Consider the following 133,526-nt stretch of genomic DNA (forward strand, 5'->3'; position numbering starts at 1 on the left):
CCTGGGCACAGTGTCCCACGGCTCTGGACCATCCTCAACTGCTTTCCCAGGCCACAAGCTGGATGGGAAGTAGGACCACTAGGATACGAACTGGCGCTCATATGGGATCCCAGCCTCTGCAAGGTGAGGACTTTAGCCACTAGGCTACCATGCCGTGTCCTCAATTAAATTATTTAAGAGAGAGAGAGAGCTCATTTACCAATTCACTCCCCAAATGCCCAAAATGGCCGGGGAAGGACTAGATCAAAGTCTGAAGCTTGGAACCCAATCTAGGAACCCAATCTAGGAACCCCACTGCTTGGACCATCACCTCTGTGTACCAGGGTCTGCAGTAACAGGATGCTTGGGTCAGGGCTAGAGCTAGGTATCCAACCCAAGCACTCTCATGGGTATCTGTCTAAACCGGTAGCCCAAATCCTAACCCCCTCAGAGATTTTGAACCTGGATGATGAGAAGGAACAGAGGCAATTCCAGCAGAAATTATACATGGAAGGAGGAAGCAGGTCACAGTTACTGCCACCAGTTCTGTGCTTAGCTCATTGGTAGGCTCCGGGCAGACAGAGAACAAACTACCTCGTTCATGAGCTGGCTCCCTGAGGGAGAAAGCACAGGCTTCTGGGGCTTTGTGACAAGGGTAGTGAGATTTGCAGAAGAAGTGTGGGGTAAAAAGGTAGAAACAGGGACTGACATTGTGGTGTAATAAGTTAAGCTACCACCTGTGACACTGGCATCCCGTATGGGCTCCAGTTCCAACCCTAAGTGCTCCACTTGCTATCTGGCGCCTTGGTAATATGCCTAGGACAGCAGCAGAGGATGGCTCGATTGCACGGGCTCCTGCAAGTATGTGTGAGACCTGGGTGAAGTTCCTGGCTCCTGCTTTCCGTTTGGCCCAGCCTTGGCAATTGTGGCCTTAGGGGTATGTACCAGCAGGTAAAAGAGCTCTCTCTTCTCTCTCTATAACTCTGCCTTTCAAATAAACAAGACAAATCTTTTTTTTTTTTTTTTTTTTTTTATACTGGAAAGTTAGATTTACAGAGAGAAGGAGAGATACAGATCTTCCATCCGCTGGTTTACTCCCCAAGTGGCCATAACGGCTGGAGCTGAGTCAATCCAAAGCCAGGAGCCATGAATTTCTTTAGGGTCTCCCATGCAGGTGCATGGGGCAAGGCTTTGGGCAGTCCTTCCCTGCCTTCCCAGGTCACAAGTAGGAAGCTGAATGGGAGGGAAGTGGAGCAGCTGGGACACGAACTGGCATCCTTATGGGATCCCAGCATGTGCAAGGCGAGGGCTTTACCCACCAGGCTACTGCACCAGGCCCAACAAATCTTTTAAGAATAAAATACAATTAAAATAAATATAAATGTATTTCAAACTAAACTATGGGTTCTGGTTCCTGGCTCCTGCCTTTGGCCTGGCCAGCCCTAACTTTGTTCTGATTGGTGCTGGGTCACCATCTGGGGAATGAAGCAGCAGACATAAGATTTCTCTGTCTCTCCTCTTCTTTCTCTGTCACTATGCTAGTCAAATAAGTAAATAAATAAACCCTAAAAAAACAGTAGAAACATGGGTTGATATGGTGGTGCAGCATTAGGCTGCAGTGGGTAATGCTGGCTTCCCATGTTGAAGCACCAGTTTAAGCGCCTGCCTCTCCACTTTTTTTTTTTTAGATTTATTTATTTTTCTTAGAAAGTCCCATATACAGAGAGGAGGAAAGACAGAAAGATCTTCCACTGGCTCACTCCCCAAGTAGCCACAGCGTCCGGTGCTGTGCCGATCTGAAGTCAGGAGCTAGGAGCTTCCTCCAGCTCTTCCATGTGGGTGCAGGGTCCCAAGGCTTTGGGTCGTCCTTAACTGCTTTTCCCAGGCCACAAGCAGGGAGCTGGATGGAAAGTGGGGCCACTGGGACACGAACTGGCAGTCATATGGGATCCCAGCGCATATAAGGTGAGGACTTTAGCTTCTAGGCTACCGCGCTGGACCCTTAGCTTTGCATTTCATCTGCTTTACACAAGTCTCAAAATAGCATCTTTTTGGACCCGACACAGTAGCCTCGTGGCTAAAGTCCTAGCCTTGCATGTGTTAGTATTTCATATGGGTGACAGTTTGTGTTCTGGCTGTCCACTTCCCATTCATCTCCCGGCTTGTGGCTTGGGAAGGCAGTTAAGGATGGCCCAAAGCCTTGGGACCCTGCACCCACATGGAAGACCCTGAAGAAGCTCCTGGCTCTTGACTTCGGATCAGTGCAGCACCGGCTGCCGTGGCCACTTGGGGAGTGAACCAGAGGAAGATCTTTCTCTCTGTCTCTCCTCTGTGAATCTGACTTTCCAATAAAAATAAAATAAAAAAACATTTTTAAGTAAGTATCCTTTTTTTTTTCTCTCCAACTACTTGGAAATCTAAAAGCAGGGACCAGTACTGGGGCATAGCGATGGGTATTGGTTCCAGTCTCAGTTCTCCACATCCTTTATATATATATATATATCTCTTATTTATTTTTATTGCAGGCTTTCCCAGGCCACAGGCAGGGAGCTGGATGGGAAGCAGAGCTGCCGGGATTAGAGCCGGCGCCCATATGGAAACCTGATGCATTCAAGGTGAGGACTAGCCACTAGGCCACCGCACCTGCCCAGTTCTCCACTTCCAATCCAGTAAAGCAGTGGAAGATGGCCCAACTCCTTGGGCCCCAGTACTCATGTGGGAGACTCAGATAAAACTCTTGGTTCCTGCCTGGCCTGGTCCTGGCTATTTTGGCCATTTGGGGAGTAAACCAGTGGATGAAAAATCTCTCACTGGGCCCGGCACGATAGCATCGTGGTTAAGGTCCTCGCCTTGCACGCGCTGGGATCCCATATGGGCGCCAGTTCTAATCCCGGCAGACCCACTTCCCATCCAGCTCCCTGTTTGTGGCCTGGGAAAGCAGTCGAGGACGGCCCAAAGCCTTGGTACCCTGCACCTGCGTGGGAGACCCGGAGGAGCTCTTGGCTCCTGGCTTCAGATTAACTCAGCTCCAGCTGTTGTGGCCACTTGGGGAGTGAACCATCAGATGGAGGATCTTCCTCTCTGTCTCTCCTCCTCTCTGTATATCCACCTTTCCAATAAAAATAAATAAGTCTTAAAAAAAAGAATAATCTCTCACTGTCTCTATAATTCTGCCTTTCAAATAAAATTTGCTAAAAAACTGTGAAAGTGGGGAAATCGGGGTATTTTGATTAAGCTGCCAACATCTACTTCCTATTTAGAATGCCAGCTTAGATTTTTGTCTTCTTTCCTTCCCATTGAACTTCTTGCTAATGTGTGCTGGAAGGCAGTTGGACCTAGTCTGTGAGTCCCTGCCACCCACATGTAAGACCTGCATACACTTCTGGGCTTCTGATTTTGGCCTGAATCAGGTCTAGCTGCTGTGGGCATTTGGGTGTGAATTAAATGGATGGAAGGTTAATATCCACTCCTAACTCTCTTTCACGTAGTTGAAATGAAATCAAACAAATGAGGGGCAGGAGTTTGGCCTAGCGTTTTTTTTTTTTTTTTTTTAAGCTTTATTTTTATTTTTCCTGGAAAGTCAGATATACACAGAGGAGGAGAGACAGAGAGGAAGATCTTCCATCTGATGGTTATCTCCCCAAGCGGCCTCAACAGCTGAAGCTGAGCCAATCCGAAACCAGGAGCCAGGAGCCTCCAAGTCTCCCATGTGGGTGCGGGGTCCCAAGGTTTTGGGCTGTCCTCGACTACTTTCCCAGGGCACAAGCAGGGAGCTGGATGGGAAGTGGAGCCACTGGGATAAGAAATGGTGCCCATATGGAATCCTGGCACGTTCAAGGCTAGGACTTTGGCTGCTAGTCTACCGTGCCGGGCCCATTTACATTTTTATTAGCCAATATTCTCTTGATCTGCAATTGGATTCTACACATTCAAATCTCAGCACTTTTTCTTTTCTTTTAAGATGATTATTTTTATTTTTGATGATTTTTACACAGTTGATTATGGTGATAATCAAGGGTTACACAGGAAGGTGGGTGAGACTATTATTTCCACATTCTCTTTTTTTCCTTCCTGTGACTGAGGGAAGGAGGGAATTAAGGGGAGAAGCCACACCCAGCCTCCCAACCACCTCAGTACCCTGGGATGGAGGACAGCCACCTGACGCCATCCCAGGGTCCCTGATATAGAGCATGCTCTGAGTGTCCTGCTCAAGAGCTTTTGTTAGTTCAACAGGTCTGAATTATTGCTGATCTCGCCACTCCAAAGCACAATATAATCTCTCCAGAATCCACTGGCAGACATTGTCCACCCTAGAGTCTTCGTTAGCCCAGATTTTCATTGCCAGCGCTTGAATGGGGTAGTTGATCAATTTGTTCTGTCCTCTTTCCTCTGTTGTGGTACCAGGTGTCCTCTGCAGACTCCAATGTACTCCCATGTCCTCTATGTGCACCTGGATATGCTGTCCACATCTAAGCCACTGGATTGTGTGTGTCAGGCCCAGCTCTGACACAGACACTCCAGGATCAGATTATGGAACCTGCAATTCTCCCCATGTTTAGGGTTCTGAGTCCAGAGATTCAGTTGGGGGGGATCCCCAAAGAAACTTCATCTGAGGTGATCCCAGACCTGATTCTCACATGTGCTGGTTGGAAGCTGTGGCCAAGTCTGGCATGGCCTGCCTCACCTCGGCATTTACCAGTGGGTGCTATAACCTGGCCTGGCCTGGCCCACCCCCAATTCCAGCTCACACTAGTGGGGGCTACAGCTTAGCCCAGCCCAGATGGCCCTCAGTTTCAGCTCTCATGTGAATGGCTTGTGTTGCAGCCCAACCTGGCTTGACCTACACTCCATTCTGGATTCTGGTGCTTAGATTCGCCAGCAGGTGATATGAACTGGCCCATCCTGGTTCTCCCCAATTCTGAGCCAAATGTATGCCAGTGGGTACCATTTCTTGGTCTGGTCTGGGCTGCTCCCTATCATGGTTCTTGTATTCTGTAGGAACTGTGTCCCAACAGAGGAGTTCCCCCAAGCTCCTCCATCGGAACCTCTCCCAATGCCAGATCCTGAGGACATCGGTGGGTCTGTGGGCCAGCCCTATGTAATCTACCTGCTGTCCTAGCAGGAACAGTCAGCACAATCTTCTTTGTAGTTTTAGCCTTTTTTTCTGGAAAATCAGCTTAGTCTGCCCATCACAGCCACACTGCTTCCTATCATAACACCATTTCCCCTGGGCATAGAGGGAGTCTTTGCCCTTCTTATATTATACTGTGTGACTTTGTGGGGCTGCTGTTTGCCACACTTCTTGCAAAAGGACTGGCATGTTTTAGGAACATTCAGCATGCTTGCAGAGGCAAGAAAAGAAAAAAAAATTAGGGGCCCAGCAGCGTGGCCTAGTCCTCGCCTTGAATGCGCCAGGATCCCATATGGGCACCGGTTCTAATCCTGGCAGCTCCACTTCCCATCCAGCTCCCTGCTTGTGGCCTGGGAAAGCAGTCAAGGATGGCCCAGTGATTTGGGACCCTGCACCCACATAGCAGACCCAGAAGAAATTCTGGGCTCCTGGCTTTGGATTGGCACAGCACCAGCCGTTGCGCTCACTTGGGGAGTGAATCATCTGACGGAAGATCTTCCTCTCTGTTTCTCCTCCTCTCTGTATATCTGACTTTGTAATAAAAATAAATAAATCTTTAAAAAAATTCACTTACGGGCTCGGCAGCGTGGCCTAGTGGCTAGGTCCTCGCCTTGATCCCATGTGGCCACTGGTTCTGATCCCGGCAGCTCCACTTCCTCTCTATCTCTCCTCCTCTCAGTATATCTGACTTTGTAATAAAAATAAAATAAATCTTAAAAAAAAAAAATTCACTTACACCTCAAAAAAAAATTCTTACAGATATTTCCTTCAAAGAGCAGAGAGACTGAGGGTGGAACATATCTGGTATCTCATTCATTCCCAAAATGGCTACCACAGCTAGGGCCAGGTCAAGCTGAAGATACCAGCTGTCAACGAAACTAGTCCACAGGGACTCAAGTACTTGAGCCTTTATATCTTCCCAGGTGATTAGCAGGGAGCTGGCTCAGAAGCTGGGACTCTAACCACACTGTGGAATGTAGGTGTCTCCCGCAGTGGTTTAACTTGGTGTGCCACAAGGTCTGCCCTTGACCATGTAGTTTTTGTATCTGGCTGGTTTACAACTGTTCACAACATTTTTTTTTTAACCAGGCATGGTATACATCAGACACCTCCATCCTCCCAACCGTGAATTACAAATTAGGTAGAGGGGTTGGTGTGGTAGTGCAGTGGGTTAAAACCAGCCAATGCCTTCAATGCCAACATCTCTTCCTGGAGTACAGAGTCGAGCCCCAGCTGCTCTGCTTTGGACCCAGCTTCCAGTTAATGTGCCTGGGAAGGTAGCAGATAGTCAGCTATTTGGAGATCCAGATGGAATTCCTGGCTTTCGGCTAAGATGGTGAAGAAATCTTGCATCATCTGGCTTGGGGAGTGAGTCAGCAGATGGGAGATCGCTCTCTTTCCCCATCTCTGTCACTCTTTCACATAAATAATTTAAAACAAAAATACCTCACAACAACCTAAACAGAACTGGGCCAGACATTACAAGAAGCACCCAAAGTATGTCACTGGTCAGAAATGCTCAAAGAACGGAAATGGCACGTGGTATGCAAGGACCACTGCTGAAGCCAGCAGGGTTAGGGCTGGTCTGCCATTGGAGCTAGCTGAGGAAGAGCAGTTAGAATTCTTTAAATATTTATTGATATGCACTTTGCGTCCTTTGTCTCAGGGGGCGGAGGTAGAGAGAAATCCGTAAAAACTGATCTTTGTTTTGGATGATGAGCAGGCAAGCCAAACGCAGGCCCTGAAATTCAAGTGCAGAAGGCCTGTGGAGGAGGAGGGGCAGCACCAAAGAGGGGCCCTACATTGGTGATTTCACGAGGGCAAGAACTGCCCCAGACATCAGCCTGTGCAAAACTTGGCTGAGCCGTAAGCGCCGGCTCAGAGGTCTGTTTGAAACGCAGGTTCCAGGGCTTCAAATTTCTGGTTGGGGCGGCAAGGAGCACCCATTTTCACAAATGTCCCGGGATCCGTAACACCTCTTTGTGTGCTCTCATCAAGGCAGTAGCGCGGAGGAGCCTGGCAAGTGAGGCCGGCGGGAGCGTCCCGGCCCCTGGGCGCTCCGACGCGGGAGCTCATCAGCAACACCACCACCACCAACTCCGAAACCCTCCATTTTGCGTGGCGTTCTCAACGTACCGGAGGCGCCCAAGGGCCTTACTCTGTGAGAACCTCGCAACAACTCTGTGAGGGGCAGGGACGAGTCTCACTTTACGTGGGAGAAAAAAAGTTGAGACTGGGGACAGGACTGCTCAAGGTTACAAAGAGAGGCGCCAAATGCATCCGGGACCCGCAGCCTACCACCGAGGCCAACCAACTAGTGGGTGGGGCCCAGGCCCTCCCTCAAGGCTGGGGCCCAGGCCCTCCCTCAAGGCTGGTCACAAAATGGTGGGGGCAGTGGCGTCAGCAACGCTCCCGCCCCTTCCGTCCACCTTCTCGCTTCCTCCAGGCCACCCAGGCGCGGGGGAGGGGATGGAACCGAGGGCCCCACGTGACGGCCGAAAGCTCGGCGCGTGACGCAAAGCGGCGGGCTCCGCGGTCGCTTTTTCTTATGGGAAACGTAGTCCCTGAGACCGTCGAGTCGGCAGAGAGAAGCGGAAGGAGGACTACATTTCCCAGGAGGCAGCGGGACGACGCTGCTGCTGCCGCCGTCTTTGGAGAGCGGGGACGCTGGGCGCGCTGTCGGGCGGGGGCGAGGTTCGGGCCGGTTGTGCCGTTGCGAGGCTGCAGCTGCGATCGCTGCGGCTGGCCCAGGTGAGTGCGCTCCGCTGATGGGAATCGGGCCAGCTCAGCCAACTCAGTCGGCTCGTTTCGTCTCGTTCCTCTTCTGCGTGGAGACTGAATCGGGGTCCCAGGGAAGGCCCATGGCGGAGACGCTCGCCGGCGCTTCCACCCCGGCCTCTTCTGAGCGGGCCCCGCGCCCTCGGGCTCCTCCCCCTCCCCGCCCTTCAGGGCTTCCCCCCCGCTCCGGCCTAGTTTACGAGGCCCTGTCTCTCGAGCAGCCCTTGGCGGGGGGGGGCTTCTTTCTTCTCTTGGGAGGCTGCCAGGGTGGCCTCCGCTTCCCGCTTGTCCCTCTTGGATCGTGCGAGCCCTATTATTTGGACTATTTTCCCCCCGGGACTCCAGATTCCCACCTCCCACCCCCGGGCTCCCTTGGCCTGGTTCTGCCTTCCCCTGGAGCGCATGTCGCTGGCACTCAATTAACGCTGATTCCCGGGAATAATAGCGGTCCTCTTCCCCCCCCACCCCCCACCCGAGGCTGGAGATGAGGCCGGCTTGCATTCCACTGGTAATTGGCTTGTGCTTGCTTCTGCGGAGCCATTTCCTTTGCTTCTGCACCGCTTGGATCGGCTCTTTGCCCTTCCTGCATTTGGGGGGGGGGCGGCGCGTGGCCGCAGAGGCGGTGGGGTGGCGCGGGTAGAGGACGGTGTTGACTCGGGGAGCTGGGTAATTGGATTGGAGAATTGGTAGGGCCTGGCCGGGAGAGCGCCGCGGAAGCTTCTAGTGGCGGCCCCGCGGCGGGACCTCCGGAGCCCGGCTGTCTGCCCAGGCTCCCATCTTGGCCCTGCCAGCTTTGGATTTTTAGGTCAAGAGTCCGTTCCTAGGTGCCTCCTGTTTTCTTGCCTCTAAAATAGCAGTGAATAATATTGCTCCCCGCTTTTTTTTAAACCGTTATCATGAGGATTAAATGAAATAGTCTGGCGACTGCTTAGCCACTGTTACTATTACCATTATTTGTGGATTTCTAGATGGTGGGCTTGGATGGAAAGCCAGCGTGCCGACATGTTTGTCCTCTTTAGATGGCCCGCACTTTGTTGTTAGGGATGTTGTTTGTGCCTCTCGTGTATAGCCTAATGTATATTACTTTTGTAGAAGACTGTTATCCCCCCCCCCCCCAAAAAAAATCCAGTTGGCTGCCGGGAACAACTTGTAGAACAAATCAAGCCCAGTTGGCTCTTTTCTGGGAGATGTGTTTTGTGAACAAGTGTCTGTAGCTAATTATCAAGAACAAGTTGTCCTGAAACCTTTTAGACTTGAGTACATTTATAAAAGAGCTGCATTAGAGTTTCAACAAGAAAGTCTTAAAAATCTTGCTGGTATAATTCCAGCTCCTCCTTGTTTTTCAAATCTTTTTGCGCCATTTGGGTGTTTGTGGCCTGCAGATGGGAGCGTAGCTCTGGCGTTAGCAGTAGTGCTGGTGGTACTGTGTAACTCCCTTATACCTAGTACAGGTACTTTTCAGTTTGGGTTAACCAGTGACTTGTGGATTGTTGGAAGAGTAACCTGTTTTGTCCTGAGAAGATTACAACTCCAGTTAGCACAGAGATGGGCAAGGATGAGGCTGGGTGAGGAGTGCGCATGGACATTATTTCTGTGATTTAGAATAAATAGTCTTAATCACTGAGACTCTTAGAGTGTTGACCATTTTCTCTTAGGTGTAGTGATATTCTGAAGGAAGTGTGGTGAACACTAATCTCTCAATTACTGATTTGGTGGATTCTCACACTTTTTTTTTTCTAAGATGTATTTGTTGACTTGAAAAATCAATGCTACTGAGATAGAGGGACAGAGATCTAGAGCACTTCTATCCGTTGTCTGGTTCTCTAGATGGCTGCAAAGCCTGAAGCCAAGAGTGTCATCTGGGTTAGCCTCGTGGGTGCTGAGTGAGGCCCAAGCAGTTGAGCCATCTCCACTATCCCCAGGCCGTTAGCAGGGAGCTGGATTGCAAGCGGAGCAGCTGGTGCACTAACTGGTGTCCATATGGGACACCTGCTGTACCACAGCACTCACTGTCCTCACGTTCTAGAAACATCTATGGTCAGCTCAGGACTTGGTTCTGATGCACTGATTGAGCAAGCAGCACATGCAAGTCTTCCACCATACTAGCCCCTGTGCTAGGCTCTGAGGGTAAAGTCAGCTGCGAAACAGACAAGATCTTGTCTTTGGGGAACTTTAAAGGTTGGTGGGAAAGGGCGAAAGGTGAACATGTCACAGATGGAGAATGGTGACTTGGAGGTCTCAAGAGGGGACTCAAAGTGACAGACACTGAGAAGGGGAGAGCTAAAGGGGGTTAGTTATTCAGGGAACAGTGAGGAAGCAGTTTAGTGGGACTGGGAGCAAGCATCCCAGCGGAAGAGCCGAGTGCCAGCGCTGAAGAGGGGAAGAAGCAAGTGTGCTTCGGAACAGGGAAGCTGCAAGTAAGGCTGGCACCTGGGGAGGGGTTAAGCTGAGTTGAAGGGGCGAGGTGGGGGAGAAGGGGTCAAACTACCCACCTTGCAAAAATTGATACAGTCATGGCTCCTCAGGGACCAAAATCTCAGGTAAAGAATGTCCCACTGTAGAGACCACCTAAGGCCATTTAATCTGCAAGCTCTGCCTTGTTCCATTGTGCCTTTTCTCTCTCACCACTCTAAGCCAGGTGACTCCCATCGCCAGCCTGGACTAGCTTAGAGCCTTATCATTGTCATCCCTGAGTTCGTTTTCCACACCTCTTCAAGCGTGATTTTGAAATATAAATTTCTCAGGCCCAGCGCTGTGGCCTAGTGGCTAAAGTCCTCACTTTGAACACGCCAGGATCTCATATGCGCACCAGTTCTAATCCCGGCAGCTCTACTTCCCATCCAGCTCCCTGCTTGTGGCCTGAGAAAGCAGTGGAGGACGGCCAAAAGCCTTGGGACCCTGCACCCGTGTGGGAGACCCAGAAGAGACTCCTGGCTTCTGATTGGCACAGCACCAGCCATCGTGGTCACTTGGGGAATGAATCATTGGATGGAAGATCTTTCTCCCTGTCTCTCCTCCTCTCTGTATATCTGGCTTTGCAATAAAAATAAATCTGTATAAAAATTAAAATAAAATAAATTGCTCCCCAGTTCAGGTCACAGAACCTTTCCTCCCAACCTCCTTTGACAGTAGGGAGGCAACTATATATTTGCTGTGGAGTAAATAATGTACAAGTGTGTGATGACAAGCCCGCCCATCGGGATCTCATGTGAGTAGAAGGACCCCAAGCACTTGACTTACCTTCCACTACTTTCCCAGGTGCATTGGTAAGAAACTGGATCAGAAGTGGAGCATCTGGGATTTGAACTCATGCTCCAGTGGGAGGCTGGTGTGTAGTTTATTTTTTATTTTTTTTTTTTAAGATTTATTTATTTTATTACAGTCAGATATACAGAGAGGAGGAGAGACAGGGAGGAAGATCTTCCGTCCGATGATTCACTCCCCAAGTGAGCTGCAACGGGCGGTGCTGCGCCAATCCGAAGCCAGGAACCTGGAATCTCCTCCAGGTCTCCCACGCGGGTGCAGGGTCCCAAAGCTTTGGGCCGTCCTTGACTGCCTTCCCAGGCCACAAGCAGGGAGCTGGATGGGAAGTGGAGCTGCCGGGATTAGAACCAGCGCCCATATGGGATCCCGAGGCATTCAAGGCGAGGACTTTAGCCGCTAGGCCACGCTGCTGGGCCCTGGTGTGTAGTTTATTTCAGTATTTGCAGAGGATAATATTTGTGTTTCCTGCTGCAGAGGTTTTTTTTTTTTTCCTTTGGCAGAGTGACAGAGATGGGTAGAGGAAAAGATGGAGCCTGGAGCTCCGTCTGGGTCCCCCCTGTGGGTGGGCAAAGTGCTGTCTTTTACTGCCTTCCGGGACACAGGAGCAGGGAGCGGGGTTGGAAGTGGTGATCCAGCTCATTGTGCTGCAGCACTGGCCCAAGGTTAAGAGTTGTACCACTGCAAGACGCATTTCTTTTTCCTTTTCATGAGCTGTTGAGAGCTGAAGGCTCAGGGACTAGGTCCAGTCTTCTGATGTGTTTGGTATAAGTTTGGATTAGTGGTCAATACTTTAAAATAAGGAAATTTCATATAAAAGTTTGCTTTTAAAAAATCAAACCTGGCTGCCATGGGTTTGCATTTCTGTTCTGCAACAGCCGTTCCTGTCCTTGGGGCATGTCCTTTCTGGTTTGCCAGAGATCCGACTGCAGCTTGCTGTGTATCTGTTGCAAGGAGCAGTGTCTTGATGCTTAGTATGGTTTGTTACAGTCATTTTAGTTGAATGTCGGGCCTGGTTAGTACTTGGATGAGAGACAGTCATTTTAGTTTGTCCCTGTCCTGATTTATGATGTAGTTCTCTAATGACCTCGTTCAAAGTCATTTTGTTATCTTATGATATTACCATATTTTCATTTCCTTTGTTTCATGAAAAAAGGATGGTTTAAGGTAACTTTGGAAGAAATAAATGAAGCACCTGTGCCTTTTTGAGCTGGCCTGTGGGGTAGTTGTCCTTGGTTCTGCCAAGTTTGCTGTGTGGCGTCCGAAATGTTGACCTGTGACAAAGGTAGAAGGCCAAGCAGAGAAACTGCTGAATGTCTGATTACCGAGAATTTGGCTCTTTGCTGGAAACTTACCAACCAGTTTTTCTTTTTAAATTGTTGATGTTTACATAGTTGATCAGGGTGTGAAGAAATGAGGGTCAGGGGAAAGTGGGTGAGACCATTGTTTTCAAAATGTTTTCTCTGTATCTGGGGGAAGGGGAGTAGCTGAACCCAGCCCCCAGTGGTCTCACTTCCCTGGGGTTCGGGACAGCCACATTGTATCATCCCAGGCAGGGTCGCTGATGTAGAGCATGCTTGGAGGGTTCTGCTTAAGTGGTTTCAGTAGATCTGAAATGCTGTCCATCTCGCCAATCCGTGGATGTGGAAATCCTTCCAAGGTCCATTGGCTGCTGTAGTCCACCCTTAGTCTTCATTTGCCCAGTTATTTCCTGTTAGTGCTTGGCTGGGGTAGTTCTGCTCTCCTTCTTCAGAGCTAATGTGCTTTTTTTGTTTGTTTTTAAGATTTATTTTTTTATTGGAAAGATTTACAGAGAGAAGGACAGACAGAAAGATCTCCCGTTTGCTGGTTCACTTCCCAAGTGGCCACAATAGCTGGGGCTGAGCTGATCTGAAGCCAGGAGCTTCCTCCAGTTCTCCCACGTGGGTGTAGGGTCCCAAGACTTTGGGCCATCCTCCTGCTTTCCCAGGGCACAAACAGGGAACTGGATGGTAAGTGGGGCCCCTGGCATTAGAGCTGGTGCCCATATAGGATCCCAGTGTGTGCAAGGCAAGGACTGTAGCCACTAGGCTATCGTGCTGGGCCCCAGAACGAGTTGTTTTTAAATTAATGTACATCAACAGGTCCATGGCTTTACTTTCAGTAATCCAGTGTGGTGTTGGTTGAATGATAAATAGATTGGTAGAGGATTTAGTAGAGGTGCAGCAACAGTTACTCAGCACGTTTCCTCCCTGGAATGTTGCTTAGGACTGCTCCCAAGATGGTCCCAGTTCATCTGACGGTTGTGTCTTAGAATATTGATGATGCCTTTGACTTCTAGGCTGTGGGCCATCAGGGTAGGGAAAAACGGGGGGGCGTGGAGGAGGTGGATCAAGTGTCAGTGTAGGGACCAGGCACAGTGGCCTAGCAGCTAAAGTCCTCGCCTTGAACACGCCAGGATCCCATGTGGGCGCTGGTTCTAATTCCGGCAGCTCCACTTCGCCCCATCCAGCTCCCTGTGGCCTGGGAAAGTAGTTGAGGATGGCCCACAGCCTTGGGACCCTGCACCCACGTGGGAGACCTGGAGGAGGTTCCAGGCTCCTGGCTTTGGATGGGCATAGCACCGGTTGTTGTTTTCACTTGGGGAGTGAATCATTGGATGGAAGATCTTCCTCTCTCTATATCTGACTTTGTAATAAAAATAAATGTTAAAAAAAATGTCAGTGTAGAGTTGTCCAGTAGCAAAAAGAACAGTAATTTTTTTTTTTGAAAAGCAGAGTTGAGAGGGAGGGATATTCAATTTGCTGCCCCACTCAGTGAATGCCTGCAATGGCTGGGGCTTGGCCAGAGCCTGGAACTCCTGGAACTTCATCTGAGTCACTATGGGGAGCAGGGGCCCAAACACGCGGACTTGTGCTGTGTTAGTAAGAGGTTGGATTGGAGGTGGAGAAACTGCATCTTCAACAGGCTGGCTTGGGGGATTCTGTCTCTGCGGGCAGCGTTTTTACCTAGCCCTATTCTTTACCTTAAAAACAACTGGGCGGGGACTAGAATTTGGATTATTGCAAGGAGTTCATTTGGTGTCTGATTAGTCTTTTTTTTTTTTCCCTGGGAAATTGAAACATAAGACATTAACAACTTAATGCCAGTAAGTGCCAGGCATTTACTGGAATGAAAATGGCGGGGCAGGGGTGTGGTACACTGGGGTTCAGCTTGGGACTCCTGAGTGTGTCACTGCTGAGCCAGCTGCTTTGGATGATGGGGTGATGGCCGACGCTGCCCACAGGAGAGGCCAGGAGGGAGGGCGCCGAATTCCAGCTCCTGCCTCAGCCCGGCCCAGTTTCTGCTGTTCTGGGCATTTGAGCTGACAGATGAAAGATCTATCTATCTAGCCTTCCGGTCAGTCTGCCTGTCAAATAAATGAATTTATCTTTTAAAATGTGTTATACACTATCGATTGAGGTACTTTTAAAATTTTAATTTCTGGGCCCGGCGGCGTGGCCTAGCGGCTAAAGTCCTCGCCTTGAAAGCCCCGGGATCCCATATGGGCGCCGGTTCTAATCCCGGCAGCTCCACTTCCCATCCAGCTCCCTGCTTGTGGCCTGGGAAAGCAGTTGAGGACGGCCCAATGCATTGGGACACTGCACCCGCGTGGGAGACCCGGAAGAGGTTCCTGGTTCCCGGCTTCGGATCGGCGCGCACCGGCCCGTTGCGGCTCACTTGGGGAGTGAATCATCGGATGGAAGATCTTCCTCTCTGTCTCTCCTCCTCTGTGTATATCTGGCTGTAATAAAATGAATAAAATCTTTAAAAAAAAAAAAAATTTTTTAATTTCTATCTAGAAGAGTTATTTTTTAAAAAAATATTCCATGTATTTGAAAGGCCCAGAGAGAAATACTGGGATTGAGAGAGCCAGCTTGTGTCCTGGTTTACTGCCCAAGTGCGTTGTGCAGCCAGCTGCAGGCCTGTCTGCGACGGGAACATTTGAGTCTTCCACTTGGTTGGCAGGGGGCCCTAAACACTTGTGGTCATCAGTCACCTCCCAGGATGCACAAGCTGAATAGCCAGGACTACAGGGATTTCAGTGTGGGGTTCAGATAAGACAAGTGGTAGCCATACCCACCGTGCTACGCTGAGGCTCCTCTCCCTCCCTGCCCCCCAGTTATTTTTAAGAAGCAGGCTGATTTATTGCTCTTTCAATTTGAAATGCTTCTGAGCTACTGGATATTTATGGTGGGTGAGCTAAAGCTTAGTTGTTCAGTGTCTATTTTGAGGCTGTGGTAGGCAAATTTATTCCTCAAGTTAATATAATTAGAGTTGTTGTGATGATTTCATTATACATGGCTAGAAAGAACTTTCTAAAATGTGGTCAGCAGCAGCACCTTCAGGAGGTTTAGGTTAGTAAGTGAATTTTAAATTTCATCATTCATGAAGGGCCATGTTTCTTTCAGACAGGGTGGTTAATCACTGCATCAAGTATATTCTAGCAGAATAAAAGGTTTTTATTTTTCTAACATTTTCTTAGGAAAACTGGAAGTATTCTGAAAAGGTGAATTGTATAGTGAACTTTCATATGCCTATAGTAGATTCTGTGTTTCTAAACATGTGTTTATCCTATCTTTTCATGTGTTTCCTTTTTTCTCTAAAATTTGTGGTGAAATAAATGTAGCAAAGTCTTAATACTTTAATTATTTTAAAGTATATAGTTCAGGGGCCTGGCATGGTAGCCTAGTGGCCAAAGTCCTTGCCTTACATGTGCCAGGATCCCAGGGCTTCGATATGGGTACCGGTTCTAATCCTGGTGACCCCACTTCCCATCTAGCTTCTGCTTGTGGCCTGGGAAAGCAGTTGAGGACGGACCAAAGCCTTGGGACCCTGCACCCGTGTGGGAGACCTGAAAGAAGCTCCTGGCTTCAGATCAGCTCAGCTCTGGCTGTTGTTACCACTTGGGGAGTAAATCAGCAGATTGAAGATTTTTCTGTCTCTCCTTTTCTCTGTAGACGTGCTTTTCCAATACAAATACATAAATCTTAAAAGAAAAGAATATAGTTAAGTGATAACCGACGACTGGGGGGCAAGGAGTGTTAGCCTTTCTCTTGTCCTGTGTTGGAGTGTTCTGGGTTTGAATCCTGGCTGTAGTCCTGATTCCAGATTCCTGCTCAGTGCGAATGCTGGGAGGCTGTGGTGGTGGCTAAAGTAACTTGGGTTTCTTAGATTTGTTTGAGAGGCATAGTTGGAGAAAGATAGCTTCTGTCTGCTGATTTGCTCCCCAAATGACCAGAACTGGGCCAGCCTAACCCTGGAGCCAGGAGCTCCAGGTCTCCCACATGGACAGCAGGGGCCATGAGGACCTGGGCTGTCTTCCCCTGCTTTCTCAGGCACATTAGCAGGGAGCTGGATGGGAAGTAGAGCAGCTGAGACTCAAACGTGCCTCTGTGGGATGCTGGTGGCAGGCAGTGGCTTTCTGTGGCACTCAGTGATGCTGCCCCCAGATAACTGAGTTCCTTCCACCCTGTGGGAGACCTGGATTGTGCTCCTGCTCTGTGTTCCTGGCTTTCCAGGACAGGGCCTGTGGTATAATAGACATTTGCTGAATGTTTAATAAATCTTTTTAACTTGACCCTTGAAGTGTTTGCCATTTGTATTCATGTTATTCACTTGTTAGGCAATCTGGAAGCTGGAATTTGAATTTTTGGTTATATGTATTGAAAGTATGGTCTCTAATGTGAGTTAGAAGTTGGTTTTGATTTTCTAAGGCTTGTGGACATTTTTATTCATCTTTGTTGTTCTCAGGATTTTAAAGCTTTTACATGTAGTTTATTTCATTTCTTGTTTTTTAAGATTTTAATTATATGTATTTAAAACTAGTTGTTCAGTATTCCTTGCAGTGGTGAGGGGATTACAGATCCCTGGGGGGGAGGGTGAGAGTGATGTGTGCCCCTTCCGGGCTGTGTCCGCACGGGTGGGGGAAGAGGGTGCTGCCTCTCTGCTATCTGACTACCTTATCGCTAGGGGATGGAGATGGTCTCTTGATTGAACTTGAGAAACTTTTCTGGGGGAAGAATGGCCTGGAGATGCTATTTGAATGGTAGTGGGGTTTGATGTATAGCAGAGGAGGTGTGACTTCCTGCTTGTGACCTGATTCTGATCCTCATCTGGTGGATCGTTATCACTGGCCAGAGGCTTTCCCTTCAGCGGCTGTTGGCCTCATTGTGTGAGAGGTGACTTTGCCCAGTAGCTCTTGGTTGTTCTCCTTATGTGAATTGCAGGGCCTGTCTACCTCAGAGCACCCACAGCTTAGGTGCCTTCTGTAGAACTGGACCTGAGGTGTTGTGCCTCTGGTCTGTCTTTCCACCCTTTGTGGAGATGCTTGATCTTCTGTGGGGTTAGAGGAGGCTGGGTGTGTTCTTAATTTTCATGAGAGTCAGCCACAGTGGTGACCTGGTCTAGCAATATGGCTGGACCATGGATCTGTGGGATGTTCTCCATGAGGCACTCATGTGGTTCAAGGAGCCCACTCCCCACTTCCCACCAGGGCTCTCTACCCAGCCCTCCGCCAACCCCTGTTCTCTATGCCCCAGTGGGTGCTCTGTTCCGCCACCAGCCCTATCTCCAATGTATGTCTGTGGGTGTGTCCACCTGGATGGGGGTGGGGGAACATCCAGAACCCTCAGCAGGCTGGCTGTCATGCACACCTGCTAGACTCTTCTCCAGACCTTGCCTTCCTTGTGCGCTGTTGGGTGCTATGTCCTGTCCTTTGTATGTGAATGTGGTAATCCAAATCAGTCCACCAGCAGACCTGACTCACACTGTGCAGCAGGTTTCTTGGTCTGGTGGTGGTGACCCTTCAGAATCCTTGCCACACTGACTCAGAACCTGGGTCTCACCCTCCTGCTGCTTGGCCTGGTCCGGCCTGCCCATCCCCAGCTCTCACAAGTACTGGTAGATGCAGCTGCCTAGAAGGGGGTATTCCCACCAAATCCTGTAGGCTGGTCCCCAGACCCAGCTCAAGTATGGTGGTGAGTGCAGTGGTAACTCCCCAATCCCTATCCCCCAGTCCTCACTCATACTGACAAATGGCATGGCCTGGTCTCTTGGATTGACTAATAATGCTCACAGGTGGGTGCCTGCCTTGGTCTGGTCAAGTTGGCCCTCCAGAATGCCTGCTAGGCTGGCCACCCAACCCAATACCTGCATACACTTGCTGGTGCTGCTGGGCAGAGATGGACCAATCAGGAGCCAGGAGTTTCTCCCGTGGTTTTTTCATGCGGATTCAAGGGCCTTGGGACTTTGAGCTGTCCTTTTATTCTTAGGCACATCAGCAGGGAGCCAGATCGGAATGTGGAGCGCCAGGACTAATCTGTGCCCATATAGGATGCCAGCACTGCAGGCAGCGACCCCACTTGCTACACCACAGTGCATGCCCTCTAAGTTTATAATTTTAGACACAATAAAAAAAATCTTCGATGAATTTTTCAGCAGGAGCAAGCTAATGTATCAAATGAAATGAGAATTTTTCTCCAGATTACACCTTCCTTTTGCTTTACTCTTCTCAATGTTGGTCTTAATCATTCAGCTTTGAAACCTTGGTTCTTTTCTTTTTGATAAGGCCATTCAGTTCGTTAGTGAATGCATCTGCAGTGTGTGCTTGGCTGCTATCAGGTGTCTAGTCAGCAGTACTCCTCTTATTTTTGCTTACATAGATTTTACTTGCTCTTTAGAAGCCTGATAAGTGAGCAAGACTTCCCCCTGAAACCTGCTTTTGTTCTTATAGCTGTATGTGACCTTTGAAACTGTACTTGCCTGGTAGCACTCCATTCTGGCAAGTGTTAATGTGGCTCTCTAACGCCCCTCCTCCCTGTTGCACACACTCGTGGAGGGCCAGGGTAGTGTCATAAATATGATAGGTACGTATCTTGTTAAGTGAGCCTCACACCTGATAGCTTCCTAGCTTATCTCTGTCCGCACTCCTGGCCTGTCTTCTCAGCATCCCAGTGACTTGCCTGCTAGGCACATGGAGTGGCTTACCCGTCTCAGCTGACTGGTGAGTGTTGCCTTTCAGCCTGTTCCAGTTTGGACTCTGAGCATTGCTTGCACAGCCCTTGAACAGTTTGATTTCCAGTGAGGCTTTTTTATATCTTGCTTACCTTCCCAAGACTCAGATCAGTTGTTTCAATCAGTGAGTGTGGTTTTTTAATTTTTTATTTATTTGAAAGGTAGCATGATGGTGGGGGGAATGGACAAGAGGAGGTAGAGGTACTTCATCCACTGGCTCACTCCCCAAAATGACTGATAGTTGAGGTTTTGTCAGACTGAAGCTAGGAGCCAGCAACCCCAAGGAAGGGGTAGCAGGTGCCCAGGTACCTAGGCTATCTTCTGTTGCTTTCCCAAACATATTAGCATGCAGCTGGATTAGAATTGGAGCAGCAGGGGCTTAAACTTTTTCTCTGATATGGGAAGGCAGCATCAATGTAACCTGCTGTGTGGCACCCCACCAACCCCTCAGTAACAGTTTCAGATAAATTCAGGTAGTGCTTCTGATCATAGTAGGTGGCATGCAACTGTGTGCTTTTTGTGTATTGGCCTGTTTGTTCATTTTCTACAGTGTGATTATAATGTGATTATAATGTGTGTCTTAGAGATAGAAATGAGGCAGGTAGCGTGAAGGTAACACCCAGGATGCATACTTGTTAAGGAAGGGGTAGATCAGGATTCAGTCCTAGACATTCTGGCCCTAGCAATATCATGTAAGTGTCTGGGCTGGACAGATTGGTTCATGATATATACTGTGATGTATGTGCAGGCTTGGGCCACAAGGAGTAGGCATCTGTGTAGAGTGAGGCCTTGTTACTGTAGAAGTAAAGTACAGGAGGACAAAGTAGAGAAAGTTGGGTGCAGTGCGACCTGGACCATCCTCCACTGCCTTCCCAAGCTGTTAGCAGGGAGCTGGGTTGGAAGTGAAGCACTTGGGACTGGATTCGGCACCCAGCTGGAATGCTGGTGACACAGGCAGCAGCTTTACTTGTTATACTGCCAGTCCCTCTTGGTGTGTGCTTAGGGATGCGGCACATCATTAGATTCCTGCTTAATATGTTCTCTGTTGCTCAGATGTTATCTTGGGAGTCAAAGTTTGTACATTGAACAATCATGATGAAAGACATTTGGGGTGATAGAATTCAAGACAGACACGATCCTTATCCTTAGGCACATTCCTGGTTTTGCCATGTGATAATGGCAGAGGTGGAAGATGGAGTGATGTGCTGCCCTTACTCCTCCTGAGGATGTGGGAATGATGATACAGGAGTTGGGGTCTGAGCTAGTTTTGGGAAGGATGAGAAAGGATTGGGAGAGGTTCCTGGAGGGAGAGCTTTGTGTTTGTGCGTGAGACAAGAGCATAGGTTTTGACAGCAGTGACTGTTAGAGAGGAAGCTGTTCGAAGCTGTGAAAGAACATGTTTGAAAGTATGTAAAGAAAATTCATTCTAACGGTAGTTTCGTTGTTTAGCAACAGAAGTGTGTGGCAGAAGATGGAGTGGATAGAATGGGATTGTAAGGTGCCTTACTGGATATTATTCAATGAGCAGGAAGAGTGTCGTGATCATATTTGTGACAAGTTTTTCTGGCATCAACTTTGGTCTCTCTCTTGTTGATTGTTTACAGATAAATGAAAGTATATGCCTAGGAGTTGGTTATCCTGGTGTAAATGTCTTGGGATGAGTGGGTAGCTAATCAAATTACTGTACTCATTTGGGAGAACCAGAATTGGAACAGCTGGGATCTAACCAGCACCCGTAGGGGATGCCAGCACTGCAGGCAAAGGACTAGCCTGCCACACCCACTACACTTGCCCTCAACTGTCAAATTTTTTTTGGGGAGTATGCTCAAAAGTGGTTAATTCTGTCATAAATTGGATACTTTGAACTTGAATATACTGTTCCTCTTTGTTCACTTCTTTTTTTCTATTTATCTGAAACCTTAACATAACAGTCTTCGAGTGTTATGTAAATATGTTGTGCCTAGCGGGTTGAGGTTTGATTTTTTTTAAACTGTTTGTTTGATGGAGTGTCAAGGGGAGTTTGCGTTGTCTTCTGTCCTTTTGGGTCAAACTAAAGCCAGGAATGGGGAGCTTTATCTGGGTCGCTGGGTGATGGTACCCAAATACTTGACTATTTGCAGCTTCCCAAGCATATTAGCAGGTAGCTGGATTCGAAGGAAAGTAGGCAAGACTAGAACTAGTGTTCCTAGTTGGGAATACTGGCATTGCAAGTAGTGGCTGGGCCAGCTGGGCCCCAGGCCTGATAGGTGTCGGCAAGGCTGTCTTTAACTTTGTGTATTTCTCAGTAAAAGGTTGCCAGGCTGGGCTGGTGCTGGAGAAGTCTGTGACTCTGGCAGCCATATGAGCAGCAGTTCAAGTCCTGGTTGCTCCATCTCTGACCCAGACCGCTGACCATGATGGTCAGGTTGCTTGAGCCCCTGCCAGGCACATGAGAAAACACGAATGGAGTTCTAGGATTCAGCCTCTCCCAATCTGGCTCTTGTAGCTGTCTAGAGAGGAAAGCAACAAATGGAAGATCTCTGTTTCTCACCTTCTCTGTTAAAGCAAGGTAGGGAGGTAGGAAGGAAGGAAGGAAGGAAGGGAGGGAGGAAGGGAAATCAAGAACGGAATAAGGATTGCCAGGTAAAACAAAGTCTGTCTAGGTTATCCCAGGAAATACAAATGCATGGCACTAGAATATTAATGTTTGTCCTTGGTTTGGATCTGGGAACTATGTTGCTAATTAAGGTCATATAGTGTAGCAAACGGGAACATGCTGAGCTACAGTGTGGTCTGAGGCACTGTTGTCCTCTAGTTGGGTTATTTTAGACAATATTTTACTTTTGTCCTTGGCCTGTTAATGTGCTCCACTCCACAGTCACAGTGTGAAGCTCCGGCTAATTGGGTCTTAATCCTGTGTTCAGAAACTACTGGGTCCTGCCAGGTAGTTGAGCTAGAGCAGGCCAGTGTCTCCTCCCCACTTTAATAAGTGCCCTCTGGAGCCTCCAGAGGGCCAAGGCGAACTGCAGGCTGTCCTGGCGGGAGTGGGGTCAGGTGGGATCCTGGCAGCCAGGCTTGTGCAGAATTCCATGTGGATTTCTAAGCAGCCCACATGGGAGCTGCGCCCCTGGCCTCTGGTGTGCAATTATTTGAGCTATTTTTATTTTCAAAATCTGTAATTCTGTCTTGCCTGAGTGCCATTTTGAGTGTTGTGGGCATTACATCCCATGTGAGCCTTTCAGTCTAAGCTTGGAAAGGGTTGGCTGAGAATTAAGAAATTAGCTAACTCGTTTGGTTTTTCCTGGGCAACTGCTTGTTGTGGGGTATAGGGTCTCCCAGGAGACCTGTTGTCCCAAAGCTTGTAGTGAGGATGAGAAATGAGGAGTGGGTACAAGTCGCTTGGGAGTGCCGGGGCCCGCTGCTTTCTCCATTGTAACTCCATTGCTTAAGGCGTGCTCACCAGCCTGCCTGTAGACTTCCATTGCAGGCACACCAGTGTGGCAGTGCCCAGGAGTGGGTGGGAATGTGACGCGTGGATCCCGGGGAAATGAGCAGCACAGGAAGGTGAGCAGAAACGTGGAAGTTGTTGTCAGTTAATGCTGCTAGTTTATAGTGGTTGAGACTATCAAGTCCCATCCAAAAGTCACGTTTTATTCATGCTTATACCATAGAAAGTTTTTGTTTTTAAAAATACGAGTGGTTCCTTGAGGGGGAGGGGAAGATCTCTCTTGGCTGCCCACGTTACACAGAAGAAAACCAGAGCTGGCCTGGTGTCTTGCAGTGCCTGCCCACTCGGACAGTCCTCCGACCACTCATGTTTTTCTCTTTCCTCTGCTTTTCCTTCTGCGTTCAGATAAGGTGCAGACTCTTCCAGCCTTTGTTCAGCTGTCCCATGCGAAACCTTCCTTCCCCAGTTTGTGTTAAACTGTCGTTCGTGTTTGCTCATGCACCCCCGTCTACTTCCCGGAATGAGTTTTAGAAATGAAGGGGCGTATTCTGAAAATTATTTATTTGAAAGGCAAAGAAACCAAGAGCTCCTGCAGATTCACTCCCTTAATGCTGATAGAGGCTATGACTGGGCCAGGCTAATACTCGGAGGCAGAAATTCAGTACAGTTCTCCCCCGAGTGCTGCAGGGATCCAGCTGCTTGAGCCGTCAGTTGCTACCTCCCCGGCAGTCGATCAGCAAGAAGGTGGTAGATTCAGGAGTGGAGCCAGGCTTCACACCTGGACATGCCAAGAGGCTGGTAACCTAAGCCAGTGCCCACCCCTAAAAGGGGTTTTTCTGTGTTGGCATCCTCAGTGCTCACGATAGTGCCTGGCAAGTCGTTGGAATTTGATACATTTTTGTGGAACAAATGGGTAGTTTAGTATTGTGTAGAAGGACAGGTGGGCAGTTGTCGTTAGTGCAAATTCCTTACTAATAACCCTGGCATCTGCTTAGGGGAGGCTGGAAGGCATGCCTGTGGCTGGCCAGACAAGCTGGGGCTAAAGAGCCTAGAAAGTGAGGGCAGGGGTGATATCCTGGGACTTCAGTTGTGTGCAGTCACAGAGTCACTGAGAGCGTCTCAGAGTTGATGGAGAATTGAACACGAGTTGGAATGAGACTTTTTGCCATTGTCTGAGAAAGGAAGGAGATGGGGTAGGGCAGTAAATTGGAAGATTTTGCACATGGGCTTCTGCCTCTGGTTAGTGTTTGAAGAATGGCTGTATTAATAGTTGATGTTTTTGTTTTTGCAAAGGCAAAGGAACTTTATTACTAGCACTCTAGGATCCAAATCTCATCCAACACAGCGGAGTCTTGACAAGGGCCTGACCATACATTTCACATAGTTTATAGTAGTTGATGTTTATGTCTTAAATTTAGTATGTTGTGGATTTAGTAGTGCTTCTATAACAGTGGTGGGATTTCCTCCATGGGGCAAGGTGGCTGCCGTGAGCCTCGCCCTGCCCCCCATGCCTCTGGGGTTAGGAAACTGGGGAAGATGTTTTGGCTGATGTCACCCATGGTGATTTCTAAGTATTTTTGAAAGAATATTTGGAAGTGCTGTAGTTTTGTTTTTCCAAGTACCGATATCACTATTGTCATGAGTATCAAGGGTCTGATGAAAACCACTTTCATCTGGAAGGCAGTATTAAAAGTAGATTGTAATAGTAATCATCTGGTTACCTTTGGTATAGGTCAAGAACTTACTGCTTGGATATTGAATTTACTCAGCAAACATATCAGTGTTAGGTAATATAAAGAATTTATAGCCTAATGAGGGAATTAACATATTAACATATAATGAGATGGGTGTAAGGAGAGCCAGGTCCAGGTAGAGACAGGGCAATACCCAGCCTAGCCCAGTGCAGGAAAGCCAGGAATGAGGAAAACATTGGTGAAAGGGAAAGAGGCATGTAGTTTGAGCAGGGACAGAGGGTAAGAAATCCATTCCTTCCTTTCCTTCCTGGCTTAATGGGCAAGGATTCAGCCCATTTAGAGACCGCAGGGTTCAAAGTAGCCTGTACCACCTTGAGGGAGGAAAAGCCAAGTGAAGAAAGTGTTACTGTTGATTATAAAAAGGGTTATGTCATTATCTGGATCCTGTGTGCTTTTGTAGTAAATGTGAGTGAATGATATTGCTTTAATTAAAAAAAATTATTTCAAAGAGTTGCACAGAGAGTAGAAACAGATTTTCCATCTGCTGGTTCACTCCCTAAATAATCACAGTGGCTTGGGCCAGAAACCTGGAACTGTATCCAGATCTCCCACATGAATGTCAGGGGAAGCGTCTTCTGCTCACCCAGGCGCATCAGCAGGGGGCTGGATCAGAAGCTGAGTGGCTGAGACTAACTCTGTGCTCCTGGGATGCCGCCATTGCAGATGGCTGAGCCACTGCACCACAGCTGTGGCTAGGAATGAGAGCATTGTCAACTTATATGGACTTTCTAATGTCCAAACTTGATTTTTGCCTTTTTTCTTCTTTATTGGGTAACTCTACATAGCATTTGGGAAACTCATTTATTTGTGAGGGATGGTAAGGGTGAGGAAGGAGGGAAGGAGAAGGAATCCTTCACATTGCTGGTTCACTCCCTCAAAGTCTACATAAGAGGAAGCTGGGAACCTGGAGCTCAGTCCAGGTCTCACGGGTGGGTTGGCAGGGGTTCAACACTTGAACCAACCCCGTGCTGCCTGCCCCAGGGTATTTGGTAGCAGAAAGCTAGACGTGGAGTAGAACTAGACCTTGAACCCAGGTTCTCTGTTGGAGGATGCAGGTGTCTGAACTGCTAGGTCGGACACCTCCCACTACAGTTTTACTGTATGTGTGTGTTCATTGATCTGAGGTATTTAGACAAGCAGAGCAGAAGAGGGATTGCATTTGTTAAATTTAGTTGAGCGCACCTCACTCAAACTTTTTAGTCCAAATATTTGGTTCTTCCCCATTCACCAGGTGGAATTATGGAGACTTGTAAATTTGTCCTGCTTAATAGGAACCCTAGCATCTGTAGTAGTAGTTCCAGCAAAATTTATCAGGTTACAAGAAGGAAGGTTTTAGCATTCCATACTACAGGAGGTTGGATGGATGAAAACACGTCTGAGTTAGACTCGCGCTAGAATAATGGACTAGTACACCTTGAGAGATGATCAACTTTTTTTTAACTTTTTTTTTAAATTATTAATTACGTTGCATTATGTGACACAGTTTCATAGGCTCTGAGATTCCCCCAAACCCTCCCTGTGCCCTCCCCCCATGGTGGATTCCTCCACCTTGTTGCAGCATTACAGATCAAATTCAGTCAAGATTCTTTCTTTGCAAACAAATACCATGCATAGAGTCCAGCATCTTATTGTCCAGATAAATTCAACGGCTTCTTGGGGAGACCATCTCTGGTCTGAAGGGTAGAGCTGGCAGAATATCATCCCAATCAATTGAAAGCCCTAGCACAGCATCAACAACAATTTACAACATTATGGAATTAATTGACATGGTATTGAATAATCAATATGTTAAAACCATGCGAGTTCTTTTTTCTTTTTTTTTTTTTAAGATTTTATTATCATTGGAAAGCCGGATATACAGAGAGGAGGAGAGACAGAGAGGAAGATCTTCCATCCGATGTTTCACTCCCCAAGTGACCGCAACGGGCTGGTGTGCGCCAATCAGAAGCCAGGAACCTCCTCCAGGTCTCCCACGCGGGTGCAGGATCCCAAAGCTTTGGGCCGTCCTCAACTGCTTTCCCAGGCCACAAGCAGGGAGCTGGATGGGAAGTGGAGCTGCCGGGATTAGAACCGGCACCCATATGGGATCCCGGTGCGTTTAAGGCGAGGACTTCAGCTGTTAGGCCACGCCGCCGGGCCCAAAACCATGCGAGTTCTTAACCACATCCTGTGACTGCTTCATTGACATTTCAATTTTTGTTTATACGTAGAACCAGCTGCTATACACCTTAAAGTGTCTTTAGGGTACTATTCAGCTGTCTCGTGTCTATTTTCATTTTAGTATTTAGCAGTTTTAGTGTTGAAGCATAATTTTGCTGAACTTGGCAGATTTTAGGATAGTTTAAACTGACTTGTAAATCTAACAAGGCATTTGTCAACAGTTGAGGTGCAGAACAGTTTTAGGAGGGGTGTATAGAGAAATCTTCAATACCCTAGTGAGGAGTAACTAATTTTTGTGTCCTACCTAGTAAGATATATGTGGATCCATGCTGACCGTTTCCTGTCTGGTTCTAAGCTTTCCTTGTATTGAGAGATGGTCAACTTTGAGCGAAGTGAAGGGTATAGGTGATCATTTGATCATTGCTTCTTTCTTCATTCCAGAATTGTATGCTGACTTTCTAACCTGGGGACTCCGGTGACATCACCTCTGTTGTCTGGAAGGTGGTGCCTGGGATCCTGTCCAAGCGAATCCTTGCTCTGATAAGGTAAATATGTAATAGTAAAGAGATGAATAACTTCACTGCCTTATAGAATTAATATTAGGAAGTGATTATCCACAGATTTCATTAATGGGATTTCTGGGTTGTTATGAAGGATTTTTATTATTTTATACAAAGTAAATTATTTGAAAAGCAGAGCTAGAGAAAAGAGAGCGCTTCCATCTGCTGCTTTGCTCCCCAGATAGCTGCAGTAGCCGGGACTGGACCTGGGTGATGAAGCCAGGAGCTAGGAGCTTCTTGGTCTCCCATGTGGGTGACAAGTGCTGTCTTTGGCCATGTTCTAATGTTTTTCACAGGCCATCAATAGGGGGCTAGATTGGAAGTGGAACAGTTGGGACATGAACCAGTTACCTGTATGGGAACCTGGCATTGCAGGTAGTGGCATTATGTGTTATACCACAATGCTGGTCCTCATGATTTTTTTTATTTTCTAGGTTTATTTTTACTTTTATTTGAAAGGTGTATTTTGGAGCTAGAGAGAGAGAGTGAGAGCTTCCATTTGCTGGTTCACTCAAATGAATCTATTCTTGGTCCCTCGTATAGTGCAGGATCCCTAGAACTTGAGCTAATCTCCATTGCTTTCCCAGGCTATAAGCAACGAGCTAGATGGGAAGTGGAGCAGCTGGGAGGTAAACCGGTACCTGTATGAGATGCCAGTGCTGCAGGCAGAGGATTAGCTTGCCGTGTCACCATGTTGGCTTTGGCCCTCATAATTTCTTTTTTTCTTTTCTTTTTTCTTTTTTTTTGCTTGCTTGCTTGCTTGCTTGCTTGCTTTCTTTCTCTCTCTCTCTCTCTCTCTCCCCCCCTCCCTCCCTCCCTCCCTCTCTCCCTCCCTCCCTCCCTCTCTCTCTCTCTCTCCCTCTCCCTTTCCTTTTCCCTCCCCCTCTCTTCCTTCCTTCCTTCCTTTATTTCTCCCTCCCTCCCTTCCTTTTTTTTTTTTTTGAAGATTTGGTTACTTTTATTGGAAAGTTAGACATACAGAGAGGAGGAGATACAAAAAGATCTTCCGGCCAAGTGGCTGCAATGGCTGGAGCTGAGCTGATCTGAAGTCAGAAGCCAGGAGTTTCTTCCTGGTCTCCCATGTGGGTGCAGTGTCCCATGGCTTTGGGCTGTCCTTGACTGCTTTCCCAGGCCACAAGCAGGGAGCTGGATGGGAAGCCGGACTGCTGGGATACAAACCTGGCAGCCGTATGCAATCCTGGTGCATGCAAGGCGAGGAGTTTAGCTGCTAGGCTGATGCAACAGGGCTGAGTGAGACCTTTTGTGGCTGGGTGACAGGTACACTTGGGTTTCTGTTATTCCCTCTCCTTTTGTGTATGTTAGATTCAGTATACCCATCATATAAATGTTCCTTTAAAGTGATAAAAGTGAAATAACTTGATTGTAGTACATTTTTCAAATTGCATTTGGAGTGATTAGGAATAGATAGATTTATGTAGGGTTACAGGAATTACTATTTTAAAATTTTCCTTATGTTAGGATAAGATTAAAAAGTATCAACACTGTTAGCTTGTAAAATGTTCTTACGGTAGTGCAGGGCAGTGGCTGCTATTGTGGCACCGCAGGTTAAACTGCCACTTGGGATGCCAAGCGCATACAAAGTCCTAACAACTCTGCTGCTTATACTGCTTCCTGCTGATGGTAGCAGTACATGACCTGAGCACTCAGTCCTCTGCCACTCACATGGGCAAGTTGCTGGCTCCTGACTTTGGCCCAGCCTGGTGCTTGTAGCTGTTTGGGAGTGAAGATCTCTGGCTCTCCCTCTGTCCCTCTGCCTTAAAAATATTAACTTGAGAACAGAATAGTGGACGGAGGGCACAAGTGAGCTCATTGACTAGAAAGATTAAGCAAGCAGATGATGCTGTCTGCATTCCTCCTCCTTCCTTCCTGTTTATCTTTTTCATTCTGCATGTTCTTACATTATAGCTGCATTTATACCCATCTCTACTATATATTTTCTAGCAAGTTTTGTAGAGTTTAGTTTTATGGATATCTTTATTTGAAAGGCAGAATTACTGTGAGAGGGAGAGAGAGGAGTTCTATGGGATGGTTCGCTCCCTACATGGCCTAAACAAACAGAACTGAGTCAAATTGAAGCAGAAGCTGGGACCTCCCTTCAGGTCTTCCATGTAGGTGGCAAAGCCCAAGCTTTTGGGCCATTCTCCATTGCTTTCCCAGGCCACTAACAGGCAGTTGGGTCAGAAGTGGGATAGCTAACATACAGACCAGTGCCAAGGGCCCGGCACAGTAGCCTATAGGGTAAATCTTCGCCTTGTATTCACCAGGATGCCATGTGGCTGCCTGTTTGTGTCCTACCTCCTCCACTTCCCATCCAATTCCCTGCTGGAGACCTGGGAAAGCAGTTGTGGACAGCCCAAAGCCTTGGGACCTTGTACCCGAAGACGCGGAATAAGCTCCTGACTCCTGGCTTTGGCTCAGCTCGACTCAGCTCCAGCTGTTGTGGCCACTTGGGGAGTGAACCAGCAGATGGGAAATCTGTCTGTGATTCCTTCTCTTTGTATATCTGCCTTTCATTTTAAAAAGTTTTTTAAAGATTTACTTATTTATTTTTATTGCAAAGTCATATATACAGAGAGGAGGATTTTCCGTCTGATGATTCATTCTCCAAGTGACCATGACAGCCGGTGCCGCGCCCATCCGAATCCAGGAACCCAGATCCTCTTCTGGGTCTCCCACGCGGGTGCAGGGTCCCAAGGTTTTGGGCCATCCTCCACTGCTTTCCCAGGCCACAAGCAGGGAGCTGGATGGGAAGCAGGGCTGTCAGGATTAGAACTGGCACCCATATAGAATCCCGGTGCATTCAAGGCAAGGACTTTAACCACTAGGCCACTGCGCCAGGCCCAAAAAGTTAATAAGACGGTGCCAAATGGGATGCTGGTGTCACAGACGGTGAGTTAGCCTGCTCTGCCACAATGTTAGCTGCAGAGTTCAGTTTTTAACATTTAAGCATTTCAGGGCCCGATGGCGTGGCCTAATGACTAAAGTCCTTACCTTGAAAGCGCCGGGATCCCATATGGGCGCTGGTTCTAATCCTGGCAGCTCCACTTCCCATCCAGCTCCCTGCTTGTGGCCTGGGAGAGGAGTTGAGGACAGCCCAATGCATTGGGACCCTGCACCCGTGTGGGAGACCCGGAAGAGGTTCCTGGTTCCCGGCTTCGGATTGGCGCAGCACCGCCCGTTGCAGCTCACTTGGGGAGTGAAACATCGGATGGAAGATCTTCCTCCCTGTCTCTCCTCCTCTCTGTATATCTGACTTTGTAATAAAAAATAAATAAATCTTTAAAAAACAAACAAAAAAAACATTTAAGCATATCAGAATGAAGCTTTTGGAACCCTGTACCCATGTGGCATATCTGGAAGAAGCTCAGGGCTCCTGGCTTTGGCCTGGCACTGGCCTGGGCATTTACAGCTGTTTAAGTGAATTAGCAGATGGGTGGTCCCTTTCTTGACTTTTGTCTTTCAAATGTGTGTATTAATTTAAAAAAATTTCAGAACTCTTCAGAGAAATTTTTTTAAGATTTATTTATTTTATTGGAAAGGCAGATGTACAGAGAGGAGGAGAGACAGAGGAAGATCTTCCATCCGATGATTCACTCCCCAAGTGGCTGCAATGGCCGGTGCTGTGCTGATTCGAATCCAGCAGCCAGGAACTTCTTTCCGGGTCTCCCACACGGGTGCAGGGTCCCAAGGCTTTGGGCCGTCCTCGGCTGCTTTCCCAGGCCACAATCAGGGAGCTGGTTCAGGAAGCGGGGCTGCTGGTTAGAACCAGTGCCCATATGGGATCCTGGTGCGTTCAAGGCGAGGACCTTAACCATTACACTATCACACCGGGCCCCAGAGAAATTTTTATTTTAAAATGTTGGAAGTGAAAAGACCTGTCTCCTCAAAGGACACACCTCCTCTTTAAAAAGGGGAGTGTCTAATCAATGCTGTATGAGTTTGTTTTTTTTAGGAATTTAAGAGATCAGAAGTGAGACTGTTCTTAATTGATTTGTCTTCCTAAATAATTGAGAGCAACTTGGCAGCTGAAGAGTGCTCCAGTTTGGCATCCTGGGGAGGTGTGCTGACGCCTGTGCGAGGTGTTGCCCCAGGAATACCACAGCTACTCTTGATTCTGTTTCTGTTTATTTCTACTTGTACTCGGGGGAGGACAGTCTCCAGAGAAAAGCATAGAATAGTAAATATGTTTTATGTCCCTGGAACTCTGCTTTCCTGCCTGCTGTCCAGAGGCATGTGGAACACAAGTCATGCTTTTCTGTAAAGCATCCGTGAACGTTGGTTTTTTTTTTTAATTATTTCTTTATTTGTTTGTGGGTGTCTTTATCCCAAATATTTCAAATAGTTTAGGGCTTATTCAGTATTGCTTTTATTTTTATTTTTATTATTATTTTTTTTAAGATTTATTTTTATTGAAAACACAGATTTACAGATTGGAGCAGAGACAGAAAGATCTTTTGTTGTTGTTGTTGCAAAGTCAGATATACAGAGAGGAAGAGACAGAAAGGAAGATCTTCTGTCCGATGATGCACTCCCGAAACGACCGCAATGGCCGGTGCTGCGCCGATCTGAAGCCAGGAGCCAGGAACTTCCTCCAGGTCTCACACATGGGTGCAGGGTCCCAAAGCTTTGGGCTGTCCTCAACTGCTCTCCCAGGCCACAAGCAGGGAGCTGGATGGGAAGTGGAGCTGCCGGGATTAGAACTGACGCCCATATGGGATCCCGGGGCGTTCAAGGTGAGGACTTTAGCCGCTAGGCCACGCCGCCGGGTCAAGAAAGATCTTCTGTCTATTAGTTCACTCCCTAAGCACTGGGCCTCCACGGAAACATTTTAAAAATAATTGATAGGGCCTGATGCAAAAGCTTAGTAGTTAAATCCTTGCTTTGCATCTGCCAGGAGCCCATATATATGGGGGCTGGTTCATGTTTGAGACGCTCCACTTCCCATCCAGCTCCGTACTTGTAGCCTAGGAAATCATTAGAGGATGGCCTAAAGCCTTGGGACCCTGCAGCTGTGTAGGAGACCCAGAGGAAGCACCTGATGAACCAGGGCATGGAAGACCTACCTTTCTTTCTATCCTGTGGAACTCTGCCTTACCAATAAAAATAAATGAATTTTTGAAAAAAAATCTTTGTCAGACTCTTTGTTAACTTTTAGATTTTTTAAATTTATTTTTTAAGATTTATTTATTTGTGGGCTCAGCATTGTGGCCTAGCAGCTCAAGTCCTTGCCTTCCCACACGCACCAGGATCCCATATGGGCGCCGGTTCTAGTCCTGGCCGCCCCGCTTCCCATCCATATCTCCGCTTGTGGCCTAAGAAAGCAGTGGAGGACAGCCCAAAGCCTTGGGACCCTGCACCCGCGTGGGAGTCCTGGAAGAGGCTCCTGGCTTCGAATCGGCGCAGCACCGGCCGTTGTGGCCACTTGGGGATGAGTCAGCGGACAGAAGATCTTCCTCTCTGTCTCTCCTCCTCTCTGTATATCTGACTTTGCAATAAAAATAAACAAATCTTAAAAAAAAGAAGGGCAGAGAATCAGAGTTACTGGAAGAGACAGTGAACTTCCCAGTGGTTCATTATCAGATGGTCCCACAGCAGGGCTGTGTCTGGCCGACTCCAGGAGCAGGAACTTCATGTGGGTGCCTTGGAGGTGCTGGGTTCCAAGGACTTGAGCCATTATCCACTGCATAGCCAGGCACATTAGCAGGGAACTGGATTGGAAACAGCAGCTGGGACTCCCCAGTGGTGCTCGTATCAGATGCTGGCATCATAGAAAGTAGTTAATCTGCTGTACCCTGCATTTTAATTATTTAAAAAATCTTAATTTACTTTCTGAAAAAATCAAGGTACAACAGAAAAGCTGAGTAATTACATTTCTAAAACTGCATTTTTGTTGCAGGTTATATGTAATGCATCTGTTCTTATAAGGCCCTTTGATCTGCTTGGTAATCCTACAGTTTGGGAGGACTTGGGCTCTGGGTAGTAGGTCCGTGTGGAGGTGTTTGAAGAAAAACCGTTGCTCAAAAGACTGAAATTTTTGCACTTGGATTTTAAATACGTTGGGAGAAAAAGAAATGGAGCAGCAACTGTATGAATATAGGATGGAGCAACAGATAAAGGAGTTCAGGCCTCCTCCTCTTGAAACATGCAGTGATGTGGCTTGTATGTAGGAGGAGAAGTCTTCGGATGCCTTCAATTTCTAAATAATTTCTTCCCAGTCAAATTACATTTGGAGAACTACATTAAACTAAGCATCCCAGTGATGTGGGACAAACCAACATTGATTTGAGAGCAGGCAAGGTAAAAGTGGAAATGAACCATGTCATGTAAGGAATGCTGGAAAGTGAACGTAGAGACAGGGTTGGCATAACAGTCACTGTTTTGGGTGTCCAAATGCTAGCTAGTAGGTGCCTGATTGGCTGTTACATTTTTGGTCCAGTTTGTTGCTGTTTAGCTGTAGGTAGTGGCTCAAGTATTTGGTCTCCTCTGAGACTTGGGTGAAGTTTCTGACTCCTGGTTCCAGCCTGGCTGCTTGTTGCAGGAAGAGTGAAGATGTGCCTCATTTCTCTCTCTTTCCCCCTCCCTCCCTGTTTCCCTCTCAAATAAAATGAAAATAAGTAAAACTGAAAGAGGCTAAAGGTGCTTGTATTATATACATTCTAGGTCTCTTAACTTGGAGTTTTCAAAGTAGATCCTGTATAATTTTGCATCCTTGATCTGCCAAACAGGTGGATAGGAAATGTTGATTGCTGTTTGTTTGGACAGCCCATCTTTCTATACCGCTGCTGTGGAACATTCCCGCATTGGTTGGAGAAAAGTGTTTGAGGGGGCATATTTTTACACGAGGCACTTTGTATCTCTTTCTCTCTTTTACTTTATTTGTATTACATTTTTTTCCTTTTATTTTTTCATTTATTTTTAATAGTTTAAATTCTTGAGGGGTACAGCATCACTTTATAGTAGAATGATCCTGGAAAAAGGTAATTGTTAATGCTTATGGTCAGATGTGCCGTATATTCAATCACTGGGATGTAATGCCTAGGTTTTCTTCCTCCAGAACTGGGAAACTGGGCTCCTGTCATCTGAGAGTGTTGTTCCAAAACTAGTCAGCTTGAGAAAACACTGGTAACTCCGTTCTTTCTTGTCCATTTTTCACAGCGTGTCACCAGTTAAATGTCAGCCATTTGCTGTTGTGATTTGGTCTGTTCGGAATTTGTAGTTCTTAGAAGCTCCTTTTGGTCAAAGAACAAAGAGTGCTCCGCAAATTACAGTTAGTTGTTTCATCTGTTTTTTAAAAAAATACTTTGATTGTCCTGAGGGATTTGAATGTGTGTCAGGACTCGCTCATGTTTGCATGTATTTCCTAGGTGTAACTGAAAAAAAGCACCTTTTCAAAGATGTCAAAAACAAACAAGTCCAAGTCTGGATCTCGCTCTTCTCGATCAAGATCCGCGTCAAGATCTCGTTCCCGATCATTTTCGAAGTCTCGATCCCGAAGCAGATCGATCTCTCGGTCAAGGAAGCGCAGGCTGAGGTAAGGGGGCCTGGTTTGAAAACTGAAGTAAGTGTTGCTTCAGTCAGTATGGCGGTGGTAGTGTTAAGACTTATTTATTTTTATTGTAAAGGCATATTCACAGAGAGGATAAGGAACAGAGAAAGATGTTCCATCCACTGGTTCACTCCCCAGGTGTGAGGTGTTTTTTTTTTTTTTTTTAAAGATTTATTCACTTTATTACAGCCAGATATATACAGAGGAGGAGAGAAAGAGAGGAAGATCTTCCATCCGATGATTCACTCCCCAAGTGAGCCGCAGTGGGCCGATACACGCCAATCCGATGCCGGGAACCAGTAACCTCTTCCGGGTTTCCCACGCGGGTGCAGTGTCCCAAGGCTTTGGGCCGTCCTCGCCTGCTTTCCCAGGCCACAAGCAGGGAGCTGGATGGGAAGTGGAGCTGCCAGGATTAGAACTGGTGCCCATATGGGATCCCGGGGCGTTCAAGGTGAGGACTTTAGCCGCTAGGCCACGCCGCCGGGCCCCAGGTGTGAGTTTTGAGTGTCGTTGTTCAGACTGTTTCTTGAAGGGTCAGGTGGCCTTGGAGACGTTCCTGGTCTATCGAGACACTCCAGTTCAGGTCAACTTGATTTGCGTGCTGTTTCCCTAATTCCACTTCTCTGTCAGCACATGCTGTTTCTTATCCACTTGAAAGAAAAAGCATCTTAGTTTTATTTGAGCTGTTTGATTCATTTCTCTAAACCTGATATTTTTGGCTCAAGTGTGTGTGTTTTTTTTTTCAAGGCTGGAACCAGGTTATTTGCTTCATCAGCAAAGAAAGGATAGCTAAAAGGCTGAATAATACAAACAACATTTTAGGAAAGAGCAACCTTCATTCACTAAAATAATCGTTGAAAGGCTTACCAGGATTTATTTGTGTACACCCAGTGTGCCAGTTACTAACAGACTGCGTCTTATTTAGTAAAGCACACCTTAAAGCTGTGCGCATATTGGTGGTGAAAGCATCACTTGGGTTTATGAGTCTTACGTGCGATATTCTTTTCTCTTTTTCTTTTTATTAATCCTTTTGTTTGAAAGAAAGAACAACAGAAAGGGAATGTGAGCAGAGCAAGGGTGAGGGGGCAAGAGGCAGCGCGCTGTCCCCAGCTGCTGACCGGCTCCCAAAATGGCTGCAGTAGCCAGGTCAGCAGGCGGGACCTCCATCCTGCTCTGCCACCTGGGTGGCAAGGGGCTAGGTCTTTGGCCAGTCACTTTTGCAGGAAGTGGATAAGAAGCCAAGCAGCTAGCACTGGAATTGGCATTATGGGATGCCAAGTATCTTAAGTGGCAACTTATTCCGCTGTGTCTCAATGCTAGCCCCTAGCCGCACCAGGTTGGTTTTTTGTTGTTGTTTTGTTTTTTGTTGTTTTTGTTTTTCCCATAATTTATACAAAGAAAATAAAATTTCTTTTTGTATGTACAGTTTGAAGAGCATAATGATACTTCCCAGCTTGGCTTCTTCCCACCCTATCAGTGTTTCACGATTCAGTTTTCATACCATTAGGTAATTTCCCTTGTTCAGGAATCTCTTGATTTGTTGCAAATCAGGTTGGGTTTTTTTATTTGTTTGTTTTTAAGGATTTGTTTATTTTACTTGGAAAATCAGAGTTACAGAGAGAAAGCTTTTATCTGTTGCTTCACTCTCCAAATGGCTGCAGTGGCTAGAGCTGGATCAGTCCAGAGCCAGGAGCCTCTTCCAGGTCTCCCACGCAGGTGCGGGGTCCCAAGGCTTTGGGCCTTCCTCCACTCCTTTCCCAGGCCACAAGCAGGGAGCTGGATCAGGAAGGGAGCAGTCATGACACAAACTGGAGTCAGTGTGGGATGCCAGCTTTGGCAGGCAGAGGATTAGGTGTTAGGCTACCGCATTGGCTCCTGTTTTGTTTTTCTTTAAAGTCACTTTAATTTGTGTGTGTGTGTGTGTGTGTAAGAACTTTGGAATACCTGCTGTTTATTCCGGATGAGGCTCGCAAATCCTGTTTTTTGTTTGGTTTGGTTTTTTCCTTTTTTTTTTTTTAAGTTGATTGCTAAATGTGCAATAAACCTGAAGAAAAAGCAGCAGGTTCTGCTCTTAGCTCAGTAGTACTTCTAAAGACTTAAATGATTGGGGGCATTGTTTCTCACCGAAAGCAAATTTATTTTAAAAAGAAATCTATGGAAATTCAACCTGAAAGTTAATATTGGACCAGAGATTAAGCAAAAAGAAGGTATGTATAAATGCTGAAGGGGAAAACTACTTCACTAAATAATTTACCTTCAGAAATAGCCATCTAGACCATGGGAATGATCCAGGGATTTAGCAGCTCCTTCCTTGTACCTATACTCATCTGATTTAAGTGGTTTAAACTTGTTTTAGATGATTTGATTCTGAAAAGTGCCCTTTTTTTCTTTTTTCATATTTTAAGATTTATTTATTTTTATTACAAAGATACACAGAGAGGAGGGGAGAGACAGAGAGGAAGATCGTCCGTCTGATGATTCACTCCCCAAATGGCTGCAACAGCCGGTGCTGTGCTGATCTGAAGCCAGGAGCCAGGAACTTCCTCCAGGTCTCCCACATGGGTGCAGGATGCCAAAACATTGGGCCGTCCTAAGACTGCCCTCCCAGGCCACAAGTAGGGAGCTGGATGGGAAGTGGAGCTGCCGGGATTAGAACTGGCACCCATATGGGATCCTGGTGTGTTCAAGGCGATGGCTTCAGCCGCTAGGCCACGCCGCCAGGCCCCGCAGTGCCCTTTCAAAATAGAATACACTGTGTGGGAATTAATTGGTTCAAAAGCAAGAGGCTGCATAACCACAACTGATGGAGTCCATTGGCATTCCTTGTGTCCCGGGGCAGGTCAGAGCCAGTGAATGCCACCTGCTGTCCAGCAAGTTGTCACTTGGGAGGGGTTTATCCCCTAGAAAACAGGGTTCTGTGCTGAGGCTAATCTGACTTTAGAAACAGCTGTTTCCAAAACAGCCACCAGATGTTCATTTTTGTTTCTAGTCTGTTCAGGATTTTTTCTTTTTCCCCTCTCCTACAAGGGAAATGATCTAGCCAGTTGTTTTGAGAAACCATGCCTTTAAATTAACTAACTACTGAGTTCTACACAATGGGAGAATATTATTTTCCTTGTATTTCACTTTCCTTTTAAGTAACTTAAATATTTCACTTACAAAGAAAGATTAAGAAAGAAGGGGGAGGAGGAAGAATTGCATTTGCAGTATGCGGTTACTCCCGCCTCTGTGTGGGGGCTGTGCGTCTGGCCGTGTGCCGCGCGGGCTGTTCTGATAGTGGCTAGGAGAAGCACCAGGCGCCTCTGGGGTTGGTGGTTATGACTTGAGCCCTCCATAGTGGGTCACTTCCCTCGGGTATAGCCATTTACGTGGGTCATACTTGGTTTCATAGCCTCTTCACCTGCAGTGCTGTTTTTGAATGGGATGGCAAGTAAGGGTTTTTTTATTTTATTGTACTTACATAACAATTTTAAAAAAATATTTATTTTTATTGGAAAGTCAGACATACGGAGAGGAGGAGAGACAGAGAAGAAGATCTTACGTACGATGGTTTACTCCCCAAGTGACCGCAATGACCAGAGCTGAGCCAATCCGAAGCCAGGAGCCAGGAACCTTCCTCCAGGTCTCCCACACGGGTGCAGCGTCCCAAGGCTTTGTTTGGGCCGTCCTCAACTGCTTTCCCAGGCCACAAGCAGGGAGCTGGATGAGAAGTGGAGTAGCTGGGATGGGATTAGAACTGGCGCCCTTATGGGATCTCGGCATGTGCAAAGTGAGGACTTTATTACGCTATCGTGCCGGGCTCTACATAGCAATTTTTAGCGTGTATTTTTGCTAGTTGTTTTAGTTCTGTGGTAGTTAGAAAAAGGCAGTACTTTCTACTAAACTGAATGTAAGTTTTTTTAAAAAAAAAAAAAGGCAGCATAAAAGCATACACAAACAAAAACAAAAGCAAAAAAAAAGCACAAAAAACCAAAACCTGCTCTCTTTGGTTATTAAATCCTGAGGGGGAAAAAAATTGACATGTTTACTGAACAGAGTAGTAATCATGGGGCATATGACCTGAACAGCAAATAAGGCTGAACCCCATTGAATGTATGGTTTTTTGTTTTGCTACTCATATGTACCTGTGGTCATTCATTTTATAAATTGGACTTGCTAAACGAGTATAACAATGAGGACAGTATACTGTAATAAAAGCAACTTAAAAATAAGGGGTTGGGACCGGCATTGTAGTGTGGCTGGTAAAGCCTCTGCCTGCGACAGCAGCATCCCTTATAGGCTGCAGTTCATGTTCTGGTTTCTTCCTTTGTGATCCAGCTGCCTGCTAATGGCCTGGGAAAGCAGCAGCAGATGGCCCCAATGGCCATCCACATGGCAAACCTGGATATGAAGCTCTTGGCCTTTGCTTGGCTCAGCTGTAATCTTTGCAGCCCATTGGGAATTTGAACCAAAAGATGGAAGGTCTTTCTCTTAGTCTTTCCCTTTTTGAAATGCTGAATTTCAAATAATAAATCCTAAAAAATACTGAAAGTTTTGTTTCAGCAGTTTTATCATTTGATATTTTAAATGCCAGTCAGTGTTGTAGCGTAATGGGTAAAATCTGTGAACCTGACAGCCCAAGGGTCAGTTTGGATTCCAGCTACTCCTAATCCAGCTCCCTACTAATGTGTTAGGGAAAGCAGTAGAGGATGTCCCAAGTGCTTGGGGCCCTGCATCCACATGGGAGCCCCAGAAGAGATGGCTAGCTTCAAACTGGTCCACTTCTAGCCGTTGTGGCCATTTGGAGAATGAGCCAATGAATAAAAGATTCTCTTCTAACTCTGCCTTTCAAATAAATTAATCATTAAGTAAGTTTTAATGTATGTATGTTTCAAGAGGAGAGAGGGAGAGAGAACATGTACTTCATCCTCTGATTTACTTCCTTGAATACCTACAACAACTGGAATGAGATAAGGGTGAATTTGGAACAAACTCGGGTGGTGGAGACGCAGTTACTAGAGCTAGGACTGACATGCTGCCTCCCTGGGTCTACATCAGCAGGAGAATGAGTCAGGAGCGTGGCCAGATGTCAAACCCAGGCAGTCCAGTGTGGGCTGTAGCTTAGCAGATGCTAGGCCAAACAGACACCTCTCAGTGTTTTTGACCGTTGTTACCTAGTTAACAGAAACTGCAGAAAGCAAAACACTGGTTAAGGAGGACTGCTGTTTTTACCAGCAGACAAAAAGTACATTTGCTTCTCACAGTTAGGCATAGTAGACCTACTAATTATTTGAAAATAAATAAGTTTTTATTCTGTATGAAAAAATTGTTTTGGGGAAGTTTTCTTGTGAATTTTATGTAAGTTTAGCTTAGTGTTTAGGAGTAATGGTTATAGCCTAGGTGATGGGACGGGCAATATCTAGGCAGGCTAATGAATTTTTATGTAGGGTTTGACTTGTTTACAGAAGTCGAGTAGTGTTGGCATGCAGTTTTTACGGTTAGGTCACTGTAGAATTCCCATTCTGGAAGGTTGCTACATCGTAGTTGTTTGTAACTTGTTCATTGAGGGACAGCACAACACTCACTAGTTTTTAGACTAGGAAGCCTTTGACTTGGAAGCTGTTTGTCTTTGCTAAATTTTATCAACTTGGTACCTTGCAGTGAGATGGTGCCCTCTTGTGGCACCTTGCTAAGATCATAGAACTCAAGCATAAACACTTAACATTGGAGATAGACTGTTTCCAGGTCCCTTTTTTTTTTAATCAACTATGCAGTTTCTTTTTTTTTTTTTAAGATTTATTTATTTTTATTGCAAAGCCAGATATACAGAGAGGAAGATCTTCGGTCCAATAATTCCCCAAGTGACCGCAACGGCAGGTACTGCTCTGAGCTGAAGCTGGGAACCAGGAACCTCTTCTGGGTCTCCCACGCGGGTGCAGGGTCCCAAGGCTTTGAGCCATCCTCCACTGCTTTCCCAGGTCACAAGCAGGGTGCTGGATTGGAAGTGGAGCTGCTGGGATTAGAACCGGTGCCCATATGGGATCCTGGCGCGTTCAAGGCGAGGACTTTAGCCGCTAGGCCACGCCGCCGGGCCCCCAGGTCCCTTGTTTAAAAAGAAAAAAATCAGTATTTGTGTGGATTTGCTGATCTGATTTTTTATGTCTTACTCTTTGAGTGTTCTTTGATGTAAATCTGTTGGAGCTGTACTTTTATAACTACATTTTAATGAGACCTATAAATTCAGCCTGCACAGAGGGAGTGACTAGGAAGTGGGCTGTTCCAAGTCTAAAGACCAGAGAGCCTCCCTGAACTCATAGCAGTTGTTACGTCAACATGATCTGTGCTTCCTTTGCTCCACTAAAACTTTGGTCTTCTTTAAGTCACTGAGTCTTGTGTATGCATCTGTATTTGATGAATATGAGCTCTAAGTAGTAGGATTAAATATTAAGTCTATATCCTTGCTTTGAAAACAAAACTGAAAATGAATGACATACATGAGTAGGATGATTTCGTGCGTGGGACCTGGTGCGATAGCTAGTGGCTAAATCCTTGCCTTGCATACACTGGAATCCCTTATGGGCACTGGTTCATGTCCTGGCTACTCCACTTCCCATCCAGCTCCCTGCTTGTGGTCTGAGAAAGCAGTCGAGGAAGGCCCAATGCGTTGGGACCCTGCACCTATGTGGGAGACCCGGAGAAAGCTTCTGGCTCCTGGCTTCTAATCATCTGAGTTTCGGCCATTGTGGCCTTGGGAAGTGGACCAGTAGACAGAGATCTGTGTTCTCTGTGAATCTGACTTTCTAGTAAAAATAAATAAATCTTAAAAACAATAAAGAAGTGAATGAATAAATTGCTAAAAACAAACAAAAAAAAAGAATTATAACAACACCAAACCAAACAAAACGCAATTTGTGAGTGAATGTTTGACCTAGTTGATCAACACTGCTGCGGATGCCTGCATCTCTCATTGGCTTGCTTGGTTTTGCCTTTGGGTTTTTGTTCTCAGTTTGATTTTTTTCCTGATAAAAGCACACCCTGAGAGAGAATAGATAGTGACTAGTTGACTTCATGCTACCTGGGAGGCACGAAGTTCCTAGCGCTCCTGGTTTTGTCCTGGTCTGGCCCCAACTATTATAGACACTTACAGAGTGAAGCATCATATGAAAGTACATTTTTTCTTGGTCTTTCAAATAAATAAAAATTTTTAAGTCAGTTGTTTTTCCTTTTCAGTTCTAGGTCTCGTTCCAGATCATATTCTCCAGCTCATAACAGAGAGAGAAACCACCCTAGAGTATATCAGAACCGGGATTTCCGAGGTCACAACAGGGGCTATAGGAGGCCCTATTATTTCCGTGGTCGCAACAGAGGCTTTTATCCATGGGGCCAGTATAACCGAGGAGGCTATGGAAACTATCGCTCAAATTGGCAGAATTATCGGCAAGCATACAGTCCTCGTCGGGGCCGTTCCCGATCTCGGTCCCCAAAGAGAAGGTCCCCTTCGCCGAGGTCCAGGAGCCATTCTAGGAACTCCGATAAGTCATCTTCTGACAGGTCAAGACGCTCCTCATCTTCTCGTTCTTCCTCCAACCACAGCCGGGTTGAATCTAAGCGCAAGTCTACAAAGGAGAAAAAGTCCTCTTCCAAGGATAGCCGGCCATCTCAGGCTGCTGGGGATAACCAGGGAGATGAGGCCAAGGAGCAGGTGTTCTCTGGGGGCACCTCTCAAGATACAAAGACTTCTGAGAGCTCAAAGCCATGGCCAGATGCCACCACCTATGGCACTGGTTCTACGTCACGTGCCTCTGCGGTTTCTGAACTGAGTCCTCGGGAGCGAAGCCCAGCTCTGAAAAGCCCCCTCCAGTCTGTGGTGGTGAGGCGGCGGTCACCCCGTCCCAGCCCTGTGCCAAAACCTAGTCCTCCACTTTCCAGCACATCCCAGATGGGCTCAGCTCAGCCAAGTAGTGCTGGGTATCAGTCTGGAACACACCAAGGTCAGTTCGACCATGGCTCTGGATCTTTGAGTCCATCAAAAAAGAGCCCTGTGGGTAAGAGTCCACCGTCCACTGGCTCTGCATATGGCTCATCTCAGAAGGAGGAGAGCACTGCTCCCGGAGGAGCAGCCTATACCAAGAGGCAAGTATCTTGTTTCCCCTGTTTTGTGTTTTATCTCACCGGTTGACAGTTTAATTGTAATGGGATCTAAGTTAGTGCTCTGATTAATGGTAATAAGGTAATCTCCATATCCTAAACTTTTCATTAGCAAACATTAAAAACATCACTCAAGGAAACCTTTAGCTTAACTCTAGCTTTCCTACCTTCCTGAATTTGTATTGCAGCATAAAGTGTCTTTAGACTCCTGCAATGATGTTTTCACATTTAAAATTTGCCTTGGATTCTACCAATGTAAGCCAGAGAACAGTAGAGATTTGTGGGTCAGCTGTCAAAAAATATGATCTTTGCCAAAATGAGTGGCCATTGGAGCTGTTAGAGCCTCTAGGACCCACCACCTACTGTGTATGACCTGCATCCGCCCATCGTGGTGAAGCGCTGCACCCTCACAACCTCCGGTTGAGACTGGGCAGAATGGGAAAGTCCAAGGCTTAGTCCAGGAAGGCCTTGTCTTAAAACCCTGAGGTGGGTGTGTGTCCCGGTAGAAGCCAACCAGGCACCGTGTTAGGAGAGAACATGACAGTGCTTTCATCCTTCTCCCCTGGGGACACGGTGAGTTTTAATGTGAATCTTGTTTGTGTGGTTGGTTGGATGGATTGGGATGGCAGAGAGGGTAAGGGAAGTTGCATTGGGACCAGCTAGATGGCAAGTGGTTTACCTAGTAAGTGATTTCCCTTTTTCTTTTTATTAGCATATTTTATAACCCTTAATTCCTTGATGCTTTGCCCAATCAATATAGCTGTTAAGGTGGTTAAGCTTTCTCCATTAATGGTACAGAAGAGATACTCAGAATCTGTACTCTGCTTCCCTTAGCACGCCTGCTTGGCCGGGATGTGAATCCCTTTTTAGGAGACTAGCTTGTGAGCTCCACTTTTCCCTGAGGAGGAAGAGATTGGTTTTTACTGTCACCACCCCTCTCCTGTTAACAAGTACTTTGTTTTTATTTGTGTTCACAGTCCATTTCATAATTAGATCTTCTAGGTGACCTGACGCAATTTTGAAGCCTTTTTTGAGGCTTGTATTTCCAAATGTGCATTGTATAAAAGCAAAAACAGTCCAAGGTTGAACATTCTATGTTAACTTTGCTGAAAGCAGCTTTTAAGGGACTGAGTGAAGGTTGGTGAGACTCTAATTTTTTTCCCTTAGACCGCATTAAAGGTAAGCAGGTTTCTGTTTTTGTGGTTTTTTTATATGCTTGTTTGTTTGTTTATTTATTTATTTATTTATTTTGCTAAATCTTAAAAATACTTCTGCTGTTCTTGGTTGTTTTCGTAAGACTTAACTGCATGAACCGTGTATTTTTCTCCAAAATGCCACGTTCATAAATCTGTAAAGGAGTAATAATAATTGCAGAAGTTGCTGTTAAGTAACCAAGTAGAAAACATTTTGTAATCTTGATTTGTTCAGACAATGAGACAATAGGCAGGTGCTGTTTCCGAGCAGATGGCTTAAGGAGCCTCTGTGTGTCTCCCTTGTGTTTTTATAACCAGGTATCTGGAAGAGCAGAAGACAGAGAATGGAAAAGATAAGGAACAGAAACAAACCAATACTGATAAAGAGAAAGTTAAAGAAAAAGGGAGCTTTTCTGACACAGGCTTGGGTGATGGAAAAAATAAATCTGAGTCATTTGCTTCCAAAAGTGATACCGAGAAGTCTTTTCGGGGCAGCCAGTCTCCCAAAAGGTATAAGCTCCGAGATGACTTTGAGAAGAAGATGACTGACTTCCACAAGGAGGACATGGATGAGCAAGATAAGGACAAAACTAAAGGGAGGAAGGAATCTGAGTTTGATGATGAACCCAAATTTATGTCAAAAGTCATAGCAGGTGCAAACAAAAGCCAGGAAGAGGAGAAGTCAGGCAAATGGGAGGGTCTGGTGTATACCCCTCCGGGGAAGGACAAGCAGAGGAAAACAGAGGAGCTGGAGGAGGAGTCTTTCTCAGAGAGATCCAAAAAGGAGGATCGGGGAGGGACCAAGAGAACCGACAGTGGGCACAGGGGGTTTGTGCCTGAAAAGAATTTCCGAGTGACCGCTTACAAAGCAGTCCAGGAGAAAAGCTCATCGCCTCCCCCAAGAAAGACCTCTGAGAGCCGAGACAAGCTGGGAGCCAAAGGAGACTTTCCCTCGGGCAAGTCTTCCTTTTCCATTACTCGCGAAGCCCAGGTCAATGTCCGGATGGACTCTTTTGATGAGGACCTTGCACGGTGAGATGTACTCCTTGATCCTCAGGGCTTAAGTGTTGTCTCCTCATTTGTCCCTGAGGACAGTCTCCTGCATTTCCCCTCCCCATCCTTGTTTCCACCTGTCTTTGGAATAGTGTATGTCCCTGAGCCATGTGCTTAGGGGACAGGCTCACTGGGGTGGCAGGCGGTGCTTTGAGCCTCTGGTGGCTGATTTCCTTGATGGTTGGGTTCCCTGTGCTGCTCTCCTGGTCTGTTCAACCCTGCAGCCCCCTCTCCCGCCACTGTCCCTGTCCTGGTTTTTTTTTTTGTGTATTCAGGATGTCATTTGCTTGTGAAGCCACCCAGGAGCAAGTACTGAATTCCTAGCCACCAGTCTGTGTCACTGGCCACCACCATCAAATAACATATCAGTTTTAGAGTTGGAAAAAATTCCTTTCTATCTATCATCACTTCTCCCCAGACTTTAGGGGAAAGTGGCAAGGCCCAGACTGCCTGTCTGCTAGGTGCAGAGGCCCCAGCCCTGCTTCGTCATTATGTCACTTGCTGAATGATTATGGCTGGCTTGGTTCATTCATCTTCTGACGTGACCCCTTCATTTGCTATGTAGTGAAACCTCCAAAGCAGAATCACTCAGATTTAACACTTGACTCCTGTTGGAGATGTTCAATGAGGAAAGGGAGAATAGATTTTGACTTCTCTTTATCATGGTGTGCTGTGTGACGACTACTGTGAACTTTGGGAAAGAAAACAGTTCTGTGGGGAGAGCTAAATGTCTTAAAAAGCAGTATGTTTTTGTGGTTTAAATGTTCTTTCTCCGTCTTCTACATGGCCTCCCTGTGTTTCTTTTTCAGACCCAGTGGCTTATTGGCTCAGGAACGCAAACTCTCTCGGGATCTAGTCCATAGCAACAAAAAGGAACAGGAATTTCGTTCCATTTTCCAGCACATACAGTCAGCTCAGTCACAGCGCAGCCCCTCTGAATTGTTTGCTCAGCATATCGTGACTATTGTTCACCACGTGAAAGGTGAGGCCGTGCTCCGAATCTCCAGTTGAGGCTTTTTGTGTTGTAAGCAGGGAGATGAGTGGGCCGCGGAGGGGACCCCTTTGCAACCCATCAAAGAACCTTTGAAGCTAGGAGTTGTCTGGGGGGAAATTCCTTTTGGAGCTAAACATTTTGAAATGCTGGTAACCTGTGATCATAACAGCAGATAAAATTCTTACATGACGGTTTGCAGTTCTTGCAAACTTGGGAGATAGGAAGATGGCTCCTCCACCTTCCAGTCATCTCTTGCAGACCTGCTGTGGATTTCTCATCAACCTACTCATATCCCCTGGACAAACGGAAGTGGGCAGGTTGGAGAATGGCTAGCAAAAGCAATAATAGGATCACCAGGTTGGACTGGTCACAGGTTCCTTCTGAAATTTTAAATTCTGTCTAGAACTGGTGCTTCCAAGGGAAGTAGGCCCCAGTTTTTTCTTGTTATTTCCAGCCAAAGGGGCTTGTGTCTGAGCCAGCTATTTTTGCTTCCTCTTCTCTGTGTGTTATATGCATTTGATGACTTAGTACTATTTTTGTGGCTGTACAAAAGGTGAATATTATTATGTCTGCCCTTAGTAGCGTAACCTATGTCTTTGAATCCCAACAGAGCATCACTTTGGGTCCTCCGGAATGACATTGCATGAACGCTTTACTAAATACCTAAAGAGGGGGACTGAGCAGGAGGCTGCTAAGAACAAGAAAAGCCCAGAGATACACAGGTGAGGACCTTAGCCTTGCACTGGAGTTTGTGGTGAAAAATGTCTCATCAATTACTAAACTCATTTTGTGAAAATCTGTGACAAGGAGCCAGCGCCGTGATGTGGTAGGCTAAACCTTAGGAGCTGGCATCCCATATGACTGCTGGTTCATGTTCCAGCTTCTCTGCTGCCATCCAGCTCCCTGCCTGTGGCCTGGGAAAGCAGCGGAGGATGGCCTAAAGCCTTGGGACCCTGCACCAGCATAGGAGACCTAGAGGAGGCTCCTGGCCCCAGATTGGCACAGCTCCAGCTTTTGTGGCCATTTGGAGAATGTACCAATGTGTGGAAGATCCTTCTGTCATTCTTTGTATTCCTGCCTTTTAAATAAATGTGAAATCTTTACACCCCGCCCCCATGGTTCTATGGCTAATGCATCTTGAATGCTAAGTTTGGGTGTCCTTTAGACTAGGAGAGCTGCAGCATTTGTGTTTGCAAATGGAAGGGACATAGTCTCATTGGACTCATTGTGTATATGAAGAAAACGGCTCTCTCCAGCCAGGTGAACTCTGGCTGTAGTGGTAACACAGTTACTATGGCCATCTGAAGGTTGGTTAAAGATCTTCTATCCTCTGGTTCACTCCCCAAATGGTTCCAGTAGCTGGAGGTGGGCCAGGCCAAAGCCAGATGTGTAGAACTCCATCCAAGTATCTCATATGGATGGTGTTGGCCAGGCTCTTGGACCATCTGTGCTTTCCCAAGTACATTATTAGGGAGCCTAGTCAGAAATGGGAAAGCTGGGATGTGATCCCACACCCAGATGGGATGTTAGTGTCACAGGCAGTGGCTTAACTCACTGTGCCATGATGCTGGCACTGTCTCCTTTTCTAAAGGGTTTGTTTAGTTTCTCAAAATACCCTTAACAGCTTGGCTGGGCTGAAGCAAAGAGCTAAGAATTCCATTTGGGTCTCCCAACGAGAGTGATGTGAGCCACTTTGTGCTACCTCCCAGGATGTGCATCAGCAGGAAATTGGGTCAGAAGAGAAAAAGAGAATAGCAGGGACACACACCAGACACTAAGATGGGTGTGGATGTCCCAGCAACTTTGCCACTGTACCACATGCCAACCTCGATTCTTCCTCCCCCATTACCATTCAAAGAGGATTGAAACTTTTTTCTTAACATTTACTAATTTTTATTGGAAAATTGGATTTATTGCAAACAAGATCTTCCATCCATTGGTTCATTCCCAAAGTAGCTGCAGCGGCCAGAGCTGAGCCAATCATGAGCTTGTTCCAGGTTTCCCACACGGGTGCAGGGTCCCAAGCACTTGGGCCATCCTCAGCTGCTTTCCCTGGCCACAGGCAGGGAGCTGGATGGGAAGTGGAGCAGCTGGGACATGAACTGACACCCATATGGGATCCTGGCACATGCAAGATGAGGACCGGGCCCCCACTTCAATTGTAATGTCTTAAAATTTGTTGCTTTATTGTTGTGTTTTTGTCTGAAGACAAAGTTTGGCTTTATCCCTGAATCTTTACTGTCATTCCTTGAATATGTTGTGCTAGGTAGGAGGACCAGGTTTGTACAGGTAGCCTTGGATTTAGGATCTGGTGGGGTGTGTTTTCCCTAATTCTAATCTTACATTAGAGTAATACATAGACTCAGATTCTCAAGAAGTTCTGTTTGAACTTGGTGAAGTAAGACTGTCAGTGAGGGAACAAGAAAATTGCTAAGTTTGGGAATGTAGGGGTTTGTTTATTTTGAAGATGGTTTCTATTTGGAAGGCACTGCTAGAGGGGGAGAGAGATCTCCGTCTGCTAAATCAGATGGAAATAGTAAATAACCATAACAGCTGGAGCTGGGTTAGGCCAGAGCCAGAAACTTTACCCAGGTCTCCCCATGGTTACAGGGGCCTGAGCACTTGGGCTATCTCCTGCTGCTTTCCCAGGCACATCAGCAGGGAGTTGGAAGGCAAGTGGCACAGCTGAGATTCAAGACAGTGCCCACAAGGGATGCTGATGTTGCAGATGACGGCTTAACTCATTATACACAGTGCTGGTCCTGGAACATAGGGTTTTATTTGTGTCTTTTTGGAGAAGGAGAAGAAGCACGTGAATGCCCCTGCTAGCTGGGCTGAGGCTAAAGCTCAGAGCATGGTAGCTGTCAATCTGTGCCTCCTACGAGGCCAGCAGGAAATGGGAGGAGGCAGCAACTGATGCTCAGTTGGCCTTAGTTCTTCAGACAGGATGCAAGGGCCTCAGTTGGTGACTCAACTATTAGATTGGGCACCTGCCTTTGGGACTTGGGCTTTTATGAATCTGTGCATGTCTGCCTGTGGGACAGGGTGTTTGAAGACTAATGAGGGGGGGACGAAATACCTGTCTGTCAACTTTAGTACTAAGAATATTACCAGTACTATTTTCATATGTAATCTAACAGGTTTTTTGTGTCTTCCATTTTAGGAGGATAGATATTTCCCCCAGTACATTCAGGAAACATGGTTTGGCTCATGACGAAATGAAAAGTCCTCGGGAACCAGGCTACAAGGTGAACTGTTGCTTTGATCAGTAATTCCAACAAAATGAGTGCGTTGGGCATGAACTTAACAGAAATGTGTTTGTTTAAATTACTCTCTACTTAAGTTTGTGTTTTTCTTTTAAGGATGGGCATAATTCTAAAAATGAACTACAAAGGGTTAATTTTTATTAAATATATCAACAACCTTTGTGAAGTGGTTAGAATATGGTAAATGACCCCAAAGTCTATTGAGGTGAGCTTGAGAAAAAAAAAAGAGAGGAGTTTTGGAACAAGTGCCCATGATGAGAGAAGAAACTTTTTGTGATATTTTTCTGCTTGTAAGTATTATCAAATCAACTGTATACATGCACTATTTGCAACCATGATTTCAAAAAGACATGCATGTCAGAGGAGAGTGAAATATTCATAGCTTAACTTAGACTGTTTATACACAACTGGTCCAGTTGGTTTTTTTTGTTTTTTTTTTCCCTAACATTGTACCATATCTATCATCTGTTGGTTACTATTACTTTAAAGCTAAACATTACCTTAGTTGCCCAGCCGTAGTTGCAGTAATGTGCACATCAGCACTGTTGAGAGATTAAAGCTTGAATGCAGTCTTCTATGAAGTAACTAAATTGAGTTTTTAAGAATCATATTTATTGACCTTCATTCACATACTACAGTTGAAATTAGTGATGGCTGTCTTGTGCTAATAAGACCTTTTCTGAAAATATTATTTCAAGTTTTCTAAACAAATTTGTCCTGCTGGTTGATGCAAGGCACTCTGGTGCAATCTCTGTCTCCCACCCCACTTCTTTCCAAGTAGTAGTCAGATTGGCACTAGCAAGTGCAACACCAGAGATCTCATCTTTCATGCCGACTGCACTAGAGGTTTTGTCCACCTGCTTTTTTTGTCTTGGTCCTTAAAGGGATGCTCAGGCCCCATTCTTTCTCAGAAGCAGATGAAAGGATAAAATGATAAACCTTATTTCTGCAACAAAGTGTAATGGTTCCTGTAAGGGTAATGTAGATATGGAGTGAACTGTTCATTTCTTCCTTGCAAGGGTTCATTTCTGCAAGACAAATCCTAGTGTGGAGGCTCTGACATGCTCTTGGGTCTCCTTGAGATTCCCAGGAATCGTTGCAAGCCACTGCTGGGATGTGGGATGTTCTGGGCTCAGGTGCTGCATTCATGCTGTTTGCAGCATGAACATGAGGTTTCTGTACTTCCTGTAGAGTTAGTGGGAATACAACAAAACAAAACAAAACCACTTTAATTTGATATTGCCACTTTATAAATGTTCTATGTTGCTATAGTGTAAGTAGGAGAAAGTGGACACTTCTAAATTCTGGTGGTTACTCAGCCCCAAACCTTCTCTGTGCTGCTTTCTCTACCTATACACTAGCCAGAGTCGTCACTGGACAGCAGGATAAGCAGGATTAGCAGGTAGCCTTTTCAGAGAGATAACTATCTTCATTATTTTAGAGAACTAGGCTTGGGCTGTGTGAAGAATCCTCACATGGCAACTTTTGTGGGACGTCCTGCAGCATCCCTCCCAAATTTGGCTGGCCTGCTGTACATTGCTGGTGCTTCTCTGTACCCCTCCATTGGAGTAGAAACCACAGTTTATGGGTGGTTGAGTTGGCAGTCCTAAACCCCCAAAACCTTAATTTTGACTTCTCTTTTGACAGGCTGAGGGAAAATACAAGGATGATCCTGTGGATCTCCGCCTTGATATTGAACGTCGTAAAAAACATAAGGAGAGAGATCTTAAACGAGGTAAATCAAGAGAATCAGTGGATTCCCGAGACTCAAGCCATTCAAGAGAGAGGTCAGCTGAGAAAACAGAGAAAACCCACAAAGGATCAAAGAAGCAGAAGTAAGTTACGCCCTGGAGCAGTCTTTCTTGTTCTTTTGGGTGCACATTAGACATTTCACGTCAGAAAACTTTTGAGCTTGGAAGTGCAGCAACATGTGTAGTTTCTTTATACCCTAACTCTGAAGTCTGGTCTCTAATTTAAATTATCAGAGTATGATCCTTGTTCAGAGAAGGCTTTGTGGGAGAAGTTAATCTATTAACCTGAGTATAGGGGTAATACGAATGCTTTAGATGTGTTCGTTCTCGTGGCAGATCTTGATGAGGACGTTATATTTTAGAAATAGCTCATAATCATTGTCAAGTAATAACACTGGTCAGAGAAACAGGGTGGGACTAGATAGGAAAGATGGCTGATCTTAAATGCCTCTTAAATTAGTTTCACTGACACTGCTAAGAGAGATGTTCCAAGTATTCCTTCAACAAAGGTGGCATTGTTGAATTTTGTAGGGCGGCACTCATGCCAAGGTCCTCAGGTTTTCTGTTTACGGTTGGTAGTGCTTGGATTTTCAGTCATGTGTCTATCCTTCAGAGTAGCTGAGTCAAAACCCCAAACTCATAAGCAGCAGTACTTCCCTTCACAGCTTGCAGCCATTAAACATGTTCTTTCCCATTTTCTTGTAATGACCCTTTGAAATAAGTTGATCAGTTGGAGTGTTGCCTATTTTGCCTATTTGAAAGGCGAAGAAACTGAAGTCAGTTGTCTGAGATCACACAGCTATCAGCTGACACCAAACCTCAGCTCTGTTCCTGTTTTTTTTTTTTTTTAAGATTTGTTTATTTTTATTGAAAAGGCAGATGTACAAAGAGGAGGAGAGACAGAGAGGAGGAAGATCTTCTGTCCAATGATTCACTCCCCAAGTGGCCGCAACGGCCGGTGCTGCACCGAGCTGAAGCCAGGAGCCAGGAACTTCTTTCCAGGTCTCCCACGCAGTACAGGGTCCCAATGCTCTGCGCCTTCCGCCACTGCTTTCCCAGGCCACAAGCAGAGAGCTGGATGGGAAGTGGAGCTGCTGGGATTAGAACCGGTGCCCATATGGGGTCCCAGGCGTTCAAGGTGAGGACCCAGCTCTGTTCCTCTTGGGCTCACATTCCCGTTACTTATGCATTGGAAGTGCTGCCGGCTTCCAGGACTGCCTCAAGGTAAAAGGCCAGGTAATCCTCAACGGGGAGTGACAGTGGAAGATGGCAGGCCCTGAGAGCTGCCAGGGTCAGGGCAGTGTCCCACGGGCATTTCGAGTCTGGATCTCTAAATTCCTCAATTCCTCTCCCTGGAATACGTGCATATTTACCTGTAATTGGGTGTTTTAGTGATTTGGGCAAAGGAAATGGCTTATTAATGGTTATCATTAATATGTCACCCTGTGGTTTTAAAAAAAACTTTATTCTGGGCCCGGTGCGATAGTGTAGTGGTTAAAGTTTATTTTGTAAGTGAAGAGTGACTCGGCCAGGTCACATAGCTCACGGGACACAGTGCTGGGATTCAGACATAGGGCTTTCTCAGAGCCTTTGTTTTGAAGACCTTTGGAAGTAGCACTGATTTTTTTTTTTTTTTTTTTTTTTAGTGGAGTCAGTTCTAATATTTCTTTAAATCTTTATTTTTGTCCACTTGAAAGGTGTGTGAGGGGAAAGGTTTTCCCTGCTGGGTCACTTCCCTATTTGCCAGGACCCCAAAACTCCATGGGTGGCAGGGGCCCAAGCATCTTTTGTCTCCCAGGATGTGTTAGCAGAAAGCTGGATCAGAAGTAGAGGAGTTAGGATCCCAGTTGTGCTGTTACTAGGTATGGATGTCCCAAAGTGGCAGCTTAACCCACAGTGCCACAATGTCCGCCTGACAGTTACACATCTGAATTGTAAGAATCCTGTGACAATAACTTAGGGTGTTTTGTTTTGTTTTGTTTTGTTTTTGGTGAGCTAGTGCTAGGAAGAGCCAGTGGGGGAAACAAGCTGTGTTCCATAAAGGATAGCGGGGAAGAAAGGGGTGGTTAGTGACAGGGTACTGACACTCGACTGGCTTCTCCGTGGCAGGGCTGGCACCAACCTGTAGTATATAGACAGTGACTCATCATGTTAAGCTTATTTGCTCTAGTCTGTAATTTCCCCCCAGATGAAGGGAAGGCAAGAGAAACCACTCTGGGAAGAGTTGCACTGGGTCCCAGGCTCAGTGACACAACCTGTTTGAGCTTCCTGGGAGGTGGGATGTGAAGCAGTGGTGTAATTAGAGCTGGATTTGAAATCCAGCTTCTGCTCAGGTCTGTCACCTGAGTCTCCCCCAGCCATGACATGAGAGGAATGGTTGTTCGTAATTATAGTGCTATTTACTGCGTGCCTGCTATGTCAGTGTTGAGCGTTAGTTAACTGCATTATTTAATCTTTTGAGCAGCCCTCTAAGAAAAGGTAATACCCCGTGAGAACCAGAAAGTATGACATAAAGCATTCATCCGCTAGGGCTGCATACAGCTCAGGCCCACTGGATACAGTCCAAAGGTTTATTTTAAAGGGGGAGAGAGAGACCGAGATTTTCCATCTACTGATTCACTCCCCAAATGGCTACTAGAGCCAGGTCTGTCCCACATGAGTGGCAGGGGCTCAAGAACTGGACCAGCTCTTACGACTTTTCCAGGCTAATCAATAGAGAGCTGGATTGAAAGTGGAACAGTTGGATCTGGTACAGTAGCCTAGTGGCTAAAGTCCTCGCCTTGTACACGCCAGGATCCCATATGGGTACCAGTTCATGTCCCACTGGCCCCACTTCCCATCCAGCTCCCTGCTTGTGGCCTGGGAAAGCAGTCGAGGATGGCCCAAAGCCTTGGGACCCTATACCCACATGGGAAACCTAAAAGAGGCTCCTGGCTTCAGATTGACTTAGCTCCAGCTAAGTCACCGCTTGAGGAATGAATTAGCGGATGGAAGATCTCTCTCTGTCTCTCCTCTGTATGTCTGACTTTGCGATAAAAATAAATAAATCTATTAAAAATAATAAAAACAGAGTCTGTGTCCAAACTGGCATTCTACTATGGAATGCTGCCATCTCTGGTAGGGATGTAGCCTATTGTGCTACAGCACTGACACTGAACATGATTAGTAGAATTGGAGAAACTGGTTGATGTAATAGGTAGGCTGCTTGCCTGTGACTCTGGCATCCCCATATGGATCCTGGTTCAAGTTCCAGTTGTTCTGTTTTGATCTAGCTCCCTGCTGATGTGTCTGGGATGATCCAATTACACCCACATAGGAAACCTGGAATAAGTTCCTGGCCTTGATCTGGTCCAATTTCGGCCATTTTTGAATATTTGGGAAGTGAATTCAGTGGATAGAGGATCCCTACTCTGTGTGAAAACCCTGCCTTTTCAATAAATCTCAAAATAACTGCAGAGAGGCCCTGGAGCAACAGCCTAGTAGCTAAATCTTCAACTTGCTTCTGCTGGGATCCTATATGTTCACCAGGTCCTGTCCTGGCTGCTACACTTGCTGTCCAGCTCCCTGCTTGTTGCCTGGGATAGCAGTGGAGGATGGCTCAAAGCCTTGGGACCCTAAGGAAGGCCCTGGCTTTGGATCAGCTCAGCTCCAGCCATTGTGGCCACTTGGGAAGTGAGTCAGTGGACAGAAGATCTCTCCGTTACCTCCTCTCTGTGTATCTGCCTTTCCAGTTAAAAAAAAATTTGGAGTAGGGGGACAGGAACTGGGGAGAGGTCCCTACATCTCCTGAATGGGTAGGTTGGGGTGAGCTGTTTCAGGTATACCTCCATTCTTTTATCACAGACACACGCTGGTCCTGTGCTTTGTGTCTGGGACCCGGCAGGCAGCTTTTGCCTAGAGGTTTACCATTTCCCCTACTTCTTTTTCTCCTAGGAAACACAGGAGAACACGGGATCGCTCCAGATCCTCCTCCTCCTCCTCCCAGTCGTCTCATTCCTACAAAGCAGAGGAGTACACCGAGGAGACAGAGGAGAGAGAGGAAAGCACCACAGGCTTTGACAAGTCCAGGCTTGGGACCAAAGACTTGGTGGGGCCAAGTGAGAGAGGCGGCGGCCGCGCTCGGGGAGCCTTTGTAAGACCCTCCCCCTCTCCCTGTGCCTCTTGATTCTGCCAGGTCCAATTGTTTCATCCGAATGCCAGTTTTGTTACCTCTACTGTAAGTAATCTAGTTGATTGGCCCCCTCCTGCACCCCTCTTTCATTTTTAGTTATTTCTGTGTTCACAATCACTTAGCCAGAAAGCTGCTTAACTGTGGTCCTCTGGCTCATAGTAAGACCCTTGGGCTGTATTTATGTTCCATCTGAGCTGTGGTTTTGAGATGAACAGTGACTACAAACCAGTTGGCAAGCTCATGGCTGGAGAGCAGTTGTTGTCTTACGCTAGAAACGTGCTTGAATGGCACACCGGGGACTGTTTTGCCATTCCTGACATTGTACTGTGTTGCTTTTCCCCATTTATTGCTGCAGCCCTTTCGAGCCCGAGGGAGAGGCTGGGGCCGAGGCAACTACTCTGGTAACAATAACAACAGCAGCAACAACGATTTCCAAAAAAGAACTCGGGAAGAAGAATGGGACCCGGAGTATACACCCAAAAGCAAGAAATATTACTTGGTACGTGCTGGGGGATAACCAGGAAGGTCTAGAGGGCCTTAGGCACTAATGGAGCTGAAGCCCAGGCCTTGATTGATCAAAACTGATAACTTAAAAAATTTGATGTGTATGGGAGAGGTACGGAGAGAGAGATCTTGCTTCCATTGGTTCACTCCCCAAATGGCCACAGTAGCCAGCGCTGGGGCAGCTGACGCCAGGAGCTTCATCCAGGTTGCACATAGGTTCGGGGTCAGTCTCAGCTGCCTTCCCAGGCGCATTAGCAGGGAACTGTGTCGGAGGTGCAGCAGCCAACATGAACTGGACCCCATATGGGATTTAGCCCACTGCACCGCAGCGCTGGCCCGTGATCGTGTGTAGACACTGCACTGGGATGTGTGTTCCTGTTTGGACCGGGCTGGAATCTGCCATGCATCCTGAGTGCTCACAGCTGCCTGACAAGATCCCAGTTCACACATACCTCCTCTCTCAGAGGTGTTCCCTCATTTGCATAGTGGGTGGTGTCAGATTCAGGTGGAGGGGAGGATTCAATGAGATGTTGTTTTAGTACTAGGTGAAAGTTTCTCCTGGGAGTTCTGTATACTGAACCCCTAGGCGGCCTGGGGGTTTGAGGCAGTGGTGTTTCTGGAGTAGACCAGCAGCAGTGAGGACAAAAGAGAAGGCTCCTGCGAGCAGAGAACCCTGGCACTAATGCCAATCTTCTTTCCTCAGCATGATGACCGGGAAGGTGAAGGCAGTGACAAATGGGTGAGCCGGGGCCGGGGCCGAGGAGCCTTTCCCCGGGGTCGGGGCCGGTTCATGTTCCGGAAATCCAGTACCAGCCCCAAATGGGCCCACGACAAATTCAGTGGGGAGGAAGGGGAAATTGAAGACGACGAAAGTGGGACAGAGAACCGAGAGGAAAAGGACAATTTACAGCCCGCGGCTGAGTAGGGGCCACTGCGGAAGAAGCCCTCATCCAGGGGAGAGGCATGCCAGGAAGACGCTGGGGAGGAGCTGCGCAGGAGCCTCTAGAAGATCCTAAACAATCTCGCCGCTGCCCGCTGCTGGCCACGCTTAAGCCTGCTGTGGAGGAGAGCATCCTTGATGCTGTGTGTCCCCCTGGACGGAAGGGCTGGCCACAGCCTGGGCCGAGAACACCACCTCTTGGGCCGCGGCAGGGTTCCTCATTTGCTGTGGGGGTGTGGGGGAGGGGCAGGGGAGGGAGGGAAAGCAATGCTTGGATTTTGGTTTGTTCCCTATTAGAAACCAACAGTTTTGTTCTTCATTTCATTTGAAGCTCAAAGGACTAATTTGATTCTCTGTATCTTTTTTCCCCATCCTAATTTCAAGAGCCCTTTTCTTTTTAGGCGTATGTAGTAATAGCTGAAAGATTTAATTTGGGCAACTTTGATTCTTAAAAAAAAAGCAAAGCATGTGAATAAACATTGAAGTGTTCACCTCAGTTTGGGACCAAACTGCTTGGATCTTTCTAAAAACCGGTTTTGTATGTCAAGGAGGAGTTTAAGGCCTTTCTGACCACCTAGTGTTCCCCTTTCTGCACAGCCATGTTCACATGGAGTCGCTCCTGGCCACACCCGCACCTGCTTCTGAACTCTGATTTCTGGGCTGGGCTTCCTGTTCCCCACCAGCAGCTCCAGTTCCCAAACTTTCTAGTCCTGCTGATCGTCTCGGCAACGGTGGAAACTGGAGGGCAGTTTCTGGTCTGTTTTCTAAGAAACTTCTGAATTATCTTTACAAATATGAGAAAATAATTTTTTCAATATTTTTAGTAATCTTTTTATAAAATGAAACTCCTATGCTCGATTAAGGAAGGTGGTTTGGCTGGGTGGTTCATGGGGTTGTTTTGGTGTTGTTTTGTTTTCTCTTTAACCTTAAGCTTTAAGTTGAAACATTCTCAGATATTTGGGGGGAGAACATCCTCTTAAAATGGGTCCTTGTGCTTGCCTTCTGGGGAGGCGGTCCTGAGCAGGAGAATCATCGGCATTCCTGCATATGTTGTATGCGGACAGCACCCACCCCTTCCCCGCCTTTACCTCCTGGCTTGTTCAGCTACTTTTCCCTTTTCTTTGCTACATTTCTATATAGTTAAGTTGGTTGTACTTGGATGATTCATGTTTGGGGGGGAATGAAAAATACTCTTGAAATTTGTTTCAACTCCTCCTGCAAATAAAAACAATAAAATGAAGTGGCAGACATGACTTGCCCGTGTTCATTGTTTCCCAGAGAGAATGAGTGTGGTGTGTGTGGGTGGGGGTGCCTCCCACAGCAGTTTCAGGACACCAGAAGATAAGGCCAGGAGCTTCCCCCTCTCCCCACCACCTTACACTTACTGCACCCGTCTGTCCCTGGGAGGGGGCTACAGCCATCCCCTCTCCCAGCGGTGACTCCACTCCCACCCCAGTGGTTTGGCTTCATCTTGTACCTTTGGTACCACAGGACAAACAGATTTTTGCGCTGAGGGTCAGCAGCAAGGACTTTGACTTGCTGTGTTGGGGCAGGAGTCAAGGGGGATAGTGAAACGGTTTAGCCTTTTGTGTTCACTGAGCAGGAAGATCACCTAGCCAGGCCACATGGGACTAGTTCTAGGTGAACCCCAACTTTCGACTCACCAGCTCCATAAGGCAAATACAAGCTTGTCAAGTTCTTCCTGCCAACATCCCCTCTCCCCTCCCAAGGACAAGCTGGAGGTGTTTTCTGAAAACAGATTAAGCCTTCTGGATCCCAAAGCAGGGGTTCTTTCCTCTGCGTGATTGGGGGGGGGGGGCGGGGATCAGGCAGGGGAGAGCTACCCTGAGGTTTGGACTGCAGCTGGGGTAGTTTCTGGAGATCCCGAGCAGGCACCACCTCCCTAAGAGGCCCAGGCTCAGAGCAGTTACTGCCTGCTGGGAGCCCCACCCAGGTACGTGCCTTTCCTCCACCTCTTCCCCTCGGGCCAGGAGAGTGAGCCAGGGAAGGCGCCCTCAGTAGTGAGTGGGAGCCTTGGGGCCGAGGTGGGGAGAAGGGGAAGCAGTTAGGTGAGAATTCAGGTGGACTGGGATCCCAGTACCGGCCAGGGGCCCCTGCAGCACTCCTCACCTGCGGGTCAGGGGCCTAACTTAAGCAGCTGTCCATTCCCAGTACCTGGAGCCTGACCTATCGGCTCGCCCTTCGCCTCCTGGTCCTCAGTGTCGCAGCCCAACCCACTTTCTCTTGGGCCCAGTCTTCAGCCACCTGTGGGACCCCCGGAAGCCATGGGTAAGTGTACCCAGTCCTGGAGGCGGGTGTTTTGCGCAACCCTGTGGGAACCGTGTGGAAGCAACGCAGGTCGGTGCCACCACCCCACTCTCCCGCTGTCTTCTACATGGAGCCGGGGACGCGGCTGCCCTGGTCCTGAGCCGCGCCGTGCCCGGTCGTCCACCCGCAGAGGTCCTGGTTCTGGCCGGATACCGCGCGCAGAAGGAGGGCGAGTTGAGTCTGGCACCCGGGGACGTGGTCCGGCAGGTGCGAGAGGGACCCACACGGGGCTGGCTACTCGGAGAGCTGGGTGGCCTTTGTGGCTTCTTCCCTAAGCGCCTGGTACAGGTGAGGCTGGGACTGGAATGGACTGCGGAGGTGGGGGTTTGGGGGGTCCCCGCGCGGGCCGCCTGGGAACTGAGCGCCCCCTTCCGGGGCTTTCAATCCCAGGAGATTCCAGAAACTCTGCGAGACGCAGGGGAAGCACCGAGACCGCGCTGTGCGCGCCGCCGAGGTGAGCGCCTGAGCCGCGGACGGGCACGCCTGTGGGAGGGGCTGTGAGGCGTTTGGCGGTCTGTGATTGGCTCTTACGTACAATGCTCCGCCCTGGGGCGGGGCCAGGTGGCAAGGCGCCCGACGCTCGCGGCCAGCCCTCCCTCAGCCTAGCGGACAGGGGCCTCCCCCCAGCTCAAGCCGCTTCGCTCTCCGTATGACCCAGATCACCCCGCCAAATCTCCGGGCCTCCAAAGATGGTGCAAAGTGAACTTCAGTTACAGCCCGGAGCAGGCGGACGAACTGACGCTGGAAACCGGGGAGATTGTGGAAATGATAAAGGAGGTGACAGACGAAGTGGTTGGGAGGGGTGAGCGGTGGGTTTCGGGGAGACGCTGGGGCGTCTCTCCCGAGGGAGGGCGGAGGGTGGGGGCCGTGGGAAGGGTGAGTGGCACAGAGACTGGGAAGTGAGGGAGTAGGGGAGGAGGGGGCCTGCGGGCTGAACCGAGGGAGTGAGGAGCCCACAGACCACTGGGGCAGAACCAGAAGCCCCTGCGTCCTCCCCCTCCCCAGATTGAGGACGGCTGGTGGCTGGGGAAGAAGAATGGGCAGCTGGGAGCCTTCCCGTCCAACTTTGTGGAGTTGCTGGACAGTGGGTCCCCAAGTGAGACCTCGACTTTGAGACCCTGACTGCCCCCTGGGAGTAGACTTCGCGCTCTCCGAGGACCCCCCCACCCCCCTGCCCCCGGTGGCATGAGCCTGGGATTCACACCTCCTGACCCTGTGACCCCTCCTGGCCCTATCCCATGACCTAAGCCTTGGTGTGAATGGGCACCCCCTAAACTCACTGTCCTCCCTCAGGCCTTGGAAACTCAGACATCGGCACCAGTGCCCAGCGGCCTCCCAAGGTAAAGTGGGTCAGAGTGGTGGGCACAGAAGCAGTGAGTGCTTCCTGAGCTGGGTAGAGGCTCATCGTGTCCCCTGCCCCGTCCCCACTTAGCTGAGCACCCTGGCCTATGACAGCCCTCCAGACTACCTGCGGACGGGTGAGCACCCAGGCGGGAGCCCTTCCCACCCCCGAGGCTGGCCTCATGGAGGCGGGAGGTGCCTGGCTGATGGGGAGGGCTGACTTCCGGAGACTAACGCCCTCTCAGTCTCCCACCCTGAGACCTACAGGGTCCTGTTTGACTACCAGCCTGAGGCCCCCGATGAGCTGGCGCTGCGGAGAGGGGACGAGGTCAAAGTCCTGAGGAAGGTGTGAGGGGCGCAGGGCGGAGGAGGGACGGCCAGGAAAGCGGGTGCCTGGGGGGGGGGTCTCATTTCCAACCTCCCTGCCCCACAGACCACAGAGGATAAGGGTTGGTGGCTCGGGGAGTGCCAAGGCAGAAGAGGCGTGTTCCCAGATAACTTTGTGCTCCCACCGCCCCCTGTGAGTACCGACTGACTTTGGGCCTCCCTGCCCCCCACCTCCATCGCCCTGAGGGAGGGGGAGCTGGACTGGGGTTCTGAATGTCCTTGTCTGCCTAGGTCAAGAAGCTGGGTCCACGCCGAGTGGTGTCTCGGGAATCAGGTGGGTGTCAGGGCTGCCTGAGATTGAGGGGTGCTCTAGTGCATCCGCAGGGAGCTCCCTCCCAGGAATGTGTGTGAGTCTGCTGTGGGTCTGTGTGTGTGTATGTGAAGGTGTGAGTGCTTCAAACCAGCGGTCAGCAAGTACAGATTTGTTTCATTTAGTAAGGCCACGTGTGGATCAGGGCTGTCTCACCCTCTGCCTTCATCGGATCCGAAAGTCATCCTATTGCCTTCCATGTTCCTCATCCCTTTGGTGTTACCATATTTCATTATTTTACCGAAGATTTATCTTTATTTATCTTTATTTATTTATTGGAAAGGCAGGGTCACAGAGAGAGGAGGACAGAGAAAGAGATCTTCCATCTGCTGGTTCACTCAACAAATGACCACAAGAGCCAGGGCTGGGTCAGGCTGAAACCACGAACCTGGAGCTTCTTCCAGGTCTCCCACCTGGATGTAGGGGCTCAAGCACTTGGACCAGGCATATTAGCAGGGAGCTGACCTGGAAGTGGAGTGGCCAGGACTCCAATTGGCACCCAAATGGGATGCCAGAGCCGTAGGCAGAGGCCTAACCTGTTAAGCCAGAACATCAGCGCCTGACTTCACTATTTTTTGTGACTCTCAAAGAGACTAAGTACTTTGAACTTAATTTGTATTTCTCCCATGTCTAATGCTTTGTAGGAGACTTCTGAGAGAGTTCCTTGAGAACACGCATTGTGACAAAACTGTGGAAATGCACTATTTAAATCTCCTTGTTTTCTGAATACCACTCTCTTTGGCCATACATGTCATCAATATTTTGTTTTGGTTTCATTTTTTTAAAACACGCCCCATAAAGACAGGTGTTTTTTTTAAAAAAAGGTTATTTATTTATTTGAAAGAAGAATTAGTGAGAGGCAAAGAAATAGAAAAGATCTTCTACTCACTGGTTTACTCTCCAAATGGCTACCATGGCCAGGGCTGGACCAGCAAGAACCAAGAGGCAGAAACTCCATCTAGGTTTCCCTCATGGGTTACAGGGCTGTTTTTTCAGGAGCATTAGCAGGGAGCTGGAGCAGCAAGGACTTAATGGTGCTCAGATGGTGGCTTAACCCCATTTGCCACAACACTAACTCTAAATGTTACCAGTGTTGGATCTCAGTTTGTGGCTTATTTTATTTATTTATTTATTTATTTATTTATTTATTTATTTATTTATTTATATTTATTTATTTTAAGATTTATTTATTTTTTTTTCATTGAGAAGTCAGATATACAGAGAGGAGGAGAGACAGGGAGGAAGATCTTCTGTCTGATGATTGACTCCCCAAGTGGCTGCAATGGCTGGAGCTGAGCCAATCTGAAGCCAGGAGCCCAGAGCCTCTTCCCGGTCTCCCACACAGGTGCAGCGTTGCAAGGCTTTGGGTAGTCCTCAACTGCTTTCCCAGGCCATAAGCAGGGAGCTGGATGGAAGGCAGAGCTGCTAGGCACCCATATGGGATCCCAACGCATGCAAGGCAAAGATTTTAGCTGCTAAGATACTGTACCAGGCCCTTTATTTTATTTATTTATTTTTTATGAGCAGAAGTCTTAATTTTAGTGTAGTCAATCACTAGCATGTTTTTGGTCTTAAAAAAAAAATCCTGGGCCCGGCGCGGTGGCCTAGTGGCTAAAGTCCTTGCTTTGAATGCACTGGGATCCCACATGGGCGCTGGTTCTAATCCTGGTAGCCCCGCTTCCCATCCAGCTCCCTGCTTGTGGCCTGAGAAAGCAGTCGAGGACAGCCCAAAGCTTTGGGACTCCGCACCTGTGTGGGAGACCTGGAAAGAAGTTCCTGGCTCCTGGTTTCAGATTGGCACAGCACTGGCCATCGTGGTCACTTGGGGAGTGAATCATCGGATGGAAGATCTTCCTCTCTGTCTTTCCTCCTCTCTGTGTATCTGACTTTGCAATAAAAATAAACAGATCTTTAATAAGAAATCCTTTCTGCTCCAAATTCAGTTTGGCTGTGTTTAGCACTTCTATGTAAGTGCTTGTATCATAGTAGCATTGATTTAAATGAATGTTGCAATTATATTTTCCATAAAAAATCAATTCCAGCATTTTATTTTCTGCTTATAAGTCCTATACAACTTTTTAAAAATTATTTATTTGAAAAAAAAATTATTTATTTGTATTTGAAAGGTAGATTTACAGAGAGAGGAGAGACGGAGAGAGGTCTTCCATCTAGTTCACTCCCCAGACAGCTGCAATGGGCTGCTCCACAGCCAGGAGCTTGGCACTTCCTCTGCCTTTGCACCTGCCTTGGCACCATCCTCTGGGCTGTAGGGCAGAGAGGGCCTCCCACGCGGGTACAGAGGTGCAAGGACTTGGGCCATCTGCTGCTGCCTTTCCAGGCACATCAGCAGGGAGCTGGATTGCAAGTGGAGTGACTAGGACTTGAGCTGGCACCCATATGGCATGCTGGCATCACAGGTAAAGGCTTAACCTCTGTGGACCACAGGAGTCCAGGCATTGTACCATCCTCCACGTCCATTACCAGGGAACTGGGTCAGAAATGAAGCATCTGGAACTCAAACTGATGCTCATATGGAATATTAGTGTCGCAAGTGGAGGATTAGCGTGTTAGGCCACCATGCCAACCCCTACTCTGCTGTTTAACCCATATATATCCCGTAAATTTTGTACATATCAGCCTTGGATTTTCCTCGAGCTTTTGAAGCAGTGCCGTTTTTCACCTCTAGTAGTTTTATTTCTGTTTGCTTTTCCAGATCTGTCTGTGTATTCCTGCTGGTTCCTTGGTGGCCTGTGCTTTCTTGATTCCTTCAGTTTTTTGGTGCAGAGCTAGTCTACCTTCTCTGCCAGACATCAGCAGTGTCTGTATGGGGTGCATGTGTCCTGGCCCCCACTGTTGAACACTTGCGTTTTCCTAAGCTTTGTGATCGGTGTGTGAGTTCACACTTGGTCATGGTCCGGGCGAATCTTGTAAGCCTTGGCAGGAAGACTTCTCCCAGATATTGCTGACTTCTGCCAGCAGACGGAGGATACCCATCACTCCAGGGAAGGGATGCACAGGGTGACAGGACAATGGGGGTGACTGAGCTATGTGGGATGTAGGGTAGTAGCAGGCCAAAGGAGCTGAGCCTGGCACCCAAACTGTCTGTCCCAGGACCCAGGCTCAGTAGACACAGTGCAGAGCTGGTCTCAGTTTCCCCTTTTTTGTGGTTGACCTTAGCAGTGAGTCCTCAGCTGGTTACGATTGTCCTCTAGCGAAAAAGCTGACATTAATGGGGCCAGGTCTCCTGAGCAGCTGACATATGAAGTCACTCAGGTCTTCCAGCAACCCTACAAGGCGTATACTGTGGGTAGAGATGTTGGGACACAGAGGTTACTTGTCTCTCTCCCCACACAGTGGTGAGTGGAGCTGGGATTCAAAGTCCAGTGTCTGGCTATAGAGTGCAGGCCCTGAGCCCTAGCCATGGGATTGTGTGTGAGCCTGTGCAGAACTGTGTTTGTGTGTGAAATCAGCCCAGGTGCAGATGCCCAAGCAGCTGGTGATGCCCCTGTGGATGTGTGGGTCCCCGTGACTGCCTCTGATGCTCGCCCCACCATCCCCTAGGTGCGGCTTTCTCTACAGTTGACTATTGCTCTGCTCGTTCTTCCTCAGGAACACTTAACACTCTTCACCACAGTTTCCCAATTGTGTGCCATGTCTGCTTTCCCAGTGCAATGTGAGCACATGGTGGCTGCTGTGGGAAGAACGGCCCATAGGCAGGGTGGCTGCAGCCAAAGCCAGGTTGCAGGTCCTCCCAGCTCCTGGCACACACTAAGTTACTCAAACCTTAGAACAGGTGCAGATAGCAGTGCCTCCTTCCAGAGCACTTTGTGCTGGAGACGGTGATGAGTCACTGGTTTCAGGCAATATTTTGATGACAGATCAGATGGAATCTGCCAAGGGTTTGGATGTTTGGTTTGGGGAAGGAAAGGACATCAGGGGTGCCTCAGCTGTGTGAGCAAGTGGAGATGCTGGGAAAGGAGAAGTCTTGACAGAGAAGAGGTAGATCTGCCACCTAGTTCCCCAAATGGCTGCAACTGGGCTGATGTGAAGCCAGGAACCAGGGGCCTCCTCTGGGTCTCCCATGTGAGTACAGGGGCCCAAGGACATGGATCATCCTTTGCTGCTTTCCCACCCCTTAAGCAGGGAACTGGAATGGAAGAGGAGCAACCAGGACTTGAACTGGTGCCCACGTGGGATGTCAGTGGGACAGGTGGAGATAAACCGACTACATCATGGTTCTGACGATGCAAATTTAAGGGGCAAGAGGTTGGGCTGCAAGATACTAGTTTTGTATATCTCAAGTAGTGTAACACCAGTTCACTCTCCAAGTTCAGGAGGGCAAAGGGGCAGAGATGAAAAAGTAGGAATTGGGACAGTGTGATGGTTCAGTTGGCTAATCCTCCACCTTGTAGCACCAGCATCCCCTATGAGTGCTGGTTCATGTCCCAGCTGCTCTGCTTCCAATCCAACTCCCTGCTCATTACCTGGGAAAGCAGTAGAGGATAACCCAAAGCCTTGGGACCTTTACCATGTGGGAAACACAGAAGAGGCTCCTGGCTTCGGATTGGTTCAGCTCCAACCATTGCGGTTACTTGGAGAGTGAACCAGTGGATGGAAGATCTTTGTCTCTCCTTCTCTCTGTAAATCTGATCTGCCTGTCAAATAAAAATAAATCTCTAAAACAAAAGTGTGGTGGGATATACAGCTGCCTCTTCAGTCTTCTCTGATAGCTGTCCACTGGGTGTGTCTTTGGGGTGCTTCCGCAGTTCCCCTAGTCTGCAGATGGTGGTCCATTCCCAGCTGACTGGCAGGTGGATGGATATGAGAATAAGTGAATGCTTCACCCTTCTCTCCTCCCAGCTCCTATTAAGGAACCAAAGAAGTTGATGCCCAAGACATTCCTCCCTGTAGTCAAGAAGCCAATGACCAGCCCCACTGGGCCCAACAAAACCAAGTAAGGAGTGGAGTGGGTGGGGACCAGGGGAAAGGTCTCAAGAAAGGCTTCCCCTACCCCCAGCCTGATGGGGATGTGTTCCAGGACTCCCTGGTCACCCAACGGGGACAGCCAGAAGCATACGTCCAGAGCGACTGGTAAGGGCCATCCTCTTCCAGCAGGGGAAGAGGCGGAGGAGAGGGATAGGGTGGTTGTGCTGACAGTGAGGGTGGGCCTGGGTCCCTAATGCTCTGTTTCCGTAGGCTCCAATGGCAACTTCCTCAATGGGGCTTCTAGCAACCCTGGCAGGAAGCGATCCAAAACCCAGCCTGCCCTGCAGCGCTCGGCATCCAGTCAGGTGAGGGGCTGGGGCGGGGGGCCAATGGGGTGTGGGCTGGTCCCTGAGGAGTGGGGTACAGAGCGGGATGAGCCCAGGCCAAGGGGAACCAGACAAACTTTCATGATTCCTAAGCCCTCGGCTGAGAACTCGCCTCCTACCCACAGGAGGGGCAGCAGAGCCGGCTGGCAAAAGCTGCTGTTGGGAACAGAAGCCCCACGCTGGACAAGCCCACCAGCCCAAGGAAGAGCCCAGCTCCTGACAAAGCCCCCAACCCAGGGAAGACCCCTGTTCCTGACCAAGGCCCCAGGCCAGGGAAAACCCCTGCTTCTGACCAAGCCCCCAACCCAGACAAGACCTTGACTCAGGAGGACCAGGTCTGCAGCCCAGAGAAGATCCTGGCTCCTGACCAAGGCCCCAGCCCAGGGAAGACCTCTGTTCCTGACCAAGCCCCTGGCCCAGACAAGACAATGTTGGAGGACCAGGCCTGCAGCCCAGAGAAGACCCTAGATCCTGATCAAGCCTCCAGCCCAGATAAGACCTTGATGCAGGAAGACCAGGCCTGCAGCCCAGGGAAGACCCTAGATCCTGATCAAGCCCCCGGCCCAGAGGAGACCCCGGCTCCTGATCAAGCCCCCAGCCCAGGGAAGACCCTAGATCCTGATCAAGCCCCCGGCCCAGAGGAGACCCCGGCTCCTGATCAAGCCCCCGGCCCAGAGGAGAGCCCGGCTCCTGATCAAGCCCCCGGCCCAGAGGAGACCCCGGCTCCTGATCAAGCCCCCGGCCCAGAGGAGACCCCGGCTCCTGATCAAGCCCCCGGCCCAGAGGTGACCCCGGCTCCTGATCAAGCCCCCGGCCCAGAGGAGACCCCGGCTCCTGATCAAGTCCCTATTGCAGGCCCAGAGAGGATCCCTGCTCCCAACCATGCCTCTAGCCCAGAGAAGACCAAAGCCCTGACTCAGGGAGACCAGGCTCTTGCCCTAGAGAGGACCCCTGCTCCTGACCAAGCCCCCAGCCCAGACAAGACCTTGACTCAGGAAGACCAAGCCCCTGGCCAACTGAAGCCCCCGGCTCCTGACCAAACCCCTGGTCTAGACACCCTCAGCCCAGAGGGGATCCCGGCTGCTGACCATGCCTCTATCCCAGAGAAGATCAAGACTCTGACTCAGGGAGACCAGGCCTCCATCCCACAAACGCCTGGGATTCTGGGGAACCCCACCCCAGAAGAGGCCCTAGTTCCTGAGAGAGCCTTTTTGGCAGAGGAGGCACCTGCTTCCGAAGACCTTGCCAAGGAGCTGATGGCCAGTCTGGAGGATGAGGGCCCCCTCCCAGGCAGGGACTTGACCCTAAAGCAGGTGCTTTCCAAAGAGGTCATCTCCCAGGGAGACCACCCTCAGTTACATCACTTCTCTCCAGAGGAAGCCCTGCAGGGCAAGTCTATTGTGGCCAATGAGCTTGCCTCCCAAGATGGGGTCCATGGGCCAGCGGAGCCCCCACTCCAACCCCAGTCCTTAGAGGGCCCCTTGGAGTGCAGGGCCCACCCCCAGGCTCAGCCCCAGCCCCAGGCAAGGCCCACGCCTGCCCTGGTAGAGGCCACGACCTGGCTGGTGGAGGCCTTTGCAGAAGACAAGGCTGTCCTCAAGAAGACACACCCCAAGGAGGAGCTACCTCCAGGAGAAGGGGCGCCTCCCAAAGAGGTGGCTCCCAGGCAGCGGGACTATGAGGCAGCCCCTGCCCACGAGTTCCCACATCCTGCCAAGCTGACCCCAGATTCCCAAGAGACTCCTGCCGTCCCCTCCCCAAAGTCCACGGAGGGTGGTCCTGACGGAACCCACCTGCTGGCCCTCAGGCAGGAGGTGCAATCTCTACAGACGGCTCTGCAACAGATGGGGGAGCAGCTGGAGTGAGTGGGCAGTGCCGGGAGGGGCGGGGTGGAGAGGGAAGGGGCCCGCCCCACACACGCCCTCACTTGGGTGCGCATCCGTTGGCAGGAGCCGGATGACTGCTATCTGGGAGGAGCTGAGGAGCGAGAGGGAGCAGCGGCGCTCGCTGGAGGTGGGTGGGGCGTGGGCGCCGCGGGAGGGCGGGCGCTGGCCGCGGCCCCTCCCCTGACACCCTCTACCCGGACCAGGTTCAGATGCTGCAGAGGAGGGAGAAGTGCCCGGCTCGGGGCTCCAGACACGTGCAGACGCAGACACACTGAGGCCGGGGCTGGGCGGACGCACGGGCTGAACCTGAGCAGCGGCTGGCTCGGGCCACCCACATCCTTGCACACAACTTGGGGAGACGCGGAAAGTAAAGTGCCTTGTATGCGCCGTGCCTTGCCCTCTTGGTTCGTCCGGGGGCGGGGCAGCCCCTTGCATTCCTGACAGCCTCTGGCAGGCACATCTGGCCAACATGTGGCTCCCATTACGGTTCCCAAGGCCCGCGCGCACTGCTATTTTTATCCACCGGATGGTAGCGGGCGGGGCTGGAGGAGAGGGTGGGTATCTCCTTCGGACGCTGGCCCTGCGCTGGAGCCGGGGAGGACCAGGGGGGCCCAGGAAGGGTTTGATTCTGCGGGGCCCAGGTTCTACTTTGTGCCGGGGAAGAGCGGTGGGGGCGGTTCCTGAAACCCGGCTCCCACATGAGCTCCACTGCCCCAGTTCGGTCACCCAAGCCTACATAGGGGGTGGGGGGTGAGAGTGCCTTAGCATCAAGCCCGGAGACAGTGCGGACGAGGCAATGTGTGTCCGCCTAGAAGAAACGTATTAGGATGGCGCTTGCATGTGTGCGTGCATGCACCTGGAGGGGCACTGCGCGGGTACAGGTGTGTGCGCTCCTGTTCCTGCCAGTGAGCAAGTGGACACACACGGGCACAGAAGGGGGTGAGGGATCTGGCAAAGGGGCCCCAGGAGTACGGAGTCCGCCAGGCGCAGGGATAACACAAGGCACACAACCAGTGAGAATGCAGCTTTCATTGGTCACTCTGTTTCTTCCCTCAGAGGGGCTGGGGACGCCCACCTCCTGACCCCCGTTCCCCCTCCGCCCCGGGGCCTCTGGGCAGGGCCGAGGAAGGGCGCACTCGGAGGTAGGTAGTCCAAGCCCCTTAGCACCCAGGAAGGGTGGGAATCATGAGAGTCCAAAGTTCTTGGGGCAGCTTTGGGTGCCCCTGGAGTGTCCAGCACTCTGAGCACCCGTCAGTAATAGTGCACACGGCCCAGCGTGCCCGTGCCAGCAGTGCTGGGCCCCAGCGTGCCGCTGCCCAGCAGGTCCGGCTGCCCCGTGCGCCAGATCTCACGCAGGATCCTCTCGCGCTCCTCTAGCCGCTGCGCACGCTCCAGCTCCTCAGCTGATGTGAAGACATTGATGCTGAGGGTCCCATCGGGCTCCGGCGACAGCTCGGGGCCTTGCAGCGTATCGTCAGCGCCCAGCCTCGTGACCGTGTCTTCGTCGTCCTCGTCGTCCTCGTCGTCCTCGGGCTCCAGGGTGCTGCCGCGGGGGGCGCGGTGTGGCACGAGGCCCCGCGGGCGTGACCGCGGCGCACAGGAGATGCTGATGACCAGGAGGCAGAGCGTCAGCAGTAGGCCGAAGCACACTCCCAGCACGAAGTAGAGGCCAAAGCTCTCTGGGTTAGCTGGTGGAGAGGGGGGACAGAGGGTAAAGGTCACAGAGGGCCTGGTGGCAGTCAGGGGACCAGGCTGTCACCTCTCTGAAAAGGATGACCAACCGGGAACTGCAGCCGGGCGGCGGGGCGGGGAGGCGGAAAGCTGAGGGCAGGCGAGGGGAGCGGGCTCACCGCGGATGTGCGCATAGGCCGCCAGGCTGTTGCTGAGTAGCTCCATGTCCCTTCGGGGTGCGTCCATGCTGCTCCTGGGCCAGCGTCCGCGTCAGCCTGGGAGTTGAGCAGCTCAGCTCCGGGCCGGTCCAGGCATGCCGCCCCCCTCAGGCTGCCCCTTCCCCGGAGAGCCGGCTCCAGGTCCCACACGGAGAGCGTGGCTTCCCAACTTGGGCCCTGTCCGGGGGAATCCTTTCCCAGGCCGGGGAAGCAGGGGGGCAGGCCGCAGGGGGCTGGGCGCGGGGGCGGATTTCCTCCCCCGGCCTCTTGTCTCAGGAGCGTGGAGATGGAGGCCTCCGCTGCCCCGTGGGCGCGCTCGGGGGAGGGGAAGCTGCCCTCCTCGCCCGCCCCGAGGCCCGGCTCACTCACCGTCAGCAACACGGGTGCCTGGCCCGGCGCGTCCGGCGGCCGCATACACCCCTGGGTCCGGCCGCGCCCGCCCCGTCCGGTCTCAGCTGCCCTGCCCGTCCGGCTCGGCTCCCAGGCTGCAGCAACGCGGGCCGGACTCGGGCTGAAGGACCAGTGGCGGAAAGTTTCTTCGGAGGAGAGGAGGGGCGGGGCGGGGAGGCGGAGGCAAGCGCCGCGGTGGAGGAAGGGGAGCGGAGCGGCCACCGCGGAGGGGAGCTGGCCAGCCGGCTGCTCTCCCAACAGGAAGCCACGGGGGAGGCCCTGGCAGGGACCGCCCCCAAGGCCCCCCGAAAGGCAGGGGGCAGTGATGGGACCCAGGCCAGGTGCTAGGCTATGGGCTAAACTACCCTCCAGCGGAGTACCAGGGACACTATTCCCCGACTAGACTCACCAAGTCATGGGAAAACTGGACCACAGGGTCAGGACTTGAGTGTCTCCTCGCTCCCAACCCCTCTCCTGCGCTCTGCTCCTAACCAGTTCCCTATCTCTAGCTTCCCTTCCCAGGGGGTTCCATCCGCCCGTCCCCCAGCACCCTCAGCCAGGGCAGTCTGCCCCTCCTCCCCAGATTCTCAGCCCTTCCTCCTCCCTGGTCCAGGCCTGAGTGTGTCCAGCTGGCGGAGCTGCGGTCTGGTCACCGGGTTAATGATTGCTGAACTCGATGTGGATGTGGAGCTAGGCCTAAGCCAGTCTGGGGACCCCAGCGGGGAGCCTCTGGGTGTGCTCCTCTGCACGGAGCAGGGCTGGGCACACACGTGCACGCCCACCTGGGTTCAGGGCTGGGGTCTGGCGCTTGTAATCCGGCTAGAGTCTTCTTCCGGCCTCACTCCCAGCCCTCCCACCCCCCTTCCCTGGGCTGAGCTGGGGTGAGGGGGAGGCCTTCTTGGCGGGAGCCTTGGAGGAGGAGGAGGGAAGGAAGGGGGAGAGGAAATTGCAGACATAGCTGAAGGCGCTGCCTGAAGCCCGTTGGCCAGCGACCCCCTCCTTGCCCAGGCTGGAGATCACCCTCCCCCCAATTCCTTCAGTCCTGGGCTTAGGTTCAAGTAGAGGGCAAATTTAGATGGGGAAAGACTAGGACCCCCCGCCCTGGGATGTGGATGCTATGTGTGTTGTCAGCATGCATGTCGGCTGTGTCTGTGGTCTGTCTGCTAGATGTTGGGGGTGGGGAGGGGTTGGGGACATCTGAATGTAGATCTGTGTGGCATCACACACTGAGTGCAGGTCCCTGGCCCTTTGTAGGAGTGGGGACATCAGATTGACCAGAGCAGACAAACCTCAGCCTAGGTTGAAGGGGTAGGGTGGGGGGTGCCAGAGAGTGTCCCTGGTGGGCGGGGGGCTGAAGCACCTGGGGAGGAGCCTGCTGGGATGTGGGGATGGCAGGAAGAGTGACAGGTGACCCGGCAGGGGCTTGTGGAACCCTGGGGAGCATAGGTTTAGCTGTAGAGGAGTGGGGTCTGGAGGGTTGCAAGCAAGTGAGCATCATGGTGGGATGAAGCCCTTAGCGAGGGTCCAGGGGTTTGGTTCCGCCCAGGGTGGACCACAGGGCAACAGGCAGGTGACATGCTCCTGGAGGGGCTGTGAGCGATGTGAGAAGTGGCAGATTTAGGCTGTTTTCTTTTTCTTTCTTTTTTTTTTTTTTAAGATTTATTTATTTTTATTGGGAAGGCATATATCTACAGAGAGGAGAGACAGAAAGATGTTCCCATCCACTGGTTCATTCCCCAAGTGGCTGCAGCAGTCACAGCTGAGCTGATCAGGAGCCAGGAGCTTCTTCTGGGTCTGCCACACAAGAACAGGGTCCCAAAGGCTTTGGACCATCCTCGACAGCTTTGCCAGACGACAAGCAAGGAGTTGGATGGGAAGTGGAGCAGCTGGGACATGAACCAGCACCTATATGGGATCCTGTTCGGCTCTTTTTCTTCTCTCTCACCCTCCCTCCCTCCCTCCCTCTCTCCCTTCCTTCTTTCTTTCTTTTTTCTCTGTTTCTTGATTTGTGTATCTTTAAAAACCAGAGTCACAGAGAGAGGAGGAGGAGATAGATCCATCCTCTATCCACTGGTTCACTCCCCAAATGGCCACAACAGCTGGAGCCAGGAGTCATCCAGGTCTCCCACATTGATGTAGGGGCCCGAGCACTTGGGCCAACTTCTGCTGCTTTCCCAGATGTGTTAGCAAAGAGCTGAATGAGAAGTGGGGAGCTGGGACTCCAGTCAGAGCTCATATCAAATGCTGGCATTGCAAGCAACAGCTTTACATGACTGGGCCCCAGGCCATTTTCCAAAGCAAGTTCCACTTCTCTCATAGTTCACAGCCCCTCCAGGCTGCATGTCACCTGCCCGTTGTCCTGTGGCCCACCCTGGGCTGAACCCTATCAAACAGCTGCGGGCTTGGAGTCCAGCTTAACTCTGCTTCTGATCCACTCTTCTGTTCATGTGCATCCTGGAAGGCAGCAGTGATGGCTCAGTCTCCTGGGGCCTCTGCCACCTGTGCCGGACACCTGGTCCAGCTGGGGCTGTTGTAGGCATTTGGGGGAGTGAATTAGCAGGTGGAAGCTTCCTCTCATTTTCACATGAAGTGGAGAAAAAAAGCGGGCCACTTTACATAGTAACTGCATTCCCCGAATGCAGTGTATACACAAACCCCTTGTGTTTATGTGTGACATGGGGTTCGGTCCTTGGCTTGGAGAGTTGTTATAAACAAGTTTTCACTGTGTACAGTAGATGGAAGATATGCCTGCCTGGTGGCATGGCCTGGAGTCCTTGGCTCTCACCCTGTGCGTGCCGGCAGCTTGGCCCAGGTCTTGTGTCCACCATGCAAGCATGCCTGCCTCTCGCAGAGTCCCACATTTAAGTCAGGAAGGCTGGGGTTGCCTGCACGTGTCCAGCTCTGATCAACCCAATGGAGAAAGAAGAGTGGGGGAAAGGATTGGAGACCAGGTGGGCACGGTGAGAGAAGGCGACTATGTGAGATGGCTTGGGTGGCAGGTGGGGGACAGCCATGCAAACATCTGGGAAGGGCCTTCCAGGGAGATCAGGCACGGCAAAGGCCAGAGGGCATAAGCATGTGTGGCTTGTTCAGGAGCACTGTGTGGGAGGGGTCAGGGCTGGGCGGTAGCCAGGTATGGGACCTTGTGGTATAAAGGGAGAATGAGAGGGAGATCTTCCGTCTTCTGGTTCATTCCCCAAATGCTTGTAAGAGCCAGAGTGGGGCCAGGCCAAAGCCTGGGAACTCAGTCCAGGTCTCCCTATTGGGTGGCAGCACCTGGAGCAATAAGTCCCTTACCTGCTGCCCCCAGGTGTGCACCCAAAAGCAGGAACCAGCAGTAGGGCTGGAACTCAAAGCCAGGCTTGGGTCCTTTGGCTTTGCTCAAGTAAGGGATGATGCCGTCAGGAGGCACTACAGTGAGGGACACATTCGAAGTTTTGAAGGGGATGAGTGGCTGTGCAGGAAATCCAGGGGGCACTGGGGGCTTGGGATGGTCCCAATGCAGTTGTGAGAAGTGGTCAAATTCTGTGCCTGTTGGAAGGCAGGGCCAGCAGGTAGGCTCAGCCATGGACAGGGGATATGAGAGTAACTCACAGCTCAGAAAAGGCTGTCTCATTGCCTGCCTCAGACAGCTGTACAGTGGTGGCCCTTCTCTGAAACCCTCTCCCGGGGATGCTGAAGGTAACCAAGCAGGCCATTATCCTCTGACCTTGCCCACAAGGACCGCACGCATGTTCCTGACACCTTTCCCTTGGCTTTCCTGGCTCCGCAGCCAAGCTAAGGTTGCTGAATCTCCCTGCCTGCAGTTGCCAGCTGTGTGCCAGGGCTTAGTTCCAGGCTCTGCAGACCAATCCTGAGTGCCACAGGTCCCTGCTGGCCTGGAATTTGCCATCTTATGTTGCTGTATGGAAGCCTGCTGGGGAGGCTGCCTAACAGCAGAGGGACAGGAGCAGGGCTGCAAATAGAGACCTGGCTCAGGGAAGCGGCTGGCGAGCAGGGTAGTGGGCTGGGAGTGGGCAGTAGCCCTGGGTTGGACGAGGTCAGATGAGGGCACACTTCATATGCACAAAGGGAGGGTTCAGGGGCCTGTCCTCTGAGAATTGGGTCTCTTTCATCTTGGAGAAGAGCCCGCTGTTGGACTCTCACTTGGGAAAGGCTCTGCCTGCATGGATTTCTGTTTCTTTGGGACTCGGACTTGGGCACAGGATCTGGAATTCTGTGGGTCGGCTGTGCTGTGCTGGGGGAGGGGCAGACAGCACACGCAATCTGCAAAGCCTAAATTTAGGCAAAGGAAGGAAGGAAAGAGGAGAGGAAGGAAGGAACCCCTTGGCTTCCTAAGGGCCAAGAGGGAAGGGGTGGGGGCACAGAAGGCGGCCTGGCTTGGCCCTCTTCTTACCCCAGCTATGCTGGATGGGCAGGCAGGCAGTCTGGCGGGCTCCAAAGGGGTGCCACACTTTTGCAGCTGTGTAGTCCTGGCTCCCTCCCCAGGTCATGACAGTGTAGCTTGTGCTACCTGCTGACAGGGTGGGGGTGTCAGTGGTGGGGGGGCCAGGGACCCAACTGGACTGGCAGAGGCACAGGCAGGTAGGCAGGAAAGCAGGACAAGAAAGACAGACGACACGGGCCTCAGTGGCTCCAGATCAGGAAGTTTTATTGCTAACATGCAGGAAGAGTCCCCATGTAGTACAAAAATATGTCTTTATACAAACTTTTTTGTGACTTTTTCCATTTTGTGTCTTTACAACAGGACCTCTCCGTGTGTGGTAGCCAGTGAGGGCGGACCCAAGCTCCTCTCATTTGCTTTGCCGGAAACGTGACCAGAGGCCTGGGCTGACCCGGGAAGGGGCTGCTCCGTCTGACGTGGCTCTGCAGGCCCAAGGGTATTTGGAGAGTACAGGAAAGACCACACGTGGAGAGCAGCCTGAGGCGCCTGGGAGGCCACTGGGCCCGGCTCCACCGAGCTGGCCCTGCCTCGGACTCTCCCGGGCTGGGAGCCCCGGGCCGACTGCGCTTGTGCTCCCTTGGGAGACTTTAATGAAATAAATATAGAAAAGAGGGCACTCCCATCCCCACCGTACCACATCTGCCCCAGCAGCTGACATGCAGCCTGGTGCCCGGAGTGAGTGCTGGGCACAAGTGGGCCCCCACAGACTCCCCGAGGCAGAGGCCTGAGGCGCCTGCAGGCTGGAGTGGGGCATGGGGAGGAAGGGGCATGGGCAGCCCTGCTACTGCTGGCAAGAGGTGGCCCCATTTTTTCCAGATGGGGAAACTGAGGCACAAGGTTTGGGGACTTGCCCAAGGTCACTCACAGTGAGTCAGCTGGCGGGGTGGGGGTGGGGGTGGGGAGCTCACCATCTGGGAAATTCAGTCACCTGCCTGCTGGGGAGGAACAAGGACAGGACGGGAAGGGGGATGCCCAGAGGGGGACACTCAGCCTGAAAAACCTAATGATGCCAGGCCAATGCCTCTTGGGCACCAGGCAGGGGGAGAACAGCGGTTCTGGCAAGATAGGCATCACTTCAAGGTTGCGGCTCAAAAAGGGCAGCACGCTATTCTCCAGCCACGCATGGCAGGGTCCCCCAATCCCTGGAGCTCTTTCCCCAAGCCCCCACCCCACAGAAGACCTGGCTGAGGTCACTCAGGAGAGTACACACTAAGGGGCAGGGGCCGAAGAGGGGCCCCTCCCACCCCGCTTCTCTCACCCACAGGAGTGGGTACTGGGGGAAACAGAGCACGGAGCACGCATGCCAGGCCACTGGGTCACACCAGGCCCGGAGCCTGCCCTTCAGCCGGGCAATCAGCATCAGCTCGCTGCCACACTGAGGGAGGAGGCCAGGTTAATGTGTGTGTCCAGCACCTCGGTGGCTCCTGAGACGGCAGACACAGAGCCATGGCTGGCGAGGCCTCCCCGTCACCGGAAGCAGGGACTGACGGGCGGCAGGTGGGCAGGGGCTGGCAAGAAGGGCTTCTCTGTGCCTGGAGGCTGGGCGGGAGCTCCCTGGGGTGGGGTGTGACTCCCTGAGGTCCAGCCAGGCTGGGCAGGGAGTGGCTGTGGGCCAAGCCACCTGGAGATGGGAGAGAAATTGGTTTCAGTAAAAAAATAAATATATTTGAATTCAGCTTAAGATGAGGTGAAGGTTTTCTAAAACCCGGACTGAGGGGGCCTGGGCAGGAGGGCGGCGGGTGGGGAGGGGCCTCGGTTCAGGCAGCCAGCAGCGAGCTGCATGGTCGGGAGCAGGTGGTCGGCTCCTCCTCCTCGCTCTGACTCAGTCTAGAGACAGCATGGTTACAGAGACAGAGGTAGATTAAAACGTCATGATTCAAAGCAGATTAGTTATCTAAGCTTCTTGGATTAAAAAAACAAAAACAAAAAACCAACTGATCAAGCGATCATTCCGAAAGGTAGCTTTGTGGTACCTCTGCTGATGCCATGTGTGTGACCTGGGCTGTCCCTGTCCTTGCCCCGTCAGACTGCAACCCGGGGCAGTCTGGCCCCGTAGCCAGGCCTCTCGCTGGGGTCCACGAGGAGGTGGTGGTGCTGGCACCCCTGCCGAGGGCACTACTTGCGCAGGTAGCGCTGCGCCAGGATGGCCGTGTCCAGGGAGCTCATGGGCTGCGCGTCGTGGCCCAGACGCCGCACGGGGGGCACGCTGCCGAACTGGCGTTTGGGTACCCAACTCCGGGCCTCGTGGAGGCAGCTCTTTTCTTCAGCCAGCAGCAGCTGCTGCCGCATGTAGTTTTCAAATTCGTACTGGGAACACTCTTCCGTCACCTTTGCCTGCGGAGCCCAGGCATGGGGCAAGACACAGAGAACATGGAAGGCAGTGAGTGCCCAGCAGCATGGCCCCTGCAGCCCAGTGCCCACAGCCTCAGTTTAGGGTGGGTAGGGTACAGTGTGTGGGTCCCTGGAGTCTTCTAGCCCATGCACATGGCCTCGCTGGCCACCCGGGGGGACTGGAGCAGTTGCCATCTGCACTACCTATCTTGCCTGTCCGCAGGCCCCCTCCCACCTCCCTAACCTCAGCAGGGGTTACCCCTGTTTTTTCCTTAGAAGTAGGCATGTGTTTCTCCTCCCACATGTCCCCTGAGCTCTCAGGATCAACACAGGCCACGCAGTGGGCCGACACAGGCTGGGTGGAGCACCATGGCACAGTACATTAAGCCTCTGCCTTAACACCAACATCCCATATGAGCATCAGATCCAGTCCTGGCTGCTCCACTTCTCATCCAGCCCCCTGCTGATGTACCTGGGAAAAGGCAGCAGAGGACAGCCCAAGTCCTTAGGCCCCTGAATCCATGTGGGAGACTCGGGAAAGGTTCCTGGCTTCAGTCTGGTCTAACCCTGGCAACTCTAATCATTTGGGGAGTGGACCAGCAGATGGGAGACCTGTCTCTTCCACTTAACCTTCTTCTTTTTTTTTAGATTTATTTATTTTTATTGGAAAGTCAGATATACAGAGGGGAGAGACAGAGAGGAAGAGTCTCTGTTTGATGGTTCACTCCCCAAGCGGCAGCAACAGCTGGAGCTGAGCCAATCTGAAGCCAGGAGCAGCTTCTGGGTCTCCCACATGGGTGCAGGGTCCCAAAGCTTTGGGCCATCCTCGACTGCTTTCCCAGGCCACAGGCAGAGAGCTGGATGGGAAGCGGGGCCGCCAGGATTAGAACCGGCACCCATATGGGATCCCGGCGTGTTCAAGGCGAGGACCTTAACCACTAAGCTACTGTGCCAGACCCCCCACTTAACCTTCTTAAGGTCAGGGCAGGCTGGGGTGCCAAGATGACCCTGTGTACCTACCTCAGCCACATGCAGGCCCCAGCTTCAGCACCAGGGGTGTACAGGAAGAGACTGCAGGTCCCTGGTGCTAATCTCAAGCCCCTGCGTCCCAGCTGGGTGGTGAAAGCAAAGTCCTCTCACCTCTCAGGTCCTCCAGCAGGTGGGGATGAAGAACAGAGGCCACACAGGCCCTGTGGCGGGTGGAGCTGTCCCAGGACTGCTGCAGAGCAGCCGAGGAAGGAAGGGGCTCCATGTGGGGGTGGGGGTGGGGACGGGCTGGAACTGCCCATCCTCTGGCCTCCCTGCCCACTATCAGCAGAGGTGGCCCTAGCTGCCCTGGAGGGCAGGTCCTTACACCACTATGGGCCCAGCATTTCTCCAGGGTACACCCGATGGTTACCTGCCTGCCAGTGGCTGCCTAGCTACCCCAGGTCTCTGCTCCGCCCTGGGCTCAGCACTTTCTCCAGTACAGGGACCAGGGAAGAGAATACAGGGATGAATGAATCATCGAAAAAATGAAAAGCCGGAAGGGTGAGTGAGAACCCAGTGAGTCAGAGGGGCAGAGAGAGGAAGCGGTGAGAGAGCCCTCCGTGTCCGTCCAACGTGGGGCTGCCTGGGAGCCAGCCTCCACTTGGCAGCACCGTTGCAGCCCCTGCAGGCCAAGAGGCAGCAGCATGGGAGTGGGGGGCGCATGTGGTCGGCCCTTCCTGCCCCAAGCACTGGCATGAAGCTGCCATGCTGGGCCTGCCTACCCCACTCACCTCCTGAGAGCTGTCTGCGTTGCTCATCTGGTCATCGATGTCAGGGACCACTTGCAAGGGCCCACTTAGCGACGACAGGGATTGCCTGGACGGGAGAACACAGGCCAGTCTGTCATCAGCCAGACCTCCATGTCCCGACTGACTGCCTTGCTCAGCCGCAGCTTTCCCATCCAGTAAAAGGGGACAGTTTCTGCTTTGCAGGCTGTCATGAGAGCCCAGCGAGGCAGTGTCTACCCACGAGCTGCCATGGAGATGCCCTGCTGCCTCCCCACTTTGTGCCCACAGGGACATCCGCCTCAGCCTCAGCCTCTGCCAGAGAAACAGGCTGTGGTGTGCATCATGGCCAGGTGCCCAGCCCGGCGCCTGCCCACTCACCATGATGCGATGATGGCACTGAGGGCCTCTAGGACGTCTGCGGCGGCCAGGCGCTGCTGAGGGTCGAGGACCAGCAGTTTCCGGATGAGACACACGGTGTTCTCGGAGACCCGCCCATCCCTGCACAGGGCAAGGGGGAGGGCCGGGGCTCAGAAAATGACTCACCCCAGGCTCGTGGGGGCGGATGTGTGTCTTTTCCCACCCCCAGGGAGTGGGACTCACTCGGGGATGGTGTACTCGGCAGCCTTGATCTTGCGGAAGAGTTCCTGTGGGACGCTGTCGTAGAAGGGGAACTGGCCGTACAGCATGGTGAAGAGCACCACGCCCAGGGCCCACATGTCACTGGGCTTGCCCCGGTAAGGCCGGCCTGCAGAGGTGACACACACACAGTGAGGAGATGGTGCTTCCCGCTGGCACCCTTTCTGGGGCTCCAGCCCCCACACCCAACAGAGAGGTACCCATGACAAACGGTCACAGATGACTGTGGAACTGTGACCAGCTCCACACAAGCCGGTTCTCAGGAGATTCCAGTCAGCATCCCACGGCTGGCCCGACTCCTTCCCAGCACTTACTGCCACCTCCAAGGTCAGGCTGCAGATGCGGGTGCCTCCTGGGCCAACCTCTCAGCTTGACCCCAGGTCTGGCTGGCAATAAAACGTTTGTTCCTTGGGGCTGGTGTCGTGTGCCGCATGTTAAGCCACCACTCTTATAAGATTTATTTATTTTTATCAGAAAGTCAGATATATAGAGAGGAAGATCTTCAGTCCACTGATTCACTCCCCAAGTAGCTGCAACAACTGGAGCTGAGCTGATCCAAAGCTAGGAGTTTCTTCCAGGTCTCCCACATGAGTACAGAGTCCTGAGGTGAGCTGTCCTCCACTGCTTTCCCAGGCCACAAGCAGGGAGCTGGATGGGAAGTGGAGCAGCCAGGACACAAACTTGCCCCCATATGGGATCCTGAGGCGTGCAAGGCAAGGACTAGCCACTGGGCTACTGTGCCGGGCCCAAGCCACTACTCTTGACGCTGGTATCAAGACTGGTTGAGTCCCAGCTGCTCTGCTTCCTCCCCAGCTCTCTACTCATGTGCCTGAGAAGGCAGCAACAGGTGGCCTAGGTGCTTGGGCCCCTGCGGGAAACCTATGCGGGAAACCTGGATAGGCTCCAGGCTCCTGGCTACAGCTTGGCCCAGCCCTGGCCACGGTAGTCATTTGGCGAGTGAACCAGCAGAGGGCAAACCTCTCTCTCTCTCTCTAAGATAGATACATATATCTTAAAACAACACTGCTGTTTGCGTGCCAGGTGAACCTCTGGGCTGGCTGTCCTGGGTGCAGCAGAGGGGAACAGACCCATGGCTGAGCACAGGCAGCACTGGCAGACACCGAGGCCTCGCGAACTCCACCACAGATGGAAGGCAGTCAGGTGCCAAGGACGTGCTCGGTCCAGTGCCACATCGCAGTGAGGGGGTCCATGTCCACTGCTCTTGTGTTCAGGCAACCCCTCCTGTGAGCCAGTCGCTGCCTAGCCTGTTCCTTCCAACGTGAAACAGGAAACTGCAAAGCCCATCTGGGGCAGAAACCCTGTGCCCTGCCTGAGCTGCCCAGTGTGTGCCCTGGCGGGGGAAGACACTATTGAGCACCTGGGCCTCCTGCTGATGCCTGCCATGCACTGCTCAGGCCCCAGGGTCTGCTGGGAGCAGAGGATGTGCGTGAGGATGTGCAAGGAGGTGCTAGCAGGGCCATGGCCTGCGCTTTCTGAGCAAAGCATCTGGGAACTGAGGGTGGAGGGTGCCTCCAACTGGCCCCTGCAGTGGGTGCCACAGGGCTTCCTGGGGAGCTCCACACCCCAGGGCCCTTCACAGGCTGCAGTCCCACAGAGCAGTTGTACTTACGGGCCTTTTGCTGATGCCCCTCCCCAGAGGCTGCTTTGTTCACTGCTGTCCCCATGGTGCCTTGCCTGGTACACCCGCAGCAGAGTGAAAAGGCCAACTGAGGGACATCTTTGCTGCCACCCACTTCAAGAAGACTCGGTCCAAGTGGCCCCCGTTGGGCCTGTGGGACCAAGCCCTCCTGCCCCCGCCCTCTGCGGCAGCCTCATTTGGGCACTAGCAGGTGCTTGGCCATCCTCAGGGATTCGGCTTCACCCCAGGGGCGTCCGCCCAGGGAATTGCTACTTTTCCAGTCTGGAGCTCATGTGTCACTTCCTCAGGCACATCCCCCAGGGGTCCTGCATGATTGTAACCAAAACCGCGTTCCTTTCTCTGCTAGCACTGACCTCAGGGAGTCATTCAGCAGGCACAAGGGCAGCCCCTGCGACCTCCTCATCCACTGCCCAAAGCTTCTGCACCTATAGGCAGATTGGCACTGCTCTGGGCCTACTCTGAGCCTGCCAGACATTCTGCCAGGGAACGAACTGCTGCAGGCTTGGCCTTGTGGGGCCCAGAGGCCCACAGTCCAGCACACACATGCACATACCGCTGAGCACGTCGGGACTGATGTAGGCAGGGCTCCCCCTCTGGTCCTTCAGCAGGTCGCCCTCGCTCACGAGATGCTTCCCGAGGCAGAAGTTGGTGATGGTTATCCGATGCGTCCTGGGAGCAGGAGGTGGACAGTAAACACACTTTGGCCATGGCCACCACACATGGGCCTTCCCACCCTGAATGGAAGGGGGTGAAGCCACAGCCCCGCTCCCTCTTGCAGGGAACAGAGCAAAGCAAGGTTCCTTGGCTACCTGTTAAGCTATTCGGCTACTCAACCCTGATTATTGTGGGATTTCCCCTGAACCCTGCCATGCTGCCTCCAGAAATACACTTAGGGCTTAGAATACCTCACAGGGACTTCCCCCCTAGATAGCCTCAGGGAATATGGTAGATTGGGACTGGTTCAGAAATACTCTATTAATTTGATTCCTTCATTTACACAGAAGAAAGTGTGGAACAATTTGAACTTTCCCCCAGTCCACACCTGGCAGGTGTCTCACCTCCCTCTCCCCAAGTGCCACCCTGCAGACGGGACAGTAAGTGGGCAAGTGCATCTGTGGTGGGGAGGAGGCTCACCCGTAATCCAGCAGCCCAGGGCCCTGGGGGCAGAGCTGGGTCTCCATCAGGGCTCCTGGCTCTGAGGGTGCAGCTCCCACAAGCTCCAGTGGAACGTGGGCACTGTCCCCGCTGTGTCCTCCACATGGACACAGGCTCTTACCATAGCAGAGTCCACCCTTCCCAGGGTCCTGGAGATTCGCAGGAGCCAAGGCTGCACTTGCATCACTCACATCCCAGTGACATGGTCGTAGGGAACAATGCCAGAAGCAGCAGCACCCCCTGGCACAGCTGCCCCATCCTTCATGTTCCAGCACAGACCAGAGCCTGCTGGGAGCCCCTGCCACTGGTGGAAAATCCAGGGGTATTCCTGGGCAATGCCAGGGTGGCAAGCAGTGGATGACACCTGCCTTTAGGACGTGCAGAGTTGGGGTCTCCTCCCTTTATGGTGGGTGTGTCCAGGACTGCAGGCTGGGACTTGGGACCCCACAGGCACAGGGCCACAGGTTGGGGAGCCACAGCCTCCTGAGCAGAGAAGTGTGCTGCAATGCTCCTCCCTCAGCACCCACTACACACTTGTCCACTCTGGACCAGCACAGGGAGGACGGGGCAGACAGCCCCAGGAGATGGCCTCGCAGATGCTACGTGGCTGGACAGTGTTCCACATTTGACCGAGGAGCCAAGAGCAGAACAGTAAGAACAGAGTGAGGGTGAGGAAGGCACAATCATGCAAAGATGAAGGGCCAGGCTCCTAGGGCCTGGGGCAGGGCCAAGCACTTCACAAGCACCCAGGAGCCAGTTCACGTCCATTTCATAGAAAAGGAAACTGAGGCACAGTAGGGATGAGCCGGGTGGCAAGGCGTTGGCAGAGCAGCAGACTGGTCCCGGACAGCTCTTAGATGCTGCCTGCTATTGGTGGCAGGGACTTCCGGGGGCTCAGCCCAGGCTGGAGTCTGGATCCTGCTGTGGCCAGTTCTTACTGTAGGCAGCCCACTTGGTTCTCTCATCCCTACTGTGCCCCCGCAGTGTCTGGGGTGGGCACTGGAGGGCTGAGGGGGACCAAGCAGAGGGGCCTTGAGGTTTAGGAGAAAATGAGCTGAGCTGCTGCACAGGGGAGCCAGGGCAACTCCAGGGCTGTGACCCAGAGCCATGTCAGGCAGGCAGGGGTCAGTGCCCCAGCTGTGGGTCTACATGCCTGGGAAGCTTTCCTGTGCTCCAGCCAACAGCAGCAGGGGCTGGGAACCCTTGGTTTCCTACCTATAACTGGGGCTGTAAGCTAGAGCGGGGTGGTCCACTGCAGGGGAGAGGGTGCTAAGGTAGCCCCACGACCCTGGGCATGCCCTGGCAGGTTGCAGAGTCAGGGCCTAGAGCAATGGTTCTTCTCTCTCTCCTAAAAGCAGCACCAGGGTGGGGGTGCCATGTGGGGCCCTGAGAGAGCTCCATGGGGAGGATCCCTGGAGGATACAGCTGTTGCTGAGCACAGCGTACCTGCCTGTGACATCTGACAAACACCCAAAGTGCTGCAGGCTAGGAGCTGGGTGAGGAGCAGGCTCACTGTCACCCTGGACTGCATGTGGCTCAGCCAGCTGTTTCTTGCTGTTCTTATCTGCACCAGCAGGACCGGACCCTGGCCTGGGAGCTGCTAACGCTGGCATGGGAGAGGAGCGGGCAGGCACAGAGGGGTCAATCTGAGCCAGGGCCAGACTCCCCAGGAGGACAAGCAGCACACGCTGGGGTGCTCTAGTGATGCTTCAGGGAGGGCCTGGGCAGGCAGCAGGGGGAGACTCAGCTTGCTGTGGAGATGGGTGGGTGGGGAGGAGCCTAACCTGGAGTTCCTTGGGGGTGCTCAGCAGGCACAGGCTGAGTGGACTGCTGTCCCTGCTGCAGAGTTTCTCACAGCCCCACTGCACATGGCACTGCCTCAGCACAGAGAAGTCCAGGAACTTGCTCAAGGTCACACAGTTACAGAGGCATGCAGCCCCATCTAACCGATCGCTGTCAGGTCCTGGAGTCCACACTCGGGCTAGAGAGCTGCTGGGACCCAGATGTGCCTCAGCCAGCCACTGGATTTTCCTTTTGTTCCATCACAGCTGATTCACTCCTGTATTGCACTCCAGTACTCTCAGAAAAGCAGATTTTCTTTGAGAGTTGTGGGGCAGGGCAGCTCCGGGGACAGCCTTTCTAGGAAGCTCATAATGTGGACAAAAAACAGGGTCTGAGAGAGGACCCCTCCTCTCTGGCTGGAGGTGGGGCTTGGGGCAGGGCTGGGCAGGCAGGCCAGCCCCCAGCACAGGCCACTGCAGGAGGGTGGCACCAGAGCCAAGAGAACAGCAGCCAGGGAAGCTGCCCCGAGGGGACCAGCATCAGGATGGGGGGGGGGAGGCAGAAGAGGGCCCGGGTGAGTGAGGCCAAGGCTGGGTTTCCCCAGAAGTCGTGTCCAAGAAGCTCCCAGAGCCCTCCAGCTATCTCATGGAACTGTGCTGGCAAGGGCCTGGGTGCAAACAAAGGCCACTCTGTCCTCTGCAGCCCAAACGGAAACACCAACTCGGCTCACAGCCTGCCTTGTCATATGTTCCAGAAACCTGACCCACGGCCTGCAGGACAGCCACAGTGGGAGAGCAGGCCCAGGGTGCCAGTTGAGGGAGGCGAGTCCCATTAGAAGTGGACTGTTTGGCTCTGACCATCTCATGTCACTGCCCACTCCTGCCATGGGACCCCTTCAGGCCTCTTTCTGGAAAGTTCCCATGGAGCAGGAGCACATGTGTTCCCATCATCAGAGAGGTCAATACAGGCCTCTGGGGTTCCAGACATTAGGAGAACAGGTCAGAGAGAGGATGGTGGGCTTGGGGGTCACATTCCAGGTTTTTGGTTCTGGTCCTGCCACTTCCTAGCTCAACTTTAATTTCCTCCCCTATAAAAGTGGAGCAATAGCTAGCATGGTGCCCCGAGGGCTGCGGAAGGGTAAGGAGCTAGGAAGATGACCCGAGAGGGGGCAGGGCTTATTCCTGATCCTCCAATGGCATATAAGAGAGCCACGTGCCGACACAGGCGCTGCTGGAGCTGAGTTCTCATCTTGAGTCAGCTGTCACGCCCAGGCATGGGGCCGGCAGGTCATAGGGAAGCACAGCTGAGCCCCCGGAGGTAACACCGGCTCTGCCACCACAGTGCCTGAAGCCTCTCTCACGGCAGATACCTCAGGTGGCTCCCCTGCCTGCCCAGCCACACCCATCCCCAGCTGTGTGATCAATGTGTGGCTCCCTGGGCGTCCCGGACACCCCAGCTGGTGGTGAGAGGAGGGGCGAGCGTGGGAAGTGCGTCAGCAGGGTCGGCTCTGAGTGAGTCACCCTTCAGCTATGGCCCTTCGGGCAACCGCAAAGTTTGTGTCCTTTTCTAGGAACTTGGTGGGTAGCTGGCCTGCCCAGAAAGATGGCAGAAAGGAGAAAACCCACTGTGGAGTTCACACAAGTCCCAAAAAGGATTCCGGGTTCCAACCCATGCCTCTCTGTTCCCAAGCAGGTGGGCCTAGTCCGGCCTCTGCCCTGCATGCCCTGGCCTTGTGCTGGGCAGCACAAGTGGCTTCCAACTGCGCTCTCCAAAACAGTGGGGCTCTCCACACCGCACCTCTTCTGGAGAGTGAAAAGTGCCCAGGACCCGCTGGTTCCCAGCTGCAGGAGAATCCTAAGACTCGAACAGTCGCCAAGATGGAGCGGCTGAGGCAGGGAGGCGCTGCAGCCCGAGGCACACCACAGAACTGTGCCAGCGCCTGGCAGCTGTCTCTCCTGTTATTCTGTCTAGTCAACCTTTTTGTTTTTTAAGTTTTATTTTTATTTGAAAGGCAGAGAGGAGAGCCAGAGAAGGCCTTCTATCTGCTGGTTGACTCCCCACATGGCCGCAATGGTCAGGCTGAGCTGATATGAAGCTGGGAGATAGCAGCCTCTTTTGGGTCCCCCACATGGGTGCAGGGTCGCAAGGACTTGGGCCTTTCCCCACGGCTCTCCCAGGCCATACACAGGGAGGTGGTTGGGAAGTGGGGCAGCCAGGACTCAAACCAGTGCTCATATGGGATGCTGTCACCTACAGGTAGAGGATTATTCCATGGAGCCAAGGCACCAGCCCCTCAGCCTAACTAAGCTTATGTATATATGCTCTTTTTCTGAAAAGTGAATCTGGCTGATGACTGGCTCACCCAGGGCAGGGCAGCATCCTAGGACAAAAAGTCTGCTCCCTATAGTTCCGGGCAAGGGCGGGTGGTACTCTCCACGACCAGACATTCTCCTACAACTCAGAGCCCGGCTGGGGGGACCATCGGACCACGGCATGGGCATCCTCCTAAGCCAGCTGGCACTGCAGGCCTCTCTCTCTGGGGAAGTTGGCACACAGGCCTTGCTCTCCTATGTCCCCAGGAGATGAGCACGGGGGAGTACTGCTGCGGAGCCAGATCTCATCACTTACTGCCACCTTGGCCAGGCTTTCCCCCATGTTCACCCTGGAGGGATGGAACCCCCGAGCAGCCCCTGGCATCTCAGGACGTGAGTTAACAGTCAACGCGGCAATAATCAAATGAACGAAGTCTTACAGCCGGTCTCCAAAATACCCAGAAGTGGGCAGTGATGCCTGAGTCAGGACTGATCCCATGTCCGTGCGTCCATGCTCGCTCACGTGCCCGCCCAGCTAGCCTGGGGTTCAAGCAGCCCTGGAATTTCCTGTTTCTTCCCTTGTTCCCTGAGGAACATGACAGGGTCAGGTTCCCATCACTTGGTTTGCGCAAGCTGGCAATTTTCCTCCCACCCTTCATGAAGAGCTTCGGCGGGCAGTCGCGACCCTGCATGTCCTCCCCAGCCCTCTGCATGTTGCCCTCTAGGCATGCCATCCGTGTTCTCATTGGACAGAACCTCCCTGGCGCAGGAATGCAGACTCTAGGCCTGGGGGTCAGCTTAGCTGCTGGGGTGCATGGGACCCAACATACACTCCCCTCCCCAGAGGTCCACCTCCCTAGGCCTGTGTCTCCTCTGACCACTGTAGCCTTGGCCAGCTGATAGGGACAGCAAGGTGTTGGCTCCAGCTGGGCTGGGCTGACACATGCTGAAATAAATCACCCACCACACCACTCCTAACCCTGCCCTGACAGAGCTAAGGGAGGAGGGGGGTCCAGGTCCCCTGCATGGCAGCTGTGTGTCTTCTGCTGGCCAACACAACTCCAAAGCAGCCTGGGCCCTCCCTCTGATGGATAGGGTGACAGCCTGGGGCCTCTAGTGAGTTCTCCCTGCCCCTGGCACACGCAGGAGTTGTCCACAGCCCCTCTAAGGCGGAGGCGGGCAGTGCTGCCTTCTGACTGCTCATTGCTGTGTCCTGCCCAGGAAGCATGCTGAGCCACAACAGCTGCTTTGCCCAAGCTTGCACACACAGTGGCTGGTCACTCTGAGCACAAAGGTCATGCTCTTGTGCTGGCTCTGGCACATCTCCAGGGCCATTTTTTCAGGTGGAATCCCTGTAGGCGCGCCCCCATGACCCTGACATGCAGGTCTCTGAATACTTCCCAGGGACCCCCCTGCCCCACAGAAAGACATCTAGGGCGTCAGTCCATTTGCTCGCTGCTCCCCCTTTATCCGCTCTCCCAGCCAAGAACTGAGCACCCATGGAGATCCGAGTGTGGCAAGGGAGGGCATCTAGAATGTTCCCCAGAGCCCCTTCTGCAGCTCTGTCCCTCGGATCCCCTATTCCCATGTGGCAGGAGACAAACACAGACATCCCATCCCCAGGCCCTGACTCTCCTGGAAGAAGCGGGCTATTAGGGCCTGAGCAGCTGTAACGTGCGGCTGGCCCAACGCTAAGGTTATGGCAGGAAACAAGAAGCCCGCCTCTCACCTCTTGTTGAGCACCATGTTCCCCAGCTTCAGGTCTCTGTGCACGATGTTTTTCTGGAAAACAAGGGGTGAGCAGTTTGTGCCATGAAGGTGAGAGGCAGGGTGGGGTCCTGCCTGCAAGACATGTGTTCCGTGTGTGCGGGAAGACAGGGAACTTCGCCATGTCTCTTTCTAGGCCCCTTCCCTGACTCACAAACCACAGACCAGGGTAACACCAGCCCTCAAGTAAGACACACCCAGTCAGCAGTCACTGGCAGGTCAGCGCACTCCAATCCAGGCCAGCAAACATCCCACATGGAAAAGCTGGGGCTGGATCTGGGCTCAGAGGCAAACTGCTGTGATTCTGTAGCTGGGAATTTTCTGGAAGAGGCTCAGGTGCTTCTATACCTTACCATAAGGTGCTGGACACCCTAACCCTCAATGGGCTGTGGCCGCCCATTGGATATCGCACAGTGGTCCCCTGAGTTGGTAGCCTACAGTGCAGCGTCTCAGTGCGTGGAGCTGTGCAAGGTTGCCTGGGCTGCCCTGGGGAACACAGGTCCTGGGGCCCTGCGGGGCGGGGCTCACCTGGTGCAGGGCCTCCACCACGCGCACCACGTCATAGAAGATGACCACGGTCTCGCGCTCGCTGAGCCTCTTCTCCTTGATGACGTAGTGCTGCAGGTTGATCAGGTCGGCAGTCTTGTCGCTGAAGTCGTGTGCGCACAGGCAGTCTAGCACGAGGCAGATGCGCTTCTTCATCTTCTTCACCATCCGGCTTGATTCTGTGTCCTCAACGATTTCACAGGTGCGGTCCTGGAAGCAGGGGCAGACCAGAGTTCGGCTGTGAATCCCACCAGGCACAATCTGGGGTCTAGGACACTCAAACCAATGAGAGCCTGCAGCAAAACCACACGGCCACTGGAAAAGGACTAGGGCCCGGGCAGCATGACCGTGGAGGGCTCTTGGTGTTCAGCTGCCCCATGTCAAGTGCCAGGCCCCATGGGCTGCAACCACCTCAGGCTAAGGCGTGACGCTTTGTTCACCACGCAGATTCAGGTCAGGGCTGGTCATGCAGAGACCAGCGGCCTTCCTGGCACAGCACACTGGCCCCAGCCCGAAGGCCTGGCACTTCCTCCCTCTGTAGCTTTCCCAGTCTCCAGCGCTCACCAACATTAACCTCCTCCGTAGGTCCATGCTCAAACCTGGAGGGCTCCAATGGCTTTCTGTGTGTCCAAGATGACTTTCTGTGTGATGTGGCACCCTCAGCAGCCACATGACAGTAACTCGGGAAGGTTCTGGGAGTGGCACTGTGCTACAGTCAGTTAAGCCACTGCTTGCAATGCTGTACCCAGCAGAGTGCTTGGGATCAAGTCCTGACTGCCCCACTTCAGAGCCAGCTTCCTGCTGATGCACCCTAAGCGGAGACACATGGCTCAAGTCCTTGGGCCCCAGGATGGAGATCCAGGCTCCTGGCTTCGGACTGTCCAGACCCTGGATGTGTGGACATTTAGGAAGTGAACCAGTAGATGCAAAATCTGGCCTCAGATGGCTGGATGGGGGCATTAGCCTCACCTTGGCTTAACTGTGGGACCTAGGATAGGTCTGGCTTAACTTCATCAAGTGTCCAGTTTGTCACTTAGAGCGAGCTAGTGATCCCTCTCACTATGAGCCGCAAGAATTCAATGAGACAGGGCATAGCAGTTAAAATCCTTGCCTTGAACGTACCAGGGTCCCATATGGACGCTGATTCTAATCCCAGCAACCCCACTTCCCATCCAGCTCCCTGCTTGTGGCCTGGGAAAGCAGTCGAGGATGGCCCAAAAGCTTTGTGACCCTGCACCTGTCTGGGAGACCTGGAAGAGGCTCCTGGCTCCTGGTTCTGAATTGGTTCAGCTCCAGCCGTTGCGGCCACTTGGGGAGTGAACCATCGGACGGAAGATTGTCTCTCCTTCATTCCGTATATCTGTCTTTCCAATAAAAATAAATCTTAAAAAAAAAAAAAAGAATTCAATGAGGCAGTTTGATGTCCATAGGTCACACAGTATGAATCCAGTACTGCCAGTGCCAAGATCTGTGTGTCCTCCTTGGCACCCTGCTGCTTTCCTCCCTATCAGGGGAACCAGGTCTTAGCAAGAACCGATCCTATTGTGGCACAGTGGGTCAAGCCACTGCCTATGACACCAGCATCCTATATGTACACTGGCTTATGCTCCAGCTGTTCCACTTCTGGTCCAGCTCCTGCTAAAAGCCTGGGAAAAGCAATGTAAATTGGCCCACGAGTGTGGTTGCCCATCACTCAGATAGGAGATCTGGATGAAACTTCCGGCTTTAGCCTTGCCTAGCCCTAGCTGTAGGGGCTTTCTGGGGAATAAACCCAGAAAATAAACCCAGCAGATGGAAGATTCTCTCCCTGTGTAACTTTCAAATAAATTATAAAGAAATCTTGAAAAAAAGAAAGAAAGAAAGAAAAAAGAGCTGGTGGTCAGCAGGGAACTTCTAGCTACTCTGATCCCAACTTCCTGTGTGTAAAGACGCGGCTTTGGCTAGACCGTTAGGATGGCGTTTTTGGCATGCAAGCTGTCAGCACCTGCTACATCTGAGCAGGTACACTTAGGGACACCAGCTGAATTTAAGGGGGCTGCAGATGGCCCCAATCCCCTTCTCCCTCTTTGCCCGCCCTCCTGATCGAAGACTTCCTGTTACCCTCCTCTCTTGTAGTGGAGGCTAGCTCTTCATGGAAAGCCCAGCCCTACGCTCCTGCAGGGCACCTCGTGGCTACAGCAGCCAGCGTGGCTCCAGTCTGACCACCCTGGCACTCAGCATGGCAAGGACACCAGAGGGTCACATGTTGGGAGCTGCTGTGGCCTCCAGTCAGCGAGGCTGGGAGTGAGGCTGGGGTGGGGTGGGCAGGCAACTCACCTGGAAGAGGCCGTGGTGGTGCACCACACCGTCCTGGGTGTGGAGGAGGGACAGCAGGGAGTACTCGGTGTGCAGCAGCATCTTGCCCTGCCTCTCCTCCTGGCTCTCTATTCCTTGATCGCCCCTCTCCTCAAGGGTGAGGATCTTGAAGGAAGCACAAGATCAAACGCCTTCTCACACAGCAGAAGCAGCCATGGGGGAAGCAGGTGGGTTATTTTTCCACCATGTGCAGTGAAGCCACTTTTCTGAACAGGCCGGTCACAGGATACATGCAGGCGCTGCTCTTTACCCAGCCCATATGCCCATCAAGACTGTTTCCCAGGAGGAGGTGGTGTTACTCAGGCTCACGGTGATGCAGTTATAAGGCGGGGAGGAGGGGGCAGGATAGGCAGGGCTGGCAGGGCCTGGGTCCCGAGGTGGCCTGTGTCTCACTCACCTTCAGCTGGTAGAAGTCATCTGTGCCATCTTTCCTTGCCAAACACTGCACAATGCTCGGTACCGGTGAATTGCCCAGACGGGGACCTGTGTAAAGACAGGGTGGTCTTACTTTTCAGAAGCCCTTGTCTGCTGTGGGTCTGGGGTGCCACGACAGCTCATGTCCCCTAGACTAACCCTGCAGGCCCCGGTGGTGACCTCTCATAGCCTCCCCTCCAGAACCGGAAGGCAGGTGCACAGGGGTCTGAGAGACATTTGGTTTTTGCATGTGTATTTCCCCAGAAGAGGGATGTTTCAACTTGGTGTGTGCTGGGATCCCAGAGACCACCAGGTAAAAAAAAAAAAAAAAAAGAGGATCCCAAGGGTATAGCAAACTAACCTGCCTGCGGCGCCAGTACCCCATTTGGGTGCCAATTTGCATTGCGGCTGGTTCACCTCCCATTCTGCTCCCTGCTAATGGTCTGGGAAAACAGTGGAGGATGGCCCAGGGACTTGGGCCCCTACAACCTGGAAGACCTGGAAGAAACTCGTTGCTCCTGGCCTCAGACTGGTGTAACGCTGGCTTCACATCTTGGAGGTGAAACAGTAGGTGAAGATCTGTCTCTCCCTTCCTGTCTCCTAATTCTTTCAAGTAAAATAAAGGAATCTCTTTTAACAACAACAACAAAAAAGACTCCAGGCCACACCCAGGACCCTCTGAGTCAGCAACTCCAGGATGAGGGTCCCAGTGCAGCCACTGCAGCAGGCTTGCCCTGGGCTGGGTAGGCCCCCTGTTCTTTGGCCCAGTGCGGCAGCTGCTGTGGGTCTGCCCTGGGATCAGGGGTCCCAGGCACCACTGCCAACTCAGTGCCTATCAGCAGCTGTCTGAGCTATCGCAGCCACAGCACATGACGCTGACATCCATGTCAGCACTGCTCAGCACAAAATCCTGGCCAGTGTGCCACCAGCTTAACATAACCAAAACTCCTTTCTCTGGCCCCCAAGGCCTTGCATGATTTGCTCCCTGCCCATGAGGAGGTTCCCTCTTTCTTCTCCTGGCTTACTTCAGCTACTGTTGGGGGGGCTCAGTTTCTGACACGGTAAGCCCTTTCTGCCTCTGAGCCTCCGTACCTATGGTTCCTTCAATCTGGAATGCCTTTCCCAGCTTTTCACATAGCTGCTCCTTCCGACCCATGCTTAGATGTTGCTTTCTCAGCAAGGTCTCCCTGTCCATGCCATCTGTGGGTCCTCCTCACTCACCTACCACCTCACTCCCTGCCTTGGCAGTTTGTCACGTCCAGTGAGCTCCGGTACCGCTACTGACTCTTTTTCCAACTAGAATGTTAAGTGCCACAGGGGCATGGACTTGTCCATCCCAGGCCCTGCTGCAGCCCTGGCATACTGTCCAGGCCTGGCACACAGTGGGCCCTGTTGACTGCTGAAGTGAGGACTATCTTGTGCCCCTAACTCCAAAAAGATGTCCTAAAGAAAAACCCATAGGCTTTCTCTGGCTACCAGGAGAGCTGTGTACTTAGCCACTGGGCTTGCCACCCATGGCCACGTCCATGTGCCGGGTGCAACTTCCCCATGCAGAACCCCACTGCTCCCCAGCTCCCTGGCAACTGCTGTTCCACAGGAACCAACTGTGAGATGGGGCTCAGGGAGACAACACACTCCACTCTGTGAAACTAATCATGCCATCCAGGAACGGTCAGAGGGCCCTGGGCCTGGACTCCAGTATGGCCTGCGTGCCTCCTGGGCAAATGGTGGCACATGCAGCTGTCTGGGACAGAATGGTCTAGCTCTCTGCTGAGACCAATTTAAAGCCGGAACAGCTGCAACAAAGCTAATGACAAGCCCTGGCACAGCGACCTGGGGCTCAGGGCTTCCCAGACGTACTTAAATCCCATGCAGAGCAGTGAAGCCAGGGGCTGGGCCAAGGGCTGCCCAGGACCCCGGCTACTGTGGGTGGGCCCTGCCCCCTGAAGCCCTCGGGTCATGTACAGCCACACCCCCAGAGCTTACCCAGGATGAACGGTCCGGCTCTCTTAGCATTATTTCCAGCAATCCCACTTCCTAGAGCCTTCGCCCTGGCCGACGTTTCCCCAGCTCCTCTGTCGGATGCTCTCCGCTTCATTCTCAGCTCTGAATAAGACAGAAAAGACCCCCTTCTCAGCCAGTTTCCTCTGTTAAGCCTGCGTGCCACCCTCTGTTTGCTGGAGGGGCATGCAAGCTCCCAGTGACAAAGACCCGGAGTCAATGAGGCACTGTGTGTGTGTGTGTGTGGGGTCGCCTAATACAGCACCCACTGGCTTCCAGAAGCTGGGTGCCAGTAAACTGCACAGCAGAAAGCTGGGCTCTGGGCAGATGCCAAGACAGGGAGAGTGTCACCCCAGCCTACAGCTCCCCCTCTAAGGCCTGCCCCTCAGGGACTACAACCACATGACATGCCACGTCCATTCCTGTGCTGTGTCTGGGGATCGGCCCCAGGGACACCCTCATACACAGTGGAGTCACCGGGCACAGATGTTATGCATGACAGCTGAGGCTCCCAGGGGCCTTGACGGGGGACACACAGGGAGCCCGGCAAGGACATTCTGGGCAGAGGGCCCAGGTGGATAACTGTCTGGAGGTGGTAGCAGCATGGCAACCAGCCAGGTCTAGCAGCTGGTGTCGCTGGATGTGAGGTGAGCGGGGAGTGGCAAGAGATGACCTCTAAGTCAGAGCTGGATCGCACCCTTCACCCTGCCTTGGAGGAAACACAGAACCCCAAGTTTCTCCTATTTGTCTATTTTCCTTCACATGCAAATAACTGATGGCTCAGATGCTGGTGCAGTGCTTTAAGCTTCTGCCTGCAGCGCCAGCATCCCATATGGGCATCGGTTCTAGTCCCAGCTGTTACACTTTTGATCCAGCTCCCTGCTAATGGCCTGGAATAACAGCAGGGGACGGCCCAAGTTCTTGGGTTCTCGCACCCATGAGGGAGACCCAGAAGGAGCTCCTGGTTTTTGGCTTTGGACCAATCTAGCTCCTGCCATTGTGGCCCTATGGGTGCAGAATAGCAGATGGAAGACCTCTGTCTCTTTGCCTCTATTTCTCTTTGTAATTGCCTTTCAAACAAATGTATATTTTTAAAAGATTTATTTATTTTGGGCCCAGCGGCATGGCCTAGCGGCTAAAGTCCTCACCTTGAATGCACCAGGATCCCATATGGGTGCCGGTTCTAATCCTGGCAGCTCCACTTCCCATCCAGCTCCCTGCTTGTGGCCTGGGAAAGCAGCCAAGGATGGCCCAAAGCTTTAGGACCCTGCACCCGTGTGGAAGACCTGGAAGAGGTTCCAGGTTCCCGGCTTCGGATCGGCGCAGCACGGGCCGCTGTGGTCACTTGGGGAGTGAATCATCAGACGGAAGATCTTCCTCTCTGTCTCTAGATTTATTAATTTTTATTGCAAAGCCAGATATACAGAGAGGAGGAAAGACACAGCAAAAGACGGAAGATCTTCCTCTCTGTCTCTAGATTTATTAATTTTTATTGCAAAGCCAGATATACAGAGAGGAGGAAAGACACAGCAAAAGATCTTCCATCCACTGATTCACTCCCCAAGCGACTGCAATGGCCGCTGCTGCGCCATTCAAGGTGCATTCAAGGTAAGGACTTTAGCCGCTAGGCCATGCCGCTTGACCACCACGCTGGGCCCCCGAACAAATCTTTTTTTAAAAAGAGAAGTAACTGATGGGTCTGGACTGTAGTGCAGTGAGCTAATTATCACTTGCAATAGCACTCCTAGGAATATATCCAGAACACTTGTTTTATGAGAAACCAACATGCACTCCTATGTTCATAGCAGCACAATCAGTAATTGCAAAAACATGGAAGCAGCCAAAATGCCCATCAGCAGAGGATTGGATAAGATTGGATAGGATTGGATAAGAAAGCTATGGTTCATCTACTCCATGGAATACTACTCAGCTATTAAAAAAAACAAAATGCAGTTCTTTGTGGCCAAATGGGCCAAACTGGAAACCATAATGCTAAGGGAAATGAGACAATCCCAAAAGGTTAAATACCACGTTTGCCTTAATTTAAGAAGATATGATGTTAGGGCTCGGCAGCGTGGCCTAGTGGCTAAGGTCCTCGCCTTGATCCCATATGGCCGCTGGTTCTAATCCCAGCAGCTCCACTTCCTCTCTGTCTCTCCTCCTCTCAGTATATCTGACTTTGTAATAAAAATAAAATAAATCTTTTTTTTTTTTTTTTGAAGGGATGAGCAATAGATTTTTATTGTTTGATGTGCTCAATTTAAGTAGCATATTTGATATTCCAGAGAACCAACTTAGGCCATTTTTTCTGTTGTCTCTGAATTAATATAAAATAAATCTTTAAAAAACAAAAAAAAGAAGATATGGTGTTAGGTATAACATGTTATGTTATGTATGTTATATGTTATTTTTTTTTTTTAAAGATTTATTCATTTTATTACAGTCAGATATACAGAGGAGGAGAGACAGAGAGGAAGATCTTCCATCCGATGATTCACTCCCCAAGTAAGCCGCAACGGGCCGATGCGCGCCGATCCGAAGCCCGGAACCTGGAACCTCTTCCGGGTCTCCCACGCGGGTGCAGTGTCCCAATGCATTGGGCTGTCCTCAACTGCTTTCCCAGGCCACAAGCAGGGAGCTGGATGGGAAGTGGCGCTGCCGGGATTAGAACCGGCGCCCATATGGGATCCCGGGGCTTTCAAGGCGAGGACTTTAGCCGCTAGGCCACGCCTCCGGGCCCATGTATGTTATATGTTATAAACTAAAATTGAAATGTCAATGAGGTGGTCACAGAAGGTGGTTAAGAACTCGCATTTACTCATTACTACGTCAATTAATTCCATGATATAAATTTTTGCTGATGGTATGTTGGAGCTTTTAACTGATTGGGATGATACTCTGCTGGCTCTGTCTTCAGACCAGAGAGGGTATACCTAAGAAGCCGTTGAACTTGACTGGACAATAAGATGCTGGACTCTATGTTTGGTATATGCTTGCAATGGGGGAATCTCAACTGAACCTGAACTGTGGTTATGCAACAAGGTGGAGGAATCCACCATGGTGGGAGGGTTTGGGGAGGGGTGGGGAGAATCCCAGTACCTATGAAACTGTGTCACATAATACAATGTAATTAATGAATTAAAAATAATAAATAAATTAATTTTAAAAAAAGAAAAAATAAATACACTCTAATAAAGCTATAAAAAGCCAAACAAAAGCCCAATGTTAACATCCCCACCTGATGATACCCTCAGAGGCATCACCCAATAATGTAGTGACAGTCCCCTGGTATGCAGGCCTGCTGAGTAGCCACTGGGGTTCAGGTCATGATTTTTAAGATTTATTTATTTTTACTGGAAAGTCAGATATACACAGAGGAGGACAGAAAGGAAGATCATCTGTCTGCTGATTCACTCCCCAAGCAGCTGCAATGGCTGGAGCTGAACCAATCCAAAGCCAGAAGTTTCTTTTGGGTCTCCCATACTAATACAGGGTCCTAAGGTGGGCCGTCCTCAACTACTTTCCCAGGCCACAATCAGGGAGCTGGATGGGAAATGGAGCATCCGGGATTAGAACCAGCACCATTATGGGATCCTGGTACGTGCAAGGTGAGAGTTTTAGCTGCTAGGCTATTGCGCTGGGCCACAGGGCCATGATTTTTATTGACAGTTAGGCACAGCGAGTGCAGAGGCCCCAGGACTTTGGCCCATCCTCCACTGCTTTCCCAAGCTATTAAGAAGGAGCTGGATCAGAAGTGGTCCATCAAGGACGTAACTACCCCAGCACAATGCTGGACCCAAGGGCGCACGGTTGTCCAGCTGCTCTCGGCAAGGCTGGGTCCTCAGTCCCAGCAGCGGCCATGTGGACAGTGAGCTCCTGAGCCTGTGCTAGGCCTGACCAGCTCCTGGCTCTTACAGTGGCCAAATTCATGAGCAGCAGAATGGAAATCCCTTTTAAACGTCCTGATTCTTTATCTGAGATGGATCTTGACTTGCCTACTGGTTGTATTTTTTTCCTTTCTTTTTAAATGGTGCTGATTTCCTAAATTCTTTTTTTAAAAGATTTATTTTATTTTTATTGGAAAGGCAAATATACAGAGAGGTAGAGCGACAGACAGGAAGATCTTCCATCTGATGATTCACTCCCCAAGTGACCACAACAACCAGAGTTGCACTGATCCGAAGCCAAGAGTCAGAATCCTCCTCCAGGTCTCCCTCACAGGTGCAGGGTCCCAAGGCTTTGGGCCATCCTCGACTGCTTTCCCAGGCCACAAGCAGGGAGCTGGATGGGAAGCAGGGCCACCGGGATTAGAACCAGAGCCCATATGGGATCCCGGGACGTGTAAGGTGAGAACTTTAGCCGCTAGGCTACCGCATCACGCCCTGTATAATTTCTTGTGGAAATTTCCTTCATTTTCTTTTTACTTTTGTTATCACATGTATTAGAGTTATTCCTAAAACTATCTATTTCTTTATTTGAGAGGCGCAGAGAGAGAGAAAGAGAGGAAACACACCCCCACGTGTTGGCTCTCTCCCCAGCTGGCTGCAATGACTAGGGTGAGGAATCCAATTTGGGTCTCCCACCCAATCACTTGAACCATTCCCAAGGCCTCGCAGGTCTGCATGGCAGGAAACTGCCACCAGGAGCCACATCTGAATACTAAACCCAGGTGCTGCAACAGCAGGTGTGGGTGCCTTAATTGCTACACGTCTACCTGAGACGTGTATATACATATATGTATGTATATGTTTTTAAACATTTATTTATTTTTATTGGAAAGGCAGATATACAGAGAGGGAGATAGAGGAAGATTTTGCATCTGCCAGTTCACATCCCACGCGGCTGCAACAGCAGGAGCTGAGCTGATCCAAAGCCAGGAGCCACGAAATTCTTCCACGTCTTCCATGCAGGGTCCCAAGGCTTTGGGCCTCCTCAACTGCTTCCTCAGGTCACAGGCAGGGAGTTGGATTGGAAGCGGGGCCACTGGGATTAGAACCAGCACCCATATGGGATCCGAGCATGTGCAAGGCAAGGAGTTTAGCCACTAGGCTACTGTGCTGAGCCCCAGGGTCCTTTTATACATTAAGGCCATAACTGACACAGGATGCAATTTTTTAACCTTCTAACATTTTTCTTTAAATAAACAATAAGGCTAACATTTTATGTAAATCGTAGCTGATATTCCTGGAAGGTATTTTTTACTCTGAGAACACACACCCACTTAGCAGAATCCTCCCCTGCTGTTCAGGTCCTGATTCTAGGCCCAAGAAATGAACCCCACAGTGATGCAGCCTGTGGACTCCGTACTCTTGGGTTCCAACCTCTGGGCCCTCCTCCCACCCACACTGCCTGGCTTCAGGGGTGTGTTTGAAACATGTTTACACATTTCCTGTCTGCCCACCACCATTAGAAATCTTACTAGGAGAAAACATATGTATCTGTGTGCCACCCCTAGTACCTGACACAGCAGCTACTCCACCAAGCAAGGGCCTTTTCCCTCCAGGCTGTCACCATGTGTATCCTGTACTGCCCACTGGCACTGGCTAAGTCAGTATGGCCAGTATTGCCACCCTGTGCCCAGCCTCCTCTTTTCACAGGTCCCCTGGAAAGCAACAGGGTGCTGCGTCATCCATGTAGACACCACTCAAGTGCCAACGCACAGCTTGGTCTAGACAACAGCTTGCCAGGAGCAGCTGCAGCCTAGACAATGAGTGGGCTCCTCCTGACCCCATCTACCCCGCTCAGGATTCATTGCAAGCAAGCTCATGGGACTGGCTCCAAGATGCAGGCTGACAGGCGGATGGGCACAGATGGGCAAGAAGGAAAAGATGCTGGCTGCTGAAGAGCGGACAAGGCTGCCTACTGCCCGAACATCCCTTGGTACTACCCACAGGTACCTGAAACCAAGGAAAGCTGGTGCAGAGGCAGGCTTGGCCATGGGAGTTGGGGGCTGAGCAGGATCTCCCCCATTCCAGGGACACGGCCTCCTGGCCCTGCCTCTGTCTCCCACCCTCCCACCCTGGGAGTGGGATGCAAGTCCCTCCAGATGGCTCCAGAGCTTCCAGTGCAGGGGCTGCAGGAGAAGGCCTGCTCCCATGCTGCTCCAGCTACTCTGGTCTAAGGAGCCTCTGGGGCCCGTATCCTCCAGGCTAAGGCGAAGGACCTAGCCAGGGCTGGACCCAGCACTGCCATGTGCTCAGCTCCCAGGAAACCCAACAGTCCCAGCTTAGAAGTCTCTAGAGCATTAAGGCTGTCAATCCTTCCAATCTTGCTACCCTCACAAGCCAGCAGTCGTGCCCTGAGAACCTGAACTCAACAGGAAGCTCCGTGAGGCCACTATAGGGTGAGGGGCGGGGCTGGGAGCAAGGCTCTGGCAGGGCCCCTGAGTGCCTGCAGACTGAGGTACACTCCCTGGCTCTGAGCATGGGGCATCTGCGCGCTCTGAGAAGCCAGGGCCTCTTGCGTTGTGGAGTTCCTCTGTGCTGGGACAGCTACCATGGCTGGTGGACCATCCCGTCAAGTTGGAGCTGAGGGCACTTTGGCCTGAAGCTGCTGCACAATGTGAACTAACTCTCCCAGGGCTACCTGAAGGCCGGCCCAAGGGAGACATGTAAGTAAGGCTTCTAAGGCTAAAAGGCCAGGGCCCAGGATATAGAAGCACTGGGTGGCCATGCCACCACTGCCTCTCAAGGAAGAAAACTGCAGAGGCCCACGGCACAGAGATCATGAGATCCCAGCGGCTGCGTTTCCCAGCTGACTGTCCTCAACTCTGCACAACTGCAGAGCAGAGGAGACCTGGCCAGCCATGAGGGGTCCACCATGCACCCCAAGAAGCACCCTGATAGTAACCCAGAGCCATGGTCCCCACACTGGCAAAGGTGGGGTGAGGCCCTGTTTCCCCCTCTCCCTGCCAAGAGACATGAGGGGCAGCAGCAGGCCCTGCCCATACATACAGAAAGTTCTATGCTTAGCCTCATTCTGGGCTTCTCGCAGTCATTTCCAGGCTTCAGCAGGGATCGGCGATCCTGCAAGCCAAACCAGTGACCAGCGCAAAGGACCCTGTAGGGGAGCAAAGGGAGGACCCCCACTGCAGGGTTGCTTGTTCTGTGGGTATGTATGCGCATAAGCACACAAAGCAGCAGTTGGTGCCTCAAGCTGTCAGAAGCTGCCAGTGGTCCCCAGCAGCCAACGGGCCACCCTGTCTCTGCAGGGTCAGGCTATTTCTGCCTGCAGCCTCCATCACCATCTCTGTTGCCTGGCTATCAAACTAATGAGTTCACTTACTGAATACAAAATTAGTGCTCCTGAGCTAGGCCGGCCTGTCTTGTGGCCTGCACACTTTAGAAGGCACAGACCTTGCATTTGCCCACTGGGCCCTGCAAGCGGGCAGCCCTGGGCTTAATCCTGCTTGCTGTGCACTGGTTAAGAGTTAGCGGGTTTAGCCCACACCAGACCCGAGCAGGGCGGGAGAAACCAGCCCTAGGATGCTTGATGGGAGGAAGGGGAGCCCTACGGGCACAGCCCCACAACTCCATTATTTCATATCACCACACAGGGAGATGTTCAGGGTCAAGTGGACCAAGACCCAGCCATGCCAGGTCCAGCCCAGTCACCCTGAGGCTGAAGGCATCACCATCTTGACTTGCATAAACCACATCAGTTGGCATCTCTGAGTCAGAGCAAAGGTTCTGGAATAAACCAAACCTAGTTCAAACCCCAACACCATTATTTAATAGTCAGGAGCTCTTCAGCAAGGCATTTCTCTATCTACAAGACAGGGCACGACAGCCTCCTTCTTTATAAAGCTGTTCTGAGGGTCAGGCAAGAAATCTCACTGAAGGTTGGCAGAGTACCTGCTGTGTACTGGACACCCCTGACAAACCGTGCTGTCATTAGCAGAAACACGGGAACCCTGAGTGTCAGAACTGTCTAACCCAAACTTAATCACGAGCTAGCCTAAACTAAGGGACAGTCAACAAAATGGGCTTATGTGTTTCTAACATGCCAAAGCCAAGTATCAAAGAACAGTGGAATGACTATGCCAGCTGAGTGGAGACTGAGGACACAGCACAAGCAAATGCAACTGGCAACTCTGCAGGGAAGGGGCTGCCAAGGGCAGGGGTGGACAACGGACAAGATCTGAATACAGAGCGTCTGCTGGGCAATGGCAGTGCACTGGATTCACTTCCTGAATCTGAGCGTCTGCTGTGACTGCCCAGGAGCACCCCGTGACACTTGCTCAAGCATTTAGGGGGAAGGGTCACAATGGCTGCAACTGTCTCAGGTACCTGGAGGCAGAGAAGTCCAATCTGCAGGAATCGCCCCCTAGACCCAGTTCACAGACTCTGGGGACCTGCTCCTACATACGCAGTCCAGTGTCCAAACGCGGAATCTCATATTTGTTGGGCAGAGCCAGCCTGGCATGAACAGGGGTTCAGTCCTCTCCCAAATCCGTGTTAAAGGAATGCGGGGGAAGGGAGGAGAGGGGCAAGGAGGAAATGAGGTCTTGGTGCAATTCTCCACGTCTGCCACATGGTGGCGTCTTTCCGTTCATCTTCAAAGAGCTTTTTTCCTTACCAGGTGCAGGGTGGTGGGGTGCTGCTTGCCTTCAGGTGGAGCAGGGAGGGGGCAGGAACAACTCCATCCAAGATCCTAGTCCGCTACTTGGGTAAGGGGCTGGGCAGCCTCCCGCAGGCTGCAGGGTCTGTGGCTGCCTGTTGCGGGGCTCCCTGTGAGAGCTGGTATGGTCTGCAAGAAGAAACCCAAACTCTACCAGAGCCTGCCAGACTCAGACTGCCTCCTTGGCCTCATTGCCCTTATATGTGCCCTAAACTCAGCCACAACGAATGACTCACAGGTCCTTGAGTGTGCTTTGAACATCTATGCCCTGCCCTTCTCTCCCTGGCTGGCTCATCGTCCTCCTCCCCAAGGTGTCACCTTCCCAGTACAGAGCACCTGAGCACGGCCATCCCCTCCCACTGTTTAGGAGCTACTGGCTTATCTGCTCAGCTCCCTGCACCTGAGGCTGTGGCCTCCATGAAGGAAAAACCCCTGCTCACCTTTACCTCCCTGCACCCACTGAGCACCTGACAAACTGCGCAAAGGGCAGACAGAGTGAGGCTGCCTGTCAGGCATCTAGAAAGCATGAAAGCCCCTTCTGGGGACAGGGATGGGAATGGCTAAATAAAGAGGTATGATGTGTGGTTCACAGGCCAATTGTCCAATGGGAGGCTGGGGTGAGAGTGGCGTCCAGAAGGCATGATGGATACTCAGACTGGTGGGATGTTACAGTTCATGGCTCAAGACAGGTGTCATAGCTGGGGGTATCAGGGAAAGCACTGGTGTTGGGCCAGCTGGTCCAGGCGGGACCTGGTCTAGGCTGGCAGTCAACGAAGGAACCATCAGCACACCTGTCGCCTGTGCAGAACCCCACAGCCACCCCGGCAGCAACCTGCCTTTCCCCCCGCTCCCTCCCACATACATACACAAAAAGTGCTTCCTGCAGTCCGAAGTGGGAACACAGGAGAGACCCCTGACTGGCCCTCCCAGGCTGCAACCAGGTACTCCAGGTCGCTCCAAGCTCATGCTGCTCAGAAAAACCCCATCATCTCATTCCCCAGAAAAGAAAACCTCAGGCCTTGGTGGGTATGCTACTGTTCACACCTGGGAGGACGTATCTCACTGGGGAGCAGGAGGAAATCTGAACTCAGAACCTGATGCTAACCCGTGGCTACAGGCAGGGCGAGGGAGAGGGCTGCAGGCTCGGCGAGGGAGAGGGCTGCAGGCTCCTGCTCACTTCTCTAGGGGGCAAATTTCACATTAGAACTCAGGTGGGGGGCCTGACGCCACAGCGTAATGGTTAAACTCGTCGCCTTGAATGCACTAGGATCCCATATGGGCATTGATTCTAATCCCAGCAGCCCCACTTCCCATCCAGCTCCCTGCTTGTGGCCTGGGAAAACAGTCGAAGATGGCCCGAAGCTTTGGGACCCTGCGCCCGCATGGGAGACCCAGAAGAAGCTCCTGGATCCTGGCTTCAGACTGGCTCAGCTCCAGCTGTTGCAGTCGCTTGGGGAGTGAATCATTGGACAGAAGATCTTCCTCTCTGTCTCTCCTCTTTGTATATCTGCCTTTCCAATAAAAAATAAATAAATCTTGAAAAAAAAAAAAAAGAACTCAGGTGGGGGCCACATTTGACCTTAACTATCACTGATTTCTTTTTCATTTTATTCCTTTCTTTCTTCTTCTTCTTTGTTTTTTTTTTTTTTAGTTTACTTATTGCTTTGAAAGGCAGAACTAAAGAGAGAGGAGAAATACACAGACAGAGAAGAGATCTCTCATTTCCCCCAAATTCTCACCAACAGCCAGAGTTGAGCCAGGCCAAAGCTATGAGTCAGGAGCTTCATCCAGATCTCCCATGTGGGTGCAGGGGCTCAAGGACTTGGGCCTTCTTCTCACTTTCCCGGGTGCATTAGCAGGGAGCTGGATTAGAAGTGGAGCAACTGGGACTTGAACTAGCACCTGATGGAATGCTGGCATCGTAGGCGGTGGCCTAACTTGCAATGCTACAACGCCAGCCCCACTGCTGATCTCTGTACATGGCTTTTTACAGCTCACAGAGCACTAGCAGATACAGACTCATAGTCGCTCACCCTCACCAACCCCAAAATGCACAACACTTCCCAGAAAAAGCAACTGAGAATCAGAGAGCTGAAACCTGCCTAAGTCACCAGGCTGGCAGCTGGACTAACTGCGACGCGAACACAGGCCTTCCCAGCTGAGTCCGCCATCTTTCTGTTCCACATTGCTTCCTCAGTGTGCCTTCTCCAGTGGGTGTCTGCCAGTCAAAGACGGGATAGTGCCCTCTGGACCTCCCGTAATGGTCATCCTCCTGGAACCCGGGAGCTTTGTGCTAGAGGGCTGCCACGTGCAAGCTGGGGAAGGGGCCACGCTGGGTCCTCCAGGAAGTGTGACTGAGCCGGGCCTTGGGGGAGAGAGGGGCTGGGTGCCCAAGGTCTCTCCTGCCAGGCAGCAGTAAGCATCTTCCACACCCCCCCAGCACTCTGGGGGCCACCCCGCCCACCCCCAAAGCATGTGCGGTGGCTCCCGACAGAACCCCAACTTCCCACCTGGTCTACAGCCATGTGGTCACCAGAGGGAACCGAGGGCCATCTAGAGCCCACAGCACCGAGGGTGTCACCCTATGGACCTGCTTGGGAGAATAGGATGTTTTTGGAGTGATGAACCCTGGGGTTCAAGTTTCAGCTGGTGTAGGTCACTTGCTCTGTGGCGCCTGGTGGCTTTACACTCCCCATCTGTAAAGCCAGGATGCTAACCCCACCCTCCAGGATGTGACCCTCTGGCTGTGGGTGTCATGAAGCTTTTGATGGGTGAAAGAGTCTCCTACCCCATGCAGAGTGGCCTGCCTGGCGACAAGTCTCTCCAGGCACACATTTTTACTCGCCAAGAACTGTGTCAGTCTTTCCTAGTCTCTCTTTAATACTTACAATTTTATGAAGACTCCCCCTTTTGTGACCAAGAAATGAAAGCCTTGAGACCCCGGCTCAGGCGGAGGCTCCCTGAAGCCTGTCCTCTCCGACTGCACTAGCCAGCCTAGAGGGAAGCCCTGGCCCCATGCTTGGCCACTGAATGTGACGGGCCACCCCTGAAGGTGGGCCAAAGGCTCCAGCGATGTTCTCAGAACCCGAGGGAGCCAGCTGCCTTGTGCTTCGCATGACGGGGATGGAAGGCGTGTGGAGAAAGACTGGTAACGCCTTGCTTCCGTCGGGACTCCCAGTGACAGCGATTCATGGGTGTGCTCTTGTCTTCTCCAAAGCACAGCGATGATTCTGCTAGTTTTGAAAATCCAGGACACAAAACGTCGCCACTGTGGGAATACGGATGCACTGCCTAGGGCTTCTGAGGGCATTGGCTGCCCGGGTGAGCCCTCCCTGAAGGGGCTCTCCTCCAGTTGGTGGGAGAGTGCCTGCAGCAGCCAGAAGAAGTGACTCAGCCCAGAGGGAAGTGGGAGGGTGCTCCAAAAGAGGGCCCCCGCGCCCAGCCTGCTCCCTGGCACATCCGCACCAGCCCTCTCTCTCTGTCCTTCCTCAACAGTACTGCGGGGGGCTGAACGTAGCAGGCCAGGGACCAGCAGGGGCCCCTAGCACCCTGTGTCTTCTGCCCAGGCATCTAGCTCTCATCTCCTTCAGGGGGCAAGAGTTCCGGACCAGCTGTACGCAAGAGCATTGTGTAATCTCCGACATCTCTCTCCACTCGCTTCCTCACTGGAAGGCTGCAAGAAGAGTCAGGAGACCAACGACCCACCTGGGGCAGTTTTCTCCCAGGCTCCCGCAGGGGGAAGATGAATGCAAGGAGAGGTCCTGTAGGCCCCAGGACTGCTCCTGAGGGCACAGGGCCTTACCAGCAGAACATCTGACAGCCACCAGGCCAGCCCTGCCACCAGCTCATCCTCCCAAGGGCCTCCGGAAACAGCTGATGTGACAACAAATAGTCCCTCCCTGTGTGGGTGTCAGAGGGGGGAAGGGACATTTAATAGCTCTTTCTCAGGCATGCTGGCTGCTCTCCTCTATACAGAGAAGTACCTTAGGGACGCAGGCAAGCACACTGTTAGGGAGGCATTCACGGTGGCCCCTTGGCTCTGCAGTGGGCCTTCTGCCAGGCATGGTGACAGCAGCCTCTGACAGCTCTGCCCTATGACACCCACCTGCTCTGGCTCCCTTGGGTTCGCGTGCACCCTGGGAGATCCTGGTGTGCCTGGGCTGTCCCCAGCTCAATTCTCAGTGTGCAGGGCCTCAGTCCAGGCACAAGGCCTGCCAAGGGGCCCCAGGTGGAGTTCAAGTCCTTGTCACCCACAATAGCCCAAACTGGGCAAGGGAAAAGCAGTGATTGACAAGGCAGGCCTAGCTGAGTCTGTGAGCTACCCTCTGTTCCTGGCGTCTGCCCTGCCTCCACAAGAGGCCCACACGGAGGCGTCCCTGGGACGGCTGGAGGCAGTGTGGAGGAGGCACCAGACAAGTACTGGGCTTTCTTGGTGCCATCCCAGATTGCCAAAGCGACAGACAGGAAAGCCCAGCCCAGACCCAGGAATCCCGGATTCTCTTTGTACTGCTGTCAATAGCAAACAACCACCACAATCATGCTGGGAGAAAGGCAATTTGGACCAGAGCCAGCAAAGTGCCTTCATAAAATACTAATTAAATCAAAACTCACAGCTATGATGATGAACAACTGTTCATTTTTGGGGAAGTTTTATCCAAAGCTGCGGTCGGTGCCTGTTTAGAGGGGCACAAGTTGCCTGGTGTGATCAGAGAGGTGTGTGGCAAGCTCTGGCACTGGTGAGACGGAGGTACCCGCACAAGGGTGTCACCTGCTCGGAGCTTACTGAGAGGCCGGACACAGCCAGTCATAGCAGCACGGTCACTGCTGGACCTGCACCACGCAGTGGCAAGAGTACATCAGCGCCGTGTCTGCTCAGCGTCTGTCTTGAGAGAGGCCTTCTCCACCCCGGCGATGCCCCCTCCCCCGAGCCTGCAGAGGCCCAGGAGGTGTGCAGAAAACTGGTGGCATCCACAGTCAACACAGAGAGAGAGAAAACGCACAGACCCTGGGCCAGAAGTCCCAGATCTAGGAGTCACGGGATGGATGCACACACACACAAGCTCACAAAGATAAGTGTGTTCAAGGAGGTTCCAGAGAGCCACATGCAGCAGCAAAAGACAAAACCACAAAAATCATAGCCACACCACGCCACCAACAGGAAGTAGTCTAATTGTCCACCAAGAGAGGAGCCACTAACTCAGCTTACTCCACCTAGACAATGCGACACCGGGCAGCTGCTCTGATTCAGTCTGCACCTGCTGACAGCATGTTTGTAGCAGCTGACCACAAGCAGCAAACTGCAGTCCTACACATGTAATATGGCCCCATCTGGGTTTAAACAAATGACACAGGGGTTGGTGCTGCAGTGCAGCAGCATAAGAAGCTCCTGGTTCCTGGGTTCACACCGGCCGAGTTTCAGCCCTCATGGCCATTTGGGGAGTGAACGAGCAGGTGGAAATCTGTCTCTTCCTCTGTCTCTGTGAATTTGGACTTTCAAATAAATAAATCTTATTGAACATGTGTAGGAAATGTCCAGAAGCGTTTTGTTCATTTTTAAATCTGAGAGACAGGATGAGAGAGAGAAAGCAAGCAAACTTCCCTGTTCCTTCGCTCCCCAAATGCCTGAAAAAGCCAGGACTCCGGTGGGGCTGGGCGGTCAAGTCAGACTTCCCACAGGAGTGGCAGGGATGCAATACTGGAGCGGTCTCTCAGCATCTGCAAGGCGGGAAGTTGGAACAAAGAGCCAGACTAGGAAACAAAGTCAGGCACTCTGGTATGGATGTCTTAACTGCTGGCCCAAAGGCCACCTCTCTCGAAGAAATTCCAAACCTGCAGGCAACAGGTTTGGGGGCCCATGCTGGGACAAACTCTTTATTCTTCTTCATCACTGATTTTACCATAGACTTCTATAATATATTTTTTAAAGATTTATTATTCATGATTTATTATTTACCTCAAAGTTAAAGTTACAGAGAGGGCGAGAAACAAAGAAGTACTCCATCTGGTGATTCATTCCCTAGGTGGCCTCAACAGCCAGTGCTGGCCAGGCTAAGGCCAGGAATATCACCCATGTCTCCCATGTGGATGGTAGGAACCCAAACACATGGGCCAGCTTCCATTGCTTCTCCCAAGCCATTGGGCAGATGACTCAGAAGCTGAGCACTAGGGAGACAAGCCGGTGCCCACTTGGGATGTCAGTCTAGCAGCTAGTAGCTTTACCTGCTACATACTGAGCCAACCCCCACAGCAATAATTATAAACCCTAAGGATTACAAGCAGCAATAGGGAGGCTGGGCCTCAGAGAAGGCAGACTTGGAAGAGCCTGGGATGGGAACAGGTAGTAGCACCAAGTGTCCTGGATGTGTGAGCCTGTGTACTGATGCAAGGGCCCAACAGGAACGTGATGGACCAAGGGACAAGGCCAACATCCTGGTAAGCTGCAGCTCTCTAGGAGGCTTGCAAACAAGCCTACAAGGAACTTCCTGCTTGCCACCTAGCACCCACATGGGCTGGCTCAGACTGCCTCTTGCAAGTCACTCGCAGACCCACTAGCAGAAAGCTCACCTGGGCCTTGTAAGAACTGGCCTGGGGTCCTGGCTGCATGCCAGGCACTTGCACATGCTACAATTATATCTCGTGTCCAACTCTGATTACTACACTAAATACAAGGACTGTTCTGCCCATTTCACACACAAGGAAACTTGGGTTAGAGAAAGAAACAGGAAGTGCCTTCTTCAAAGAAACTGAACTAGCAGGTGGCAGCACTGGGTTCTGAAGCCAGGTCTGATCGGAACCTAGGCCCTTAACTACTAGGTGACATGGCTGAAAGTCTCCTTGCCCATGAGTTCAGAAGGGGAGGGGCCTGTTTCTAGGAAGTTCTATTCTTCTAGAAAACAGGAACAGGTTCAACTTTGTCAAGGTCTCTTCCAGCTCTATGGTACAATGAGTCCCAGATTCTCTGTGGGCTGGGCTCCCAGGACAGGAGCTTGGCAAGCAGGGAGGAATGGGATGGCAAGGGCTTCAGAGAGACACAAGTGCAGCTGGCAATCCCAGCTCTGCCCATACTGGCAGTGAGTCCGGAGTGCCCCTCTATAAAACAGCCTTGACTTCCTCAGGCTCAATCACGTATTGCAGAGTACTGAGTGAAAGATCTGGAAGGCAGGAGAGAGCATTTTCTTTTTTGCTAGTTTCTTGTCTTCCTTCTCAGCAGCGACTGACAAATGCAGAAAATACCCTGTAAGAGAACATGCCCTGCAACACTCATCGCACACGTGCTAACACCGGAAGCTCCACAGCTGCTGTGAAAAGCAGCAGGGCAGTTGCTGCTCCAGAGCTGGCAGATGCCAGGATAGGGCTCCCTCTAGCAACCCCAAGGGATGCTGGCTCTGCCAGTCCCAAGGGCTTAACTGAGCTTCTACCTAGACACACGGCTAGGCTCTTAACAGCCCTCACACCAGCTCTGCCCCAAACAACTGAGCTGCCACCGCTGCTCTTGCCAACACCTCCTCCTGTGGCCAGCTCACTCTCCTGCTTCTGGATCCAAGCCACCAGTTTCTCCTGCCAACTGGGTGGCAGACTGTAAACACAACCAGGGCAGCAGCTTCACCCCAAAGCACTGGAGCCCTTCTCTGCTTGGCCACCTTTGGTGACTGCCAGCCACTGGTGTGTCTCCACCATCACGAAGCCCGTGAACGGCTGAGCTCTGAGAAGTGGCATTCACTCCCACTCAGCACTGCCAGAGGACAACAAACGTCAACAGGCACAGCCTCTGCAGGCAGAAGGGAGCTCAGCGCCCCCTCAGTCCAACCCACCTATTCAACGTAAGAGAAGATGTGTCTTATGGAGGGACACAAAGCTGCTGCCACGTTTTAACAAGGGGGCCTGGGATTTTTTTTTAAGAGGTTCAGTGAGTTAGCAACCTCTCTTTCTGAGGACTTATCCTCAGACGTTTTTTCTTTTAAAGATTTTATTGTTATTGGAAAGCCGGTTATACAGAGAGGAGGAGAGACAGAGAGGAAGATCTTCCGTCCGATGATTCACTCCCCAAGTGAGCCGCAATGGGCCGGTGCGCGCCAATCCGAAGCCGGGAACCAGGAACCTCTTCCGGGTCTCCCACGCGGTGCAGGGTCCCAAAGCTTTGGGCCGTCCTCGACTGCTTTCCCAGGCCACAAGCAGGGAGCTGGATGGGAAGTGGAGCTGTCGGGATTAGAACCGGCGCCCATATGGGATCCCGGGGCTTTCAAGGCGAGGACTTTAGCCGCTAGGCCATGCCAGCGGGCCCTATCCTACAGACATTTAAGTCATTCAGCCTTGTCTGGAGGGCAAAAACCTTGAAAAGGACCTCTGTGCCTGTCAGCAGAGTTTGTTGAATAAATTCTACCTGTGATGGGACACAATGTACCTCCAAATGACCTAGACTGGATGTGCCCAACAAAGCCATCTCCAAGACACAAGGAAAGCACGGCCAGCAACACCATCCCCTCCTCCTCTTAGACCCTCATTCCAGAGTCTAGGTGGGCGACCATGGGCCCCAAGCCCCTTCAAGTGTCCAGTCTCATCTAAGCACACGAAGGAAGAAGAAATGCTTTTGCTGCAACCCATCTTCTCATCTACCTTCCTTACAAACACAAGCCCAAATTGTGTCAATCTTCCCAATTCCCAACAGCTTGCCTGAAGCCCCACCCATCAGCATCCCCCACTCTATAGCCGGCTGCAGCTACCTGCTCCCTAGAAACCAGGAGCCAGTGTCCTTCCACTTTCCCAGTGGTTCTGGGTCCTAAGGGGTCCCCTGGCAGAGAGGCATGGCTGAGCCAGCTGAGCCACAGCAGGGTCTCAGTTCAATCTCAAGGCCTCCTGCAGGAAAACCTCTCCAGGGGCACTAAGAAAGGCGCTCCCTGAGGGTCCACTGGTCTCAGAACCCCATTAGTAGGTGACAGTTTGTTGATAGAGAGTGGGCCCTGCCAATGGCAGCAACACTCTGAGGCCATCTGAAGGCGGAACAGAGTGTAGGAGTCATGCAGTCAGCAACAACAGCTTCTGAAACTTGAAGCCTGTCAGATCTGGGCAGAGGGTGAAGGAAGAGAAGCGGCCTCTCGACTAGGTGCCCAGGAGGCTTGGCCCAAGGCCGGCCAGCCAGGGGTGCTGCCAGACCTTGCAACTGGCCTTCTCTCTTGCTGAAAGCAGCTGGTGGTGTTCATGGCTATTATCTTCTCTGCCACCTCAGGGTCACTTGCTACCGTTCTTCCTCTCTCAACACCACTTCCAAACACACCCAGAGTTCAGGAGCTTCTTCCTGAACAACTCTACCCTTCCTCCCACCTGCAGTGCATCTGCTATGACCCAAGCCCCCATGAGCCCTTGCTGCGATTAATGGAACAGACCTGCCAGCCAGGGGAGGGGGTGGGTGGCAGGTCCTCCAAACTCCATCTTTCCTGCAGCTTCAGGGCTTCTGGGAAGGTCTGCCAGTGCCCCCCACCCCTTACAACAAGGCACCTGGCAACAATAGGACAGCAAGGGCAGGCACGTCAGGTGCCTAGCTCCGATCTGTCCTGCACCCTGGTGACTACTCCCGATCCCTGCCCCAGCACACACACCTCCTTTTGACTAAGCTGTTCCTCCTGCCTGGAGCACTTCTGGGACCCCCAGACAACTCAATGCACTCTTCAAGACCCAGTCCTGAGGGCTCCCCAAAGTCCGCTCCCAGCCTGAAGGTCAATCACCCTTCCTTCCACTTAGCTCTGCTGCAGGCTCAAGGGCTCGGAGCCAGTCTAAGTGCCCCAACCAGCCCACCACCTCCCATCCCCAGGGCGCAGCCTGCCTCTCCACCCTCCTCCTGCCCCAGCACCCATGGGCGCTCACGTGTGCAGAATGAGGTTGCTGTATTTGCAGCCTCCTCACTCCCCACCTAGCAATGTGTGACACTTTCTGATGCTACTAATTCAGGGACCAGACCAGGGCTGCCAGCAGGGGCAGGCACAGAAGGTATGCTAAATACATTTTCTCTCATGGATACTTTAAAAGACTATTTTTTTTCTCTCTCTCTCAGCAGTCTGACTTCTATTTTAAAAAGCAGTTCTTTTATAGAGCCAAGCTGAATCATCCGCGGGGCTCCCTTACCGCCCGGGTGAACTCCCTGTGGATTTCCTTTTCAGGAGGAATGCAACCCAACTCTGGGATCTGTGATCCTCCAGAGCACTTCTGACAGTGCCCCTGGACACGGTTCTAGTCCCCGTGAATTGCTTCAAATTCCTGGAAATTCTCCCCTGCAGGCCATACTAATAGCTGCCAACATATATCTTGCACTGACCACTTACATGTATGCTAAGTGCCACCCTCACAACTACCCTGCAGCGAGGCCTTCCCGCTGGGCCGATTGTAGACACGCGCAAGCTGGGTATGGAGAATACAGGTAACTCCTGGGGACCAGCAGGCCTGAACTGGAATTCAGACCTGTCCGACGGCAAAACCAAATCAGCTCTTAAGTACCACGGAGCACCCCAGAGGTGCAATGCAGCACTGCTTAGAGCTGGCCTTCTGAGAGCAGCCTCTCCAGCCCAGCTGCTCGGGGATCTACAGTCCCAGGAAGAGAGGGCACACGTGCCAGGCCTCTGCACAGAGTCTGCTACCTGGGCCTGGGTACACAAGGCATATGCTCAGTGAAGGTGGCCACACAGCACAGCTCTTGGCTCCATTCCCAGGAGCCTGCACGGGTCCCTGTGGAGGCTCCAGCCCTTCAGTCTTCCCTTTCCCCTTCCTTCCCTCTTCCACTGGGAATTACTAGGAGAGCTTTCTAAATCGTGGATTCAAGTGGCACTCCTCTGCCTTCAGCCTTTCCTCTAGGTTCCCACAGTCTGGGCATAAAGTTTCAGATTGCTCATGTGGCATCCACTCCGTTACCCTCCTGTACTACTTTCCCTTGTCAACTTCCCTTCTCTCTACTGAACAAGCTGAGTCTTCTGCCAGAAACCGCCAACTGTATCTCTCCCTCATTCTAACCTGCCTAAGCCTCCCTGTCCTCCTAAACTCACCTCTGGCCTTACTCCTGCCACGCCCCTCCAGGGCCCGCCCCCATCCCACCTGCAGGGTGAGCTTGCAGCTTCCTCCACGGGCTTCCCACAACGCTCTGTTCCCGCTCAGCGCCTTTTTAGATCACCTTTCAACTATGGGCTTACAGCTCAGTCTCCCTTCACGGGACTCTGGACTCCCTGAAATGACAACTGACGTTTACTTAATTCTTCGGCTGTGGCAATCACAGTTGTATGTGTCCCACACAGAGTTCAAATCTTCATGACTGCTCTGCCACCGCTCCATGCGACAGATGGGGATACTGAGGCACAGAAAGGTCAGGCCAGGTACCCCCAGGTCACTCTGCTTAGAGACCAGCCGAGCCAGAACCTGAACTCAGAAAGCTGGCTCCCGAGCCACCATGCTCTCCAGCACTTAGCTCTGATGGGAGGAGACAGTTTTGCCCTGTGAGTATGGATCCACTGATGAATAAGTGTGGGCAGCCACCCTCCACGCTGTTCAGTTTAATTCACAAACCCATGGCACAGCAGGCCGTTAGGGAGGGCTGGAGGTCCACCACACTCTCCATGAGACACAGGATTCTTTCAGTCCCACAGTGACACATAGTGGGCTCCTCCTTATCTCATGCAACACTACCCAGCCAAGAAAGCCAGCGCCCAGCCCAGCATGACTACCCTCATCCCCACTGGCTCTCAAAACCCAACCCCTTTCCTCCAGTGACTTAAAACAGCAAAGTCTATCCTGCCACTACAGGAGGTGGCCTGTCATCTTTTCCTTCCGGCGACACAAATGCAGCAAACCTGGGGAGTGGGCACAGCGCCCGGCTTCAGGGAATCCGAACGCCCTTATCTCCCCAGCCCAAAGGTGGGGCCAGGTGGCATGGAGACCGGCCTGGCAGGTGCAATGCTGGCTATGGTCAGGTCGCTCCTCGGAGACCGCCCGGCCAGATGTGGTCCTGGCAAGCAGGGAGCTCTGACTCGCACCTGAACACTGCTGTTGAGGACGCCAAAAACTCGCTGGCAGTGATGGTGCCGGTGCCAAGGGCTGAGCAGTCCAGGAAGAAGCCCTGGCTGGTCCTCCTGCCGGACGCGTTCTTTCAGAGTCCCTCTCTGGAGCCGTGGTCGGAAGCACCGGGAGGCAGGTCTGTCTCGGGCTAAACCTGGCTGGGTCCGACCGCCACCTGCCTCACTTTCCCGGCTGAGCAGTGCCTCCTGTTCCAGGGCTGCGGTGAGAACTGGGGCGCCCTGCCCCCCCACCTCCCAGCAGGGCGCCCAGCATTCGCTGCTGTCATTTCTTTCACACTCGGACAGCCTCGGGATGTCACCCCGTCCCAACGCCTGGGCCGCTGAGGCCCGCCCCGCGAACCCGCAACTCCCCGCCCCGCTTCCCAGCTCCGGAACCCGCGCCCTCACCTTTCCCGGGTGGTCAGCGCTGCTCGCCCATAGTCCGTAGCCGGGAGCCGTGGCTGCTCGGCGCTCGGTCCCCAGGGGGCCGGGGCCGGGGCCGGGCCGGGGGCGTGGGAGCCGCTCACCGTCGCCTCCCAGCGAAGTCGCCCGAGCCGCCGGCGTAGCCGCCGCCTCCCTCCATGGCTGCGGCGCCGCCACCTGACAACGGAAGTGACGCAGCGCCCCTCCTCCCCGGCCCGAGCCGCGGCCCCGCCCCCTCGCCTGTGTCTTCGGGCCCGTTGCTGGCGGATTGGGGCGCCATCTTGACGATGGGCGGAAGCCTTCGGATAGGAGGCCAGGATCTGATTGACGATTGGTTCAGGGTGAAGCCTTGGCCAAAACCCGGGAAGCGATTGGAGGCTGAGGCCGAAGAGGTAGGGATTTACCGCTTATCTGTGTCTGCCGCGAGGCTGAGGCGGAGGCCCCGCCCCACCCTGACTTTCCAGATCGTGGCTTGTCCTACGCTCGGCCCCTAGGGTTGGCAAAATACCCAGCGGTTGGAAGGGCGGCCTACTGTGGAGTGTTTGTCAGAAAAGTAGGACTCTTCCTACATACCCGGTTCTCACTTCTGGGACTCTGTGTGGAAAGCGCTCAAGAAAGGAAACAAGTGTCGCAGCGCTCACAATTCATTTCCCTCATCGATGTCTCGTCTTTGTCTAAACCTCATCATCTCTGGCTTCGGCCTGGAGATCCCCGAAGTCTTAGCCGGGAAGGTTTACAGAGAAGAGTTTGTGGGAGCGAGCCCAGCCACCTGACCTCACTTGGTCCCTGCTGCAGCAGTTTCGGTCCGTTTCTCCTTCTCCTCCTCCAGCAACCACACCCTCCATGAATCAGCTTCTTGCACCGGCAGATGAGCCCTTTAAAGGGATTGCGTCAGGCTGGTGACTCACTGGGGCCCCCTGAGAGCCTGGCTTCCCTCCGCTGGCATGCAGAAGCAGCTAGAAAAAAAGGCTCGGTGGCCGCCGCCGCTGCAGCAGCAGAAGCGGCCACAGCTCCGCTCCTTTGTCTCAGAGGTGTTGTGCCAGGGGTTGCTGTGAGGGACGGTGTCACACTTCAGCTGTCATTTGAGCTGTCCCCCAGGCCACTCTGCATCCATGTGTGGACACACATGTTCTCAGGCATGAGTCCAAGCACTCATGTGGAAGTAACATTCGTCACTGCCACACAGGCGGGCCCAGGCCATCGGAGCAGTAGGAGTGTGTGACCTGATAGCCTGGGGTCCACTGAACGGCTGAAAGCGCTGAACAGCAATCATGGTTGAGCAGCTGCCACTTGCTGCCGTCAGCACTTTAGAGATGTGGGCATGAGCCACCTGCTTACCGATGAGGAAGTGTAGGTCAGAGAGAGGAAGTAGCCTGTCCACAGACACACAACAGTGACAAAACTGTGATCTGAACCAAGCCTGATGGCTTTCAAACAACTTGGACCCGAGTGCTTTGTGAGTAACTTGCCGCGTCACGCGCAAGCTGGCTGAATAAGTGCCCAACTTGGTAACCTTCCCTCTGTGTGTGTCCAAATAGGAACAACACTTCATGGGATCACTGTGAGGATACAGTGAGGGACAGAAACTGCCTCACGCAGGGCTCTGCAGGCGTGCACCCTCAGTGGCACGAGCGGCTTACTACAGAACCACTGAAGCCAGGCTCCCCCCAGCCCACTCTCCTGTCCTCGACAAAAGGAAAAACCTAGGAATGTTGAAAGCCCTGGCCCTGGTGCGAGGGAGCTTCGGGTCTCCCAGAACACTAATTATCAGTTATATGAATCGATGACCCCTGACATAGCCACCCTTACCCACAAGGGACTTGCAGCTGACTCGTAGGAGAGGAGAGGAACCCAAGGTGCCAGCCAGAGGACCTGAAAGCCTGTCAGCAGGGGACACACACACACACACACACACACAATGACACCCTCTCCTGCTGGCTCTCCAGCTCTAGGCTCGCTGGCAGACAGTGCTGCTGTAACAAAGTGATGCCTGTCACAGAAGCACCAGATGGTCACTGGCTGGCAGGGGGACAGGCAGGCCTGCCTAAGAAGAGGATGGGCTCATCAACCTTCCTTAGGCTGCCAACCCTCAGCAGCCCTATCTACCTACTGACTGGCAAGCTCTGAGGCCTAGGCATGGTGAGTTTTGAGGGTCAGAGTACCACTCCAGGGGCTGGATACCATCAGGGAAGTAAACAGCCCTGGTTTACTCCCATCAGAATGAGGTCAAACATGCCAGAAACAAGAATAAAGGGTGGGGTGTCACACAGTTGTGAGATTAAACCCCGCCCCCAACCCCAGGTTGCTCACCTGAGCAGGTCAATTCTGTGCTCATCTGTGAAATGGGGCTGTTAAGGATTTTAATGTGTAGGGTTATTTGTCTTCCAAATAATTTTTTTTTTCTTAAAGAAGGAACCCCCCCCCACACACACACACACCAACCCTGGGCATTGTGACTTACTGATTAAGTTGCTGCCTGTGACACTGCAAGTCAATGCCACTTCCAGTCCTAGCTGCTCCAGTTCTAAATGCCTAGAAACCAGTGGATGACAGCCCCCAAGAGCTTGGGCCTCTGTCACCCATGAGGTAGACACAGGCTCCTGGCTTTGGCCTGGCTCAGCACTGCCTATTACAGCCGTTTGGGGAGTAAACCAGTAGATGATAGATCTTTCTCTCTCATTATGAAACATAGTGGTTAGTATTGCAGTGAAGTTGCCGGAGGGTCTGCTGTGTGTGTGTGTGTGTAGAGCACAGACCTACATGTTGGGGCTCCCCTGATCCCAGACAATAGCTCTACTGTATGGAACACACAGAGCCCCTGCGGGGAGCTGCCGGATGCCCATCTTGGCACTCTGCCAACTTAGCTCTAGGAGCTGGGGAGAGCCCTTTTCCCTCTCTGGGCCTCAGCTGGCCTGGTCACTGGTTCCCAACCTTCCCGCCTTTGAAGATTGTTTTGGTATTTTTCCTTCTATGCAAACCTTCCGTTGGTCAAATCTCCCACACAACCTGCATCAAGTGAGTTCTGCTTTTTTCCTTGGTGATGTCTTCCCTTCATCAGAGGTGAAGCAGGCCAGTGTGACTGCCATGTTCCTGACGTCACACTTGGAGCCCATCCCGCTCAGCTGCGCTGAACTCGGGATGTGCTGTGTCACTTGCAAGCCCAGGGAGACCTGAGCTGCCGTATCTGTGTCCATCCTATGTCCCTGCAAATGACAGCGCTCTCTGCACTCCTCTCTCAAGGAATGGGAGCTGAGGGCGCGGACACTGTGCCATCTAAGTGCTGGGAATTCCTGGGGGTTCTGTCATCAGCTCTCCTGACAATGGCTGAGGGAGCATGAAAGGTAGGTGTATGCATGCAAGCAGCCCTGGCACCAACAGTGTGCCTGCACGCACGTGCACACACACAGTCTAGATGCCAACAGGTCAGTAGCTTTGGGGGACAGTTTCTTCACCTTGGGATCTGCAAGTGACCCTATACGTGCTACTTCAGGAAATGAGTGGAGCCACACAACAAAAGGCAGAGTTGAATTTTAGTTTCTGGGTTCCCAAAGGCCAGCCTTTGGGGAGACAGGGAAAGTTTCTAGGCAGATAAGAATTTAGCCAATGGGGTCTAGTGTGGTAGCTTACTGGCTAAAGTCCTTGCCCTGCATGCCCCAGGATCCCATATGGGCGCTGGTTCTAATCCTGGTGGCCCTGCTTCCCATTCAGCTCCCTGATTGTGGCCTGGGAAAGCAGTTGAAGACAGCCCAAAGCCTTGGGACCTTGCATCTGTGTGGAAGACCCAGAAGCTGCTCCTGGCTCCTGGCTTCAGAATGGCTCAGCTCCAGCTGTTGTGGACACTTGGGGAGTGAATCATTGGATGGCAGATCTTCCTCTCTGTATATCTGCCTTTCCAATAAAAAATAAATAAATCTTAAAATTAAAGAATATATATAAAAAAAAAATTAAAGAATATAGCAAATGGTGCCAGGATCAGGGGAAATGCAGAAGGCTGCCTCTGGGGGTATGGGTTCCTGAAAATAGAGATGCTTCTTCTTAGTCTTGTAGGTGCAGCTATCCGCCAGGTGCCATGGACTGAGAGATGGAAAAAGGTTCTTTTTTCTGGGTGGGGCACCAGAACCAGGAACCCCCTGGAGAAACCACAGTGTGCTGCATTTGGCTTAGTGAGGCTGAACTCACCTTAAGTTCCCAGAACTTCCCTGGGGCCTACCGTGGCCTGGGGAGAAATAACAATCATGTGGACACCTGAGAAGGGACAGGTCACACCCAGGGGCAGCTCTTGGCCAGCAGCACTACTTGACAGCAAGTACCACGGGCTGATGGTGAGAGATCCGGACAAGAGGCCATCCCAGGGGATGCAGGGGTGATCAGATGACCACCAAAGCACGTTTATCTCACACTTGAGCACCCTGGAAGGAAGTGCTGTAGGATTCAAACAGGAAAGGGGAGACGGAGCAATTCTGGATGCACTGTGGTAGTAGTTCCTTCCACTCTGATTCAGTATGGGTAAAAAAGAAAGGGAATTTAAGCAGCGGGCATTTGTTCCAGAGTGCCTGCCTCAAGTGTCGGCTACTCTGTTCCCAATCCAGCTTCTTGCTAATACACATGCTCGTGGGGCAGCAGGCTGAAGCACTGGCTCTCTCCTGCCTATATGAGACCCACAGGGTCTCCGATCAAAGATCTGTCTATGGAGCCAGCGCAGTGTCTCAACATAACTAATCCTCTACCTGCAGTGCTATCATCACTTATGGGTGCTGGTTCTAGTCCCAGCTGCTCCACTTGCCATCCGGCTCCTTGCTTATGACCTGGGAAAGCAGCAGAGGAGGGCCACGTGGGAGACCCAGAGGAGGATCCTGGCTCTTGGCTTCAGGTCAGCTTAGCTCTGGCTGTTGAGGCCATTTGGGGAAGATCTGTTTGTCTCTTTTCTTCTGTCAGCAAATCTGCCTTAAAAAAAGTCTTTTTTTTTTTTTTTTAAGGATTTAATTTTTACAGGAAAGTCAGATATACAGGGAAGAAGAGAGGAAGGAAATGTCTTCCTTTCAAACAAAATGAAAATAAAATCTTTAAAAAATATTTATTTATTATTGGAAAGGCAGATTTATAGGGAGAACGAGAGACAGACAGAAAAATCTGCCTACTGGTTCATTCCCCAAGTGTCTATAATGGTTGGAGCTAAATTGATCCAAAGCCAGGAGTTTCTTGCAAGTCTCACATGTTGGTGCAGGGGCCTAAGATTTTGGGCCTAAGCCTCTCCTGCTTTTTCCTAGACCACAAGTAGGGAGCTGGATGGAAGTGGAGCAGACAGGACTCAAACTGGTTCCTACAGGGAATGCCAGCACAGCAGACAGCGGCTTTACGTGCCACAGCACCAGCCCCCCAACTTCTACTCTCTACACACTGCAATCAACTACACTGCTCATCCAAAGCCCCTCACCTACTCCACACTCACCTGCACCAGCCCTCACCGTGTCACTGTTTCTGACCCAACCCCCGAGCGTTCCCACTCGGGACCTTTGCACTGGCAGTTTCCACTGCCTTCTCTAGGCTCTTCAAATGGCAGGTTCCTTTTCAGTTTAAATTTCACTTCCTCAGACAACACTTGCCAGAAAAAAACCACCTGTTTTCTAAGTGCCCTGCTTATTTCCTGTTTTATTTGTGTAAAAAGGCTTACTTTGTTTTATCATCAATCTTTTGTGCTTGCATATCAACTCCCTTAGAATAAGACCTTTTTCCATCCCCAAGTGCCTGATACACACTCACAGCTCAAGAATTAACTTGTAGAATTGGATGAGCTGGGTGTGACGTTGGGTCCTCCATCAGAATATCAGTTCCTGTGGCCAGTACTGTGTTCTGGATCCAGCTCCCTGCCAATGTGCCTGAAGGCAGAGGAAGAGGGTCCAAGGGCCCATACCTTCTACAAACACGTGAGAGACCCAGGCAAGTTCCTGGTTTGGCCTGGACAAGTCTTGTCTTGTGACCATTTAGGGGAATGAATGAATGGACAGAAGATCTCTGTCACTCTTCCTTTCAAGTATGTGTGTATGTATTTAAGAATTACCACCTTTGAAATGGATGATCAGTGGCAGGCAGAGACCATGGGCTGGTGGCATGGAGCGCCTACCTGGGTCCAGTAACTCAGGACAACAAAAGACCCATATCCTTGGGGCGTCTTGGCAAGGCTGCTTCCCTTCATTGCCATCTTTCTTCAGTGCCTTATCCAGGAATGGCTCAGGGCCCACCCAGGACACTGAGGACTCTGGGCTGTCGACCCTCGTTAGCCCCTGGTTACCCCTGCTGAGCACACAGAAGGACCATCAATGCCCCAGAGCAAGACCCTTCCTCCAGCCCCTAGTGTTTGGGCCACATTCCCCATCAAGAAAATATGAATCCAAAGGTTGGACAGGAGATTCCAACATGCAGCCAGTTAAAGACCCGGTACCCAGACCTCATGCACACATGGCTGGGCAAGCACGAGGCATGGATTTGTGGCTAGCCAAGTTGGATTTTATGAGAAAATGACCATAACTGAAAAAGCAATGCGGACAACTGGAGAGGGCTCAAGCCAAGCCCATCTCATAATCCTGTCTGAGAAGGGGTTCAGAATCAGTAAACCAAAGGCTCAGATGCAAATGAGGAGACGGGGGACCGTCCTGTGCCCCAAGGCCACAGAGAGATGGGATTCCAGTTTCGTGGGAGGTGGAACCCCAAGAGAGGCAGCTGTGAAGGGGTGTCTGCTGGACACCAGTTTGTGGGTTCGCCCTGCTTCCTTCCTCAGCTCTGGGAAGAGCAGGATGCTGAGAAGCTGGTTCAGGAGAACCCTGGAGGAACCTGAGTTGGGGCTGGAGCTTGCAGAGGGCACAGCCTCCTCACTTGTGACGTTTGGAGGGAAACTCCCGGCGGCCCTTGCCCATGCTGCCGAAGTTGCGAACCCGGTGGATGAGCTGCAGCTGCTGCTCGATGGTGGCGGTGATGTTCACGTCATCCGGGATGTGCACGTAGCGCACGTTCCGGCCTGTCACGAACAGGTCATCCAACTGCACCTGATGACCCCACCGGTCCGTGTAGGTGACTTTGGCCAGGCGGATGTTCATGAAAGCATCCACGTTGTCTATGCGTCCATGGGCCACGCTCTCGTCCCGCAGGTCCACCGTGGTCACCCGGCCCTGGAGGCCTTGCAACAGGATGATGAGACTGTTCTCAGATATGGTCCGCTCCTTCACCGAGTGGCTCAGTGCCATGGTTCCAGGCCAGCAGCTGGTGGCTCCCTGGGGCTGGAACACACACACACCCACACACTGACACACAACGTAAGCTGTAGCAGGCTAGGGGGTTCCACTGCAGGATCACCTCCACTGTGTCCTCAACCCAAGTTCCAGCACCTACCTTCTCAATTGAGGCTGTCAGTGGACACACAGCAATTCATGTATGCCTCTCACAGACTCCTCACACCGCCCCCTTCCCCAAGCCAAGGACTACTTTTGTCTACTTTATGAACAAGGAAGAAGTGATGAGCTGGATTGGAAATGGAGCAGCTGGGACACAAATTGGCGCCAACACAGACACCAGTGCTAGCAGGTGGAGGATTAGACAGTTGAGCCACACAGCACAAGTTCTGTCCTGACTTCCACACCCCAGAGACTGGTTCATTGGGTCTGGGAGATAGAGCCCAGGCTCCCAGTTGCTCCAAGCTCCCTAGGTAATTTCAGTGTGCTGACAAGTTGAAGAACCATGGCTCTAAATTGTGGTTTACACCCTTGCTACTCAGAGCGTGATCCTGTGGCTTAAACCTTATCATCACCTGGGCCCTTATTAAGAAATGCATCCAGCTGGGGTTGGTGCAGTGGTGCAGTAGGCTAGTCCTCCACCTGCAGCACTGGCATCCCATCTTGCTGAGTCTCAACTACTCCCGATCTAGCTCCCTGCTTATGTCCTGGGAAAGCAGCAGAGGATGGCTTATGTTCTTGGGTCCCTGCAACTGTGTGGAAGACCCAGAAGAAGCTCTTGGCTCCTAGATTTGGATTTGGCCAACTCTGGCTGTTGTGATGATCTGGGGCAGTGAACCACAGCATAGAAGAGCTTTCTCTCTGTCTTTCCTTCTTTTTGTAAATGTCTTTCAAAAAAAATCTTATTAAAAAAGAAGAAGAAATGCATCCATCACTGGTCTTTTTCTGACCACCTGAAACAATCTGTTTTAATAAGACCCTCCCCCATCAGCCTCCAAATTAGATGCACATTAAAGCTGGAGATTCACTCAGTGGTTGGCTTAGGCAATTCTCAGTACACACTGTGCACCATCTTCAGACGGGCGGGAGGGTGTGTGTCTGTGAGACCACTCCCCATTCCCGATTCAGCAGGTCAGAGGTGCTGCCCAGGGGATGCTAGGCAGGGATCCAGCTGCCCTGGATGTAGACATTCTGGGAACTGGGAAAAGGTACTACAGACGGACGACCTGATTGGAGGCTCCCTCCACCTGTAAGGCTAAGTCTAGGACAGTTGGCTTTTTGGAGCCTGCTTCCACATTAAGCTACAGGCTAGATGAAGGTACCCACACACTCACTGCCTAGTTCATACTTTGTTCTTGATATGGTATCAATAATACTATGTCCTATTTACGCTTTATTTCCAGAGCCTTGAGTCAAAAGGTACAGGAACTCCTGTCTTCTGAGCCACCCCACTCAGCATTCCCGCCACGGTTATGCAGCGCGGAAAGCCTGTCCGGCCAGCCCGCTGCACTGAGGAAGGGACAGGTCTAATGATCCCAACCTGCGCTCGACCGGAGGTTCGGTGATCAATTCTGCACCACTGGGATAGCCACGGGCCCGTCCTCCAGCCCTTGAGTCGGGACGGAATCCCGAGGCAGCCACTGAGCGTCGCCAAGCTTGTCAGCCCATCGGCAAAGCAGGAGTGAGGAGGCCCCTTGGCTCCCAGAGCAGTAAGGGTGAAGCCACACTCTGTAGTCCGCTAAGTGTGGAAGAAGACCTGGGCCAGGCTCCCACGCCGGCCTAGGGGTTCAGAGTCCCCACTCCCCACTCCTCCCCAGCACAACCCCGACCCGGACCCACCGCGCCGGACTCCTTCCGCTTTCCGCCTTCCGGGTCCCGGTGGCCGCCGCCGCAGGGCTAGCGAGCGCGGGGCTGTGCATCCTCCCTGCAGCTGTCGCTGACCCGAGCAGCCATGGCAACCGCGAAGCCCCGCGCGAGCTAAGAGCGCGTGCGTCCGTGCGTGACGTCAGCGCCGCACGATGAGCCGGAACTACAGCCTCCAGAATGCCGCGCGGGGGGCGGGCGGTGCTTCCGCACCCAGTGCCTGCGTCATGGGATTCCCTCCTTTAAACTCCATGTGTGCGTGCGTAGGTGCATTCATTCATTCATGTATTCATTCATTCGCCGTTCGTCCGTCCATTCATGCGGAGGTCACCTGGAATCCTGCACCTTCCCTGGCTCTGTGCATAGAGGGCCACCAAGATCTGAGGATGCCTCCCGGAGCCGACTGCTGTGCGGGGTGGGGGAGGGATTGATACTTAGAAAAAATTTCATCTGTTTTTATTTGAAAAGTAGAGTGACTGAAACAAAAATTTCCCATCCACTGGTTCATTTTTCTTAAAGTCACAATGAATAGCCTTGTCGAAGTAGCTCACCTTCTCCCAGACCCAATGTCTTCATTAGGAAGGCAAGAGGTAATGTCCACCTGTGAGAATTTTCCGTGGGATCTGAGTGACTGTCCTGAATGTGTACAAACACGTGGTACATGGAACTCCTCACTCACTTGTTCATTCACTGACTTCTGTCTCTTCCCAGAGTCATCTCTCCTCCTCCTCCTCCTTTACAACTACAGAGTGGGGAAGGAGGGAAGGATAAGAGAGCTTCCATCTGCCAGTTTACTCCCCAGATGGCTGCAATAGCTAGTCAGGGCAAAGCCAGAAGCCAGGAGCTTCATCTGCACCTCCCACATGGGTGCAGGGGCCCAAACACTTGGACCATCCTCTGCTGCTTTTTTGAGGCTAATAGCAGGGAGAGGGAGTGGAGCAGCCAGATGTGAACTGGTGCCCATATGAGATGCCAGCATCGCCAGTGGCAGCTTTACCCAGTGTGCTACAGTGCTGGCTTCAAGTCTTTTCTTCTTAACCAGTAATCATAGTCAATTTCATCTCATCCTAAAAGCAAGTCAGCTTTCTCCTCCGTGTGATCTCCACCGATCTTTTACCTTCCATAGTCAAACTCCACATGAAAGGCCTCTATGCCAGCTGTTCCCCAAACGTGATCACTTTTCCAACATCTGTGTGAGGAAGCCAGTGAAATGGCATAGGAGCTACCAGTTGCAACACCTTCACCCCATATGGGTGCTGGTTTGTGTCCCAGTGCTCCACTTCCCATCCAGTTCCCTAATGGTCTGGAAAAGCAGTGGAACATGGCCCAAGTGCCTGGACTCCTACCATGGTAGGTGGGGAAATAGATGAAGCTCCTGGCTTCAGTCTGGCCCAGGCTTGGCCATGACAGCCATCTGGGGAGTGAACCACAACATGGACACTAACTCTCTCTGTCTCTCCCCCACGCTCTCTTTGTAACTCTTAAATAAATAAATAAATCTAAAAAAAAAAAAGTTCTGGAGGCTGTTTTGCTGTGGCTCAATGTGTTAATTGTCTACCCTCTGGTGCCAGCATCCCATATGCGCACCAGTTCATGACCCAGCTGCTCCACTTGCTATCCAGCTTCCTGACTGTGGCCTGAAAAAGCAGTGGAGGGTGATGCAAAGCCTTGGGACCCTGCACCCACGTGGGAGACCTGGAAGAGGCACCTGGCTCCTGGCTTCAGATTGGCTCAGTTGTGGCCATTGTGGCTGCTTGGGGAGTGAACCAGCAGATAGAAAACCTTCTCTAACTTTCCTTCTCTCTGTAAATCTGCTTTTCAAATAAATAAATATTTTAAAAAGCTGTATGCAACTGGCTTTACTTCATGTACTTCAACCAAAAACAATATATTGCCATGGAAGATGGCACAGCTATTGCCAGAGACATCCATATCCCATATCGATTGGAGCATTGTGGAGTCTCGGCTTAACTTCCCTGCTTCAATGCCTGAGACTCAGCAGGTGCTGGCTCCAGTCCTTGGTGCCACCTCACAAAATACCCAGACCTGGCTGCTGTACCCATCAGGGGGGTGAACTAGTGGAAGGAAAATCTCTTGCCCTCTCTGCCTTATAGATGAATGAATGAATCAATAAATCTTCAACAAATCAGTCTGTCTCCTGTTATGACAAACATTCAACAGACTTGCAGGAATAGAAAGCAGTGGCACTACTGTGCTTCAACCTGCTTCCTGCAGGCATCTGGGGAGCGAATCAGCAGATGGAAGATGTCTCTCAATCTCACTCCTCTTGCTAAATTTTGTCTTTCAGAAAACGATTATTCAAATGTAGGTTTTATTAGGGGGCCAGTGTTATGGCACATCAGGTTAAGCTGCTGCAAGCATCCCATATGAGCACTGGTTCGAGACCCAGTTGCTCCACTTCCAATCCAGCTCCCTACTAATGCACCTGGGACAGTGGTGGAGGATGGCTTTCATACTTGGGCCCCTGATCCTGCTGCGGGATACCAGGATAATGGCGTCTGTGGCTCCTGGCTTTCTTCTGGTCCATCCCCAACAGCTTTGATCATTTGAGTATGAACCAGTGGATGGAAGATTTCTCTCTTTCTCTCTGTAACTGCCTTTCAAGTAAATGAACAAAGTATTTAAAAATAGGTTATATAAATATACTTATTATTTTAAATAAATTAATACTAAGTGTTTAGCTTAATTTTAAGATTTATTTGTTTTATTGGAAAGGTAAATTTACAGAGAGAATGAGAGACAGACAGAAAGGTCTTCTGCTTGCTAGTTTACTCCCTAAGTGGCAGCTGGAGCTGAGCCAATTCAAAGCCTCTTCTGTATCTCCCACATGGGTGCAAGGTCTCAAGGCTTTGGGCCATCATCGACTGCTTTCCCAGGTTACAAGTAGGGAACTGGATGGGAACTGGAGCAGCTGGGACATGAACTAGTGTTTATATGGGAATCCAGCACTTAAAGGGGGAAGATTATCCAATTGAATCATCATGCAAGACCCCGTTTGGTCTAATTCTAATGTGATTAATATGCAACTTTTAGTTTCTTTTTTTTAATTATTTATTATTATTGGAAAGCCGGATATACTGAGAGGAGAAGAGACAGAGAGGAAGATCTTCCATCTGATGATTCACTCCCCAAGTGAGCCGCAACGGGCCAGTACGCGCCGATCCATTGCCGGGAACCAGGAACCTCTTCCAGGTCTCCCACGCGGGTGCAGGGTCCCAAAGCTTTGGGCCATCCTCAACTGCTTTCCCAGGCCACAAGCAGGGAGCTGGATGGGAAGTGGAGCTGCCGGGATTAGAACTGGCGCCCATATGGGATCCTGGGCTTTCAAGGCGAGGACTTTAGCCGCTAGGCCACGCCGCCGGGCCCCAATATACAACTTACATAAAAAGCTTTTCAGTTAAAAAAAAAATAGTTTATTTGAAAGAATTACAGAGAGAGCGAGAGCAAAAGAAAGAGAGAGAGAGAGATTTCTTCTATCCGCTGGTCCACTTCCTTAAATGGCTACAACTGCCAGGGCTGGGCCAAAGTCTAGTCTTCATGTGACTGTAGGATTCCCAAGCACTCGGGTCATCTGTTGCTTTCCCAGCTGCATTAGTAGAGGGCTGGATTGAAAATGGAGCAACAAGTACGTGAGTCGGTGGGATGCCAATGTTGCGAGTGATAGCTGAGTGAGCTGCACCACAGTGCTATTCCCACCATCATTTTTTTTTAAAGATTTATTCATTTTATTACAGTCAAATATACACAGAGAAGGAGAGACAGAGAGGAAGATCTTCCGTCCGATGATTCACTCCCCAACTGAGCCGCAACGGGCCGGTACTGCGCCAATCCGATGCCGGGAACCTGGAACCTCTTCCGGGTCTCCCACGCGGGTGCAGTGTCCCAAGGCTTTGGGCCGTCCTCGACTACTTTCCCAGGCCACAAGCAGGGAGCTGGATGGGAAGTGGAGCTGCCGGGATTAGAACCGGCGCCCATATGGGATCCCGGAGCGTTCAAGGCGAGGACTTCAGCAGCTAGGCCACGCCGCCGGGCCCTCCACCATCATTTTTATAAGCGCAAGAGCACTCTGAGATTGAAAACTGCTGCTGTGTATTGAGGGCTTCTGCGTTGTCACTCCAGGGACTCCGCTGACTCTTTGAGCCAAGGGTTTCCTCACTTGTCAAGCCTCTCTCCTTCCTTAGTCCTTCCATCCGTGACCCTCCTCAGTGCTGAACCACATGGCCCATCCTGGTCCTGGTTGTTTCCTCTGGGGCAGCGTGTCTTTTTTCTCTGATTTCTGATTGCTTCTCCATTTCTGTCTCTTTTTCTTGCACTTCATTCTGCTGCTCCGTGACTATGTGTGCCTTCTGTGGGTGCTGTATTTCCAGCTCCACTCCCTCCCTGAGACGTTCTGCCTCCGTGCTGACCAACACATTGCTGTCAAGGTCTCTAGCAGGTGTGTCTTACTGCTCTGAGACTCAGTGGGTACCTTAGAAGACAATCTCATCAAGTTTCTCCTGAACCAGTTGCTGCTCTGGATTTTCCTATTTCAGTGGTTGCTACTACTATTTTCCAGCTACCTAAGTTGACTACCTAAACAACCTTAATATAGTCTATCACCTCTGGATTCACCCTATATCTTTCATAGCCTGAACTCTTTCAAGTGTGTTCCAGCCACCCACTTACCTTTATTTGAAAACATTTCTTGGGCCCGGCGCAGTGGCCTAGCAGCTAAAGTCCTCACCTTGAACGCACCGGGATCCCATATGGACACCAGTTCTAATCCCGGCAGCTCCACTTCCCATCCAGCTCCCTGCTTGTGGCCTGGGAGAGTAGTTGAGGACGGCCCAAAGCCTTGGGACCCTGTACCTGTGTGGGAGACCCGGAAGATGTTCCTGGTTCCCGGCATCGGATTGGCATAGCACCGGCCGTTGCGCTCACTTGGAGAGTGAATCATCTGACGGAAGATCTTCCTCTCTGTCTCTCCTCCTCTCTGTATATCTGCCTTTCCAATAAAAATAAATAAATCTTTAAAAAAAACACATTTATTTACTTGATTAGTTGATGTATTTGGGAAGCAGAGAGAGATAGGCACACATTTGCCATCTGCTAGTTTACTTCCTAAATGGCCACCGCAGCTGGTAATGGGTCAGGTTAATGCCGGCAGCCAGGGACTTAATCTTGGTCTTTCCGTGCTTGGCAGGGACCCAGGTATTTCACCCATCATCTATACCTCTCCCAGTTCACATCAGCAGGAAGATGGATTTGGAAGCAGAGCCAGGACTCAAACCCAGACACCCTGATGTGGGATGTGTGCTTCCTGAGTGGCAGCTTCCCTCTAGGCGACACGCCTCCCAGTCCTACCTCCATCCTAGCTGAGTCTCTGTCGTTGAATTCCTTGTTGAGTAAGCTACCTCACTGCTCACTGTGTCTGTTACAATCCAGTTACCCAGTGCATAACTGAAAGGGACTAAGAGGTAAGTAAAAGTTGTATTGGTTTCCAGATTTTAACTTGGGCCTTTAAGATTAGGTGTTAGGCTAAATATATGTAATTTTCTAACATTTTCCTTCTCTTTTCTATGCCTTCCTATGGCTCAAGCTGGTGCCAAAAGGAGAGGGCTCCGTGCTGGCTGTAGCCCACAGGGACAAACCAGATGGCCACAGAACAGATGGATGTGACCCGGGAGCATGGCCTGGTATAGACCTGGTCATCATGTAGAAATGTGTTTCTCTCCTACTGGGATTTGGAGCTAAGGAAAACTGTTCCACACTTACCCTGATGCATGTCCTGTTAGAATTGAGGAGTTGGGGGCTGGTGCAGTAGCCTAGTGGCTAAAGTCCTTGCCTTGTATACTCCAGGGTCCCATATGGGTGCTGGTTTGTGTCCCAGCCACCCTGCTTCCCATCCAGCTCCCTACTTGTAGCTTGGGAAAGAAAGCAGTAGAGGACGGCCCAAAGCCTTGGGACCCTGCACCCGCGTGGGAGACCTGGAAAAGGCTCCTGGCTCATGGCTTCAGGTTGGCTCAGCTCTGATGGTTGCGGTCACTTGGAGAGTAAATCAGTGGACAGCAGATCTTCCTCTCTGTCTCTCCTCCTCTCTGTGCACCTGACTTCCCAATAAAAATAAATATTTAAAAAAAAAAAAAAGAATTGAGGGTTGGTGCATGTCCTGTTTTTTTCTTTCTCCAACACTCTTGATTTTTATTATCTCTTTCTCCTGAGAGCCATTAAAGTCCTTGTTTTATAATATAATAAATGTTTTTTATTTTTGATGATGTTTACATAGTTAAAAAGATGCATGCTCATGAGAAACACTGATTAGGGTGGGGAGAGTTGAGGAACGGAGGAAAGTAGATGAGACAACTACTTTTTTTTTTTTAGAGATTTATTTTATTTTTATTACAAAGTCAGATATACTGAGAGGAGGAGAGACAGAGAGAAAGTGGAGCTGCAGGATTAGAACCAGCGGCCATATGGGATCAAGGCGAGGACCTTAGCCACCAGGCCACACTGCCGAGCCTGAGACAACTACTTCTAATCTCCTTTTCCTTCCTGTATCTGGGGAATGTAGGAGAGAGAAGAGGAGTTGACCGGTCCCAACAGCCCAACTGCATCAGAACCCGGGGATGGAGGATGGTCATCTGATCTCATCCCAGGGTCCCCAATGTGGAGCATGTTTCAAAGGTACTGCTTAAGTGGTTTTGATAGTTTTGAGATGCCAGCCCAGAGCCAACTCATACAACCACCAACAAGAGAACTAGCCCGGCTCAGCCTGACCAACACCTAGCTGACGCACAAGTGCTCACCAGTGGGAGCTATGGTCTACCAGGGAGTTCCCCAAGCTCCCCTACCAGCCCACTCCCAGACTCAGATCTCATGCATGCCAGCAGGTGTTAGGCCCTTACTCAAAGACCAAGTCTTGGTCTTTTTGTGTGCGGGTGAATGTTGAGGAATGGCCTCCCCGACACTGAATTCTTGGGTGCACCATTGGTACTGAAGCCTTGGACCAGCCTGACCTATTTCTAATCCCTGTACCCATGAGTGTTGGTGAGTTCCATGGTCATGCCTAGCTCAGCCCATCACCATTCTCAGTCCTCAAGCAAACCAGTTGATATGGCAGTCCCATAGGGGTGAGCCCACAGATCCTCCACAGAATCTCCCCCCAGACCCAGTTCTCTTGCATGCTGGTTAGTGTCATGACCCAACCTGACATGGTCCACTGCTTGCCCCAACACTCACTGGTGGGTATTGTGGTTGAGCCCTGCCAGGCAGGCCCCCCCAGCCATAACTTTCGTATATGCCAGTAGATTGTGGTTGATACCAACAAGCCCAGCTCATATCTCCTATGTGGGCGGTGTATTGGTTTAGCCCTGCAAGGTCATCCAATTTCCCTTCTCCAAACCACCTGATCTCAGCCTCCTCATTTACCTGAAATTGTAGTAGCCTGGTTGGTGAAAGTCCCCGGATGTCACTGTTCTCCTGTCAGCAGTCCTCCCTTCCACACATCCCCAGACCTCCTTTCCTGAGTAATCCAGAGTCCCCCTTACCCATGAACATGCAGATCCCCAAGTCTAGTTCTCTGGTGGCGTGTCATGCTGCCCTGGGCCCATGCATGCCTGCTCGGAGCCCACACACACGCAGGTATGGGTCCCCATGTCTGTCATTGTGCCGGCATCTGCCCCTCATATTTCCTTTAAAAAAAAAGGATGGGGAGCAATGCTGGCACGCTGGTATAATTAACACAAATTTGGCATTAATCAGGGCCAAGATGCCTGCCAGCTAGTAGTTGCTTTGCTCCCAGCAGTGCAACACTTGCTTGGGTATAATGCAACCCAGGCAATTGCCTCCAGCTGGGGATAAAGTTGTTTTTAATATATGGTTTTGTGTCACGATGTGTAGAGGAGCATTTAAAAATTTTTGAGCAGAATGAAAGGGAGGGAGATACACACACATGACAGAGAGGGAGGGAGGCAGAGAGAATCTTCTGTCAGCTGATTCACTCCCTAAATGGATGCAATAGAGCTGTCAAAGCCAGGAGCCGGCAGGCAATTTCATTTGGGCCTCTCAAGTGTGTGGCAGGGGCCCAAGTACTTGGGTTCTGCTCTGCTGCTTTCCCAGACATATTAGCAGTGGAGAAGCCAGGCGTCAAATTTGTACTCTAACACGGGAATGTGCGTGTTACAGGCTGATCCACTGTAGCACAATGCTGGCTCCACATATAGCACGTTCTGATACTCCATGAGAGCCAGAGCAGAACCTCTTGCGACTTAGTTCACAACAGGGCTGAAGGAATGTAGCTTCACCTGGAAGCACAGGGTGAGGGCAGCATGAGCAAAAGCTCCAGGCCCCAGCTCCTACCCACAGCAGGGCCTGCGGATGTGCTAGCTTGGCAACTTATCTGGGAAAGCAAGATTTGAATCACTGACTTAGGTCCTCCTCTTTCTTACCATGGGTGTGTGCATGTGCAGGCTCAGGGAGGGTAACTGGTCCAAGATGGCTGCATTGCTCTGGGGCAGGATAGGACCACGGCACAGTGTCCTGGCTCTGCCGTGGTGCCTTTGTCCGGAGCACAGCCAGTGTTGCTGTATGATACCCTGGCCCTGCGTTTGCCCTGGGTTTTGATGAGCTCTGACGCATCGTTGGTGCTCAGCCTGCATTTTAGGCAGGTTATCTTCTCTCTCCTTTGCCTCCTCCTAACTCCCATGCTTTTTCTGGATGCCCTGAACCACCATGCAAAGAAGCTTGTCTTTCCTCCTTATCTGTGCAAGTGTACGGACATGAAACTCCAAGGTTGCCTCATCTCAGAGCTGCCCTACCAGAGATCTGTATCTTGTTTATTTACTGAGTCACATGTGTGATCGTCAGCATCATACTGGAGCAGCTGTGGGGGGGAGGCTGCTGCTGCTGCTGCTGCTGCTGTTGCCCGGCTCCCAGGCCCCAGGCCCTGCTCAGAGCAGGCACTGGGGGTTCTGATGTGTGCTGGCGCAGTGAGAGCCCTCTCCCTCATGTGTCCCCCAGGGCAGCCCCTGTTTGGGTGGTCGGAGTGCTTAAAAGACATGAAACCAGAAGACGCTCCTGTATACACAGCAGGCATTTGATGGCATGATGTGCTTTGCCTGCCAACACCACATCACTTTCAGGGGAGGGGGCTGAGGGTTCAATCTATCCGGTGATTCATCTTTCCATAGCCAAACCCTATGCCTGGGGCTGACCACAGGGCTGTTTTCCTGGCTCTTATTCAGTTCCAGGTTCTCTTTGAGGTCCCTGGGGTTGAGGCTATCTGCAATTGCTACCTCAGCTGTCTCTCTTCTGTCTTTCTGCCATTCTGGAAACTCCTTCCACAGGATCGAAGGGCTCTAACCCCCTGCTGGTCATTTAGGCCCAGGAGAGAGCATGTGGTAGAGGGCGGCTCTGGCCTGAAGTATTTCCTGGTGTTGAGGGCAGTGGCCCTGCTGGGACCCAGAAGGTCAGGTGGCACAGCAGGGGTGCCTTTTGTGTGCCCAGCTTCAGGTTCTGCCCAGTGACTGCTGGTGACACAGGGTGTCTTTAGTGGGAAGGTATACAAGTGGCAGAAGACTTGGAGGGCAGGTGAGGAGTGCATCTTATGCCAGAGGGCAAATTCCCTTTGTGATATTCATCTGCATGAAGGGACACGTGGGGGAATTACAGAGCCCCCTGGCTTGTCATAGCTGTGCTCACTCTGCCTTGTGTGCTGG

General features: G+C 51.4%; 6 protein-coding genes across 13 annotated transcripts; 3 read left to right on the forward strand and 3 right to left on the reverse strand.

Annotated features, from left to right (window-relative positions):
* Positions 1–7,716: 7,716 nt before the first annotated feature.
* On the forward strand, positions 7,717–57,896 carry THRAP3 (thyroid hormone receptor associated protein 3). 3 transcript variants are annotated; one of them, XM_004591579.2, is made up of 12 exons: positions 7,717–7,861; positions 26,966–27,069; positions 34,470–34,636; positions 41,861–42,763; positions 44,290–45,003; positions 45,834–46,006; positions 46,629–46,740; positions 49,182–49,266; positions 50,932–51,119; positions 54,969–55,167; positions 55,562–55,705; positions 56,414–57,896. In XM_004591579.2, the coding sequence occupies exons 3-12, from the start codon at positions 34,500–34,502 to the stop codon at positions 56,633–56,635; spliced, it is 2,877 nt and encodes a 958-aa protein (XP_004591636.2). In that variant the 5' UTR covers positions 7,717–7,861; positions 26,966–27,069; positions 34,470–34,499; the 3' UTR covers positions 56,636–57,896. The 3 variants fall into 3 exon arrangements, with proteins under 3 accessions (XP_004591636.2, XP_058534922.1, XP_058534914.1); XM_058678939.1 differs by having other exon boundaries at positions 44,290–44,481; XM_058678931.1 differs by lacking the exon at positions 26,966–27,069 and having other exon boundaries at positions 7,735–7,861.
* A 1,151-nt stretch (positions 57,897–59,047) lies between these two features.
* Positions 59,048–59,479, forward strand: LOC131479663 (E3 ubiquitin-protein ligase SH3RF1-like; the record flags this gene model as incomplete). The annotated part of the gene is made up of 2 exons (XM_058661038.1): positions 59,048–59,266; positions 59,369–59,479. Coding segments are annotated over 2 exons (330 nt in total), but the record flags the coding sequence as incomplete, so codon positions are not given.
* A 125-nt stretch (positions 59,480–59,604) lies between these two features.
* Positions 59,605–68,489, forward strand: SH3D21 (SH3 domain containing 21). Its single transcript, XM_058661039.1, has 13 exons — positions 59,605–59,755; positions 59,984–60,074; positions 60,272–60,318; positions 60,411–60,456; positions 60,565–60,665; positions 60,753–60,839; positions 60,938–60,980; positions 65,877–65,970; positions 66,055–66,107; positions 66,213–66,307; positions 66,454–68,189; positions 68,278–68,341; positions 68,418–68,489. Exons 1-13 carry the CDS (start codon positions 59,744–59,746, stop codon positions 68,487–68,489), a joined length of 2,541 nt encoding a protein of 846 aa, XP_058517022.1. The 5' UTR covers positions 59,605–59,743.
* A 747-nt stretch (positions 68,490–69,236) lies between these two features.
* EVA1B (eva-1 homolog B) lies at positions 69,237–71,033 on the reverse strand. Of its 4 annotated transcripts, none has more exons than XM_058660837.1 (3): positions 70,473–71,033; positions 70,065–70,138; positions 69,237–69,820 (listed from the first exon to the last, which is right to left on the reverse strand). In XM_058660837.1, exons 1-3 carry the CDS (start codon positions 70,515–70,517, stop codon positions 69,466–69,468), a joined length of 474 nt encoding a protein of 157 aa, XP_058516820.1. In that variant the 5' UTR covers positions 70,518–71,033; the 3' UTR covers positions 69,237–69,465. The 4 variants fall into 4 exon arrangements, with proteins under 4 accessions (XP_058516820.1, XP_058516819.1, XP_058516817.1 ...); XM_058660836.1 differs by having other exon boundaries at positions 69,237–69,902; positions 70,473–71,021; XM_058660834.1 differs by having other exon boundaries at positions 69,237–69,902; positions 70,065–70,160; positions 70,473–71,019.
* Positions 71,034–75,119: 4,086 nt separating this feature from the next.
* Positions 75,120–115,261, reverse strand: STK40 (serine/threonine kinase 40). Of its 2 annotated transcripts, none has more exons than XM_058678983.1 (11): positions 115,129–115,261; positions 93,639–93,758; positions 91,636–91,721; positions 91,200–91,343; positions 88,866–89,093; positions 88,300–88,352; positions 81,875–81,990; positions 79,626–79,770; positions 79,404–79,523; positions 79,029–79,113; positions 75,120–77,271 (listed from the first exon to the last, which is right to left on the reverse strand). In XM_058678983.1, exons 2-11 carry the CDS (start codon positions 93,748–93,750, stop codon positions 77,053–77,055), a joined length of 1,308 nt encoding a protein of 435 aa, XP_058534966.1. In that variant the 5' UTR covers positions 93,751–93,758; positions 115,129–115,261; the 3' UTR covers positions 75,120–77,052. The 2 variants fall into 2 exon arrangements, with proteins under 2 accessions (XP_058534966.1, XP_004591634.1); XM_004591577.4 differs by lacking the exon at positions 115,129–115,261 and adding an exon at positions 114,710–114,919.
* A 5,945-nt stretch (positions 115,262–121,206) lies between these two features.
* Positions 121,207–123,830, reverse strand: LSM10 (LSM10, U7 small nuclear RNA associated). 2 transcript variants are annotated; one of them, XM_004591704.2, is made up of 2 exons: positions 123,787–123,830; positions 121,207–121,995 (listed from the first exon to the last, which is right to left on the reverse strand). In XM_004591704.2, the coding sequence occupies exon 2, from the start codon at positions 121,960–121,962 to the stop codon at positions 121,591–121,593; it is 372 nt and encodes a 123-aa protein (XP_004591761.1). In that variant the 5' UTR covers positions 121,963–121,995; positions 123,787–123,830; the 3' UTR covers positions 121,207–121,590. The 2 variants fall into 2 exon arrangements, with proteins under 2 accessions (XP_004591761.1, XP_058534985.1); XM_058679002.1 differs by lacking the exon at positions 123,787–123,830 and adding an exon at positions 123,274–123,763.
* Positions 123,831–133,526: the final 9,696 nt, after the last annotated feature.

Source organism: Ochotona princeps, chromosome 2 (genome assembly GCF_030435755.1).
Source record: "Ochotona princeps isolate mOchPri1 chromosome 2, mOchPri1.hap1, whole genome shotgun sequence".
In the NCBI taxonomy this organism is placed as follows: Eukaryota; Metazoa; Chordata; class Mammalia; order Lagomorpha; family Ochotonidae; genus Ochotona; species Ochotona princeps.

Coding starts and splice junctions, on each gene's coding strand:
- SH3D21 (XM_058661039.1), top strand. Junction 60,075..60,271: donor GCTGGACAGTGGGTCCCCAA/GTGAGACCTCGA, acceptor GTCCTCCCTCAG/GCCTTGGAAACTCAGACATC. Junction 68,190..68,277: donor CAGATGGGGGAGCAGCTGGA/GTGAGTGGGCAG, acceptor ATCCGTTGGCAG/GAGCCGGATGACTGCTATCT.
- LSM10 (XM_004591704.2), bottom strand. CDS start 121,962: ATGGCACTGAGCCACTCGGTGAAGGAGCGGACCATATCTGAGAACAGT.
- EVA1B (XM_058660836.1), bottom strand. CDS start 70,131: ATGGACGCACCCCGAAGGGACATGGAGCTACTCAGCAACAGCCTGGCG. Junction 69,903..70,064: donor GGCCTATGCGCACATCCGCG/GTGAGCCCGCTC, acceptor CCTCTCCACCAG/CTAACCCAGAGAGCTTTGGC.
- STK40 (XM_058678983.1), bottom strand. CDS start 93,750: ATGAAGCGGAGAGCATCCGACAGAGGAGCTGGGGAAACGTCGGCCAGG. Junction 79,524..79,625: donor GCCGAGTACACCATCCCCGA/GTGAGTCCCACT, acceptor TGCCCTGTGCAG/GGATGGGCGGGTCTCCGAGA. Junction 77,272..79,028: donor ACGCAGACAGCTCTCAGGAG/GTGAGTGGGGTA, acceptor TGGGCTCCGCAG/GCAAAGGTGACGGAAGAGTG.
- THRAP3 (XM_004591579.2), top strand. CDS start 34,500: ATGTCAAAAACAAACAAGTCCAAGTCTGGATCTCGCTCTTCTCGATCA. Junction 42,764..44,289: donor GGAGCAGCCTATACCAAGAG/GCAAGTATCTTG, acceptor TTTTATAACCAG/GTATCTGGAAGAGCAGAAGA. Junction 46,007..46,628: donor TATTGTTCACCACGTGAAAG/GTGAGGCCGTGC, acceptor GAATCCCAACAG/AGCATCACTTTGGGTCCTCC.